The sequence below is a fragment of the Lepidochelys kempii genome, chromosome 8, assembly GCF_965140265.1.
Source record: "Lepidochelys kempii isolate rLepKem1 chromosome 8, rLepKem1.hap2, whole genome shotgun sequence".
NCBI lineage: Eukaryota > Metazoa > Chordata > Testudines > Cheloniidae > Lepidochelys > Lepidochelys kempii.
In genome coordinates this window covers 36,740,601-36,872,807 of record NC_133263.1, presented here as the reverse complement: position 1 = coordinate 36,872,807, position 132,207 = coordinate 36,740,601, and the positions used below count along the sequence as shown (strand labels likewise).

The window sequence follows — 132,207 nt, the reverse complement described above, 5'->3', positions numbered from 1 at the left end:
GAAGGAGTCAGGCTCAGCAGATGTCTCCAATTACCCAGAACCTCCTGAACCGAACCCTGTTGGGAACGAAACTCCTAATATAGACCCCCAACTTCTTTTGTCTCCCTTTTCTTACCTCTTCCCCTTCCTTCCAGTCCCTTTGCCAGTCCTCATCACCCACCGGGTGCAGGGCTGGTACTCTCCTCAGGGCAGGGCTGGCACTCTCTGAGCGGCTAGCCCCCAGCTGGAGGAAAGGTCACAGCAGAGGACAGGCAGCCTGCCACAGCCCCAGTATCAGGGACCTGTTTGAAATCCATTTCCTGCCACCCTGTGGAGCCAAAACTATGACCTTTGGGCAGCAATGCCACTGGCCGGTGCCTGGCTGTCTACTGGCATTGCTGTTCCTCTGTCTATTGTACTCCTCTAATGTTCGGTGCCCGTGGCAGGGAGTTCACCATCCAAAACCTATTGCCGGCGTCACACGCTGGAGACACAGGCACTAAGCGGCAGCTTTACTGTCTCCTCCCTCTTCCTATGCTCCCCAGTCAACACACACAGACCCTGCCTTTGTGACCCCACAGCTGGCTTTTTAACCCCCCAGGAGAGGCCAAAGTGCAGCTCCCCACAGAAGCCACCCTGCTCCGCCCCCTATCTTCAGACTCCAGCCAGAGGCCACAGAGCAGCCAGGGCGATTCACTTCTCAGACAGAGGGAATCCGGGCCAGTGGACCATATGGTGTGTGTGAGGGGGATGATCGGGACCTCCCATGGGGTACTGGTGTTCCCTGCAGTGCTTCGGTTTCCCCCTCCCCCTTTTTATCTGGCGTAGCTGTAAACCACACCTAGAGACCTCCCCAAATACATGCTACATGTGTGCGAACTCTTGACATTTAAAGGTACAATGCAGAGAAAACAAAATGACAACAGTTCCAAAGCTACCTGCGTTGCACAGACTTTAATCCTAGTCCATCAAGGATTTACTGCTGATTGGTGCTTAATTTGTAATGAAACAGTGGCCGGGGCTCAAGCAATTTTTTTATTTTCATAACTGACCTGACAAGCCCAGAGGTGCCGGGGCTCAGCCTTGGCAAGCCCTGGCACAAATTAAGCACTGCTTACAACGTCAAAGTGGCCATTCCAGGATCACATTTCACACTGATTAAGCCCAGCAGCTTCCCAGAAGCACCCAGAGAAGATGCCTGATTTCCAGGGACTGCTCAGGGCAGAAGCACTAACTGGAGCAAAAGAAAACAAAACCATGGAGGAAGCCAGAGACTTGCCAGGATGGAGAGCTGTCAGCATGGCTGAACCCCTCCTTGCTGTTTGCTAGTGAATGCTGATGCAAACCCCTGAGCAGCATTACAACATGCTACAGCAGTTACCAAAGCTCAGGTGGCGATGCCAAGCACGTGAGCAGGGCTGCACACAGTAAACACCAGGAGGCAGGCATGCACTAGATCCTGCCAGTGCAACTTGGGGCATGTTGGCCTCTGCTATTATGACAAAGCAGGAGAATGGCTTTCAGGGCATTGTGAAATAGCGATGGGTCCCTACACCTGGCATGCACATCGGTGCTGATACTCCATAGATCTGTGCCTAGCATTGTGAACTCCTGCCTGGAAGACTGCTCCTACCCAACTGCCATTCTGCCAAGCCCTGGCACAAATTAAGCACTGTCCACATTCCACGGTGGGTTAGAGGCACAATTGAATGGGAGGCTGGTACAAGCCAGGACTCAGTCTGGGCATCTGGCCCAGTTACCCAAAGAGCTCAGGAATCTGTGATCTAGCAGCCTTGTCCGTCTCGGAGAGAGGGACCCCAAGGCTGAGATCAGAAACAGGCTTCTCCATGCTCACATCTAATTTAATCTTCAAAACACTTGTGAAACTAGTGAGCTGAGTTCCTACCTCCACCCTGATCCCTTTGCCTGTCTGCTGCAGCGCTTTCCACCCCACCGCCCTTCAGCTGGGTTGGGGGGTCAGATTGTAAGCTCGTCAGGGCAAGGACTGTTCTGACTGCTGTGTTTGCAAGGTGCCTAGATCTGGGAGTTGCTACAGTGAAGCTAATAATAGTGATACTTAGAGTTCAGGTGAACTGGAGAACAGTGAACAGCTGGCAGAGACAGATCCTGGCCCCTGGGCTGGCTGCTTGGTGCCACTCTGGAGACAGCTGTAAGGGTTCCTCTGGTCTGGGAAGCTCCGTGGGTGGCACAGGGCTGCTGTACTGGATCCTGTACTACGTCCCTCATGGATCACAGCATGTCTGCAGGGGCATGTCTACGGGGAAGAAGTCAGGGCCCAGTGCTCTAGCAATTCCTGGCTGCTGGAATGGCCCTTAGCAGCCCTGAGCACTTGGTGCAAAGTTGAACAACCCCGAGGCTGCTCTGTGTTTATGCCTGGAGCTGGGCAGAGAGCCCCAGCCTTGTAAAACAGCACCAAGTGCTGCTCGGGCCCACCCCAGGAGCTGGGCTATGAGATGGGATGTGCAGAGCTTACTCAGAGTGGCTTTCAGAGGGGATGGGGTGCTGGGAGAATTTCGCAATAGAAACAATGACATCAACCAGCTTTGGGCGGCAACATGCCAGGGGCCAGTGCAACCTCTGTATTAATGTTACACCACAGGGCTGAGCTTCTGGGTATGTTTACACTACGGAATAAGGTCGAATTTATAGAAGTCGGTTTTTTAGAAATCGGTTTTATATATTCGAGTGTGTGTGTCCCCACAGAAAATGCTCTAAGTGCAGTAAGTGCATTAACTCGGTGGAGTGCTTCCACAGTACCGAGGCTAGAGTCGACTTCTGGAGCATTGCACTGTGGATAGCTGTCCCACAGTTCCCGCAGTCTCCGCTGCCCATTGGAATTCTGGGTTGAGATCCTAATGCCTGATGGGGCTAAAACATTGTCGCGGGTGGTTCTGGGTACATATCGTCAGGCCCCCGTTCCTTCCCTCCCTCCGTGAAAGCAAGGGCAGACAATCGTTTCGCGCCTTTTTTCCTGAGTTACCTGTGCAGACGCCATACCACGGCAAGCATGGAGCCCGCTAAGGTAACCGTCACCGTATGTCTCCTGGGTGCTGGCAGACACGGTACGGCATTGCTACACAGTAGCAGCAACCCATTGCCTTGTGGGAGCAGACGGTGCAATACGACTGGTAGCCGTCATCGTCATGTCCGAGGTGCTCCTGGCCACGTCGGCTGGGAGCGCCTGGGCAGATATGGGCGCAGGGACTAAATTTGGAGTGACTTGACCAGGTCATTCTCTTTAGTCCTGCAGTCAGTCCTATTGAACAGTTTTATGGTGAGCAGGCAGGCGATACGGATTGCTAGCAGTCGTACTGTACCATCTTCTGCCGGGCAGGCAAGAGATGAGGATGGCTAGCAGTCGTACTGTACCATCTTCTGCTGAGCAGCCATGAGATGTGGATGGCATGCAGTCCTTCTGCACCGTCTGCTGCCAGCCAAAGATGTAAAAGATAGATGGAGTGGATCAAAACAAGAAATAGACCAGTTTCTATTGGTCTATTGTTTTGTACTCATTTGCCTCCTCCCCCATCTAGGGGACTCATTCCTCTAGGTCACACTGCAGTCACTCACAGGGAAGGTGCAGCAAGGTAAATCTAGCCATATATCAATCAGAGGCCAGACTAACCTCCTTGTTCCAATAAGAACAATAACTTAGGTGCACCATTTCTTATTGGAACCCTCCGTGAAGTCCTGCCTGAAATACTCCTTGATGTAAAGCCACCCCCTTTGTTGATTTTAGCTCCCTGAAGCCAACCCTGTAAGCCATGTCGTCAGTCGCCCCTCCCTCCGTCAGAGCAACGGCAGACAATCGTTCCGCGCCTTTTTTCTGTGCGGACGCCATACCAAGGCAAGCATGGAGGCCGCTCAGCTCACTTTGGCAATTAGGAGCACATTAAACACCATACGCATTATCCAGCAGTATGCGCAGCACCAGAACCTGGCAACGCGATACCGGGTGAGGAGGCGACGTCAGCATGGTCACGTGAGTGATCAGGACATGGACACAGATTTCTCTGAAAGCATGGGCCCTGCCAATGCATGCATCATGGTGTTAATGGGGCAGGTTCATGCTGTGGAACGCCGATTCTGGGCTCGGGAAACAAGCACAGACTGGTGGGACCGCATAATGTTGCAGGTCTGGGACGATTCCCAGTGGCTGCGAAACTTTCGCATGCGTAAGGGCACTTTCATGGAACTTTGTGACTTGCTTTCCCCTGCCCTGAGACGCATGAATACCAACATGAGAGCAGCCCTCACAGTTGAGAAGCGAGTGGCGATAGCCCTGTGGAAGCTTGCAACGCCAGACAGCTACCGGCCAGTTGGGAATCAATTTGGAGTGGGCAAATCTACTGTGGGGGCTGCTGTGATGCAAGTAGCCCAAGCAATCAAAGATCTGCTGATATCAAGGGTAGTGACCCTGGGAAATGTGCAGGTCATAGTGGATGGCTTTGCTGCAATGGGATTCCCTAACTGTGGTGGGGCCATAGACGGAACCCATATCCCTATCTTGGCACCGGAGCACCAAGCCACCGAGTACATAAACCGCAAGGGGTACTTTTCGATAGTGCTGCAAGCTCTGGTGGATCACAAGGGACGTTTCACCAACATCAACGTGGGAGGGCCAGGAAAGGTACATGACGCTCGCATCTTCAGGAACTCTGGTCTGTTTCAAAAGCTGCAGGAAGGGACTTTATTCCCAGACCAGAAAATAACTGTTGGGGATGTTGAAATGCCTATATGTATCCTTGGGGACCCAGCCTACCCCTTAATGCCATGGCTCATGAAGCCGTACACAGGCAGCCTGGACAGTAGTCAGGAGCTGTTCAACTACAGGCTGAGCAAGTGCAGAACGGTGGTAGAATGTGCATTTGGACGTTTAAAGGCGCGCTGGCGCAGTTTACTGACTTGCTTAGACCTCAGCGAAATCAATATTCCCACTGTTATTACTGCTTGCTGTGTGCTCCACAATATCTGTGAGAGTAAGGGGGAGACGTTTATGGTGGGGTGGGAGATTGAGGCAAATCTCCTGGCTGCTGGTTACACACAGCCAGACACCAGGGCGGTTAGAAGAGCACAGGAGGGCGCGGTACGCATCAGAGAAGCTTTGAAAACCAGTTTCATGACTGGCCAGGCTACGGTGTGAAAGTTCTGTTTGTTTCTCCTTGATGAAACCCCCCGCCCCTTGGTTCACTCTACTTCCCTGTAAGCTAACCACCCTCTCCTCCTCCCTTCGATCATTGCTTGCGGAGGCAATAAAGTCATTGTTGCTTCACATTCATGCATTCTTTATTCATTCATCACACAAATAGGGGGATGACTACCAAGGTAGCCCAGGAGGGGTGGTGGAGGAGGGAAGGAAAATGCCACACAGCACTTTAAGCACAGCACTTTAAAAGTTTACAACTTTAAAATTTATTGAATGACAGCCTTCTTTTTTTTGGGCAATCCTCTGTGGCGGAGTGGCTGGTTGGCCGGTGGCCCCCCCCACCGTGTTCTTGGGCGTCTGGGTGTGGAGGCTATGGAACTTGGGGAGGAGGGCGGTTGGTTACAGAGGGGCTGCAGTGGCAGTCTGTGCTCCAGCTGCCTTTGCTGCAGCTCAGCCATACACTGGAGCATACTGGTTTGGTCCTCCAGCAGCCTCAGCATTGAATTCTGCCTCCTCTCATCACGCTGCCGCCACATTTGAGCTTTAGCTTTGTCTTCAGCCCGCCACTTACTCTCTTCAGCCCGCCACTTACTCTCTTCAGCTCGCCACTTACTCTCTTCAGCCCGCCACCTCTCCTCCCTGTCATTTTGTGCTTTCCTGCACTCTGACATTATTTGCCTCCATGCATTCGTCTGTGCTCTGTCAGTGTGGGAGGACAGCATGAGCTCGGAGAACATTTAATCTCGAGTGCGTTTTTTTTTCTTTCTAAGCTTCACTAGCCTCTGGGAAGGCGAAGATCCTGTGATCATTGAAACACATGCAGCTGGTGGAGAAAAAAAAAGGGACAGCGGTATTTAAAAAGACACATTTTATAAAACAGTGGCTACACTCTTTCAGGGTAAACCTTGCTGTTAACATTACATACATAGCACATGTGCTTTCATTACAAGGTCGCATTTTGCCTCCCCCCACTGCGTGGCTACCCCCTCAACCCTCCCCCCTCCCCGTGGCTAACAGCGGGGAACATTTCTGTTTAGCCACAGGCAAACAGCCCAGCAGGAATGGGCTCCTCTGAGTGTCCCCTGAAGAAAAGCACTCTATTTCAACCAGGTGACCATGAATTATATCTCACTCTCCTGAGGATAACACAGAGAGATAAAGAACGGATGTTGTTTGAACACCAGCAAACATACACTGCAATGCTTTGTTGTACAATGATTCCCAAGTACGTGTTACTGGCCTGGAGTGGTAAAGTGTCCTACCATGAAGGACACAATAAGGCTGCCCTCCCCAGAAACCTTTTGCAAAGGCTTTGGGAGTACATCCAGGAGAGCCGCGAATGCCAGGGCAAAGTAATCCTTTCACATGCTTGCTTTTAAACCATGTATAGTATTTTAAAAGGTACACTCACCGGAGGTCCCTTCTCCACCTGCCGGGTCCAGGAAGCAGCCTTGGGTGGGTTCAGGGGGTACTGGCTCCAGGTCCAGGGTGAGAAACAGTTCCTGGCTGTCGGGAAAACCGGTTTCTCTGCTTCCTTGCTGTGAGCTATCTACAACCTCATCATCATCATCATCTTCTTCGTCCCCAAAACCTGCTTCCGTGTTGCCTCCATCTCCATTGAAGGAGTCAAACAACACGGCTGGGGTAGTGGTGGCTGAACCCCCTAAAATGGCATGCAGCTCATCATAGAAGCGGCATGTTTGGGGCTCTGACCCGGAGCAGCCGTTCGCCTCTCTGGTTTTCTGGTAGGCTTGCCTCAGCTCCTTAAGTTTCACGCGGCACTGCTTCAGGTTCCTGTTATGGCCTCTGTCCTTCATACCCTGGGAGATTTTGACAAAGGTTTTGGCGTTTCAAAAACTGGAACGGAGTTCTGATAGCACGGATTCCTCTCCCCAAACAGCGATCAGATCCTGTACCTCCCGTTTGGTCCATGCTGGAGCTCTTTTGCGATTCTGGGACTCCATCATGGTCACCTCTGCTGATGAGCTCTGCATGGTCACCTGCAGCTTGCCACGCTAGCCAAACAGGAAATGAGATTCAAAAGTTCGCGGTTCTTTTCCTGTCTACCTGGCCAGTGCATCTGAGTTGAGAGTGCTGCCCAGAGCGGTCACAATGGAGCACTCTGGGATAGCTCCCGGAGGCCAATACCATCAAATTGTGTCCACAGTACCCCAAATTCAAGCCGGCAAGGCCGATTTAAGCGCTAATCCACTTGTCAGGGGTGGAGTAAGGAAATCGATTTTAAGAGCCCTTTAAGTCGAAATAAAGAGCTTCATCGTGTGGACGGGTGCAGGTTTACATCGATTTAACGCTGCTAAATTCGACCTAAAGTCCTAGTGTAGACCTTAGACATGTAGCATGCCACATAAGCCTGGCTTTACCTCTGGGATGTTCAGCAATGAAGGGATCTGGGAAGATAACTGGCAGTGTAGGTGCCTATGTGTACATGGACCCCCCCTTCTCAGCCCCACCACATTTGTGCCCCCACATGTGGTCAATACGCCTGCAAACAGGCCCAGAAACTCACTATGCAACGAGGCACCAAAGGTTTGATAGAGCTAAACACTTTGGGCAAGATGTAGGCTAACGTCAGGCAAAGACATACAGCACCTCTGTAAAGTCTGCTGAGTGCTCACTGCTCCCAAGCTGGCAATGGGAGATGCAAAGTGCTCAGCATCTCTGAGATCCAGACCCCATATTTCAGTCCCTCCATGGCGATTTAGGTGGTCAACTTTAAGCCCCCACTAAGGAAAAGCTGGGCCAAGACCTTTAGGATCCCTACTGGCAAACGTACAAGGATCATGGCGGGATACTGCACAGATCAGTGACCCCTGGCTTAATGCAAGGCATGTACAAATTGCATATGTGCTCCCAGCATGGTGAGGGAATGATCCTTGCACTTTGTCCTGGGGGAGTAAGTTACATTTCCCCCAGTCCTGGTCACTGAGAAGCAGGTAAACGCTTGCTTTGGGCTCCCTGTTGCAGCAAGACTCCTGCCAGCTCGAGAGCTTTAGTCATCACCAACTCATTGTCCCCGCTCTTTTGGTTGTGTGTAAACACTGGGTAGCTGCCATATCCTTGTTTGTGGAAACAAGCCTGAGAGACGTGGCTGCTCCCCTCTCGGTCTGTGGCCCATGAGGCTGAAATCCCCAAGGGGAGCTGGCGAAATGAGGCAGCTTCTTCTCCCAGGAAACATGCCCCCTTAAGTGTGTTTTGAGCTAACATCTATTTGATCAATTCCAGAGGGCAACCCTTTCCCACCTCTCCCTGCCAACGCCCCATCTTCCTCATTCTCACCCTTCACAGCCACCAATCGGCGATCCCTTCCCCACTGGCCTGGAACACTGTGGTAAATCCACAGAGCCTGTATCTAGATGCCCATATTACAACCACCACCATCACAACTGGCACCAACTGGCCTCCTTGTTGAGCTGAGATGCCAGAGCCTGAGCGGGTCACAGACAATGAAACACCTTCTCATGTCTAATGTTGGTCCAGACAGATCAGGGAGCAGCTCTACGGCCAGGGCCATGTGGAGGAAGCTGCAGCTGTCACTGCCAATGTTGGCCCAGCCCTGTCCGTTCTTCAGGGCTGTTGATCCAAGACACCGCAGCAGCACTAAACTCACATGAATATCTGCACAGAGACCCCAGAGCTTAGGTATGGGTCAGGTCTGTCCCATGGCTATGGGCTGTCCATGAGAAATGCAGAACACCAGGCATCTTACTGGGCCTATGACCTCCAGCTAGCGAGATCACTCTCTCCTGGCTCTCAGGATTGCCCTGCCTGTGCTCTTTGATGTCCTGGAGTCATAGGCCAGAAGGGACCACCAGGCTTTCCTTGTAAAACCTCATTTCTCCCCCGACAGAGGGAAACTGGTTGAGTGAGAAAGGGAAAGAGAGAGAGGAGATGGGGAAAGTACTCAGGGCTTTCTCTGCCTGCTGGGTCCCACCACCCTGGCAGTCCCTGGCAGCTGGAGCTCCACTTGACCGAGTTATCAGCCAGGCTGGAGGCACCCTGCCAAGCTGCATCATAATTCACCATCTTGCCAGTGGCTCTCCCGTGGCAGGAATGCAAAGAGCTGCAGGCTCCCCCACCGGCCGGGCTCCTGGGTGAGGGAAAGCAGCAGCCCACACAGTTGTACTGGCTGGAGCTGGCATGAATGTTACACGCAGGCTCATGTGTCCCCCTTCAGGGGGATGTGGAGAGGCCCTGGAGAGCAGCAGGGTGTTGAGTAGGGTTACCATATTTGAACATTCAGAAAAGAGGACACTCCACGAGGAGGGGGGAGGATTTGCTCATGCCCCCCACCCCCGGCCCCACCCCAACTCCACCCCTTCCCTGCCCCCATTCCAACCCCTTCCCCAAAGTCCCCGCCCCAACTCTGCCCCATCCCTGTCCCATTAGACCCCTTCCCCAAATCCCCGGCCCAGCCCCGCCTCCTCCCCTGAGTGCGATGCGTTTCCCCCTCCTCCCCTCTCCCTCCCAGCCATGCGAAACAGCTGTTTTGCGGCACAAGCAGTGGGAGCTAGGGGGGGAAAGTGGGCACTCTCTCGAGTGATCAACATTCACTTTCTTTCTTGAATGATCAACTCTTCTTTGGGGAAAAATAATAATGGCAAAATCCCGGACGTTTTTAGATATTTAGAAATTCCTCCCAGGCGGCAATTTAAGAACCAAAAAGCCGGACATGTCTGGGAAAATACAGACGTATGGTAACCCTAGACTGTTGAGGAACAGTCACTAGCATGGTAGCTGTGCACAGCACAACGCTGGTGCTCAGGAGATGAGGCCAGCTTTGGAGGAGATGGCCGTGTTGTTACAACACACTCACTCACTCAGACATAAAAAGCTTCCCTGGGCATTTTGTTACAGTTTTCTCCAAGATAACAAGCCACCTCTTTGTATACAGTGCAAATACTGCAACACACCCCCAACACATGAGTAAACACAGGCTGTTTGTACTGTAACCAGCCGGCCTAGATGGGCAGGGTGCAGCCAACGTCCTGGAAGATCATGTGGGGTGTCATGTTTCATTTGGGGAACAAGGGGTGGGGGTATAGGATACTGTAACTCCAGATTTCAGAGTAACAGCCGTGTTAGTCTGTATTCGCAAAAAGAAAAGGAGGACTTGTGGCACCTTAGAGACTAACCAATTTATTAGAGCATAAGCTTTCGTGAGCTACAGCTCACTTCTTCAGATGCATATCGTGGAAACTGCAGCAGGCTTTGGCTATGGGCTGTCCATGAGAAATGCAGAACACCAGGCATCTTACTGGGCCTATGACCTCCAGCTAGCGAGATCACTCTCTCCTGGCTCTCAGGATTGCCCTGCCTGTGCTCTTTGATGTCCTGGAGTCATAGGCCAGAAGGGACCACCAGGCTTTCCTTGTAAAACCTCATTTCTCCCCCGACAGAGGGAAACTGGTTGAGTGAGAAAGGGAAAGAGAGAGAGGAGATGGGGAAAGTACTCAGGGCTTTCTCTGCCTGCTGGGTCCCACCACCCTGGCAGTCCCTGGCAGCTGGAGCTCCACTTGACCGAGTTATCAGCCAGGCTGGAGGCACCCTGCCAGTTTCCACGATATGCATCTGAAGAAGTGAGCTGTAGCTCACGAAAGCTTATGCTCTAATAAATTGGTTAGTCTCTAAGGTGCCACAAGTCCTCCTTTTCTTTTTGTAACTCCAGAGCAGCAGAATTGCTATACCAGCACCTCTTGGCAAAGCCCAAAACTTTGCTTGAAAGAAATCTGGGGGACATGACAGCTGTCACTCAGCTGGAAATAAGCGGGGAGATGAGGCCAGGGCTGTGCAAGCACCTGTCCCAGTGTAAAGCACTTGTTCCCTGGTTCTACCACAGTGGGAAGGGACTAGAGCAAATTTTTTGATCCTCACAATGAGCTGTTCATTCAGTACAATGGCGAGAGATCCCAGGTTAAGGATCAGCACTTTGCTCAGCAGCTGGGCAGCTGCAAACTAATCATAGAATCATAGAATATCAGGGTTGGAAGGGACCCCAGAAGGTCATCTAGTCCAACCCCCTGCTCAAAGCGGGACCGATCCCCAAGTGAATCATCCCAGCCAGGGCTTTGTCAAGCCTGACCTTAAAAACCTCTAAGGAAGGAGATTCTACCACCTCCCTAGGTAACGCATTCCAGTGTTTCACCACCCTCTTAGTGAACAAGTTTTTCCTAATATCCAATCTAAACCTCCCCCACTGCAACTTGAGACCATTACTCCTCGTTCTGTCATCTGCTACCATTGAGAACAGTCTAGAGCCATCCTCTTTGGAACCCCCTTTCAGGTAGTTGAAAGCAGCTATCAAATCCCCCCTCATTCTTCTCTTCTGCAGGCTAAACAATCCCAGCTCCCTCAGCCTCTCCTCATAACTCATGTGTTCCAGTCCCCTAATCATTTTTGTTGCCCTTCGCTGGACTCTCTCCAATTTATCCACATCCTTCTTGAAGTGTGGGGCCCAAAACTGGACACAGTACTCCAGATGAGGCCTCACCAACGTCGAATAGAGGGGAACGATCACGTCCCTCGATCTGCTCGCTATGCCCCTACTTATACATCCCAAAATGCCATTGGCCTTCTTGGCAACAAGGGCACACCGCTGACTCATATCCAGCTTCTCGTCCACTGTCACCCCTAGGTCCTTTTCCGCAGAACTGCTGCCTAGCCATTCGGTCCCTAGTCTGTAGCTGTGCATTGGGTTCTTCCGTCCTAAGTGCAGGACCCTGCACTTATCCTTATTGAACCTCATCAGATTTCTTTTGGCCCAATCCTCCAATTTGTCTAGGTCCTTCTGTATCCTATCCCTCCCCTCCAGCGTATCTACCACTCCAAATCAAAAGCAATCAATCAAAAGCAAGTTCCCAGTGGAAGTCTCACTAGAGCGACTTCCCATCTCACCCACCCATGCACCTCCCAGGCCAGGCAGGCTTGCTGCGTAAATTCAACCTGTTCTTCTAGTTTTTGGCCAACGAAGGGCATGTCTGCCCTGGAACTGTATCTATATAGGTCAGTAGTCTAGACAAGGGTGAACATGGTAAATGGAATTTAACCACTTCTCCCTAGGAGACTATGAAGCTTACCCACTTTGTACCACTGCACCTGTACACAGGCGTAGTGTCCAGGTTGGGCTGACATGCTGCACTAGCTCTGAGTGAGCAAGCATGCTAAAAAGAGTGTAGCCATGCCCGCAAAAGCAGCAGGAGGTGCTAGTCACCCACGTACGTCTACACTGCAATGTAAGCCCAGGCTCAGCCCCCTTCTATCTACGCTCAAGTCACTCAGGCTCCGACCTAGGGGCCTAGGACCCTGCAGGGAAGGAGGCTTTGAACTCAAGTCAAGTTGGGCCCCAGGGCTCAAGCCCTATTGCTTTACAGCGTAGACGCAGCCTCCCATGTCCACCAAAAGCATCCCACGCTCCCATGGGTCGGCTTCCTTTGTCCTCTCTGTCGCCAGAGGCACCAATCAACTCCAGGGAAACAGATGCAATCCCTCTTGTTAAAAGAAAAGAAGTACTTGTGGCACCTTAGAGACTAACCAATTTATTTGAGCATAAGCTTTCGTGAGCTACAGCTCACTTCATCGGATGCATACTGTGGAAACTGCAGAAGACAAGTACTCCTTTTCTTTTTGCGAATACAGACTAACACGGCTGTTACTCTGAAACCCCTCTTGTTGTAGCTCGACTGGTCAGCACTTAACCCTTCCATTGGTTTCTGACCTCTGAGCTGTGAACATGCCTCCAAGAACCTTCTGTGCTCGCCGTGAAGACCAAGCAGAAGCCCTTTGCAGAGGGCCCGGCTTTGTGGTCACGGGAGCACAGAGAGATTTTGTTAGATCTCTGGTGCGAGACCAGCAGCACAATGGACTTTAGTAAGAGCACTAGGAATGACCATGCATATCAGCAAATAGCGGAGAAGCTGGCAGTGCTGGAAATTTACTGGACCGGGTGACCAGTGCAGGGAGCGGATTAAGAGCAAATATTGGCAAACCACGGACCAGAACCGCACCTCGAGTAACTCACTAACATCATCGCAGAAAACAGGGTGCTTGGCACTGTGTCCAGCCTGGAGCCAGTGGTGGTGCATGATGACCTGGCCAGCCCAGATGATGCCCTGATAGCCCCAGAATCCAGCATGAGACTGATGGGAGCTAGCAGCAGGTGCAGAGAGAGCTCAGCAAAGTGATTGTTCCTGAAACGGGTCCCAGAGGAGGCTTTGCCCAGCAGCACAATCTGGGGCCATACTCAGAGGAGCTGTTTAAGGGACACCCTCCCCCGCCAAGGAACAGCCAGCCAAGGAACCAGCTGCAGACACAGAAGCCTGGTAAGTTTCTGGCTCTATGTTTGTGTTTATTACTACAGGAATGGGAGGGATTTCCACTCTGGAAACCAATGCAAAAGTTGCAAGCCCCAGGTAGCAGCATGTATCTGCTACTGGCAGATTGTGCGCCAGTGTCTTGGTGTCCTTCCCCCCTCACCATGTGGAATTCAAAATGGCGACCAGGAAATGCAAACAGTAAAAAATGTCTTGAAATGACATATTTTACTGGAAAGGTGCAGATTTCTGCTACAGCCATTTCTGTTTCCTAAAAATAACCACCTTACATTGCCATGCCTGTCAGTATGCTGCTGGGTAACCACTCACTGGGGTGATAAGCCACCGGGAAACAAAGAACAGTGATGGAAATGTGCTCCATTTACAAATCTAGTCCATTTCAGTGACGTGTAGTCCACACAGTCCATGGGTTACAACACACAACTGACGTTTGAAATTGTGTCCAACCATGTGCCCGGCAGGGTGGGATAGGATGGCTGGGGAGTCCTGTGTGTTCACATGCAGCCATAACAGGGTAAGCCCTGTGGAAGTTACCACAGCAGCCTGATGATTCCCTTATGAATTCTGACCTGATCCCAGGTGCTGGTAGTTGCAAACTTCTCCTGTAACAGGAACTCTAGAGGGGCAGTCACATTTTGGGGAAGGGTGTATTTTCCAGGGCCAACTCAGTAGCTGACCAGCCCCTTCCACTCACAGATGTGCTGTTCAGTCACTATACGTTTGAATACTTCGGTTGCATACCCTATGGGTTTCCCACCTGCCTCTTGGAATAACATCTCACTTTGCCAATTGGGCACCACTAGAATTGTTATGTCCTCCAAAATGTTGAAGGCCTGAAATGACAGACAGTGGTTTTGTAGCACCGGTACTGATGGCACCCTCCCCGCAACCCCAAGTGGTTCTGCAATTTTAGGGGAAAAATAAAGAGCAGCTTTGATTTTTGTAACGTATCATTGTCTCTGTGCTTCTTTCGCTGCAATTAACCTGGCTGTGTCCAGGGAGCTTCTGTGCTCTGAGCATCCCTCTCACAAGATACTGATGTTCAGTTTGGAAAAGTATCATTTTGTGCCCTTGAAATTCCACATGGATTTTTTCTATGCTCCTGCACTGAGCTATTGGAGACAATAACCCTCTGTGTCTTGTCCTGTTCCAGGCCCCTCAGCCTCGACAGGCTGCTACATCTCCACAGCTCGCCCACATGGCAGCAGAAGCCTGGCCCTATGGACCTTCAGGGACCATTCCAAGAGGAAATGTTTCCATGATGAACTTATGGTTGAAGTTCTGGACAGGCCAACAAGCAGGTCCAGTGCCAAAGACAGAGGGACTTACAGCTAGAGGAATGGCATGCCGAGAGTCAGAGGCTGGGGTCGGAGCCAGGACTGGTCACTAGTGATTGGAGGTGAGGCATAAGGGCAGGAACTGGAGGAGAGGCAAGGATGAACCATGGAGCAGGCGCATAGGCAGGAGCCAGGAGTGGACCAGGAACCGGGTTGGGTGCAGGAGGTGGGCACAAGCAGGATCCAATACAGCCACAACTGGCAATCACCTTATTGCTCAAACAACGTCGGCCTCCTTCTGGCTTAAATAGCGTAGTTGGTCCAATAGGTGGAACTGGGTGATCCTCCAATCAGGGCTCCTGTGGGCAGGGCCTTGGCTGAGGCTATAGTCCTCCTAGCTTCTCAACCTACACAGTTTCAGCAGACATTGGATGGAGGCCAGGATGTGGCAGTTGTCTGGGGCCTCCCAGGCCAGGATACAAGACCTGGGACATCCCAGATAAGAGGAAAGACTCAGGCTGGCTGCATAGCTTGGGGATATGTGGGAGCAGGTGTTTGTTTCACAGTTCTTGGAACAGGAGCAGTCGCTGAGGGAGGAAAACAGAGCTGTTTGCGTGGCTGCTGTCAGAACTGGCCATGAGAGTACCAGCTCCTCCTGCACCGGCACCATGGTTGCAGTACCTCTGAGCTGCCATCTGGCAATAGCGTGGACACCTCTGTGGCTGGGCAGGGCAACTGTGGCCCATGCAGTCCTCCCTATTGACCCCTCCCCTGGCACCAAGGGTGCTGCAAACGTGGATGGAAGGGAAAGGAGAACAGGGGGCCAGGCAGATGGTCTTGCTGCTTGCACGTGTTCATGTACTTCTTTCATTTTTTTTTTTTTTTTGAGTTTCTGTTGTTCCGGCTGGTTTGCAGTGGTAATGACGGCCAGCTGGTGGACAGTGATTTAATGGTGTACTTTTCTAATACATGTTTATAAATAAAACTTTTTATTGTGTCAGGAAAGTTTATTGCTGTCCCTGCATGACATCACATACTGTGTATTTCAAATAAGAAAGGTGACAGGGACAACTGGGAATTAGTATGCAAACACGATTCCTTGGTTCGGTCATCTATAGCAATCACTTCCATCACTGCCTTGCATCAATCCATGCTGTGAATCAACCGCCCCTGTGCCCCACTTGATAATCAGTCAGGTCATTCATAGTACATTGCATGGCAATCCCCAAGCCCTGAACACCCCCCCAAGCAATCAGCCCCCCCACCCACACAAGCACATCCATAAAGGTACTATTCTCCCTCTTCCATTGGGCCAGGCAAGTCCATAGTGTGGGAGCACAGAGCATTCCTGACTTCTGTTCCCCGGGTCCAGCTGTGGTTGGGGCATTTTCTGGCTGAGTGTTCTGATTCAGTTGCCCCTCGCTGTCATAGGCCCATTCAGGGGCAAATGGTTCAGCCCTGGCTTCACAAAGATTGTGAAGAGCACAGCAAGCCACAGTGATGCGGACAGTATTGGGATGACACTGGCATCCAAATGGGTCTGTAAACATCGCCAACGGGATTTCAATCTGCCAAAAGTACATTCAGCGACCATTCTACACCTGCTGAGAGTTTAACTACACCGTCTTTTGCCAGGGCCTTTAAGATCAGGGTACAGTTTCACAAGCCAAGGTAAATGGGGGCATGCAGGGTCCCCAGAATTACAGTGGGAATAGTAACTCCATTTAGGACAATGTCATTTGGTGGGACTAGTGGTCCAACCTGCCCACGAATGTAGACTTCTGACCCGTGGAAAACCACGACAACATGAACTTTCACAGTGTAGCCCATGTTGACATTCATAAATCACCCTCTATGCTACATGTGGGCCTGCATAGCAATGGAGTAGTGTCTTTTGTGGTTTACGGACTCAAGCTCCTTGAGGAGGGCAAACTATGGACACAGGAGTCCCAGCAATAGACTCGGTGCAGTTTGGAATCCTCATTCTCTCAAAAAACAAATTGATAAATTAAACAATGAAACAGTAATAAGTCTCCAGGAGCAGATAGTATTCACTCACGAGTTCTGAAGGAACTCAGATACGAAATTGCAGAACAACTAACTGTGGTATGTAACCTGTCACTCAAATCAGCCTCTGTACCACATGACTGGAGGATAGCTAATGTGACACCAATTTTTTTAAAAAGGCTTCAGAGGCGATCCTGGCAATTACAGGCCAATAAACCTAACTTCAGTAACAGACAAATTGGTTGGAACATTAGTAAAGAACAGAATTATCAGACACATAGATGAACATGATTTGTAGGGAAAGAGTCAACACAGCTTTTATAAAAGGAAATCATGCCTCACCAAGCTATTAGAATTCTTTGAGGTGGTCAACAAACATGTGGACAAGGGAGATCCAGCTGATATAGTAGTGTACTTGGACTTTCACAAAGCCTCCAACAAGGTCCCTCACTACAGGCTCTTAAGCAAAGTAAGCTGTCATGGGATAAGAGGGAAGGTTCTCTCATGGATCAGTTACTGGTTAAAAGACAGGAAAAAAGGGTAGGAATAAATGGTCAGTTTTCACAATGGAGAGAGGTAAATAGTGGTGTCCACCAGTGATCTCTACTGGGATCAATGCTATTCAACACATTCATAAATATTCTGGGAAAAGGGGTAAACAGTGAGGTGGCAAAATTTTCAGATAATGCAAAATTACAGAGGATAGTTAGGTCCAAAGCAGACTATGAGGAGTTGCAAAGGGAATCTCACAAAACTGGGTGACTGAGCAACAAAATGGCAGATGAAATTCAGTGTTGATAAATGCAAATCAATGAACATTGGAAAACATAATTCTAAATATACATATAAAGCGATGGGATCTAAATTCATGGTTACCACTCAATAGAGAGATCTTGGAGTCACTGTGGATAGTTCTCTGAAAACATCTGCTCATTGTGCAGCAGCAGGCAAAAGACCTAACAATGTTAGGAACCATTAGTAAAGGGATAGAGAATAAGACAGAAAATATCATAATGTTACTATATAAATCCATAATACAAGTTAAACCTTGAATGCCGTATGAAGATCTTGTTGCCCCATCTCAAAAAAGATACATGAAAAATGGAAAAGATACAGAGATGGGCAACAAAAATGACTAAGGGTATGGAACAGCTTCCATACCAGGAGAGATTAAAAAGACGGGGACTTTTCAGCTTGGAAAAGAGACAACTAAAGGGGAATATGATAGAGGTCTATAAAATTAGGAATGGTGTAGAGAAAAAGAAGGATAACTGATACCAAGGGATGTTGTGAAGGCCAAATGTAAAGCTGGGTTTAAAAAAGGATTAGATAAGTTCATGGAGGATAAAGTCCATCAATGCTATTAGCCAAGATGGTCAGGGATGAAGCATCATGCTCTGGGTGTCCCTAAGCCTCTGGCTGCCAGATGCTGGGAATGGATGACAGGGGATGGATCACTGTCCTCTTCTGTTCATTCCCTCTAAAGCATCTGGCACTGGCCACTCTCTGAAGAGTGGATGCTGGGCTAGATGTACCATTGCTCTGACCCAGTATGGCCATTCTTATGTGAAGCCAGCAATTCCTTCAGGAATACGTTTGATGCCCACCACCTTGGGGTAAACCACACCCTGAGTGCCTGGAAGGAGACGGGAGGAGGGTTAGACTTGTACCTGAGTAAAAGCACTGTAGTGTAGACATATAAAGTGTGGATGCCAGAGCCCAAGTTAGAAAATGTTTAACCTGGGGTTGACAATCAGTGTAAGCCTTGGATTCTCTAACCCAGGGTGGGCTGATTCATATCCTAGTGCCCCTAGGCTTACACTGCAATGTAGATATACTCCCTCAGGGCAGTCCCGTCTGAGACACTAGGTATGACCTCAGCAGCTGACCCATCCTGCTGCTTGTGATGCTGCAGTGATGCACTTCTTGTAAAAATCAGAGCTAGCTGTTGTATGTCAGCCCAAGCTGGAATTTACCCATCGCCCCCCTCCCAGTGAAGACACATCCCTACTTGTAAATGACCCCTGGAGCAGGGCTTCCAGCCACTCCAATGAGGGAATGGTCCATAGTTAAGGCAATGATTATGTCATGGAGGTCACGGAAGTCACGGAATCCGTGACTTCCATTGACCTCCATGAGATTTTCTGCCCTGGGGCTGGAGCTCCCAGCCAGCCCCACCCCCGCAGTTCCCAGCCCTCTCCCTGGTGGGGGGACCCTGCAGCTGCCCAGCCATGGCAGGGGCCTGGTGGACCCTGCAGCTGTGGAGAGTCCCTGTTGCCTGCCGGCTGGGCAGCTGGAGGAGCACAAGGAGCGGGGGATTCTAAGCAGCTTCCCAGCTGCAGTGGGTGTGGGGGACCACCCTGCAACTGCCCAGCCGTGGCGGCCAGCTGGCAGATCTCACAGCTGCCCAGCCATGGCGGGTGGGGGGGACCCCCTTGCAGCTGCCCAGCTGGCAGGCAGTGAGGACTCCCCAGGAGACTCTGCAGCTGCCCAGCCCTGGCCAGTGGCTGGGGGACTCTGCAGCTCTCAGCTGCCCCAGAGGGGACCCCGTATCAGCCCAGCCCCACAGGCAGGGGGACCCCAGAGCTCCCATGCACCGCAGTGATGGGGGACATGAGAGCCCCAGCAGCAGTGAGTGCTGAACCTGCCTACCCCTTTAGTCAGGGACATTTTTAGTGAAAGTCAGGGACAGGTCAGAGGTTTCCGTGAATTTTTGTTTATTGCCCGTGACCTGTCATAGAATCATAGAATCTCAGGGCTGGAAGGGACCTCAGAAGATCATCTAGTCCAACCCCCTGCTCAAAGCAGGACCAATCCCCAGCTAAATCACCCCAGCCAGGGCTTTGTCAAGCCAGGCCTTAAAAACCTCTAAGGAAGGAGATTCCACCACCTCTCTAGGTAACTGTCCCTGACTTTTACTAAAAATACCTGTGACAAAAACTTAGCATTATCTATCGTCTAATCTCACTGTTAGGAAGATTTTCCTGTTATTCAGCCTATGCTTCCCTTTTCTTAATTTCATCGCATTGCTGCAAAGCCCCTCAGCTCTCTCATTACCACATAACTAGATCCCATTGCCTCTGTAACTACACCCCTGAGGCCACATCCAATCCCTGTCACTATCTCCCATTTTCCCCATTTCTTTGGCTCGTCCTTCGTCCTACGCTTTTTCTTATTTGTGTGACAGCAGCACGTAGAGATCATGGTTGAGATCAGGGCCCCATTGCGACAGGCACTGCACAAACCTGCAGTGAGAGACAGTCCCTGGCTTATGCTGAAAACAGTCAAAGTGGGAAGGGCAAAGGGCCAGTGACTAGCACAAGGCCACACAGCACGTCACAGGCAGAGCCAGGATTAGAAGCCTGGTTTCCTGAATCCCATGCCAGGGCCTGCTCAGCTAGACCATACTGCCTCCTCTCACACCTCTACCTAGAGCCCCTCTGTCTACCATGGGCAGTGCCTCTCCCTAGGGCAGTGGTTCTCAAACTTTTTTTACTGGTGACCCCTTTCACATAGCAAGCCTCTGAGTGTGAGCCCCCCCCCAATAAATTAAAAACACGTTTTTATATATTTAACTCCATTATAAATGCTGGAGGCAAAGCAGGGTTTGGAGCGGAGGCTGACAGCTCACGACCCCCCATATAATGGCCTTGTGACCCCTTAAGGGGTCCCAACCCCCAGTTTGAGAACCCCTGGGCTAGGGCCTGCACTCTGCCAGGAGCTGTCCTACCCCCACACTCATGGTTCTTTATTTCCATCTTCTCCTTTATTCTGATTTGTTATGAGTGTCATGGGAGCGCCTGTGAGCCCCAGGCATGGACCGGGGCTCTGTGTTGTTTTGGGGCTTGTCTCTTAAGTGCCACCAGTTTGTCTGTCCCTTTGTGGTGCTGCAATGCTCACAGCTGCTCTTGGTATCCCACCACTGGGCTCTCTGGTGCCCAGCCCTGCCCTGCTCCAGGACAGGGTGGTTCTGGCTCTGCAGTCCCAGGCCTCGCTGGTGCTTTGTGGCTTCCCCCAGCATATCACACTGCAGGTTTGTGTCCCAGCGGCGCTTACCTGTTGCTCCTAGTGCTGCTGTTACCGTGCCGCTTTGCTCGCTGGGCCTTTCCAGGGATGTGACTCGGCAGCTGGGTTAGACAAATGGCCCAAATGCGACCTCTCCTCCTTGGCTCCCAGCGCTGCAGAGATGGGAGACAGCGGTGGGGACAGCGCACATAAGAAAGGTGACACAGGTGATCTGAGGCTGGCACAAGCCACGAGACAGCAGGACTGGCAAGTGACAGGGCTGCGCTGGACTTTACTTGCCAGTGTCAGTGACAGAGAGCTGTGACAGGCAGATCGCTACAGCTGTAGCCAGACTGTAATTCTCCATCTTGCCACAGGAGAGAGCCTCTCCACAACACTGCACACAAAGGAACTCCTTTTATGCCTGTGTCCCAAAGGAACAGATGCTTTGCATTGCAATGGCTCAGGCCTTTTCAGTCTGAGGACTGCTCAGTAAGAGAGGGGACCTGTCATGGGCCATCTCCCCTCCTCCCTAACCGCACCCCACCCCAGCAGCCTCTGGCCTGCCCACGACCTCCCCTGGGTCCATCAGTAGGGTTGATCGATTATGGAATAGTGCTTTCTGGGAATAGTGCATTCTGATCCACACAGCCCCCTACACCCCAGGCTACTAGGAATTGGGGGGAATCTTCCTCTGGGTGTGCAGTACATTATGGAATTTGATCTCTGGCCTGGCTGTCACTTGGCAGTTCCTCATGTATCTGCTCCTCAGACTGGTTTGGGGAGATTTTACACTATAAACCCATCCAATCATGTTCACATATTGCTCTCCTGTTTTACACCTCATCCTTCTTTCCCTTCAATCAGCACATTCCCTGGACCTCCCTGTCCAGCTCCTCCTAGCGCTGCACCAGTAACAAACATCTGAAAGGGGGAGTTTGCATTTACTTTCTGCTGCCTCAACTATGGGGAAGTGGGCATCCAAATCTCCTTGATGTCTTTGCAAACCACAGTCATACTCCATGCTTGTGTTTGCTCTCTGATAAAATGGCTTTACTAAGGAGTGTGCTTCTAGTGGGCTATTGGCACTGCCCATGTATTGGTATGTGCTGTGAGTTGTGTGGAGTTTCTCAGTCAGTATTCATTCTTTCAGCCCTGCATAGGGTTGCATAAGAAAACTGAACGGAATTTCATTTTTAACGTGTAGGTGCATGCAGAATATGATGGGGGTGGGGCGGAGGGTTGAATGGGACAAATCTCTCCCTGAAGGAGCCCTACCTCATTCTAAATGACTTGTAAAAGTGTGTATGAGGATAAGTATAAATATTAAACAGCTGCTTTGTTCACTGTGCTCAGTCCACTCTGTGCACTGAATGAGGCAGGGGGCCTGTGTAGAAGTACTATGGCATCAGGGAATTAATGATGGTATTGTAACACATACACACAAGGAGGCAGAGATCAAGGGAGGCCAGCTGCCAGACTGGCTGGATCTTTAACTTGCTGTCTTTACAATTTACTTAAGTGCATGTGACAGCACATTGTGTATGCTCAGTTTCACAGGTTTCCTTGCAGGATCTGTTAGTTAGACAGTTTCCCCGGTTGTTTGTGTAGGGTCTTTCACAAAGTAACCTGAGGGAAACAGTTCAAAATACAGAAAAAACGCATGTGCAAAAGCACAGTAATTGTCATAGGGATTCAGGGAACCCATTTTTATCACTCTGAAACACCCGGTTAGCAGGTGTGGATCCAGTTCTGAGCCAGCCTCAGAAAGCCATCTGCAGCACATAACAGCTTTATTGAACCTGTTCTTTCCATATACATCTGTGTACAGAAATGGCTCTTTGATACAGCACTTCTGTAACAGATCCTGCTGGGAAAGGGTTAAGGGGAGACAGACGGAGGGGGAGTGGCTGTGAAGGAGAGGGTCTAGTGTTGGGGATGAGAAGTCCTGAGTCAGGAGGCTAGAGCTGGAGCAGCTATCATGGATTGTTAAGGTCTGTGCTAAGAAACCCAAAGCCCAGGAAGGGGGTGACTTTTGTACTGGGTGGAGTTTGCTTCAGAGCCAGCTGGGGAAGCACCTGCTCTGATGAGGCCTCAGGAGCTGGAGGGGGCTGATGGAGCCCATCTGCATGAGAGAGTCGTTCACTTGGTACCTTGTACAGGCCAAGGTCATTGTACACCCCAGGGGCTCCCTACATCCCTCTGTCCCCCCACAAGCTCCCTGTGCACCAACCTCTCATCCCCTCTAATGCAGGAACTTTCTGCAACTCCACCCAATATCCCAGGCCAGAGGGTCTGCGTGTGCCCCATTCCCCCTCCTCCCATACCAGGATTCCTGGATTCCCCCATTCTTCCCATGCCAGGGTTGTGTGCCCCTATTCCCTCCTCCCCCATTCCTTCCTCCCCCCCATACCAGGTCATCCAATCTCCCCCCCATGACCACCTCCACCCTTTTTGGCATCCCTTGTCCCCTCCCCTTGCCCCCATGGCAAAGGCTTTGTCTGCTCTCCATTACCTCTGGGCTTTCTCCCATCCCCCTCCTGCCATGGACTGTTTGAGCCCCTATTCTCCCCATCCCCCAGTACCAATCTGCCCCCACCCCCGTGCACACACCAGGGGGAAATGCATGGGCTCATGAGGTGAGTGATGGAGCAGCAGAAAGAGGCTGCAATCTAACAGGAACCACAGTTCCTGGGGCTTGTTACCCTGGTGACAGCACCAGGCTTTCAGGGAGCATCAGACCTGCTCCGGCCCGGGGCACTGGACGGGGACCCTCTGGGCTATATGGCACCTTTGGCAGGTGGCCACAGTTGCCCAGTGTGAGGAGGCACCCAGAGCTGATTGACCCCGCTCCTTTTGAACAGGTGAGGACATTGCCACTGACGAAGGCATTCCACGCTGCCACCCTGGGGCAGTACTGGACACCAGAGGCAAAATCCTGGCAGCAGCTGGGACAAGAGCTCTCTTCCCTGGGCTCCTGCCCAGAGACTGCCTGCCCAGGAAACACAGCACCTCAGTTCTGCCTCTGGGTTACAAGGAGAACTGATGGGCTTTGCGGCACGAGCCACCCTGAGGTGCTGGGCTTTTTCTGCTCCACCCTCCCGCACTGTGAAAATGGTGGCAGCTGCTCCCTCTCGTCCATCCCCTACCCAAACATTTCTCTCGGCTCCTGAGGGGAGGGGCAGAGAGCACTCTGCTGCCCGGAGTAGCTCCAATTGGCTGTTCTTTCCCAGGAGGCAGGGAAGTGGAAAAAACAGCCAACCCGAGCTTTGGGGCACATCTGGAAATAACTCCTGGTGACTGCCTCCAGCAGAGACCAACACTGAGTTGAGCTGGGAACGATGATGACAGCAGAGATACCAGGGAGCTAAAAGCTGATTACTGGAGTGCGGGTGTGATTTCTGCTCTGGCTTTAAAACTCTCGGTTTGCTGTTGGGTTCTGTTAATTCAAACACCCATGGAACACTTGGGAGGAAAGATGTCTTTGTTAAAGATTCAGCCCCCCAAATCTCACAGTCCACCTCTGAGCCCACTAATGAGCCCAGCACCAACACCAGAGAAGATAAGACTTACCATTCCTGATATTTCTAAGATTTAAAAAAAAATAAAAGAACCACCAACTTTAAACCTTACTGGACTTCCTTATACTTTATAAAGAAGGAGAATATGGCACCATCTCAGTTATTTTATCCTTGACCTGCCTGGTGTGTGACCCACAGAGACTCCATGCCCCAGAATACAATGCTTTCTTTACTCGGTGACCATAGCAAACCAGTGCCTAAACATATATGAGGAGTGGAGCCAGTAGTTCTCACACAGAGACCAGGATTTTCATAGGTTCTGGGGAGCAGAGCAGGCAAAACACTCCCAGCCAATTGAATGGCCAGCTTCCCATGTGCCTTAACTCTCTCCCTCGCTATGTCATGTACTAGGTAAGGCAGCCCAAACACGCCTCCCACACAGCCCCACCTGTCAAATATGTCACACGTTCCACTGGGATGTCAGTGGAACATGGCAGCAAACTGCTGGGGAAAAGGATCTTCTGCAGAAGCACTTACATAACATGGGAAATAAACAGTGCAGCCTCTTCTGGGCAAGCCCTGTTGAATGGGAAGCCAATGCGGAGCTGTGAGAATTGGAGTGTTATGATAAAATCATTTTGTCTGTGCATTAACTCCTGGCTGCCAAAGTCTGTAAGCACTAATGAGGGTTGGAGGAACCGGAAGGAACAGCCCTCAACAAACAAACAATTACAACGGTCATGTCTGAGCAAGAAACTGGGTGTGAAAAGGAGTTGCCAAATCTGGCTGTATGCCTTAGAGACAACGACAGCAACCAAGGGGTTTGTAGTCACACTGTTAATGGACCTCTCTGCACCGAAACTGACACCTAGATTCTGGGGCCTGGGAATTCCACTCAGCAGGAAGAACAATCCAAGGGGGCCAGTGATGACTCAGAACAATGCAAAGCCACTCTGCTTTCCCAATGCTTAGCCTCAGCAGTGTTTAATAACAAGTCACCTAGGATGGGATCTAGGCCAAATACAGGTTGAGCCAAAGTACCAGCATCCATGGCAGTGCCAGACAGAGCTAGGGGTCATCCACAGAAACACAGTGAACCTGAATGTGTGTGTGTGGCAGAGTGGAACCAGTGAAAAGGGCGGGCCTGGGAAGGAAAGAAGCCAGCTGGACTCAGGCTGATAAACATGAGGCATTGGTGATGATGTGGATAGCCCTGTGTAAGGGGCTCTTCATCTAGGTATTGAGCTGGGTACAGGTGTTTGATCCCTTGGCAAGAAGAATGGCCACCATTTCTCCATATGGTGCCAGTTGCTTCTCTCACTCCTGGACTTGCCACTTGCCCCAATTTTTAGGACCTGAAATATTTTCAGGACTGATACAAACATCCCGATGTCCTGATGTGCTGAGTTCATGCCACAGAGTGAGGCTTTAGATGCAGCAATCCTATTCCTCAGGTCAGATCACATGACTCTGGGGAAGACATACCCCTTAGCATCATGGACATGAGACCTCAGAGACAAATGCTCGTTAGAGTCCTGTCCCTTGTTTTCAAGCAGCGTAACAAGTGACTCGGTGACTTTACGTGAGCAAAGTGCCAACTGCATACTTCATATAAACTGCAGCGAGACCCTGAGGCCGGGGAAGACCCAGGGCCCAGGGAAGAACTCTCTGCTGCAGGAGCACCATAGAGCCAACATATGGGGCCCTATGTTGTGCCTCCTTGCGGGCCCCAGTGTACGGGGTGTGGCTGAAGGTGTAAGTGGACGTATCTGTAGCATTCAGTGCTTTAGGGATTCTGCAGCCAGTTCCTGATAGGCTGCCCTAAATTAGAGCAACCTCTGGGGCTAGTTGGGCCTCCACAGCAGCTCCGATTCTGGGCAGTGCACAGGTGGTGTAAAACCAGCTTTGCCCTGCACCCAGGCCATGCTTTCTGACTGTGCCTCTTGGGAGGCTCGGCAAAAAATCTGCCTCTCTGAGTTTATGAACATTACTTTTAAAATTACAAGACAAACACATATGTCAAAATGTTCAGGGGAAGATAGGAACGGCCAGTCTTGATCAGATTCATGGTCCAGCTAGTCTATAGCCTGTCTCTGGCAATGGCTGGTGTGAGATGCCTCAGCAGAAGGTGAAAACACCTAGCAGATGCGTAATGATCTGACACCCAGATTAGGTTTCATAGTCAGTGATTGCCTGAAGCACGAGATTTTATCTTCCATGCAATGCTCTTCTCTTAGCATTCACTGGTGTAACTCTGGGTAGTCTTAAAAACGAGGAGTACTTGTGGCACCTTAGAGACTAACAAATTTATATGAGCATAAGCTTTCATGGGCTAAAGCCCACTTCATCAGATGCATGCAGTGGAAAATACAGTAGGAAGATAGATAGATAGATAGATAGATATACAGAACATGAAAAAATGGAGGTTGCCATACCAACTCTAATGAGACTAATCGATTAAGGTGGGCTATTATCAGGAGGAGAAAAAAAAACTTTTGTAGTGATAATCAGGATGGCCCATTTCAAACAGTTGACAAGAAGGTGTGAGTAACAGTAGGGGGAAAATGAGCATGGGGAAATAGTTTTTAGTTTGTGTAATGACTCATCCACTCCCAGTCTTTATTCAAGTCTAATTTAATGGTGTCCAGTTTGCAAATTAATTCCAGTTCTGCAGTTTCTCATTGGAGTCTGTTTTTGAAGCTTTTTTGTTGAATAATTGCAACTTTTAGGTCTGTAATTGAGTGTCCAGGGAGGTTGAAGTGTTCTCCGACTGGTTTTTGAATGTTATAATTCTTGATGTATAATTTGTGTCCATTTATTCTTTTGCGTAGAGTCTGTCTGGTTCGGCCAATGTTATCCACAGACACATCCAATCCCTCTTTCAATCTTGCTAGGTTCCTGGCCTCTTTGTCTTGTCATCGCCCTCTGGCTTTGAGTTCTATGTTCTGATTATGCACCAAATGAGAGGTGTCTCCTTTTATCAGCTTCAAATTCGCTACCTTGAGCTTTTTTAAATGTCCCTTTGCGATGGGGGAACAAAAGCTCCTCATTTACCTTTTCTAGACCATTCAGTATTTTATATACTTTTATTACAACCTCTCTTATTTGAATACCCTCTAAGGTAACAATCCCAATCTTTTCAAACTCCTCATAGAAGAGTTTTTCCAGGCCTCTAATCATATTCATTGCTATTTTCTGAACCCCTCTAATTCTGCAACGTCTTTTTGAGCTGGGGTGATCAGAACTGCACACAGTATCTAGATGAGGCTGCACCATTGATTTACATAGAGACATAATATTTTCCATCATTCTCCATCCCATTCTTTCTGCAACCTAATGTCTTTGTTTTTTGGACTGCTGCTGCCCAGTGAACAGAGAGGTCTCACTGAGCTGTCTACAATGGTACCCAGGTCCCGTTGCTGAAGCAGCTACCCATAAAGCCTGTGCATATGCAGAATTAGACATCCTTCTGCTCTATTGGAGGAAGTATTATGATTATCAACAAAATGACTCTGAATTGCCATTAACAATATTTTGTACTTCTCTAGCATCTTTTCATGCAAAGATCTTAGAGTACTTTACTGGGACTAACAATTTAAGCTTCATAACAGTCTTTTGAGAAAGCTAAGGGATTGATTTAATTAATGCATTAATTTACTTTCCCCACCACTGAAATGCAGCTCCCTCTTGGGTAGAGCACTGCAGCTGTCTAACAGCACACAGAAATAATACGCAACAGGGAAATGAAGAACACGGAGATCCTGATGTTCCATTGCCCTGCCCCTTATGGAGTCATTTGCATTGGTGGAAAGCGAGGGCAAAGAGGGTACAAAATCCACTCTGATTTGGTAGCTCTTTGCACCAATGTAATGACTGCACCTAGCCCAGGGCAGTGGATAGTCAGGCTCAGCATTAACTGAAACTTCAGGGAGAATTTTAGGTCAGCAGAATGTCTCAATAACTGAGCTGGAATTTGGCCAGCCTGGCGGAGTTAATGCCACTGCTCTCCAGAAAGGAGCGAAGGCATCTGTTTATGTTTTTATACTATGCCCATTACCTGAGAATCTGAGCACCGTCCTAGATGCTAAGTGCCAGAGTAGGGTAGTAATTTTTGTGATCACCAGATCAGCACATGTTGCTATGGACATTCCCCTCCTTGGCTGGGTCTAAACCTCTTCTTAGAGGACACCCTAGATTTAGTGCCTCTTGGTGTGTCTCAGATAACAACCTACCTACCTCTGGTAGCTGTCTGGGAGACTCGGCCCTGAGTCAGAGCTCAGATCCAGTGGCACTGTCCTTCCCTCATCCTCCAACCCGCAGCATGCAAATGCTGTCCTAGCCACACCCATGGCGCTGGCACTGACTGCAGCTGGGCCCGCTTGGCTTGGTGAAGCATGGATCTCTGGCACAGCGCCAGCTCCAAAGAGCAGATGAGGAATGTGGAGAAAAGCACTCGGAATGTGGAGAAAAGCACCCAGCGGGGTGGACCCTGAGCTCTTCTGTAACCTCCCCCAGTCCCTGAGAAGACAACAGTGTGGGAGGCCCTGCTCCTCACAGGAAGTGCAAACCCCAAGGGGAAGAGAGAGCAGCTGGGTTCCCCACACTGGGGAGGAAAGGTGGAAGGAGTGGCTGCCATCAGCACACATAAGAAAGGCCATACTGGGTCAGACCAATGGTCCATCTAGCCCAGTATCCTGTCTTCTGATACTGGCCAATGTCCAGTCCCAGCAGTCAGAGGTTTAGTGGCACCTAGAGCATTGGGTGGCATCAGTGATCATCTTGGCTAATAGCCACTGATGGATGTATTCCCCATGAACTTACCCAATTCGTTTCTGAACCCAGTTTTACTTTTGGCCTTCACAACATCCCCTGGCAACAAGTTCCACAGATTGACTGTATCAAGGGATAGCCGTGTTAGTCTGTATCCACAAAAACAACAAGGAGGCCGGTGGCACTTTAAAGACTAACAGATTGACTGTGCGTTGTGTGAAGTATTTCCTTATGTTTGTTTTAATCCTACCGCCTATTAATTTCATTGGGTGCCCCCTAGTTCTTGTGTTATGTGAAGGAGTAAATGACACTTCCTTATTCACTTTCTCCAACCAGTCATGATTTTATAGACTTCTATCATATCCCCTCTAGTCATCTCTTTTCTAGGCTGAATAGTGCCAGTCTTTTTAATCTCTCCTCATATGGAAGCTGTTTCATACTCCCATCACTTTTGTTGCCCTTCTCTGTATCTTTTCCAATTCCAATATATTTTTTGGAAATGGGGCAACCAGAACTGCATGCAGTATTCAAGGTGTGGGTGTACTATGGATTTATAGAGTGCTTTTATGCTATTTTCTGTCTTATTATCTATCCCTTTCCTAATGGTTCCTAACATTCGATTAGCTTTTTAGACAGCTGCTACACATTGAGCGGATGCTTTCAGAGAACTATCCACAATGACTCCAAGATCTCTTTCTTGAGTGGTAACAGCTAATTTAGATCCCATCATTTTGTATGTATAGTTGGGATTATGTTTCCCAATGTGCATTACTTTGCATTTATCAACACTATTTCATCTGCCATTTTGTTGCCCTGTCATCCAGTTTTGTGAGATTCGCTTTTAGCTCTTTGCACTCTGCTTTGTACCTAACTATCCTCCGTAATTTTGTATTGTCTGCAAATTTTGCCACCTCATTGTTTACCCTTTTTTCAAAATCATGTATGACTAAGTTGAACAGCACCAGTCCCTGTATAGATCACTGGTGGACACCACTATTTACCTCTCTCCCATTATGAAAACTGACGATTTATTCCAAACCTTTGTTTCCTGACGTTTAACCAGTTACTGATCCATGAGAAGACCGTCCCTCTTATCCCATGAATGCTTACTCTGCTTAAGAGCCTATTATGGGGAATCTTGTCAAAGGCTATCTGAAAGTCCATGTACACTATATCCATTGGCTCATCCTTGTCCACATGTTTGTTGGGCCACTCAAAAAATTCTAATAGCTTGGTGAGGCATGATTTCTCTTTACAAAAACTGAGTCGACTCTTCCCCAATGTAGAGTGTTCATCTATGTGTCTGATAATTCTGTTCTTTACTATAGTTTCAACCAATTTGCCTGGTTCTGAAGTTAGGTTTACCAGCCTGTAATTGCTAGGATTGCTTCTGATGCCTTTTTAAAACTTTGGTGTCACATTAGATATCCTTCAGTCATCTGGTACATTACCACAGTTAGTATTTCAGCAATTTTATATTTGAGTTCTTTCAGAATAGCAGCTGGTCCTGTTAACCAATCGCTATTCATCAATTTGTTCCAAACTCTCCTCTATTGTCACCTCAGTCTGGGACCATTCCTCAGATTTGTCACCAAAAAAGAATGGCTCAGCTGTGAGAAGCTCCCTCACATCCTCTGCAGTGAAGACCCATGCAAAGAATTAATTTAGTTTCTCTGCAATTACATTTTCTTGAGTGTTCCTTTAGCACCCAGATCTCCAGTGGCCCACTGATTGCTTGGCAGGCTTCTTGCTTCTGCCACACTTAAAAAGTTTTTTTTTTTGGGTGAGTTTTTGAGTCTTTTACTAGTTGCGCTACAAATTCTTTTTTGGCCTGCCTAATTAAACTTTTACAATTGACTTGCAGATTGCCCCACCCCCAAGAAACCTGGCGGTCTCACCCCCAAAGTAAGGGGACCTGAGTCACCCAGCACCAATTTGACAGAGGGAATCCCCCTCCCACTCAGTCCCCGGAACAATCACGCCATCCCCCGCCCTCAGCGGGCGTGGCGTACACAACAGCATGGCCCCACCCTCTATCCCTGGTGCTGGGACAGACTGGGGCTGGAGAGAGAGGGCTCCTGCTGCGAGCTGGGCACATGTGAGCCGGGAAGGTCGGGCAGAGCAAGCCGTCTGGCAGGACTGAGGGAGCCCAGCGGTGTCTAACGCGAGGCGGCGCAGCGAGGCGGGTGCCGTGGGAGGTAGCGGGGCGATCGCAGAGCCGAGCCCGGAGCGCCGCGGGCACGGCCAGCGGGTGGGAGCAGCCAGTGGGGGAGCCACGCGCCGGGCAGGGAGAGACATGAAGCGGCTGCTCGTGGCTGTCAGCGTCCTTCTGGCTGCAGGTGAGGAGCGGGGAGAGCGGCGCCCGGCGCCGTCCGGCACGGGAGCCCGAGCGGCGGCTGCGGGCAAAGTTTGTTCCTTGCCCGGGCCCCTCTCCCGAATGGCCCGTGCGCTGGCGCCGCGGCCGAGCCCGCCGGGCAGCCCGGACCCCCCTGTCCACGCGCCCAGTGTCCAGGTGCTGGAGGCCGCGCTTGCATAACGGGCCGGGGCCGGGCTCCCTCTGGCGGGGGAGCCCCTCGCCTTGGCCTCCCTACAGGAGCCCGTCCCGAGCGCGCCGTTCCCAGCCCCCGGCCTGGCGCTGCGGCCGGTGCCCTGCCGGGGTGCGGACTCTGCCGCGGGCGTGGCACCTTCGGTCACCCGGGGGCCGGCCTGGCCCGGGGCTGTGACTATAAATACAGTACCCAGCCCCGGGGCTGCCTATGGCGAGCGCCGGGCAGGTGCGGTGCGGTGCGGTGTCCGGCGCTGTCCCCTCAGGAACGCCACTCTCTGTCCCGCAGGGTGTTCAGCGGCGGCGCCCGGAGCCGGGCTGGAAGTGCTGCGGGGCCCGGGCTTCCACGAGGCGAGCGGCGGCCGGTCCGTCGCGCGGCTGCTCGGGAGCGGGCTGGAGGAGGAGCGCGATCCGGACGGCGGCGGGTTCTCGTCTGGGGATTATTTCCTGGAGCTCCCGAGAGGTGCGTGTGTGCGGGGCTCGCCGGCCGCGGGCAGCGCCAGGTGGCCTCCCCTGCAGTGGTGGGAAGCGGGGGCGGGCAGCCCGCGGGTCCCGATCCGGGGCTGCCCAGTGGCTGGGTGCTGGGATCCACGGTGAGAAGCTGGGAGCCCAGCTCAGGAACAAGCACAGCGGGCTGCTGAAGGGAAATCGATTTAGCTCTGGCAGCGCTGGGATTTCCTGGGTAAGGGAGGAAGTGACCTGGTGCCAGGGGACCTTTTTCCTGCTCAGGGGAATGTCACAGGTCGCATTTTCTGTGTGATACCATGGCTAGAGGGGGAAGGAGAGGGAGTGAGTCAAATGCAGCAAAATACATAAGCAGGTGCTTAACTTTAGGCATGTCCCATTGGCTTCCAAGGAACACGCTTAAAGCTAACCACCTGCTTTGCTGAGCTGGCATGGCATTAAGGGGGTGCTTACATGTTGGCCTGGCTTGGGAGGTTGTCCCTGGGGCTGCTTGTGGGGTGAGGAGCATGGTGTGATTGCCTAGGCCGGGTGGATAGGGAGAAACTTTTGTAGCTAGAGTGGGGTTGACTCTGGGGAGAGTTCCTCTTGGGCGCTGAAAGGCAAGGAGTGTCCGTGGGAGAGGCCAGGAGTGGGGTAAGCCCCAGAGCTGAGGGGGCAGTTCTGTCGTTGACTGATGTGTGCAAAGCCCTGACAGCAGGAATCCAACGGGGGAGGGGAAGCCAGGCCAGAATGTTCCCACGGAAATTCCTGCCTTATTTGCTTTGTGTCCGTTCAGTTGTTTTTAGTAGTTCCTTGTCTATGCTCTTTGCCTTCTCTGTTACCCTGGAGTCCTTAGTGCCCCTGCCAAGACCCGGTGCTGCATTCCCTGTAACACTCAAATACCCAGTGCTGCATCCCCATTACCCCTAATCCCTGGGGACTCTTCCCAGATCCAGCACTCAGTTCTTTGCCATGTGCAGTCATTGACGGCATGTTTAATGCACAGCCCTCTCCAGAGCAGGAGGAGAGGGAGACTTGGTAGCTAAGGGGTCCTGTAACTGTTCAGTTGTTGAAGTAATGTTCTCTCTCTGGTGGGAAAGTCCTATAGAACGGAACAGATTCATAGATTCCTAGGCCAGAAGGGGCCATTACAATCAGCCACAGGCCTTTTAGGAAAATATCCAGTCTAGATTAGTGAGGGCACTGAGAGGGCTCTGTGGAAATGGCTTTAAAACCTCATGTCATTCAATAGAGAAGGAGATCTGTTCCATGGGTGTTTTGCACCCCATGTAGAAATCTATAAAATATATGGGATTCCCTATTCGCTTCTATAGGATGGTTCCCAAAAGCCTACAGAAAGGTTGAGCTCTCTGTATTATATCATCTGGGACACTCCCGTGTGGATCCATCCAGTTGAGATTGCATGCCATCCCTGTCTGGAGTGGTCACCACCCATGAGTCACACCCCACTGCCCACACACTGATACTCCTCATACCAACCAGGGGTTAGTCACTGAGCTGCAGGCATCTGAGTCCACCTTCACCCTGCTGTGCCTGTCCATTTATGTTTGGTTTCTCTGACGTTCTTTAGGTGAAGTGCTGGTCCCATTGTATACCGCAGGAGTGGGGGCGTTAGCTTGGTCGTGACCAGGATTTGACACAGGGACAAATTCAGACCTGGCGTTACCAGTGCAACTCCACTGACATCACTCAGATTGCACGCACGCACACCGTCTGCCTGTTACGCTCTGTGGCTTTTCCTCTTTTTTTGTTCCCTCTCCAGGCTGGTTCCTCTCCATCTGTGATGTGTGCCCATCAGCTTTGCAAAACCAGGCTGATCTATTGCACCACAGGGGTGGAGTCTGCGGAGACTCATCCTCTCTCCCTGTCTGTTCTCACCATAAACTTTCCTCCTTTCCTGTCTCTGCCCGTCACTAGCTGTCACAGTTCTCCCCACCTCACACCCACACTTCCTGGGCTGCCCTCTCCTGTCCATTTCTCCACATCTCTCTGCTCCTCTTGGGGTGTGCGCATTTCTTCTTTCTGAATGCAAGCAGTGAGCATTTGGAAGGAAGAGAGGTGTCTCGCACTAGTGTGGGTGAGCTGATAGGCCTCCAATGTCTCAGCTCTGAGAAGAGGATCAGTTGGGAGTGGGATATTTGGATGTGACCCTAGTACTTCAGGGAGTGGTAGTCACCAGTTCTCACCTCCCCCACACTCTCTAGGGCAGCATTTCTCATTCAGGGGGGTTGCACCCTTTGGGGGGAGGGTCATGGAGAGCAGTCAGAGTGATTGCAAAGGTGAAATTTTATTAAAGTCTAAAGCAGAGAAGATCTGGCTCCCCCTCACACCCTTGCCCTCTGCGATAAGTGTTCTCTGTCAGCCTCTCAAAGTACACACACAAATGAATCACATAGGTTGATCATTGCCACCCTTGCTTTATAGCAAAGTAAGTGGATTGTGAAAATATTTGATGAGGGTGGCCAGTGTGGATGGGTTGAGACACACTGCTCAAGGTGGTCATCAGTTCTTCTCTGGCCTGGGAGCCCCTCCTTCAAACCCCATCTGTCCTGATGCCTCTAGCTGCTGTGTCAGCTGTACCCAGTGGAAGGGAGATGTTCCTGAGCTATCTTGAGGCACTGATCAGTCTGGAACATGCTCTCTGCATGCAGGGGTCTGTGCCATCATTTTCTGCTCTCGGCTTACCCCACACCCTTCCTACTTCTTGTGCCTGACAGCCAGCTGCTGGCCAGAGTGGAACGACAGGCTTGTGAGATGGCTTCCCTCAAATGATTCTGTCCTGCACCTGCAGAATTTTCTTGATCTCTGATCTGCTGAGAAGGGGATAGAGGCATAAGGGCCTGGGAGGCAAGCAGGGAGAAGTGAAAGCACCACGGTGCAGTTTTGAGTGTCCTTCCCCTTTCCCTGTGATAGCAACCCTCTGCCCTGCGGGTCACAGCGCCTGTGGCAGGGAGATAAACCAGCAGGGCTCCCATCGGACACACACAGTTCCTGTGAGTTTTGTGGTCTCTGTGGTTCTTCGTGAAATGAGAACTTGCAAAGCTCCTACAGTACCCCAGGTGGCTCCTTCTTCTATTTCTCTGGCCCTGGTGGAGTCTGAACCTGCCGGTACTGCCAGGCCCCCCACACTGTGTAGTACTTGGAGGTCAGATTCTGCTGCCCACCAAGGGGTGCTGAAGAATTCAGGCCTTACTCCAAGTGAGGGAGGGTGTTGGAACATAGCCCTTAATCATAGAAATGTGGGGCTGGTGGGGACCTCGGGAGGTCATCTAGCCCAACCCTTGTGCTGAGTCAGGACCAAGAAAACCTAGACCATCCTGACCAGTGTTTGCCCAGTCTCTTCTTAAAAATCTCCAGCAATGGGGATTCCACAACGTCTCTTGGTAACCTGTTCCAAAGCGTCACTATCCTTAGAATTAGAAAACTTTTCCTAATATCTAACCTGAATCTCCCTTGCTGCAGATTAAGCCCATTACTACTTGTCCTATCTTCAGTGAACATGGAGAACCATTGATCCCAGTCTTCTTTAGAGCAGCCCTGAACATATCTGAAGACTATTATCAGGGCCCCCCTTAGTCTTCTTTTCTCAACACTAAACAGGCCCAGTTTCTTTAACCTTTCCTCACGGGTCAGGTTTTCTAAACCTTGTCTCATTTTTGTTGCTGTCCTCTGAACTCTCTCCAATTTGTCCACATCTCTCCTAAAGTGTGATGTCCAGAACTGGACACGGTACTCCAGCTGAGGCCTCACCAGTACTGTGTAGAGGGGGACAGTTCCCTCCCTTTTCTTACATACAACATACCTGTTAATACATTCCAAAATGATGTTAGTCTTTTTTGTGACTGCATCACACTGTTGACTCATGGTTGCCACATGTGTGATGTTGTCTGGGGCTGTCCCAGTTTCGGTGAGGAATACCACTTCCTCCAGGCCTTGTGCGGGTGGGGGGGAAAAGAGACACAGTAGCTTATGACATATCCGCTTTCAAGGCTTGAAAGTTGACATCATTTTGCAGTGTGATGTTTGGATGCAGAGTGGTAATGGCACAAGGTGATGATTCCTTAGCTATGTCACTGACACCACCATAGAGAGGGAAACCTGAAGAACTCTTACAAGGTTCCCATCCCTTCATTCCTGCTTTTGTTCCTAAGTCAATGAGGCACGCTGTATGCTCCCACTGAGGTCCCTCAGAATTCATGGTGCTCAGCATCAGGATGGCCTGGTGTGCTGTAGCTGTCGTCAGAGTAATTTGCAAGCACAGGTTGGGGAGGCATTGTTTGACTTTCAAAATTGTTTCCACTGAAATTCAAAAACGGCAGATTTCATGGGACTGTGTCTGTTTACATCAGCTTGTTTTCAGAAAACCTAAATTTGGGGCCTGAACTGACCTGCCAGTGCCCTGTAATACTGCATGTGTCCTTTGTGCAAGCCATCATTGTAACCATGGGAAAATCAGCCTGATTAGGACTATGAATAGTCTCTTACAAAAGACCAGACTAATCAGAGAAATAAAGGGTAGATAAAGACTCAATGCCTAATCTTCTGTGGTCAGTGGAAACCAGTGTATATAATAATAAGATGTGAGATATGTACTGTGCTGTTTTTCTCTCTGAATCTCCACTAACTTGTTCCTTTCTTTTCTTTAGCATCTTTATGAATCAGAAATGCTCTGATATTTGTTGAAATCTGCAAAAATGGTGAAACCTCTGGCTGGGGGCAGATAGTTCCTCAGTGATGCTAGAGCTGAGGCAGATGCCTGAAAAAATGCTGTGCTGGATACAGTTGAGTTGACTTCTGTTCTTCTTTTAAAATTGTCTTCCAGTTGCCTTCTTGTCCAAGCCAGAAGGTCTGGTTACTTCAAAAAAAGAAGGGAATGGGAAGAAAAGGAGGAAGGGCAAAGGCAAGGGGAAGAAGAGAGACCCATGTCTGCGAAAGTACAAGGACTTCTGTATTCATGGAGAATGCAAATACATCAGAGAGCTGAAAGCTCCATCCTGCATGTAAGTTATCAGCATATCTCTGTCCTAGGGAAACCTTAGTCATTGTTCCTTGAATTCTCTAAACCACACACAGGAAGAGTGTAGGAGATATTTTTAGTGCATACTCTTAGAGCCCTGTGCAGATACAAAATTTGGATCCACATCCAATCCGCGGTCCACAAACATGGTGAACAATACATCCGCGGATTTTCAGGGCTCCACATACTCTCACTCTGTGAGGATACTATTCTGTTGTCACATGCTGCTTGAGTTTTTGCATCGCTTTAGCACATTGTGCTCAACCCTGGACTCCGTTGGGTCTTGGTAAAGACACAGGTCCAGATGTGTGTCCCTCTATTGCACATGTCGGCCTTCCATTAAATTCCCCAGTGTCTGATACCAGGGATGCCACGTGAATCTCCGTGGGCCCTGAGTGAGCACGGAGTTTAGCCTTCAGGAAGTCAGTACGACACAACTTCCTTTTGTGGCGTGTTTGTCTATTGCAGGGCACTTGGTAGCCCTTTGCAGTCACACTTTCAGAAATGGGCGCTGACTTTAGGAACCCAGACTCAGGTGCCTGTAGCCTGTGTTTCAGGAGTGCTGGATCCCCCCAACTCCAGCTCAGGTCAGTTGGAGCTGAGATGTTCTGCTCCTCTAAAGATCAGGCCCTGGGAGCAGGGAGCTGAGCTCTCCTGAAAATCTAACCATAGGTGTCTCAAGCTGGGCACCCAGCAACAAAGGCACCTGAACTCAGTGGCTGCTCTTGAACATGGCTGTTCCTATTTCCAAGGGCCCATCTAATTAATGTGTCCCATGGTGTATTGTGCAGGTAGCAGCTCTGGTGATGCGTAGGGAGGGGATAGAGGAAGAGTCACGGAGAACGGGGAAGCTGGAAGGATCCACTTAGCCCTGGGAGACTCTGACATTGGCAGAGTGACTGAGTATTCTTCCCACACCAAGAACCTACTCTTGATGTCTTCAAAGGAAAAGACTGAAAAATGCTTTCATTCAGCATTAGGCATACACACCGTGTACCAGTGAGACCCACTAGGCCATGGAATAGTTTCTCAAAGGGAAACAGTGGAAGCTGAAGAAAAAAGCCCTGGAGAACACCTTGTAGGGAAGGTTTTTACAGTGGCTAGTGGGAGCTGAGGCTAGATGTGACTGGATTCTTCCATCTCTGATTTCTAGGATTCTCTTTGTTAAGCTGATGTATTTGTTGTGAGTGCTGCAAGCAAGTTCTCCCTCCGCATTAGAGTTTTATGTGCACTTCTGCTTGTCTGGCACTGTCTCACCATGCAGATGAGGTAGATGGTCTTCTCCAGCACTGAGGTCTCTTTCTGAGGAGCTCCCTTCAAGGCCTTCTTGTCCTAGACCATCTAGTGCAGGGCTCTGGTCTTCTTCTGCAGCAGTTCGGGGCTTGGGGGCTGGAAAGGGAAAGTAAATCTCTTCATCCACCTCTTCAAATGTGACAGTCCTGTCTGTTGCACCAGTGCAGTAGTGCGAGCAGAAGGATAATATGGTGTTGGGACAGAGATAGTCTAAGCTCCAAGCAGCCAGGGTTGGAGACAACAGCTTTGAGGGCACCGTGCATGGCAGCCTGCCAGGAACATGTTGAAACTGTTCCATTGTGAGCCATTCCTCTGTTTACCCCCGTGTTGGAGCTGCTTCCCTGGGCTGGACTACTGTTAATGAATCATTCTCTGCCTCTCCTGGGTGCTTTCCTCTGAGGAGCTCAAAGTTCTTCCAGACATGAATGGACTCCCTCTGCCATCACCCTCAGGAAGTAGGGAAGTATCAGTCACCCATGCCCACTGCACAGGTGGGGGAAGCTGAAGCTAGTGAGAGTTTGTTGCAGTGTTGACACTGGCCTGAACCTCGCAGTTCATTTCTTGTCAGACTCCCCAGAACACTGATCTGGTGGTGCTCTTTAACCTGTCCCCTGAGCTACCGCTGCCTGTCCACCGAACTTGCTGAAGATCGCAGAGCCTTGGCTCGTTGTGTGCAACCTTCTGGCATTGGAAATGTGGGGCAGCGTGGTGTTGCGGAGATCAGTGAGTGCTGCTCTGGGAGCCTCTGAATGTTTTCTGCCCTGAAGCTGCAGCTGAGGGAATTCCTAGCAGCCTGAGCAGCTGGCTCCTGAAACATGATGCTCACAGTAGCCGCCAGCAGAGCAGTCTCTGCTGTCAGGGTCCTAAGCAGCTCACTATCTGGGCTGCTGCAGAGGTCGATGACACCTCTTGCAGGAGCGCAGCAGGCGCTTGAGGGGACGGACTCTCCGGACAGTCAGGCACCTGACTGAACTGCTTCCTGTGGGGACAAGGCCTTTGGGGCAGCAATGAAAGAAAGTGTTCGGAGGGCAAGGCCAGAGCTGGATTAAGGCTCACCCATCCAGACCTCAGCATCTGGAGGCAGACACCGCTGTTCAGAAGGCCCCATTCCCATGAGCTAGTTTCCCTAGCAGCACTCTTCTGCCTTAGTTCCCCTCCTCCCTGACGAGAGCAGAGGCTCCGCGGTGGCTCACTGGGGCCACTGCTCTGGCCTTTAACAAGATCTAAAGGAGTCCGAGGTTCTCAGCTGCAATGGCTGGTATCTAGTAGCCACCCACTGAGAAAGCTGAGGGGTTGTGAGCATTCCAGCCCTGCTCTGCTCAGCTAGCATCTTCAGCAGATCCAGAGCTGCTGCTTTGAGTTTCATTGCGACCTTTGCCTGCTGTGGTGGTTGGGAGAACATGTCGATGTAGCACACTATGATGTTAGCTGAGGGCACTGGCAGCACTTTGTTCTGGACAGGGCTTGGGGTTTGCTGGAGATCTTCTGGCCCCTCCGCTCCTGTGGTTCTTTGCCCTTGGTGTAATGGGAGCATTGGAGGCTGAAGATGACATTGACACATGGCATGTGCTGGATTTAATGGCGCTCAATCTAAACATGGGACACTTGATCTGGATGTCTGGCATGTGTCCACATGTTTGACGAGAAGCTCATCCCTCTCTGATTGGGCCTTGGCAAGGGTCCGGGGCTATGGGTGTGTGTGTGTGTATATTAGGCTGTTTACGTGATTCTCCTTTGACTCACTGCAAGGGGTGTTTGGGTAATTAGCCTCCTGGCTCTGATGCAGATTTTATTTCTGTTACATGAATAATTACCTGGGCAGAGGAGAGGTGGGTGGCTCATGTGTCACAAGTGTTCATTTGCTCCCGTTTGAGAAGTGCGTCTGTGAGAAATATCCCCAGAGGAGGCATTCAAACCTCTTTCATCTCCGTTAGCAAACGCGAGGTCAGACCTGTCCTTGGCTTCCTTAAATGGGACTTCCGGGCTCTGAAAATGGGAGCTGAAGAGGTTTGTCCTAGTGCTGAACTCTAAGTCCCTGACGTGCTAATAGAATTCAAGGATCTCTGTGCAGGGGGAGATACTTAGTTGAGTTCATATTTTAATGGCCTCCTCTCAGCCTGTATCTAATGGGAGCTGGGATGACTCAAGCGTGTCCCAATGACAAAACTCTGACCCTGATGGTCAGGGTGGAGTGATGCCCCTGGTCCCACCCCTTCAGCCTGCCTCCCCACTAATCTCACGACCTCTCACTCGCTTCTGAGCACTGGAAGGCATGTGACAGGATCTGGAGGGTTTAGGTGACCTTGGACGGTTCAGGTCAGACAAACAGAACTGGATGGAGCTGGGAGCCCATCATGCACGGGGCAGCTGTTCTGATGCTTTTTTTTTTCACATAGCACTGAATGAATTCAGTGTTCTACTCACCCATGAAATATGGCCAGCTCTGGGGAGGAGCGAGGTAGCCAAAGGGATCACAGCACGCTGCAAGTCAGCAGGGCACTTTGGAGCAAGGTCCCTGAAAATGTTGTGGGATTGCTAATGTCTCCACAGACCCTTGGATTCAAAAGTCTTATGGGGAAGACCCCCATGTGACAAGCTGCATGGAGCCCAATATATTCATGCTGAAGGCTTGAATCCATCCTGCTGGGGATCCAGGCAGGCTAGAGAGTCCCATCCTGATGCTTGGGCCAGTACCCACTGTGATTCACTTTGGGAAATGCCAGCCCAGTGCACAGCAGCAATGCCAAAAGGTTGGGCAGGGTGCTGGGCTGTACTGGATGTGGGAAGGACAGTAGAGAGCAATAGGCGATACAGGGACCTGTCAGGGACACTGGCCCGGTCCCTGGGGGGAGATGACTGCCCTGGAGAGGGTGCAGCTAAGGCCAGCAATGGTGATGCCAGGCCTGAAGGATCGAAGCACTGAGCGAAGTTTCGGGGCCTTGGGCCGAGTCTCACCGGGGAGGAGGAGGCCATGCTGTGTCCTGAGAGCTAGGAGGGGAATGGAAATGTTCTGTGACACATGGGTGGAAGGGGCTGGAGAACAGTTCTGATGTTAATTAATGCCCAAGGCAAAACTTTGCTCCTAGAGTTCCCTGTTACTACTGTCTTTTGAACTGTCTTTCCTCTCCCCAAAACTAGATGCCAGCCAGGGTACCATGGTGAGCGGTGCCACGGTCTCACTCTCCCCGTGGAAAACCCCTCCACCAGCTATGACCACACCACAGCATTGGCCGTCGTAGCGGTTGTGCTGTCCTCTCTGTGTCTTGTCATCATTGCTGCGTTGCTCATGCTCAGGTACTGGGGAGTGGGCTGCCACACGCTATTCACAAGACCTACCCCACAACTTCGGGAGTGGGAGGGAAGGAGGCTCCCTGTGGTCGCACTGCATGGGATACACCTGCCTGCTCCTAAACCCAGAGCCCTGACCCCAACCTGGGTGAACTGCCCCCGCTGATACCACTGCTGGTGTTCCCTGGGGATCAAGCCCTCTGTGTACGGGAGCAGGGGTCTTCCTGGCTCAGTGGCCGATGACATTTATAGCCTGGGACCACCTTGCTGTCCAGTTCTCTGTCCTCCTTGTCTTGAGTGTTTGTTTTTGATGCTCCCCATGGGCTGGGTTTGTTCCCAGCTTTGCCCTGGCTTCTGAAGGGAAGATCCAGCAGTGTCAAACGAGCTTGGGGAGAAGTGGGCTGATGGGAAGCAGTTGCTTTCTTTCTCCAGACATCAGAGACGTCCAGCCTCTTGCGTCTCTCCCCAGGGGAGGGACTGAGATGGAAGGTGTGACTCTGCATCTTATGGCCAAGATGAGAACAGTGACGGCCCCAGGCGGCTCCTGTTGCGGCGGGTGGGTTCGTGACCCTGACCAGAGCACCAGCGGCATGCTGGTGAATGTCTGTCTGCTTGTGTTTGCAGATGTCACAAAAGAGGAGTTTATGATGTAGAAAATGAAGAGAAAATTAAGTTGGGCATCACCGGAAACCACTGATGGCATCGGGGGACCTGCAAGGTAACCCTCCGGCATGGGCATTGCGGCATGGCAGGGACAGCTTCCATCTGCAAGACTGCACACGGCCCTGCTGGGCCAGGCCCTGTGGGCAGCAACAGGTGCAGCTAGTGGGCATGGATCTTGATGGGTTCTGCAGACGTCTGTCATACTGGGCCAGTTCTGTTCTCTTGTGCAGTCTGACAATGACTAATGCGTCCTTCTTGGATTGAGACTGGGAGCTCAATAGCCTGTGCCTATTACCTGAGCTCCGATAGGGAACAAACCCCATTTCTCTGATTCAGCCCCCAGAGGAGCAAATCCGTGACTCTGCAGTGGGTCTCCTGGCCCTGCCACTGGCCTAAAGTGAACGGATCGCTTTGTACCCATCTCTGGCTTCCTGGCTGAGCCCAATTCTGAATCACCCTGCTGGTTTCCAAAGACCAACGATGCCTTGCTCTGCCCAGTCCCTCTCTGGGTGATGCTCCTCTATGCTTCCCCCTTTCCAACCCACTCTGCTGCTCCAATCCCCTGCTCACAGGGTCACCCGCCCACTCCCTCTGCTCTGTCTCTCTGACCTCAGAGCCACATAACTCCCTTGCTCACCCCTCTGGTCATGGCTTCCCCTCTCCATAATAGAGGATTGTTTATTCACTTGTTCCTCTCTGTCTCTCTGGGATTCCCTGCCTCTCTCCCTTCCTCTGACCCACTGAGTCATCTCTCTTCTTTAAATCTTGCCTTAAAAAAGCCTTACCTTTTCGCTCCCACGTGTCCTTCCCTTATTACTGCATCATTCTTCCATACTCCCTTCCTCAGCCACTGGTGTAGTGGTATTCTTCCAGTGTTACACTGGAAATCAGAGGCTGTGTTTCACCCCAGAGGCAGCTGCACTTCAGTGGTGGGCAGGTGCTGGGAAGGGGAAATGCCCCTCCGCTGGTCCAAATGCTGATATCACACATGCTTTCAGGTTTTTAAATTAGGAAAATGTCATGTCTCCCAGATGGGTAAATTAATATATAGAAGGGTTTACTAATTAGTGGGTTGTGTTCCAGGGGAGGCTTTATCAAAAAGGTAAATATAGGTTGTTGGGTCTGATCCTGGCACAACTCACAGAGGAATCAGTGGGAGCTGTTGGTGATCAGTACCTGTGAAGATGAGGCATATTGTTAATACCTACCTGCATCCCTCATTCTTCAAGGTCTAAGAGGCTGCATTGAAATCATTGGGAGCTCAGAGTACTCCACATCCAGATGGATGGGACACTTACTCTGGCTCTGATTCAGGAAAGCATTCACGTATGGGCTTAAGTGTTTTCCTGAATCAAGGCATCGGTGCAGGGTGTTCTGTGAGGATCTGCACCCACCGCTAAAGCACGTCGCCTTGCACAAGCACAAGCCGTGATGTGAAATGACCCAGCCTTGTGTTGTGTTTCAGGATTCAGCAGTGAAGCGATTCTACCTCCACCAAGAAGCCAGACATAGGAACTTAAGACTCTGTTTATTGGACCTATTGAAAAACCAAAGGGAGTAGAAGGGGAGTATCTGTTTTTGGGGGTTGTGTCAGGGAATTGCTTTACTGAAACACGCATCTCAATGAGCCAACCTGATCTGCTGGAATGGAAGAAGGTGGCAGGAGAGGTGACTTCCTGCTGGATGGTTTCCAATAAGCAGTGGAATTCCTTGAGGAGTCTCAGCTGAAGGGCTCCCGCTGAAGATGGAAAACTGGACCTTAGCTTTAGAGCTTTGATAGGGACTGGAGAGTAACTAAAACCAAACCTGAATTTGGATCCTTCAAACGCATGCTGAGGAACTAACTGTGAAAGACTTCGATTCCGCGGAGACTGACTGCGGCTTTATTAGATGGAGGCGGGGAGGGAAACTATTTAACAAGATATTTTTCATGTTAAATTATATATTTATTTTAGATATACTGTACATAGTATTTATTTAGGGTCTGATCCTGTAGTCTGGAAATCAAGGGAAGCTTTACTATGAGTTCAGATGGCAGGATCGGGCCCTCACTTTTTAAAGTGTAACATAATGGTCTAATAATTAACACTTTGTTACAAATGTTTAGATATTATTTAATGATGACTGGAAAAGGAGTCAGATATAATTTAATATGGTCATTTAATAAGGAACAATGTGTCCTCACTAACTGTTGTCCATGAATATTTCATGTGGCACTATAAGGGGAAAAATATGGACAGCATGAGCCAAATACCAGATTTCAGCACTTCTGCATGTCCCCTTCTCCCTTCTTGCTGAGAAGCAGCAGGTGAAGGGAAACACATGTATGGGGGCAAACTCAGACCAGCTGTCGGTGAGTGCAGCTCCGCTGAATCTGACCTATACTGTCCAAACATTTCTATTATTCGAAACTCAACTGGCGCTTACTCCAACCTCTGCGAATGAAAAAAAGGGGTGGATTCATTCAAAATTCAAAGCCTAGGCCAAACACCAAAGGTGCAGGAGACAAACATGGGGGAAACTATCTCAAGATACTCTCTACGTTGTCTTCAGGATCCCAAGGAAGTCTTATGGGGTCTCTTCCCTCATGGAGATTCCTGAAGTCCCTGCATTAGAAGAAGTTTGAGTTCTTATGCATGTCAGATTTCAGAGGCTGCAGTGAGCATCCTCATGTTGTTACATCCTGCGCTTTGAGAACTGGTTCAGATGTTACAATCAAAATAAAAATAACCCAAACTCACTTGTGTCTCCTGTTCATTGAGTCCTATGCTGGGAAGCCTCCTGAAAGCAAGGTGATGTATAGACGGGAGCAGGGAGTGTCAAAGCAGAGAGAGCTAGCTGTTTTTCCATGGGAAATCTGCTTTTCTCTAGCACTATACAAGGGCTCATTTTTAGACTGGAGTGCCTAAGTCCGCACACTCATTTCGACATTTTGGGGGCTCATCTTGGCACTAAGAAATATTTGTCGTTGTTTTCTAGTCCTGGCAAATATAGTGCCAATCTGTAAAAGACAACCGGGGAAATTACAGACCAGTCAGCTTAACGTCAGTACCTTAAAGATAATGGAGCAAATAATTAAGCAATCAATTTGCAAACACTGAGGCCTGGTCTACACTGCAGGGTGGGGGTGGGGATTGATCTAAGTTATGCAACTTCAGCTATGTGAATAACGTAGCTGAAGTCGACGTACTTAGATCTACTCACCGCAGTGTCTTCACTGTGGTGAGTCGACTGCTGACGCTCCACAGTCGACTCTGCCAGCGCCTCTCGCTCCAGTGGAGTACAGGAGTCGACGGGAGAGCGCTCAGGGGTCAATTTATCGCATCTAGAATAGATGCGATAAATCGACCCCCCGCTGGATCGATCACTGCCCGCTGATCCGGTGGGTAGTTTAGACATTCCCTTAGATGATAATAAGGTGATAAGTAACAATCAGCATGGATTTTTCAAGAACAAATCATGTCAAACCAACTTAATAGCTTTCTTTGACAGGGTAACAAGCCTTGTGGATAGAGGGAAGAGGTAGATGTGGTATAGCTTGATTTTAGTAAGGCTTTTGAGGTCTCGCATGACCTCATAAACTAGGGAAATCCAACCTAGATGGACCTACTATAAGGTGGGTGCATAACTACTCTCTGGGGACAGTTTTCCAACCTGTTATCAGTGGTTCACAGTCACGCAGTAAGGGCATATCAAGTGGGATACTACAGAGATCAGTTCTGGGTCCAGTTCTGTTCAATATCTTCATCAATGATTTAGAAAATGGCATGCAGAGTACACTTAAAGTTTATAGATGCAACCAAGCTGGGAGGGGTTGCAAGTGCTTTGGAGGATAGGATTAAAATTCAAAATGATATGGACAAACTGGAGAAATGATCTGAAGTAAATAGGTTGAAATTCAATGAGGACAAATGCAAACTACTCCACTTAAGAAGGAACAAGGAATGGCACACGCACAAAATTGGAAATTACTGACTAGGAAGGAGTACTGTAGAAAGGGATCTGGAGATCTTAGTGGATAACAAGCTAAATATGAGTCAACAGTGTAACACTTGCAAAAAAAGCAAACAATCTGGAATGTATTAGCAGGAGTGTTGTAAGCAAGACAGGAGAGGTATGTCTTCCACTCTACTCTGTGCTGATTAGGTCCCAGCTGGACTATTGTGTCCAGTTCTGGGTGCCACATTTCTGGAAAGATTTGGAGAAAGTCCAGAGAAGAGCAACAAAAATGATTAACGGTCCCCAGGAGGGAAGATTGAAAAAATTGGGTTTGTTTAGTCTGGAGAAGAGAAGACTGAGTGAGGATATAACTGTTTTCAAGTACATAAAAGGTTGTTACAAGAAGGAGGAAGAAAAATTATTGTTCTTAATCTCTGAGGATAGGACAAAAAGCAATGGGCTTAAATTGCAGCAAGGGCAGTTTAGATTGGACATTAGGAGAAACTTCCTAACTGTCAGGGTGGTTAACCCTGGAACAAATTGCCTATAGAGGTTCTGGAATCTCCGTTATTGGAGATTTTTAAGAGCAGGTTACACAAACCCTTGTCAGAGACATAGGTGCCGACTTCTGCTAGTGCTGGTGGGTATTCAACCCCCTGCCCCCACCCAGACTCCACCCCTGCCCCACCCCCTCCCGCCCTTGCCCTGCTCCCATGCCAACCCCTTCCCCAGAGTCTCTGCCCCAACTCCACCGCCTCCTTGCCCCAGCCCCGCCTCCTCCCCTGAGCACACCACGTTCCCGCTCCTCCCCCCTCCCTACCAGAGCTTGTTGCACCACAAAACAACTGTTTTGCAGCAGCAAGTGCTGGAAGGAGAAGTGGGGATGCGGCACGCTCAGGGGAGGAGGCTGAGGCAGAGGTGAGGTGAGCTAAGGTGGGGGGACGGGGAGCGTGGCTGCTGGTTGGGTGCAAAGCACCCACCAATTTTTCCCCGTGGGTGCTCCAGCCCTGGAAGACCCACAGAGTCGGCGCCTATGGTCAGAGATGGTATACATAATCCTTAGCACTGCCATGTGTGCAGGGGACTGGATGAGATGACTTCGAGGTCCCTGGAGCACTCTTGAGGTTCCTTCCAGTCCTATGATTCTAAGATTTTCTAGTCCTTTAAAGCATTTGTACTGATCATGCCAAAGTCTAGCTCTGGCAGAGCATGAGGTATCAGTCCTTAAAATCACATGCTGATTGCCATCTAGCTTTTTCTGCTTTTTCTTCTTCTGCTTCATTTAAGACAAAATCCTCGCAGCTGATCTCTTATGAAATGCTAATGTGTTTATGCCATTTATAAAATTGGCAGGGTATGAAGCAATAATTGCAATTTCTAGTGATTCTCAAGATCCACTAAAATCCTGTCACAAGCAAAGTGGAGGGAAAAGGGTAAAACGGTACTAAAAGGTGACATAATGTGAAGGCCCAACAACTTACAACTTGCCAGGTGAAGAAATAAAAGCCCTATACCATTGGAAAGCTATGGATCCCAAATTTTCTGGGTGTGCCTTTCTAATGATGTTTCATGTGAAATCCGGATCTTAGATACTAATGACATTCCTTAGTTTAACAGGGCATTTTGGTGCTGGTTGTGAAGTCCCAGACTTTGGACCAATATAGTGTTTATTCCCTCCTTAGATGAGTAACACATTCAAGTGCTTATGCAGTGATTTGGGGACTCCCATGTAGCACCAAAGCTTCGTACTCTACATCTGAAAATGAGGCCAGCAGAGCAGTCTCACTTTGACTGAAAGAGGAGAATAGCATATTAGAAGTAACTTGTTAAATTCTGTTGGAAGCCTGCCAGTTACAAGTTCTCCTACTGCCTTCCCCAGAACTCGGAATTACTCCAAATATCTCCTTGAAAGAAGAACATTTGGGTTCCCCTTTGGGTAATGCCTGGAGTTTGAAGGCTGCTCTCCAGTTCTTTCATTCTCATTGTCCTCTCTTGTTCCGGCTGACATTCCTGTATTACTGAAGTAATGATCCCTCCAACACTCCACTCCTGCCTCTCCTCCTTTCCACTGTGTTAGCCAACTCTCTGCTTACATCCACTCTCAGAGCACCAGACCTGAGGGTCATCCCTAGGATTTCCTATCTGACCAAGTTTAGCCACCTCCTTTTCACTTTTCCTCCTCCATGCCTTTGCATCCCCAAGAACAGTGTGTTTGGCAGGCTGGGAAGCCACTTGGGTAGCCAAGAGGATGTCTTTCTTTCTATAGACAGCTGGAATGTTAATGTTTGCTGTTGGGGAGAAATAATTAATGGCTCCAAGGATTAGTAACAGGCTATGGGGCCTTTCTCTACAGAGGACAAACCCAGCCCAGGTTGATGGCAGCCAGAAGCAATTGTTGACTGGATCCCATGCAAGGTGGAGGTCCACCTAGCGGATCTTAAACATAAAAAAGAAGCTTACAAGAAGTGGAAGGTTGGACATATGACCAGGGAAGAGTATAAAAATATTGCTCGGGCATGTAGGAATGATATCAGGAGGGCCAAATCACACCTGGAGCTGCAGCTAGCCAGAGATGTTAAGAGTAACAAGAAGGGTTTCTTCAGGTATGTTGGCAACAAGAAGAAAGCCAAGGAAAGTGTGGGCTCCTTACTGAATGAAGGAGGCAACCTAGTGACAGAGGATGTGGTAAAAGCTAATGTACTCAATGCTTTTTTTGCCTCTGTTTTCACTAACAAGGTCAGCTCCCAGACTGCTGCGCTGGGCATCACAAAATGGGGAAGAGATGGCCAGCCCTCTGTGGAAATAGAGGTGGTTAGGGACTATTTAGAAAAGCTGGACATGCACAAGTCCATGGGGCCGGACGAGTTGCATCCGAGAGTGCTGAAGGAATTGGCGGCTGTGATTGCAGAGCCATTGGCCATTATCTTTGAAAACTCGTGGCGAACCGGGGAAGTCCCGGACGACTGGAAAAAGGCTAATGTAGTGCCAATCTTTAAAAAAGGGAAGAAGGAGGATCCTGAGAACTACAGGCCAGTCAGCCTCACCTCAGTCCCTGGAAAAATCATGGAGCAGGTCCTCAAAGAATCAATCCTGAAGCACTTGCATGAGAGGAAAGTGATCAGGAACAGCCAGCATGGATTCACCAAGGGAAGGTCATGTCTGACTAATCTAATTGCCTTTTATGATGAGATTACTGGTTCTGTGGATGAAGGGAAAGCAGTGGATGTATTGTTTCTTGACTTTAGCAAAGCTTTTGACACGGTCTCCCACAGTATTCTTGTCAGCAAGTTAAGGAAGTATGGGCTGGATGAATGCACTATAAGGTGGGTAGAAAGCTGGCTAGATTGTTGGGCTCAACGGGTAGTGATCAATGGCTCCATGTCTAGTTGGCAGCCGGTATCAAGTGGAGTGCCCCAAGGGTCGGTCCTGGGGCCGGTTTTGTTCAATATCTTCATAAATGATCTGGAGGATGGTGTGGATTGCACTCTCAGCAAATTTGCGGATGATACTAAACTGGGAGGAGTGGTAGATACGCTGGAGGGGAGGGATAGGATACAGAAGGACCTAGACAAATTAGAGGATTGGGCCAAAAGAAATCTGATGAGGTTCAATAAGGATAAGTGCAGGGTCCTGCACTTAGGACGGAAGAACCCAATGCACAGCTACAGACTAGGGACTGAATGGCTAGGCAGCAGTTCTGCGGAAAAGGACCTAGGGGTGACAGTGGACGAGAAGCTGATTTAACTGGGAATTGGTCCTGCTTTGAGCAGGGGGTTGGACTAGATGACCTTCTGGGGTCCCTTCCAACCCTGAGATTCTATGATTCTATGATTCTAAGCTGGATATGAGTCAGCAGTGTGCCCTTGTTGCCAAGAAGGCCAATGGCATTTTGGGATGTATAAGTAGGGGCATAGCGAGCAGATTGAGGGACGTGATCGTTCCCCTCTATTCGACATTGGTGAGGCCTCATCTGGAGTACTGTGTCCAGTTTTGGGCCCCACACTACAAGAAGGATGTGGATAAATTGGAGAGAGTCCAGCGAAGGGCAACAAAAATGATTAGGGGTCTGGAACACATGAGTTATGAGGAGAGGCTGAGGGAGCTGGGATTGTTTAGCCTGCAGAAGAGAAGAATGAGGGGGGATTTGATAGCTGCTTTCAACTACCTGAAAGGGGGTTCCAAAGAGGATGGCTCTAGACTGTTCTCAATGGTAGCAGATGACAGAACGAGGAGTAATGGTCTCAAGTTGCAGTGGGGGAGGTTTAGATTGGATATTAGAAAAAACTTTTTCACTAAGAGGGTGGTGAAACACTGGAATGCGTTACCTAGGGAGGTGGTAGAATCTCCTTCCTTGGAGGTTTTTAAGGTCAGGCTTGACAAAGCCCTGGCTGGGATGATTTAACTGGGAATTGGTCGTGCTTCGAGCAGGGGATTGGACTAGATGACCTTCAGGGGTCCCTTCCAACCCTGATATTCTATGATTCTATGGAGGTGGTGGTCACAGAAACTCCCTGTGCTACTGCCAGTCTGAGCAGGGAAGTGACTGGGGCTGGGGAATGAATGTACCACTCTGTCAGTTCTAGAGTGAGGGTTGAGCCGTGTCCACAGTGGAGCAGAAGATGGAAAGCTTGCCTGGCTTTACCTGTCCGGGGCATAGCTCCACTCCCTAAAGCTGTTGAGATAGCATCTATCACCAGAGTTAGTCACTGAGGGTTTGAGAACAATGGGGAACTGCTGAATCAAGTCTGTGCATTCTCTCTTCCTTCTACCATGAGTGGACTTGGAGGGAGGATTTGGGTGGGATGGAGAGTCGTGAGCCTAAGAGCTGCTCACAGAGCAGGCAGGAAGCCATAGTCCTGGGCCTGGCCACAGGACACTCCAAAAATTGTTATTTAACATGGAAAACAGAGGCATTATGTGGTGGGGGGAGCCTTTCAGATATTCAGCAGCTAACGGAAGGGTGTTTGTGGGCATAGGATGCAGATGGTTAACAGGGGCACAGTCACCATTTCCTCAGCACCTGAGTTTACTAGCTGCTGTCCATATCTGTCTGGTTCTTCTGTTTATTTATGAGGAGAGCAGTGCAGGGCAACTGCACCTGTATTTCCCTCCACTCTAGGCTCTTGGTTCCTCACCGGTCACCGAGCTTGGGTGGCGACCCCCGTCTCTCACCCTCCTGACTGGTTATTTCCAGGATGAACAGTTCCGTGCCTTCACTATGTTTTTCCCAACAAAAGACAATCTGCTGAAGCAGGCCTGCTTTGTGTTTCTTCTCAGACACGGTACATAGTGTAATTGCCCCAAATATATGTTACCACACAGTTCTTCCTAAGCACCCATATTTTGTTTTTAAGGTAAAAGCAATACAGAAAAAATATTTTTAAAATAATAAAAGAATCTACACTCACGGGACAAGTTTACCTGAGATCCCCCAATTCCAACATGGGCTCTGGCAGGTGAGCAGTCATTCAAAACATGCTCAGGGTGTTCTTGGGGTTTCAGGCTCATAATTCCCTTTTGCCCAAAACAAGAACCTCCATGAAAAGTGTAGTCCATCCTTTCTACAGTTCGGAGGGCTTTGAACTGACCTCATGTAATTGGTCATCAGCAGAAGAAGCTTCAAAGGCTGAGGCCGTAGGTGGGGTAATTGAAGTCCCCTCCTCCCCAATACTTCCTAGGAATTCATGTCACATGTACTGGCCCAAATGAGCAGTTGCATCCGCTACGTTGTTCAACTGGGTGCTGTTTTGGGTGCACAACTGAGCAGCTCCGTCTCACGTGTAAGCGACTGAACTCTCCTCTGTGCTCTAGCGCCTTCCTCCGAACGCTCTTAGTGCATGAGGCACTGCTTAGACACAGACCCATGCTCTGGGTGTCTCAGGGGGTGGAGGGGGTGGAAAAGAGGGACTCTGTGCTGGCGAGGGAGCAGCAACAGTTTTGGGTGGGATGTTTCAAAGGAGCCTAAGGGCTCTATGATGCATCTGGGAGTGAGCCTCCCAGCCCAGGCCCACAGACTCATGACAGTGTAGCTCGTGCTAGCGCTTTAAAAATAGCAGTGGAGATGCAGCAGCTTGGTCTGGGGCTCGGGCTCTGAATCCTGAGGGGATTCAGAGCCTACGCCACAGTGTCAAAGCACCATCTGTACAGGTCCTTTTAGAGCACTAGCAGGAGATTGTGGCTCTGGGCTGGGAGGCTGCTGCCCAGATGCAGTGGAGACATGCCCTGAGAGATCCCATTGAAAGTCCCCTGACTCCCTAAGGCTTCTCTAAGACTCTTACCCTCTGTCAGTGTCACTGTGCCATGGCTGTATTATAACTGGGGAAGGCAGGCATTCTGCAGGGAGTCGATGATCAAACCCTTCATAATGTCAACGCCAGCCCGACTTCGCTACGTGTTTGATAGCAAAGCCGTCAGAGAGTGCTGCTGTGCCCCCTCTCGAGGGTGCTGGAGTACTGCTGCTGCAAGGGAGATTAAGAGGACAGCTAGCACATTTCGATGCCTCCACAGCCTGATCTTGGCTGCCTGCTCTATGCCAGCATTGTCTCTGGGAGGGAGCTCAGCCCAGGGAGCTGTGGCCGTGCTCATGACACCAGCTCAGGCGGGGCAGGCTCCCAGAAGCCACCCTCGTTACAGATTTTCTCCGTGCGTCCTTGGGAAACGGGCCAGTGGCATCAAAATGGGGTAAACGTTCCATTTCTGGAGGGGCCTGGATTACAGCCGCACCAAATATGTGACCTTTCCATGGGAAGTCTGGTTTCCATGGTGACCGAGGCCTCGCTGGCCTCTCACAGACCATGCTGTGTGGCAGCCAGCCCCGCTCTGGAATGTCCAGGCGGCTCCGGTGCATGGAGTCACCTGGACAGCTGCCTGCACGGTCACCGCGGGGGCACAGCTACAGGTGCCAGGGTGCACCTTGAGCCAGAGCAGCAGAAACCCAGGCAGTAAATAGCTCTTGGGTTACAGGAGACGATGCGGGTGCCAGTCTTGCCTAGTTGCCTGGTTTGTCCTGATTGCCTTGGCCTGGCTGCTCCCAATTCGCCTGGGTTCAAACTCCTCCGCTTCATCAGCCTTTCCAGTCTGCGTGACGCCCACCCGCTCTCCGGCTGCCAGCACAGGAGCTGAATATAAGGGGAGCCTGCCAAGCGTATATGCTTTGTGAAACTATGCAGACCGAGGCCTTCAGGAATGCAGACTCCAACCTCCCCCCACCTCCACGCTGCAGAGCTCCATGCTCGCCCCCCCGGACATGCAGCTTGGGCCAGAAATACAGCAAAAATTCCTATGTGTCACCGGCCACAACATTTCCTGTTGAAACCGGCAAATTGAAAAGCCAGGCGGGAAGCAGAGCTTAGAGCAGGGGTCTAGGAGTCAGGAAGCCTGAGTTTTAATAGTGGCCTTGACACTAACTCTGTGTGACCTTGGACAATTCCCTTCACCTCTCTGGGCCTCAGTTTCACCTGCAGGTAACTGACCTTGTTTGCTGATCACCAGCCAGCGTCTCAAGGAGTCGAGTGGAAGGTTGGACAAATGACCAGGGAAGAGTATAAAAATATTGCTCGGGCACGCAGGAGTGAAATCAGGAAAGCCAAATCACACCTGGAGTTGCAGCTAGCAAGAGATGTTAAGAGTAACAAGAAGGGTTCCTTCAGGTTTCTTCTTTAGCAACAAGAAGAAAGTCAAGGAAAGTGTGGGCCCCTTACTGAATGAGGGAGGCAACCTAGTGACAGAGGATGTGGAAAAAGCTAATGTACTCAATGCTTTTTTTGCCTCTGTCTTCACGAACCAGGTCAGCTCCCAGACTACTGCACTGGGCATCACAGCATGGGGAGGAGGTGACCAGCCCTCTGTGGAGAAAGAAGTGGTTCGGGACTATTTAGAAAAGCTGGACAAGCACAAGTCCATGGGGCCGGATGCGCTGCATCCGAGAGTGCTAAAGGAGTTGGTGGATGTGATTACAGAGCCATTGGCCATTATCTTTGAAAACTCATGCGATCGGGGGAAGTCCCGGACGACTGGAAAAAGGCTAACGTAGTGCCCATCTTTAAAAAAGGGAAGAAGGAGGATCCTGGGAACTACAGGCCAGTCAGCCTCACCTCAGTCCCTGGAAAAATCATGGAGCAGGTCCTCAAGGAATCAATTCTGAAGCACTTAGAGGAGAGGAAAGTGATCAGGAACAGTCAGCATGGATTCACCAAGGGCAAGTCATGCCTGACTAATCTAATTGCCTTCTATGACGAGATAACTGGCTCTGTGGATGAGGGGAAAGCGGTGGACGTGTTGTTCCTTGACTTTAGCAAAGCTTTTGACATGGTCTCCCACAGTATACTTGCCAGCAATTTAAAGAAATATGGGCTGGATGAATGGACTATAAGGTGGATAGAAAGTTGGCTAGATTGTCGGGCTCAACAGGTAGTGATCAATGGCTCCATGTCTAGCTGGCAGCCGGTATCAAGTGTTGTGCCCCAAGGGTCGGTCCTCGGACCGGTTTTGTTCAATATCTTCATAAATGATCTGGAGGATGGTGTGGACTGCACCCTCAGCAAGTTTGCAGATGACACTAAACTGGGAGGAGAGGTAGATACGCTGGAGGGTAGGGATAGGATACAGAGGGCCCTAGACAAATTAGAGGATTGTGTCAAAAGAAATCTGTTGAGGTTCAACAAGGACAAGTGCAGAGTCCTGCACTTAGGACGGAAGAATCCAATGCACCGCTACAGACTAGGGACCGAATGGCTCGGCAGCAGTTCTGCAGAAAAGGACCTAGGGGTTACAGTGGACGAGAAGCTGGATATGAGTCAGCAGTGTGCCCTTGTTGCCAAGAAGGCCAATGGCATTTTGGGATGTATATGTAGGGGCATTGCCAGCAGATCGAGGGATGTGATCATTCCCCTCTATTCAACATTGGTGAGGCCTCATCTGGAGTACTGTGTCCAGTTTTGGGCCCCATGCTACAAGAAGGATGTGGAAAAATTGGAAAGAGTCCAGCGGAGGGCAACAAAAATGATTAGGGGACTGGAACACATGACTTATGAGGAGAGGCTGAGGGAACTGGGATTGTTTAGTCTGTGGAAGAGAAGAATGAGGGGGAGATTTGATAGCTGCTTTCAACTACCTGAAAGGGGGCTCCAAAGAGGATGGATCTAGACTGTTCTCAGTGGTAGCTGATGACAGAACAAGGAGTAATGGTCTCAAGTTGCAGTGGGGGAGGTTTAGGTTGGATATTAGGAAAAACTTTTTCACTAGGAGGGTGGTGAAACACTGGAATGCGTTACCTAGCGAGGTGGTGGAATCTCCTTCCTTAGAAGTTTTTAAGGTCAGGCTTGACAAAGCCCTGGCTGGGATGATTTAGATGGGGATTGGTCCTGCTTTGAGCAGGGGGTTGGACTGGATGACCTCCTGAGGTCCCTTCCAACCCTGATATTCTATGATTCTATGATTCATGAAAGGGCAATGCTCCAGAAAATGACACCCCCACCCTGGGTTTCTGTACTCAGTGTACTACAGTCCCACACCAGGCTGGGTCATGTCTAGGCAGCTCTGAACCCCCTCATAAGGCAGCTGCACTGTTCATTTCACAGCCACAAAACACCACCAGTAGCAGCTCTGCTGCTGAACTCCCTTCCCTGCCTCCCTGAGCCTCACTAATACAACACAAGGACATTTCAGTGGTGCTGGGAGGAGCATTAAAATTAATGTGTCTGATCAGGGTCCTGCGAATTCTGCAATTGCAGGCTGCAGAGTTTGCATTTGGGGCAGCTGCCCCAGAAATCCACCCTGGGACCCTCTGGCCAAGAAATCCTGATTTCTGGGTCCACTTTTGCTGCCTTCAGATGCCATTTTGTGCTCCATGCCTGCCTCTTCCTGCTTGCAATGGGGCAGTTCTAGCTGTTTACAGTGGGCATGTTCCTTTTGTCCATGAGTTTGCTAGCTGGGCCAAAAGTTGGTGCTTTCCCAGCAGTCTTACTTCTCACTAAAGAACAAAAACCAGAATGGATGTCCTGTGATTTTCTGAGATTTTGAAATTTGTTTTTGTCCCAAATCAGGACAAATAGTCAAAATCTCGGGATTATTTGCAAAACAAAATATTCGGACATATTTCATTTTGATAATATAATATAATTATAATTATAATTAATATTAATATACTTTTTAAATGAAGCATTTTGATACTTTCCCATTGACAATGTCAACAAAATTGATACATTCCTGCAAATGTTTAGAATTAATCAAATCAGCATTATCTTGGAAAATTTTCCATTAGCTCTATTCCTCACCAACCCGACAAGGCCAGACCCCTCAGGCTGCGGGGTCACATCAGCCCTTCTAGGTGAGGCATGATCAGCCTCGAAGTTGACTGTAAAACGAGCTGTCTTCAGGCCCCTGCTCCCTTCCCTCTTTCTGGTCTCTCCTTGAATGCTCTGTCCCTTCCTCCTATGTGTTCCTTCACCTCCCTCCTAACAGCCAAAAGGCAGTAGTAGCCCCAAGGAAGGGGACTAGAACCCAGGCCCACGCCTCTCCAGTGCTGTCCTCTTTCTCTGTATGGCACATACAGCTGACATTCTCCCCTAAGGCCACCTGGTTTTGGGGCAGTTGGTATGGGATCTTGCAGCCTGCTATGAGTGGGGGGAAAACTCCTGCAAGGGTTTTGATTTAATAGTCCAATGAATAACAATCAAAGCTGTTCCACAGAAATCCATTCACACAACCCCTTGTTTAAGAATAAAGAAAAGGAGTACTTGTGGCACCTTAGAGACTAACCAATTTATTTGAGCATAAGCTTTCGTGAGCTACAGCTCACTTCATTGGATGCTGTAGCTCACGAAAGCTTATGCTCAAATAAATTGGTTAGTCTCTAAGGTGCCACAAGTACTCCTTTTCTTTTTGCGAATACAGACTAACACGGCTGTTACTCTGAAACTTGTTTAAGAATATTTCTCAAGCTACAGTAGAACTGCCAGCTGGCTGCAGAATACAGCATTAATGTGCCACGGCAATGCAAAGCCATGGTGCAGAAGCCAGGAATGAGCAGGAGACGGTCTGGAGAGGGTTCCAAAATGTTTACCTCGTTAACAGGAGGCAGACCTGCCTTTAAACACGTGCAGTATTCACGGACGTGGGGGTCTTTAATGGGTGTTGGCAGTGGAGGGCAATTTGGCCTACCACAGGGAGAAAAGGTGTGGGAGATCCAGGAGAGGTACAGAAATGGAGAACCAGGATGATACAGGGTTTTGGGGCTAGTTCTATAGGAGGTGTTCAGAAAACTAAAGTTATGCTCATTAGAAAAGAGGGGATTCCAATCAGACATTATGGGCGCAGGGACTAAATTTGGAGTGACTTGACCAGGTCATTCTCTTTAGTCCTGCAGTCAGTCCTATTGAACTGTCTTATGGTGAGCGGGCAGGCGATACGGACTGCTAGCAGTCGTACTGTACCATCTTCTGCCGAGCAGCCATGAGATGTGGATGGCATGCAATCCTTCTGCACCGTCTGCTGCCAGCCAAAGATGTAAAAGATAGATGGAGTGGGTCAAAACAAGAAATAGACCAGATTTGTTTTGTACTCATTTGCCTCCTCCCCTGTCTAGGGGACTCATTCCTCTAGGTCACAGTGCAGTCACTCACAGAGAAGCTGCAGTGAGGTAAATCTAGCCATGTATCAATCAGAGGCCAGGCTAACCTCCTTGTTCCAATAAGAACGATAACTTAGGTGCACCATTTCTTATTGGAACCCTCCGTGAAGTCCTGCCTGAAATACTCCTAGATGTAAAGACACCCCCTTTGTTGATTTTAGCTCCCTGAAGCCAACCCTGTAAGCCATGTCGTCAGTCGCCCCTCCCTCCGTCAGAGCAACGGCAGACAATCGTTCCGCGCCTTTTTTCTGTGCGGACGCCATACCAAGGCAAGCATGGAGGCCGCTCAGCTCACTTTGGCAATTAGGAGCACATTAAACACCACACGCATTATCCAGCAGTATATGCAGCACCAGAACCTGGCAAAGCGATACCGGGCGAGGAGGCGACGTCAGCGCGGTCACGTGAGTGATCAGGACATGGACACAGATTTCTCTGAAAGCATGGGCCCTGACAATGCATGCATCATGGTGCTAATGGGGCAGGTTCATGCTGTGGAACGCCGATTCTGGGCTCGGGAAACAAGCACAGACTGGTGGGACCGCATAGTGTTGCAGGTCTGGGACGATTCCCAGTGGCTGCGAAACTTTCGCATGCGTAAGGGCACTTTCATGGAACTTTGTGACTTGCTTTCCCCTGCCCTGAGGCGCATGAATACCAACATGAGAGCAGCCCTCACAGTTGAGAAGCGAGTGGCGATAGCCCTGTGGAAGCTTGCAACGCCAGACAGCTACCGGTCAGTTGGGAATCAATTTGGAGTGGGCAAATCTACTGTGGGGGCTGCTGTGATGCAAGTAGCCCACGCAATCAAAGATCTGCTGATATCAAGGGTAGTGACCCTGGGAAATGTGCAGGTCATAGTGGATGGCTTTGCTGCAATGGGATTCCCTAACTGTGGTGGGGCTATAGACGGAACCCATATCCCTATCTTGGCACCGGAGCACCAAGCCGCCGAGTACATAAACCGCAAGGGGTACTTTTCGATAGTGCTGCAAGCTCTGGTGGATCACAAGGGACGTTTCACCAACATCAACGTGGGACGGCCGGGAAAGGTGCATGATGCTTGCATCTTCAGGAACTCTGGTCTGTTTCAAAAGCTGCAGGAAGGGACTTTATTCCCAGACCAGAAAATAACTGTTGGGGATGTTGAAATGCCTATAGTTATCCTTGGGGACCCAGCCTACCCCTTAATGCCATGGCTCATGAAGCCGTACACAGGCAGCCTGGACAGTAGTCAGGAGCTGTTCAACTACAGGCTGAGCAAGTGCAGAATGGTGGTAGAATGTGCATTTGGACGTTTAAAGGCACGCTGGCGCAGTTTACTAACTCGCTTAGACCTCAGCGAAACCAATATTCCCATTGTTATTACTGCTTGCTGTGTGCTCCACAATATCTGTGAGAGTAAGGGGGAGATGTTTATGGCGGGGTGGGAGGTTGAGGCAAATCGCCTGGCTGCTGGTTACGCGCAGCCAGACACCAGGGCGGTTAGAAGAGCACAGGAGGGCGCGGTACGCATCAGAGAAGCTTTGAAAACCAGTTTCATGACTGGCCAGGCTACGGTGTGAAAGTTCTCTTTGTTTCTCCTTGATGAAACCCCCCCGCCCCTTGTTTCACTCTACTTCCCTGTAAGCTAACCACCCGCCCCTCCTCCCTTCAATCACCGCTTGCAGAGGCAATAAAGTCATTGTTGCTTCACATTCATGCATTCTTTATTCATTCATCACACAAATAGGGGGATGACTACCAAGGTAGCCCAGGAGGGGTGGTGGAGGAGGGAAGGAAAATGCCACACAGCACTTTAAGCACAGCACTTTAAAAGTTTACAACTTTACAATTTATTGAATGACAGCCTTCTTTTTTTTGGGCAATCCTCTGTGGTGGAGTGGCTGGTTGGCCGGAGGCCCCCCCCCCCACCGCGTTCTTGGGCGTCTGGGTGTGGAGGCTATGGAACTTGGGGAGGATGGCAGTTGGTTACAGAGGGGCTGCAGTGGCAGTCTGTGCTCCAGCTGCCTTTGCTGCAGCTCAACCATACACTGGAGCATACTGGTTTGGTCCTGCAGCAGCCTCAGCATTGAATCCTGCCTCCTCTCATCACGCTGCCGCCACATTTGAGCTTCAGCCCTGTCTTCAGCCCGCCACTTACTCTCTTCAGCCCGCCACTTACTCTCTTCAGCCCGCCACCTCTCCTCCCGGTCATTTTGTGCTTTCCTGCACTCTGACGTTATTTGCCTCCACGCATTCGTCTGTGCTCTGTCAGTGCGGGAGGACAGCATGAGCTCGGAGAACATTTCATCGCGAGTGCGTTTTTTTTGTCTTTCTAAGCTTCACTAGCCTCTGGGAAGGAGAAGATCCTGTGATCATTGAAACACATGCAGCTGGTGGAGAAAAAAAAAGGGACAGCGGTATTTAAAAAGACACATTTTATAAAACAGTGGCTACACTCTTTCAGGGTAAACCTTGCTGTTAACATTACATACATAGCACATGTGCTTTCGTTACAAGGTCGCATTTTGTCTCCTCCCACCGCGTGACTACCCCCTCAACCTTCCCCCCTCCCTGTGGCTAACAGCGGGGAACATTTCTGTTTAGCCACAGGCAAACAGCCCAGCAGGAATGGGCTCCTCTGAGTGTCCCCTGAAGAAAAGCACTCTATTTCAACCAGGTGACCATGAATTATATCTTACTCTCCTGAGGATAACACAGAAAGATAAAGAACGGATGTTGTTTGAATGCCAGCAAACATACACTGCAATGCTTTGTTCTACAGTGATTCCCGAGTACGTGTTACTGGCCTGGAGTGGTAAAGTGTCCTACCATGAAGGACGCAATAAGGCTGCCCTCCCCAGAAACCTTTTGCAAAGGCTTTAGGACTACATCTAGGAGAACCGCAAATGCCAGGGCAAAGTAATCCTTTCACATGCTTGCTTTTAAACCATGTATAGTATTTTAGAAGGTACACTCACCAGAGGTCCCTTCTCCGCCTGCTGGGTCCAGGAGGCAGCCTTGGGTGGGTTCGGGGGGTACTGGCTTCAGGTCTAGGGTGAGAAACAGTTCCTGGCTGTCGGGAAAACCGGTTTCTCCGCTTGCTTGCTGTGAGCTATCTACAACCTCCTCCTCCTCCTCATCTTCTTCGTCCCCAAAACATGCTTCCATATTGCCTCCATCTCCATTGAAGGAGTCAAACAACACGGCTGGGGTAGTGGTGGCTGAACCCCCTAAAATGGCATGCAGCTCATCATAGAAGCGGCATGTTTGGGGCTCTGACCCAGAGTGGCTGTTCGCCTCTCTGGTTTTCTGGTAGGCTTGCCTCAACTCCTTCAGTTTCACGCGGCACTGCTTCGGGTCCCTGTTATGGCCTCTGTCCTTCATGCCCTGGGAGATTTTGACAAAGGTTTTGGCATTTCGAAAACTGGAACGGAGTTCTGATAGCACAGATTCCTCTCCCCAAACAGCGATCAGATCCCGTACCTCCCGTTCGGTCCATGCTGGAGCTCTTTTGCGATTCTGGGACTCCATCATGGTCACCTGTGCTGATGAGCTCTGCATGGTCACCTGCAGCTTTCCACACTGGCCAAACAGGAAATGAGATTCAAAAGTTCGCGGTTCTTTTCCTGTCTACCTGGCCAGTGCATCTGAGTTGAGAGTGCTGTCCAGAGCGGTCATAATGGAGCACTCTGGGATAGCTCCCGGAGGCCAATACCATTGAATTGTGTCCACAGTACCCCAAATTCGAGCCGGCAACGTCGATTTAAGCGCTAATCCACTTGTCAGGGGTGGAGTAAGGAAATCGATTTTAAGAGCCCTTTAAGTCGAAATAAAGGGCTTCATTGTGTGGACGGGTGCAGGTTTACATCGATTTAACGCTGCTAAATTCGACCTAAAGTCCTAGTGTAGACCAGGGCATAGAGTGGATGGTCATTAGCATTAAGGGCTAAATCCTGCTCTCATTGAAGTCAATCGGAGTTCTACCCTTTGTTTTCAAGAGTGGGTCCAGGAACTGATCCTATGATAAACCCTATGGTAAACCTTCACCAGTCATCTCATCTGGAAAAGGACTTCAAAGCTCTAACCTATGACTGGCATTTCTATTGTTGGGCAGCCCATTGTGTGCCAGCTGTAGGGCTTTAGTCTGCCAGCCCAGCTAGGGTGCTGGTGCTCTCCTCAGTCATCTTTGCCACAGAGAGCTTTTCACAGATCATAGCCATAAGAGATGGAAAAAGACCAATAAGTCACCTTTTCCACGCCTTGGGGCTAGTGCAGAATTGTTCCCCACTGTGCATTCTTCAGTCTTTTGTCCAGTCCAGTTATAAATTGCTCATGACTCAAGCAATGGGGTTTCTATTGCTTCTCTTGGGAGACTATGCTACAATGTTATCGAATTTGCTGCCAAGAATTTTTTTCCTGCTATTCAGCTCAAGTTTTCCTTTCCTCCTCAGGAAGCACTGTGTGCTGGAGACAACAGGATCTGTGCAGTGTAGCAGAGGGACAGGCAGCTAATGCTGATGGGGAATAGAGAAACAGGGATAGGCACCTAGGAAAGTTGGAGCAGTTATTGGGGAGGTTATAGGTGGGTTTGACAGTTGCGGATGGACAGCTTAGAGATCACTGTAGTTTACAGGGAATGCACGTACTTGCTTACAGTGTTTGATACATGACGATGCATGTCATTCTCTCACCTTTTCCAGGCCTCCTCAGAGCTTCTTTCACATTTGCTCATCTCCCCACTTGTGTTACCTGCGTCTCTCTCCAGATCATTCATCATCTGGATAAACAGGACCAGGTACACCAATTCCTGAGGTGCTCCATGTGCCACTTCCTTCCTACTACCTCTGTAACCATCATCCTCTTTGGCCCATGGTATTAAATCCTTCCCCTGTTGTCTATTTCACCAGCTCAGTACCTTCTCGGCATCTACAGGTGTGTAGGTATTTGATGTTTAAAAGGTCTTCTGGAAAATAAAAGCTGCGTCTATCTTGAGCTGTTTTCAAAAATCTCCCTCTGTTGCCAGCACTGGGGGTCTGTATTGGTGCTATAGCAATGGTGGGAGAGCTGGTGGAGACTAGCTGCTGGCATTTAGCTCTGAGCAAGTGTAGCTGATACAGTGGTAAAAGCACCTGCACCATGTCCACACTAGGGCTCTTGTCATTGCTATCACTAGTGGAGCTGCACTGACAGTAGTGAAAGGGTGATAGATTCCCATCCAAACTGTCGTGTGGACAGAAGATCTGTGGAATTCATACATTAGGCCATGTCTACATAGCAAAAATAACCAGGTATAAACCAGGCTATTATAACATGCTAATGGCCCAACCTTATTATGATTTATCCTTTACCGTGTGGACAGAAAGAAAATATCATAACCATGTTGTAGGCCACCGTATCTATTGGGGTTATAGGATGTGGTATTCTTCCTTATGTATGTTTTAACATGGCTGGACTATATTCATATCCAAGAGAGAGCTGGATACATTTCTGAGTGTGATTGTATGATGGGGTTACTTGTGATGGTGGGGGGCAGGGCTCAGAAGCTCTGGGGCTCACTTCTTGATGTATGTCTTATGTTCCTAAAAGCTCATGCTTCAGGGCTTCAGCCAGCCACCAGCAGGGGTCATTTGTAAAGCACTTCAGTATCTGTCTGGATGAGAGGCCCTGTATAACTGCAAGGTATTAATAATCATCATCAGTCTGCCTCTGTTTTTAGCTACAGTTATTACTTTTTGACCTGTTGCCTTAGTTGCACATATTCTTCTGGCCATAGGGATCTTCTCTCTGGGACTGGCTGGTTGCCCTCACTCTCCCTGGTGAGTAATGAGACAAACAGCTCACATTCACATGTCATACTGCGCCGTGTCTGTTACACAGCTTTAGATCATCTGAATCAATAGCAAATGCTCCCCCTAAGGCATGTGAAAGGGTGGTTTACTTAAAAAGCGAAGCAAATCCAGTGCCAGCATTCTGGCTAGGAGCAGCCTCATCGGGGTTTGTCAGTAATAACTCCCTTCCTGGCTCTAAATATTTTTCTAGAGGTGGCCTCACCTGGTCACCATTATCAAAAAGGAATTTTGTTGCTAACAACATTCAAACAAAGCAGCTCTGGTCCTCAGCACAGGGGAGCTATTTTGCAGGGCTCTTTGCATTGCACACCACCTTCAAGGAATTCAAACTGATTGATCAATAGTCCGCTTCAGAGCTCTGTCACTCCACATGGCCACATGATTCCCACGTTTGACTCTTCAGCTCAGTATGTCAACCCCCCTGAGAAGGCAGGGAGCAACTCTTATAAAAAAGTATTCCACTGTTTCCCAGTAATCACCACACACATTGCAGTAGCCCTGCTGGACAAGATGTGCTTTGGCCCAGCAATGAGCAATTCTGTAGTTCATTGATAGAAGGCGGGGAGTGTTCAGTGACTAGTTCTGAGGTTGTACTTCTTTGGGAGGCTTTTCAGTTTTTTAAAATCCCACTTGTATGCAGCTATACTGCTGGTGAAAGGTGCTGGGCTGAGAACCCTGCACAGGACCTGAATAGTGTGGGCAGCAGAGGGCAAACACTCCAGCCCTGTCATGCCAAGAGCCTTGACCCTGACCTGGAAGGCCTCCTTTAAGTAGTATCCCTGTGACTTTTTCAGTTCTTGGCTCTCAGCTGAGTCTACCAATAGGAATGGCAATTTGTCCCTACCATAGCAGTGGTTTCTGTGATGTGGACACCTGTCCACAGGGAACTAGATTAAGACCTCCCTATTTCTTTAAATTAAGAAAGTTGCTGGCTGCCTGCAACAGCGAGGCAGAGATCCTTTCAGTGAAATTTTAAATGGGTAAAGGCAAATACACTTTAATACGATGGCCTATTAAACTGATGCATGTAGTTAGGTAAGTTTTCAAAAAGGCTGGGAGACACTTTGTAAAAAGAACAGCCATTTCTATGAATAACGTTTGCAATTACAGTAAATTAGAGGAGCTGTCAATCCTCATGTTTCACTGCCTGGTCAGGAATAAATTTCTCCGGGTGGTGTAGTATTGCACAAATTATCAAGTGCATTATGGGTGGTTTATATCTTCTCTTGCTTGGGGTATAAGAACCTAGATGGATCAGGCATTGGCCAATGCTTCCGTTAAAATAAATGGAAGTCACAGGATTTTGGAACATCTCAAGATTAGCCCCGTGATGCTTTACATCAGTGGTTCTCAACCAGGGGTATGTGTACCCTTGGGGATAACCAGAGGTCTTCCAAGGGGTACATCAGCTCATCTACATGTCTGCCTAGTTTTACAACAGGCTACATAAAAAGCACTACAAAGTCAGTACAAACTAAAATTTCATACAACTTGTTTATACTGCTGTATATACAGTGAAATGTAAGTACAATATTTATATTCCAATTGATTATTTTATAATTGTATGGTAAAATGAGAAAGTAAGCTATTTTTCAGTAACAGTGTGCTGTGACACTTTTGTATTTTTATGTCTGATTTTATAAGCAAGTAGTTTTTCAGTGAGGGGAAACTTGGGTGTATGCAAGACAAATCAGACTCCTGAAAGGGGTACAGTAGTCTGGAAAGATTGAGAAGCACCGCTTTCCATGTTTAAAGCACTGCACCAACATTAAGTAACTACTGAGAAGTAGTATCACAAACCATTCAAATGAAATCCTACTGCTCAGATTGCAACTGATCACTATGTATGCTCTAGTTCTGTATGCTCCCTCACTTGTGGCTCAGATTATGGGCAAATAAAACTGCATCATAACCTCCAATGAGAATTAACACACAACAGTCACGAGTGAACTGATCTGAATTCCTTGTCAATAAGACTCTCTCAATAGTGGCTTCTCTTTGTTTCACCCCTCTTGTCATTCCTGTGAAGTTTTCCAGTTTATTTAAGCCAGATCCTACCCCCTGACGTCAGTGGCAACACTCCTGTTGACTTTCACAGGAATAATCCCTTGTACGCCCAGCTCCTTGGGCAAGGGCCTTATCTTTGTATTAGCTGGTGAAATGCCAAACATACCTGTAGTGTAATAATGCTTATTAATAACAATGCATACAGTCACATGATATTGTTTCTGGTCCCTGATTGGTTGACCTACAACTACAGGACACATGACCACTCACATTGTGTGATGAGATATCCTTTATGTTTTATTTGGTCTGTTGATAGTTTGCACGGTTTGTAATCTGCAATTTCAGCCATTCATCTCAGTGAGCAAAGCTTGGGTCTACCACAAATACAATTCTGCAATGGCCTGGCTAGCATATATGGGCACCACTTTCTAAGGGATAGAGTTAGAAGAACTGCTCGACTGTGTGTCAGAGACCCCATACTGCAGAGAGCTACGGGTGATTCTCCTTTAGCTCAGATGGCAGCAGGTGGTGGATCTGGGTGGTATCCCTGCTGTACTGCAATTCTGGTTGTCAGTAGCCCAACAGGGACGTGGGCTTGCCGGTAACCCTCCAGGACTGTCTTGGAATCCCCGTGGGTCGCTGTCCAGTGTGTGTGATGGGGGGCGCAGAGGCGCACCTCTCACTGCGCACGCGCACTGGAATGGGTCCCCCCTGCCGTGAATGCGCACGCGCAGGGGCTGGCAAGATGGCGGCGCCCGTGGACCTGGAGCTGAAGAAGGTACCGGCCGGGCCCGGTTTGTAGCGCTGCCTGCGGGGGGTGGTGAGCGGAGCCTCCTTCCCTATAGCCTGGGTGGCTGCAGGAGAGACGGCCGTAGCAGGGCCCTGCCGGGTGTCCCAGGGTTGGCAGGAGCCAGGCCCCGCCGCCTGGGACTTGCTGCGCCGGGGAGAGCCCGGGGAGCTGTGGGAGCGTGGGCACCTGAGAGACTCCCCCACAGGCTCCAGACAGACACTCGACCTAGCTCCCTGCAAAGCTCGCCCTCTGTCTGGCCACAGGGCTGATCCCCTCCCATTGCTGCTGGGCTGGGCAGGGCACGGCAGGGTGAGCTTCCCTAGCCCTGACCTGGAGGGAACTAGAGCTGTTAGGGAAGGGAGTGGGCGCTGGGAGGTGGCAGGGGAAGGCTTGGAGAGCAGATAGAAGTGAGTCAGGCCAGGCATCCACAGTGAAGAGGAGCAGTCCAGTGCCCTAGAAGGGAGGCAAATCACTAGGGATAAGTCTTGCTAGACAACTTAAAAACGTGTATGTGCGCCACACAGGAGGGCAGATCCTTGATCTGACAGTCTGTCCCCAGAAGCTTGTCTGTGTTTGGAATCCCTGGTGTCATTATAGCTGAAAGAGGCAGTTCACTTTTAAACCCTTGCACGCGAGTTAGCTGTTGCTGAGTTTTCTGAGTCCAAAATGAAAACAGCTGGACCATGTCCACAAGTGCTACTTATTACTCCTGGACCAGTAAAACTTCAATTACCTGTGCAAAAGTTATGATGTTCAAGGCCAAAATTTCCATAATTGTAACTTGCCTGCTTTTTTCATTAGGCTTTTACTGAACTGCAGGCCAAGGTTATCGACACACAGCAAAAGGTGAAGCTGGCAGATATACAAATTGAGCAACTAAACAGGACGAAAAAGCATGCACACCTCACTGATACGGAGATTATGACTCTGGTGGATGAGACACGCATGTATGAAGGTGTAGGGAGAATGTGAGTAACTTTTTACCAATTATGATGATGAGATTATGGCCACATTCTTCCAAATTGCCAATAAAACTTGCTGTAATGGCAAGTAAATTATACTACTTTTTGAAACATTTCTTTTTTTAGTCAATGATAAAGTGTCAGGTTTGTAAATATTAGCTGCCTTTTGCATACCTCTGATCTGCCATTCCTCTACTCTCCTCCTTCAAAACTTATCTTCTTTCAGGGCCATAAACTTTAATTTCCCCCTCATAATAATTCTGTGTGTATGTGTGAATGTAGTGTCCAAGGATGGCAGTTAGAGCTGTGTTGGCCTACACAGGGGAAATTCTCCCTTGGCTGTCTGCAGGGCTTTTGTGTCTCCTATAAGCTGCTGGAGCAGCACACAGGGCCTCCAGCAGAGAACAGATGCTCTCTCATTGTCACTTATTTGTATGAAAAGTATTCTGGCTTTTTTGTATCATACTGTGTTTAGGTGTTTTATAATCCTATTTTTAATGATCATTTCAATGGATCTTCAGTAAGAGGGACTTACTGCACTGTAATTCCCAGGATCAACCTTCTAGGTACAACGTTTGCTACTCACCAGTCTTCTGGCATAGTTTATTTCAAAGAGTGCTTATATATTTTTTGTTTGCCTTTGCTCATGCGGATTACAGTCACATTTGGGGTTTCATGAAAGTTTATAGACTCCACCAGCAGAGCTTGTATACCTTACAAACCTGTTCAACTTTAACTGCCTGATGAAATATGTATTTGACTCTAAGAATTGTATGTTTCCTAGTTTAATGCATTCATTCAGGGGTTATCATTGTCCAATGGAACTGAAATGGTGACCTGTTCATTAACATGTTAATTAAAGTTCTATGAAAGATGTTCCCTAGAATCTTTAGAGAACCAAATGAAGCGAACTGGATGCCAGAAAGTTGTTTGTCCAGGTGCACTGTGGCATATGTTAATTCTAAAACAATACTAGGAAAGGAGGAAAATATAACCTTTCTGCGTTGAACTGTCTTCAAAAGAAACATAGCTTAAACCAGCAGTTCTCAAACTTTAGGAACCCAAGGACCCCCATTTTGATTTAAAATTTTGCCACGGATCCCCGGGCCCCACCCCTGCCCCATCTCTTCCCTGCCTCTTTCTGCCCCTCCCCCTTCTCCCCTTCCCTCCCAGTGCTGTTCCCCGGTGTGCAGGAGGCACTGGGAGGGAGTGGTAGGAGTTGAATTGATCAGCAGGAGTTGAATTGATGACCGTGGACCCCAGGCTAAGAAACGCTGGCTTAAACTAAACCTAATATGTATTTTGATGGAATGCTAATGATACCTTCCTATTGTAATTATGATACTGTCTTGTAAAAGGCTACATGAACTAGTCTTTAAGCTAATAGTGTATTCTTACTGGATAAGTGTTGTGCTTAATGCTCTGAAAGGAAAAGACGGACAAAGGTTTGGGAGTACTAAGGTTTTTCTTTCATGTAGTGTGTCAGGTAATACCGACAAATTGTTTGGGCCCACTTGAAGGGATGTTCTGTATCTCGTTTCTAGGGGTCCAGTATACTGTACATACTGTCTCTTTTTTGTTTTCTGTAAACTGCCAATGAGTATTTTATTCATGCAGCTGAATTTAATTTTGAGGTGTTACATGAGGGTATTATTGACTGGCACCTTCAAAGGAAATTGATTTCAGTCCCCTGCAAAGAGGCAGAGAAGTGAATGATACAGCCTGTAGGCAGATCAAAGTCATAGAGCTTAAGGCCAGAACAGAGTAGCAGATCATCTAGTCTGACCTCCTGCTTATCACAGGCCAGCGACACACCCAAAAACTAAACCCAACAATCAAAATTAGACCACAATATTGCAGCCACAGAAGACTAATAGGCCACAGGCAGAGAATAGGTGGGACCAAGATGCAGCAATCTCAGAGTCCACTACAATGTGAAGTAATTAAGTGAGATATACCCAGATAATTTTGTCACGTGACCCACACTCCCTGCTGCAGGGGAAGGCAAACCTCCAAGATCACTGCCAAGTTCCTGACATCACATATGATCAGTTAGACCCTGAGCAGGTAAGCAAGAGAAGGGTTTCTTCTTCAGAGCAGTGAGACACTAAAACAAAGATAAGATGGCAAATGTATTGCCCTTTAAAACAATACCTGGAGTGTTTGTCTTTTGTTTTTTTCCCTTTAATGTAAAAAGCAATTAAGGTTCCAGTATCCGTATCAATTCCTCTGCTTACTTTCTTGTCCATCTTCCACCTATAGTCTAGAGACCCCTTTCTCTCTGTGCACCCTTGATTACCCTGTGGGCAGCAGGCACCAGAGTAACCATCTTTCTGTGAGCTTTACTTCTGCTTCTCTACCTATGACCAAGAGAGTGGTGTTTGGCCCCTGCTGGACTCTCTGTTTGTACCATAGAATATGCATGTGCCATCTTATTTATATTATTACCATCTGTATTATAATAGTGTCTAAAAACCCCAACCAAGATCAGTGGCCCTGTATAAGCCACTGTGCAAACATAGAATAAGAGACAGTTCCTTCCCTGAAGAGTTTACAATCTAAATGGCTTCCAGCTACCCTTAATTCCCTGAGTTCAGTTTCATGTATCCTCAGGGAATTTAGTTGAACCAGTATCACCTGTTCTGCTATGTTGCTGGTGGCCAACTACCTGCTATCTCTGAAATTTGTTTTTCATGCTGACAAAGCTTGGATCCCTTTCCAGTGTGAGAATTACACCCCAATGACACAAAGATCTTCCTTTAGTCCACATTGGCCGCTCCTTGATGTGTGGTGTGTTCCCAGTTTGGGCTGGAAAGGTTGGCATGGGTTATATCCTCATAACTAAAGAGCCTGCTGTTGAAATTGAGGATAGACTTGTGGTAGTTGGTGGTTACCAGGGCTTGGTAGAGGTGAGTGAAGATAAGGAGTACAGCTAAGGTTGGCATTGGGACCTGAATTGTAATTTATCAGAATTTTGAGCCTGCAGTATTTTGTAAATCATGTCTGTTGTTGTTTTAAAGGGCAATATAATGTGAACTCTATTTGCCTGGGAATATGCTATACTAGAGTTTTATCGTAGAGGAACTAGCAACTTTGTTCTGTACTGCCTCCCTACTGTGACGGGAGAAAGTGGTCCTGAGGATGATTCTTTCCTTCTCACCTAGTTTTATGTGAAGGGATACCATCAACTTGAAATCTAATCAGATTTAAATAGAAAAGGGAAAAAAAGTTAAATAGTTGCAGGTATTGCACCTGGCCCTGAGTCCCACTTTGGGTTTTTATGGTTTCACAGTTGCATCTTCTATATTGTCGCAATATTTTTTCCTTCACTGTCGTTGTTTGTAAAAAACCCATGCAAATAAGGGGGCGACAGGGGAAATAGCAACACAGACTGTCCGTAGACAAGCACTGTCAAATGCACAAAGAAAAGACAATGAAAAAAGAGAAATTTTACTTCTAATCTCTCATGGCATAATCTCTCCTATTACTTGTAACAATAATAGGCAAACATTTTTCAGGGTGATAATATTGATGGGGAGTCCCTTTAAATCAGAAGTACGGTAGTTGGTTTTTGCTCTAGTGTGCCCTCTGGGGCAGAGCACAAATGAATTTGTTTGGTTTATTTATACAGAATAATCTTTCCAGAGTTATGATCCTGTCTTCATCCTTAAATAGGATCTCAACCTCTCCTATGCTTCATTAGTTATAGGAGTTTTGACACTGTATTGTAGTGGCTTGTAAAATGGAAGGTAGTTTTAGTTTGGGATGGATGATAATTGATAGCTCATTCCACTAGGAACCACTAGCATTCTCTTGTAACCTACTAACACTTTAGTAATCCTCATGTTAATGGCTTGTATGAATGTTTGAGTCTGCTGCTGTCTCAGAGATAGTGGGGCCTGCCCCTTTAGCTCAAGCATTAGAGACTCATGCTTTTAGATACAGACATCCTGGTTCAGTTCTTACAGATTACTTGACGGTGGGTATCGTTACACTCATGCACTTGAAGGAGGAAGACTTTAGCAGAAGTGGTTTGCAAAGTGGTGATCTGGTTGCCTTTTCCAATAGCTCTAGGCTAGATAACATTGTCACCAAACACCCAGGCAGTTCTAATGCTCAGACTCCTTAGGGTGGATTCCTTTATTTTCCTCATTACTTTTGCCAGGAGGAGCTATTTTTTAAAAAAACAAAAAACTGTTCTGAAATGGTAAAATCTGAGACTGCTATAGTGGGATTTAATCTCCCCCTCTACCACCACAACAAAAAATCTATCTTGTGTTACACCTGTCAGGAACGCCTCCAATTCTGGACTAAATCTGTGTTCTTGTGAGTTGGGATCAAGACCTGAGGTTTTAGTCTGCTTGGCACCTGCTTCTACTGTAAATAGTTGTATTTGTTCCATTTGTTTAGTTGTGTAGTTGTTGGATGTAAGAGGGAGCGAGGCCTCATGATGATTTGTGGTTTCCTACTGCCGCCTATCAGTACAGGGATGTTGTGGACTGTGACCTGTGTTGCTAACCAGATGAGCTTAGAATGGCTACTCTACTGTGTTCTGTACTATTTGGAGCTTTGGCCTGCTTCATTCCTGGATATGAATTGCAGTAATCAAGCTTGGAGGTTGTGAGTGTGGATCATTCTGTCGCCAGGTCTGTGTCTGATCAAAAGGGGCATGATCTTCTGGCTGATTTCATTAGGAAGTATACATGGTTTGACATTCAATAGCATCGAGGGATCCAAAGAGGCTCCAAGCTGTACACTAACGTAACTGTCTCAGGATGAGGACAAATATCCTCCACAGGTGGGGATGTTACAGAGGAGGCAGGTTTTTCTGAGTGATTCCTTCTTCCTACTAATATCACCTGAGTCTAGCTTGGTTTTAGCTTTAGCCAAACATTGTTTGCTCAGGCACTGCTTATGTTAGATATAAAAGTTATGTTAGACATAGCTGGATATTATCTTCATGCTGTTGGCAGTTCAGCCTGGATTGTCTCACCAGGTTCGTGTAGATGTGGAATAACATGAAGACAATTGAATCTTGCGTGAACACACTGATGAAGGTTTTGGACGTGGAGAAACAGTTGCCCATTATCATAGAATCATAGAATATCAGGGTTGGAAGGGACCTCAGGAGGTCATCTAGTCCAACCCCCTGCTCAAAGCAGGACCAATCCCCAAGTTTTGCCCCAGATTCCTAAACGGCCCCCTCAAGGATTGAACTCACAACCCTGGGTTTAGCAGGCCAATGCTCAAACCACTGAGCTATCCCACCCCCGCAAATTACAGTTGTCTGGGTTTGATTTGAGCCATTTCAGGTCATTACATTTCACGTCTGCATCCTCTTGGAGCTGAGCCACCAATGTTTGGTGAACATCTGTAGGGAGCGCTACAGAGATATTCAGCAGGAGGAATATGGGTGTACTTTTGTTGTTTATGGACAGATGAAGTTACATGCCAGAGTAACAAGTGATGTGTCTGGCCTGAAGCCTGACTGGAAGGGATGCAGGATACTGGCAATTGGAAATTGAAGCTAGATAAATTTAGTCTAGGAATGAGTTGCAAATTTTTAACAGTTAGGGTAATTAAACATTGAACACTTTACTTGGTTTGTAATGGATTCTCCATCACAGGAACTTTTAAATCAAGATTGGATGTCTTTCTAATATATATGTTTCAATTGAAACAGGAATTAATTCAGGGAAATCCTATGGCCTGTGTTATGATGGAGAGATTATTACAATAGTCACTTCTGGTTTTATAATCTAGGAAATGTAAGGTGGCATTAGAAGTTGTTTTTTGCCAGCTTCCTTTTCTAAACAAGCTAGTGAAGGAGTTTAGACATTGGGAGGAATTTGTTTGTGAGCTCTCTAGCTTCACATTATGGTTTCTTCAGCACTGGTTAGAATATTGCATGTCTTAAGGTGGGTGGTAGGTTACTTTAATAATTTTTTATCAAAGGAGGTGTGGACAATCTCTAAATCAAGGTCCTGGGTGCCCTTTACTCCCATACCCCGGAAAGGGTGGGGGTTCAGAGTCAGTTTCGGACTTTAATGTCATCAGTGCACCTGTGACTAATTGTATGAATGGCCAAATTATTGGAAGTAGGCTGTTTCTGTTCCTATGCTTAGCTTTAATAAATTCAAAACCCAGCTCACTCACAGAACAGTATTTTGACTTTTTGTCTAGAAAAATCTTTCAGTGTTTGCCCAGTGTATGTGTATAACTTAGAGATTTAAAAAGCATTTTACTCTAGATCTCGGTTATACCTGTGTGAAATGCATGCTGCCCCAGAAGGCAATCAGTTTAATCTCTCACTTCTTCACGAGCACTATATGAATGAGTATTATGGTTTTTACTCTCCTCCAATGTTCCCTCTAATTTTTAACAGATGGTGTGCGCAAAAAATTTCTTCTGTGCTGCCACCAAAGCGTGCGCGCAAAAAAACAAACAAAAACACGCCGCCACCGAAGCTGGAGTGTGCGTGGTGTTTCGCCATGTGTGCGGGGTTTAAGATCTGTGTGCGCGCAAACAGCTTAGAGGGAACAGTGCTCTCCTCTGCTTTGAACTTGAGCACGTTGTCTTTTTGATGCCTTTTCTGCATCATAGTAATGTGAAAGCCAGTTTGTCATTCCCAAACCTGTGTTTCTTTGTTGCAATTTATGTGTAGCGTGCAACCCACCTCTCTTCAGCGTATGATCTTAGTAGTGCTAGATTTACTTCTACTGTAGCTATTTTTGATTTAATACAAGGAAAGTCAGTGCCGCATAGTAGGAGGTGATGAATTGCTGTATACTGTAAGTTTCTGTTGCTTAGAAGATATCCCAGCCTCGTGGCATCTTGCCAAGTACATTTTAGTTTTGTTACTTCATATTCTTTTGAAAGGCTTGTTATGTAGCCTGATACAACTACCATCAACTTCTAGTTTGGCTGCTTAAGCTATTTGTGAACTGACATCATCATGTTGCTTTAAGAACTAGGATGAAAGTTTAAACTACAGAATTCTCTGTCTGAATATTTGAGACCTTTCCCTTTACATACGTCTAACATTCAGATAATTAATAGATCCAGTCAGAGTTGTAAGGGAAAGCATTTATTTACACCAGACACACTATAGGGTTTACTGCAGTTCTTGTTGCTGTGGGATGCCAAAACTGAAGTTTTTTGTCATGTATTGATATTTAGTTATTTAGGATGTGTCTCCAGTTTTACTCCTCTGACACTTTTTTAGAAGTTGTATGCCCAAGGAACAGTCTGATTATAAAAATAAAACAAACTCAATAACCTCATACAACTTTATTTTCAAGCTTATGCCCAAGAAATGTTCTGTCTGCATGGCAACTAATAATAATCTGATTTTGATCATGATTTTTGAAGTGTGGGTTGTTTTTTTTTTTTTAACCACACAAATGAAAAATGATGTTAGAATTGAGAGGTGCAAAAGACCTAGATAATCTAGTCCATTTCCCTGGAGGTTTGACCATGTTGCTACTTTCAGTGCTGTTCTTGGTGAGAGTCAAAAGTCATAAATTAGCAGGATCCCTATTTTCAGCAACTGCAAAGACAAGTCTCTGTCTCATACAGAAACACTTTTGCCTGCAGCAACAATCATATCTTTTTTTGCCAACAAAACAGTAGCAAAATCTGGCTCTTCTTGGTGACCTGTATATTCTCATTTCACAAAGAGCTGAGGGACATGCAGGGCTCAATTTACCATTTGCCTAACCCTACCTAACCCTAAGACTCCTGGCTGCTGTCATGGAGGTTTTTGTGTCTGCTACTCTTCTCTACTCCCTCAGCTTCTTGGAACTACTTCAGTGCCTACTGCTTCTATTGTTGGTAGCTTTCCCAAGCTGCAGGGTGTAGTGGACATGATTTTTATCAATTTCACTTCTGCCCATGGATTTCTGAACTGACCTGAGTCTTATTAATTTCACTCTTCTGCTTGGATAAGCTATGAGCAGCAGTAGGGGCATTGGAAGAGAATTGTAGTTAGGAAGATACCCCTGTGTCAGGTCACTTTGCAACCATAACTTTTTAAAACCATTTATATATGGTTATACCTATGTGAAATACATGCGGCCCCAGGGGCAACTGATTTAATCTTTCACTTCTTCACAAGCACTATATGAATGAGTATTGTGGTCTTTACTTTTCCCTTCTCTGAACATGAGCACATTGTCTCTCTGAGGTGCCTTCTCTGTATCATCGTAGTGTGAAAGTCAATTTGTCATTCCCAAACCTGGCTTTTCTTCATTGCAATTTATGTGTAGCGTGCAACCCTACCTCTCTTCAGTACAGGGAGCTTAGTAGTGCTAGATTTACTTCTACTATAACTATTTTTATGTCACACAAGGAAAGTCAGTGCCACATAGTAGAAGGTGATGAATTGCTGTATACTGTAAGTTTCCGTTGCTTAGAAGATATCCCAGCCTTGTGGCATCTTGCCAAGTAATGCCAAAGTGTGCATGTATTATGTGCGCGTGTATATATAAAATAGCTTTATTTCAGCAAAAAATGATGCTGAAGGTACTTGTGCTTGCCAGGGCAAGCTACTTCTGCTTGCTATTGATAAGTAGGTTTTTCATACTCTTGATGCAGGAGGTACTAGGATTTTATGAATACACCGGACCCTCGCTAGAACGCGCATCTATATAACATAAATTCGGATATAACGCGGTTGTGGCCATGGATCCCAAATTTAAGTACAGTACAATTTTTTTGAGCATAGACGCGATAAATCGACCGCTGAGTGCTCTCCTGTCGACTCTAGTACGCCACCAGAATAAGGAGTGCAAGCACAGTTGACGGGAGAGCGTCTGCTATTCACGTAGCTGAAGTTGCGTATCTTAAATCTACCCCGTGTGGTAGTGTAGACAAGCCCTAAGACGATTGCTGTAGGCCTAGAATGCCATACAAATGTAATGTAATAAAAATTTACAGGTACAGTACTGTATTTATCTTTAGAAAGTTGTCAAAAATGTTGGGCAAAAGGAAGGCTTACTCGGTGCAGGAGAAATTGGAAGCTATCAAATGACTTAAATGGTGAAACCCAGGCAAAGATTAGCCGCGATATTGGCATTAACGAGTCCACCTTTTCTGGATGGCTAAATAATGCTGACAAGCTCGGAACTAAGTTCATAACCTGGATGAAGAGCATAACCTTCAACGAAAACAAGCCCATTTAGTGAGTAGTGCCCATCTTGATTCTGCAGTGTACATGTGGTTTGTGCAAGAACAGCAGAAAGGCATTCCGATCTCTGGTCCGCTTATAGCCATGCAAGTGGAAAAATTCAACCGGGAACTTAATGGTGAATTCAGGAATTTTAAGGCGATTTCAGAAAAGTCACTGAATCTCTCAGATTGCAGTTTCGTGAGAAAAACACTCTGCTGATGCCAACGCTGCGCAATCGTACCCTGCGAAGCTGAGGGCAATTTTACAGGCAGAGGGTTACTCGGAGGAACAGGTTTACAATGCAGACGAAACAGGAATTTATTATAAAATGTTGCCTGATAAAACCCTGGCTGTCAGAACAGATGAACGTAAGAAAGAAGGCTATAAACAGGGAAAAGATCACCTTACTTTATTGTTTTGTGTGAATGCAACAGGCAAGCTTAAATTAAAACCATTGTGCATTGGAAAGTCTTGCATGCCTCGGTGCTTTCATCACTTAAATGTGAATTGCATGCCGTTTTCGTACAAGAACTCCAAAAATTCCTGGATGACGAGATTTTTGAATAATCGTTCTTCACCAAATTTGTCCCTTCTGTGCGAAGCATTTGCAGGCAAAACGCTTAAAAGAAAAGGCCGTTCTTTTGCTAGACAACTGTCCAGTGCATTCTCCGGCTGAAAGACTCAGAACCCGTGATGGTAAAATATGGGTTGAATACTTATCTAAATAGAGGACTTCCAGAATTGCTTGATCAAGGTGTTATCACCATTTTTAAGCAGCACTATCGATGGAACTTGGTATGACAAATGATGGAAAGCGAGTTGTCTGTCACCGATTTTCTGAAGAAGTTGACTATAAAAGACTTTTACATTGGCGGTGATTCCTGGAATTTTATGCGCTGAAACGATAAACTGCTGTTGGATGGTGGGACTGAGAGAGTCGTTTGGCCACCCACTCCTGGAAGAAAATGAAGAAAGCAGATCACAGTCTGATGAGGAATTTGACTTTGAGGGATTTACAGAGGAGGAAGTTGGAAGAACAGACATGGAATGGATGCAGGAGCTGTGCCAGCAACTGTCCAGGCTCGGGGTAACTGTTCTGCCATAAAATATCGAGTCCTGGATAAGAGGCGACAATGAAGTAGAAGAATTTTGTCCCGTTGCTGAAAGTGTAACGGATGACCAAATTCTTCAGGCAGTACAACCAAACACCATTCCAGAAGCTGAAGAATTGGCCTCCACTGTGGAAGAAGAAGAGGAAGATGAAATTCCAACGTCAACTGTGACCGTAGCCGGCTTAGAGACTGCTTTGAGATGCAAGACATTGAGCCTATAAAAATTATGCAGCTACGTAGTCTTTTGCAGTTTTCTAAGTGGAAGCAGCAAAGCAGCAAGAAGCAAAAGCAACTCACCGACTTTTTAAAGAAAAACTAGACTAGTTTATTGTAATGTCTACTTTAAATCTCTAATAAAGCAACATTTTTTTCTCGTTTCCTTGAAGTAGTTTATTTTCTAAGGTTTTCTATACTTAATGGATGTGACATTTACTGTATACAGTAATTTAATTTTAACATGGTCCCCGCTATAACGCAATACTTGGCATGGATTCCAAATCCCACGTTCTAGCGAGGGTCCGGTGTACTACACAAAAAAACCCTTGCATTCAAAGAACATGAAGATTGTAAAGTCAGGCACTAAAAAGCTGGGAAATGTTGGAATTAAGGTTGCCTGTGTAACCTTAATTTGGGCCCTCTTGTGCATAGGTGTCATGATACAGTCTTCAATAACATGATTATGTGCTATTTTTTCCATAACACCCTGGTGCAATCCATGCAAAGGGCAGACTTGCTCTGGGGATGTATCAGGCTTGTGTGGTAAGGCAGACTGTAGTGTGTAAGACCTCTGCTTCATTTGTTGCAGAAGTTGGAAGGTGTATTGTGTTTGAGGCAGGGGACTGCAGGAACAGAAAGGAGGGTCTCATGGTTAAAGACGGTTGAATGCCCTCTTGAGGAAATAGAATCCATTCCTTCCTCTGCCACAAAGTTCCTGTATGATGATAGACAAGTTGCTTAAACCATCCTTTTCACCGGTGGTCACTAACTGTGTGTTCCTCAATTTCTGGGTGCCCAACTTGAGAGCCTGGGGTTTGATCTGTAGAAGTGCTGAGCTCTCACAACTGCATAGAAGTCAGTGGGAGCTGTGGCTTGAAGTGTGTGCTATATAATGATAAGCACCTGAATATCAGATTTGGCGCTTAAAATTAGTTGATACTTTTTATCAGAATCTTGATGTGCCTGAGCTTCCTCTTTGTAAAATGGGGATAATACCACCCCTTCATTTCACAGGGATTTTGTGAAGATAAATTCATGTTTCTGGAGCAATTGGATATCACAGTGATGAGCGCCATAGAAAAGCCTGAGGAAATTAATAATTCTGTCTTCAGAGAAGGGTCTGAACAGTGTACTGTAAATAAATCCTAGGGCCACACATTAAACAATGAGGAGAAAACAATCTATTGAATAACTGTTCATTTAGTGAGCACCATCCATCCTGTGCACTGAACAAGGCCTGGGTCCTGTGGAAAAAAGTGTGTGATCCTGTAATTAAAGATTGTATTATCAAGCATTCACACAGAGCTGCCAAATTAAGTTTGCAAAGGCAACTTTAATTCTGGCCTGTCCAAACTTCCGAGTGCTTGACTTTGCAGTTTTAACATAGATTTGTGTGTGTGTAATTTACTAGGGTTTTAAAAAAGTAAACTGAAAAAAGAACAGTTCTGTTGTGTAGCAGCATATTGACACCCCTTCGGCTGATCAGGAGGGTTGGAACATTTATATTTACTGTACAGCCCTCTGCCCCTTGAACTAATAGTGTAACTGATAGCAATATTCATCCTCTCTGTGGTCCAGCACCACAGGAGGATGTAAGGTCCATGGATATTTACAGACAGCAAAAGAATGGTGAGGCTGGGGAATCCTGGGTTTCATTCCAAGCTCTGGAGAGATGTGGGCTCTATTGTCTACCGACGCTTCTGTCCTTTCCCCCAGGCTTGAGCCCCTCCTGGCCCATCTCCCACAAACTGTCCCTACCCCACTCTCATTCTCCTTGCCTATGCAGTCCCAGTCTGCACTCGTCAGGCTTCTTGGCCCAGTCTCCTTGCCCAACCAGTCCCAGCATCCCATCCCCACTCCAGTTCCCAGGTTCTCTCACCCTCACAACCCAGTCTCACCAGACTACTTGTCCCAGTCTCCTTCTTTCCCGTTCCCTGGTCCATTTTTTGCCCCTCTGTATTAGAATGAGGCTGCTTCCTCCTCTGCACTACCTGGATGCCAGCAGGGGAAATAGGCTCCCTGCTCTCATTCCCAGTGCCTGGCTTGACCCCAGTTTAGGGTGGCCACTCACCTTGTCCTGGAATACCAGACATTCCAGTACTTCCTAGAACAGCATGGATCTGCTCGTGTTGGCATGATATTGGACGCATGGTGTGGGTGAAGTTATGCTGCGTGTGGGGGTGCCATTTTTAAGAGCCCCCCCGAGTGTGCCCCCCCCGAGTGTGCCCCCATGGTGCATGCAAGGTCACACCAGATGTGGGGGTGTCATTTTTAAGAGTGTGCCACTCTGTCTCCAGGACTTTGTGTGCGAGGTCATGCTGGTGGGGGCAAAGGGGTGTGCTCTTCAAAAGGGCATCCCCCACCTGATACAGGACAAAAGCATGTCTGGTTTTTTCATAGTACTGGATGGGGGACAAACACTAGAAAAGTCTGACTGTCTGGTTTAATACTAGATGAATGGCCCGCCTACCTCATTCTGGAGAAGCCTTTACAGAGAGAGCCTTTCTAAACTCATGTAGCCGTGGGCTGGGGTATGCTCAGTCGCTATGTGGGGATGGTGCATGTACAGTGTGGTCAGCATTAGGAGCCAAGGACTTTTCAAAGTCTTAATTGTTCAGCTCTAGCAAGTCTCTCGAGTATGTGGAAACAGATTTTTTCAAAGGTTTATAACTTGGCCAAATTTAGGCAGATTTTGATGGGTATAGACCCTCTATCACATTGAGTCCCAGATCCAAAATATGGTGGCACTAGAACATTAAATAAAAGGTCACCAGCATTTGTTAACATGGGGAAAACAGAGTGTTTTCTTCTAGCCTTTGTTCGCAGAAAGGGCTGAACCATTTTGACTAAAAGTTCAAAAAAATTTCAGCCTGAGGCAGACATGTGGGATGGAAATTTTCAGCCCAAATGTTAGTTTGGCAAAGTTATAAGTAACTAAAATCAGGGTCTTATAATAGAAAGTGTCAGGTAACCTTAGCAATAGGCATTTCTACCAGTCCTACAAAAAAGCTTGTCTTCCAGGTTCTCCCATCCATGCTTGCAGTGAGAGAAGTTGCAGCAAGTTAACTGATATGCTTTTTACACCACATGTGTAGCTCTCCAAGTTAATTTATTGACACACTGTAACTCTACTACTGTGGCATAAGCTGTGTTCAGTAAACAGCCTGATCATCTGTAGTCCAATGACAGTGTATTATCATGTAAATGCTTGAACACAAAAAGATGTCTTGCCTTATACTTCGAAGGTCAGCAATCCAGTGGTAGACTACTTCAGGAAGCAAGTTCCATAGCATTGGATCCCTCACCTTATCTCAGTCCCCAGTAATGCCCATCATCTGCAGGCTGTCATCAAATGCAGCTCATCTGGTGTGAGCTGTAGCAGTCGTGCACAGAGAGGTCTCTAAGATATGTGGTTAAACAAACACGAAGTATTGGGTGAGCTTCTCTTCTAAACTTCTGACCTTGCAATGTTCCTGCTCCAGGTCTTTTGCTGTCTTTGCTGTAGTATGTCATAGAAGGTTTCTCAGGGTATTTAAAACAGGAGCATGGGGAATGGTTTTTGCTTAGCCCCTTAGGCTTCGAAGCATCTAAACCATCACCATAACTAAAAACATTTATCCAGCTTCTCTTAGAAAAACTGAATAGATTTCCCACCCTTGTCATTTGCACAAAAGGCCTGAAGACCAAGGAAGCCTTCACATTTTCGAGAATAAAGAGCACTTCACCAATTTTTTTTTTTATACAAACTGTTCTTGAGTTCATTCTTTTCCTGGTCGCAAAGCTGACCTCTCCATTAAAGGAATTAAACACGATCAAAGAGGCAGGTGTGTCCAGAAATAAATCCGTCAAGTGACTGGACATCATTGTCCATTTTTGGCCATTTGGCAACATGGAGAACAGGCAACAGTATCAGTGTATGTCTCTTCCTGACTGGATTTTTAGTTCTGAGCTGAAAATATCACTTCTGTTGGAACACACACATGTACCAGACAGAATGGCAAAGCTCTGAAGGCTTTTTTTCTGAGCATCACAGAATTCCTGGGGGATGCAGATTTGTCAGCTGCCCAAGGAATGTCATCTTGTCAAAAATAGCTATTTCTTTACTCTGGATCCTTGTTTATGAATCAGTTTCTTCTTCCTCAGTTGTCACCTGCATGATTATTCCCTGGAATATATCTTGATTGTTGACTATGGAGGAAGTGCTTAGTCTTGTTTTTTAGATATTCATGAACAAATTCTTGCCCTAGGTTTGTTTTTTAGTTACTAAGTACGTAGATTGTGATTGTTTTAGTGCTCTATAGTTTTCTTCTGGTAATTAAACACCTCTTATATATCAATTATGTTGGTTAGCATTCTAGAGTCAAAAGAACATTTAATATTTATCTCTACATCTGCAATAAGTTGTGCAGTACTACTTCCTCCCATGCTTTTACCTGACAATGATTTTCTGTTTGTATCACGAAAGCAATTTCTATGGTACGTAAAAGCAAAATCTATGCAACATAAGGGCGTTCCAAAATTGGCAAATAAAAAGCCAGGGTTTTTATTCACTTGTGGTCTTTTGCATAGTTGTCCTTATGCCTCACGTTTTCAGTTTAAGCTCTGTGTAGCTCTCCAGAAGATGCACAACAAATGAAACATCAACTTGTTTTTATAGGTGTAAGGAACATTATGGTTTTTTTGAAGGCCTGGGTAGGTGTAGGACTGCCTAAATGGAGAGGGGGAAATGTGGCAGTGGAATGGAAATACTTACTTTACTCTCTCAAATTCATTCTCTCTTTCCATCACATGAGTATTTATTTATTATATATTAATTCATGGGAAACAGTGTTCAAGAGAACTCTTTAGGTGCTGATGAGGGGGCATTCATCTTAGTCTTTGCTACCTTTCTTTCTCCTGGCTGATAGTCTTTTAATTTCAAGAGGCTCTTCTGCTATACAAATTGATGTTGTTTTACTTCTGTTTTTGGAAAATTGTGCAAAATTTTATGAAATGGATCCTACTGTTGTTAGAAAGGATACATGACAGCAGCACCTTAAAAATGACGGTGGGGAAGGCTAGTAATCCCAGCCCCCACTGTTCAAATCAGGTGCAGCACTGACTGACTGTTCACTGTGAATTCCTTTTTTATACAGTATTGTCAAATCTATCCTATGGAGATGGAGAAGAGTGCATGTTTCCAGCCTCCGTAGCATACAGTTTTGAAAGTCTGTACCAAACCATATTGCATACACCTACCTGAAGTATGTCGCTGGCATATTGTTAGACTCTATGGTCTGTTGTGTTTTCTCTGCTTAACTAGCTAAAAATTGTTTGTTCATGTTGTTTGTTAAACAGGAAATTAGAAGAGAGAATGATTAGGGGACTGCTTGGGGTGGGGTGATTCATGACTATGATTTGTTAGAAAGGGAAATATTGCCAATGATATTTGAAATTATCATTCCACTTCCGACACGGATGTATCTTTGGATGTTGCTTGTGAATGTTTGCTCAAGCATCATACTACAGAAAGGAATTGTGACCATGCACTTGAGGATTCAAGAAAAACTACAGGGTGAAAGAGATTGTTGAAGCAGTTTCCCCGTACTCCTTCTGGGCAGTGGTCCCCTGTAACAGTCTCAGGTATCTGCCAGGTAGCCCAGCCTGGAACAATAACATTTTAAAAACAAAAACAGAAGAATAGTCCAAAACAAACTCACTAGTCCTGTGCCAGGCCTCCCATTCTCCCAAGGGCTCTGACAGTTCACAGTCCCTGCAGGAGTGCAGGGCTGGTCCTTTCCTCCAGGCACGAAGGGCCTGCAAGGTCTGCTTTCCTTGCTGGTCAGCCAGTAATTGAACTCTCTTTCTCTCCTTTTAACTGCCCCTTCATTACCGGCAGTGAGTGCAGGTGCAGTGGGATTTGGCTGAGTGGGCCCACAGCAGTTCGTTAACCTTTGCCTGTTCAGTGTGGGGTTGGTATACCCTATCACAGGAAGACACAAATTAGTCGGAATTTCAGTAAATCTTGATCTAGCCTTCGAAAAGAATGGATGGTGCCCTTTAAAAAGCTGACTCTCACTACTGTAGCGTTATTTTTGGTCATACTATGTTTATCACCAATTTAGAGGTGAACCACTACTTGCTTTTTTTAAGAAACTAAGTATGAACAATGGTATAAATCTACCATCTAGTTAAGTGTCTAGCAATGCAGAAACTGCTGTTTGGAAGCTGTGATACTATTTCTGTATGAAGTAATGTAATATGCTGGAGCTGTTGACAGATCCAAAATAAAGGGAAAGCTAAAGTAAACATGGTACAGGTGTAAGACAAATAACATTTTCTCATCAGAGGGGCAGGTGTGCTTGTTCTTGACATGCCACACATAGTTTTGAAAATGTAAGTAGTTTGGCATTTTCTGTTCCTCACTTTGTCCTTGAAGGTCAATAGTTATATAACTTGCAAATGTTAATCTACGCAATTTCATTGTTGTCTCTATAAGAGTAAAGTTAATCCTTTTTTTCCGTCAAATGTCGGAGGTACAGCTGCACAATGTGTACGTTATTGCACCTACACTTCTTAAACTAAAACTGCCAAATGGCTCATTAAACCTGATGCATATAAGAATCTAATTAGCTGTATACAGATACAGTAGTAAAATTAAAAATTTGATTTGCCTCCACAAATGCAGAGAATTGCTAAGAAACTTCTTTGGCTAAAGTTTGTTAGCCTGTAATGGGAGATTTATGTACTATATGAATTTTTGCTCCAAAATATTTGCTAATTGGAGAAAAATGGAGTTGTCTAACCGTGTTGAGAATTTTCTGATTTTAGCTGCCTGTTATCTCATAGTAGCAAACATAGGAACAACTTGCCATCTAATCTGCTTGAGATGAGTTGACTCAAATGCATCAGCCAAAGAACATAAGCTGCTTAATGAGATGATAAAAAACAGACTGACAAAATATGAAATATCTAGATATGAAGAGAGAGAGTGTATAAAATAGTGTTTTTAAAACATGTACAATGATGAATTACTATATTGTTTTTAATCTTGTATTGGAATTTACGGCTAGTAGGTGTTTCTCAATTAGATAAAGTAATTAAAACTGAAGCTTGCTAAGTGTATAACTAGTACCTTGTTATGAAGTACACAGACAAATTATTATTAGAATTTAAATGGACATATGTAGAGAAGGGAGAGGGGTCTGTCCTGAGTGGTTGTGAACTTGAGCAGTCAACTTCTGTTCCAGTCAAGATGGATTGTTTGGGAACAAGATCAGCTCCTTTGGAAGCCTCTATTCCATTGGCTTTGAACAGAACTTAAAATGTAATAATCCCATACTGGGTTACTCTCAAAGCTTGAATGGCAGCACGAGTTCAGCATTAAAAAGCATCTTTAAATAGATGAGGGCATGACTGGGCTTAGCCTAACTTTTCACATTGCTTGGTCTGATTGGAAAAAAGCCTTGGCCTACAGCATTACATGTGTGAGGCACAGCATTTTAGCCAGAACGTTACATATATTTACACAGCATGCCATGATATATTTACTGCATTATATATTTATATATTATATGCAGAAAGCTATGTTAAAAGAACATTAAGGTTGTGTACATACAAGGAAACTGAATTAAAGTTGTTAATTCTAGCATTTCCCAACTTTTCCTTTGCAGTCTTAACATTCTTTTAACATTTTTACTTGTAACTTTTTAGATTTTTTTTAAAGTGAATTGAATAACCAAAACTCCCATTTTATGGAACCATATTGACTTCCTGCTTGAATCATTGATCTGGTTGGAATCCAGGATCTTAGATCCATAACACAGACCTTTGCTACTTCAGTCTGAGGAGTAACTAGTAGTAGCATTAGGCTATTGTCCTGTCTGTGGACAATCCACTACAGGCATGTGACATATACTTTGCCAGTGACTTACAAAACTTTGCTCGACAGCAAAGGAATATTGAGAATCTTGGGTTCTGTTCCAGTCTCTGGAGAGTAGCGTGTGACCTAGTGGTTAGACAGCACAGCCAAATACAAATTTGGGACATTGATTCTGAAAGTGAGCCGAAATGCATGAGAACTAGGTCTACCATACTAGAGACCTGGGGCCATATTCTAGTCCTTGCTATGGCCCCTTTACCGTGCTCCAGTGTACTCAGCCCCATGTTTTTCCTCTCATAGCCACTGATGTAGAGACATGCTAGGAAAGAAAAGGAAGTGGCTGATTTGTGGAATTCTACAGCAATTGTGGGTTTTGGAGTAGCTCATAGGCAGCCAGGTAAGGCTGCAGTAAATTAGAGCAGCCTCTTGGTTGTATTCATAGTTCTGGCAAAAAGAAAAGGAGTACTAGTGGCACCTTAGGGACTAACCAATTTATCTGAACATAAGCTTTCGTGAGCTACAGCTCACTTCATCGGATGCATTCAGTGGAAAATACAGTGAGGAGATTTATATACACACAGAACATGAAAAAATGGGTGTTATCATACACACTGTAACTCTTCTTACAGTGTGTATGATAACACCCATTTTTTCATGTTCTGTGTGTATATAAATCTCCTCACTGTATTTTCCACTGAATGCATCCGATGAAGTGAGCTGTAGCTCACGAAAGCTTATGTTCAGATAAATTGGTTAGTCTCTAAGGTGCCACTAGTACTCTTTTTTTTTTTTTTTTTGCGAATAGACTAACACGGCTGCTACTCTGAAACCAATAGTTCTGGCAGAGGTGACTTTGTGCTGTTACCCCATATGTAAGGGTCAGTGATATCTGCTCACCTCCTAAGGTAGGGGTGTGAGGCTTTGCTCAACAATAAGGGCTGTGAAGTGTAAAGAATTATTAACACCAGTGGAAGAGTGAAACTAGGACTTGTCTCCTCTTGGTGCCCAGTGCCCCTGTGATTAAAGCAGATCGAAGCAGAAAGAGGAGCTTTCCCAAACTGGGAAGCAGAGCTGTATGCCCCCCCGCTTGCTTTAGCGTCTGCCTTCTCCTAGGCCAAAGGGGTGGCAGCTGCAGTTCTTTCCCTAGCCCAGGAGCATGCTCCGTGTGGTTGGGATTTAGGAAGTTATGCAGGGCTGGAGTTATGCTCAGTGTGGCTAGAATGTTCAGAGATCCTAGTCACAAACCTCTAACAGGTTTTACTGAGCATGTGCAAATGGTAATTTTTAGAGGTTTATAATTTGGCCAAATATGGATGGGTTCTCATTTGGATAGCAAAAGGCATCTCTCTGGCAGATGGATTATCCTGGCATCAATTTTCAGGTTCCTACTCCAAACCTGGGAGGCACTAGAGCTGGTAGAAAATACTTTTAACATTGGCAGAATTACTTATTTCCTCCCTTATCTGATTCTCAGAAATAGCTTGAATAATTTCTACTGAATTCAAAATAAAAAAAAAAATTCTGCCTGAGGCATGAAAAATTTCAGCCTGAATGGTTAAAGATTGGCAAAATTATAAACAACTGAAATCAGGGGCTCCTAATGGAAAGTGTTAGGCAAACTTATGTACAGGTGTCATCACAGTCCAGCATAACTTGTGTGCCATAAAATGTATACTCTGCATTGATTAGTGAACAAGTATCCCCATAAACTCATTCAGCAAGAGTTTAAATATTTTACAATGTAATACTGTTTTGTAAGTCAAATAGTAAATCCTGGTGTGACATTATCAGTCATATAATATCTCATTGAAAGGTGACAGGGCTAGAAAGAATTAATTAACTCAGACTGACCTGACCCATGGCCAAACTTTAAAGACTGTTAGGAAGATATGTAAATGATAGAGCTTTGAAATGCAAGTTTGCATTGTTAGAGATAGAAGAGTAGATGTTTGTTCAGGTCTTGTGATGTAAGCAAACAAGTCTTGTCTATTGCTATAGCTTTGATTCAAAGATCAAAAAAGGAATATTAACATTTAGGAAGACACTTGTGTGAAACAGTATTATTATCTATATGTCTCTTTTGAAGGTTGTGGTAACCTGTATCTGAACTGTTTAATGGATAAATTATCCTGTGCTAATTGCCATGGTGTTTGGAAGAAGGAAAATTAAGCCTATTGTTTTCTCAGGCCAAAAGGTTGCAGGAAATGTATAAAAATCTTGGGCCGTGATCCTTCTTCATCTCAGATCTGCTTTGGGTTTCAAGAGGGGGAAATCTTAAGCCATAAGGATTGAGATCCCCAGTCACTGACTGGAGTCACCCTGAATATGGACATTGGACTATAACCTATGGACTATTTCTAAAAGGGCTTTTGGCAACTACAAGCTCATCTCTATGATGTATCTAAACCTCAAGAATTGAACTCAAGTCTGTATGTATATTGATCTTTTAACCAAAACTCTCTTTTCTTTTTAAATAAATTTTAGCTTAGTTAATAAGAATTGGCTATATTCTTGTGTGTGTGTGTGTGTGTGTATGTGTGTATATATATATATATATATATATATATATATATATATATATATATATATATATATATATATATATATATATATATATAAGCATGTATTTTGGGTAAGATCTAAGTTATAATTGGACCTGGGTGTGTGGCTGATTCTTTGGGATTGGAAGAATCTTTTCTTTTATATGATGGGATTTTCAATCATCATCATCATCATGTGTATCTGGATGGAGCACTTTAAGGGAACTGCGTTGTTTGGACTTCTGAGTAACCAGTGAGGTGATACAGGAGCTGTTTTGTGCTGGCTTAGTAAATCTAAATATTGGAATATCCACCAGCTTTTGGGGTTTGTCTGCCCTGTTTTGTTTGCAGTTCACCCTAATTGAGTGATCTCAGCTGGCTCCCACGAGCAGCATTGTCACACCTGGCACAAACAAACTGTGGGTTATTGAATTAAATGTTCAGTGTGAACATCCGTATGTGGGTGTTTGCGCCAGTATGTGAGAGTGACAAAGGGGCCCACAGAGTTTATAGGATTACTGATGAGTAGCTACATCCTGCAGACCATGTTGGAGTGGGAGGGGCATAAAATTATCTGTACCGATTTAAATAATGGAAAGACATATGCTAGAAATTTCACATCTGGAAATGGAGGGAACTCTGAAGGAAACAAACAGCTGGGTTTCTAAGGGGAATATATAGCCTCCACCCTGTTTCAAAGAAACAAAAATCCTGCTTTGGGATTAACAGAGGGTTATTGGGAGGAATATAGAAATCAGTGGGGGAATTTGTGAAAGATTTTCTGGGGTGTTTTTTCTTTCTGCTTGTCCTTGGTAATACTGTTACTTTTTTGTTCCTACAATACGTTTTATGTCTTTAGAGCCAGCAGTCATGAGGAGTCTCAGACTCATTCATTCTCTCTCTCTCGGAGAAATACTCACTCACTGTAATAAAGAGCCACTTGTGCTGCTGGCATCCCAGATTTTGTTGAACAATCCACAGAATCTCTCACATGGCACCAGAAGAGCCTAATATATTCTAGCTGGCTCCCTACTTCTCATTTTTACACATTTTTAGGGACCTTAGGAAGTCTTTTATGTATGCAAATCATCAAAAGAACATTTAGCTGTTTTTCTATTAAAAACTTGTAACCTTATTTTAAATGGACTGTCCTTTCAAATGAATGGAACATCAGTACTTGAGGAATCTATCCTACTACATGAGATATGGATATTTCTTGTATGAGGAGCAGCTGTGAAAGTTATTAGACTTTAAAGTTAACAGCTAATTAAGCTGAAAAGGGAAAATTCACAACTTTCTGGGTGGTGGTTTCATGCTGTTTGGCTGCAGAGTGTATTGGTTTTTGCTCTGAAGGTTCTATGGGTAATCAGAAGTAGAAAGCTTTGCTTCTGAAGAAAGAAGCATGTGAAGTGAGTTTGGCCTTATCCCAATCCCTAATGGATCCATGTCTAGGTAAAAAGCTTTCTGGAGCAGGGATTGCCATGGTGTTTGTCTTGTACAACAACGTGCACACATTGGCACATACCAGTCATCATAATTACAATTAATAACTCTTGAGTGGTGGAACTTCACTTGCGGAAACTAGAGGTGGGTGTGGTGGAAGCTTGCTCAGTGCCTTTTTACCCTATCTAGCTCATATCAGTTAGGTTAATCTCACAAGTTCAATTTCACACTTCCGAAGGAGGCAACTGGGCCCTGCTGGCTTTGTTTTTCCTGTCATTTATATACTGTCATAGGTCCATTAACTTAAATTACACCAGCTGAGAATCTGCCCCTTGCTTTTTAAACACCCCAAAACATTATATTGTATGCTAGGTGAAAGTGAACACTCTAAATATTCTAGTCCCTGCAGTGTCACCAGCTATTCAGCTTCTTCATATACTCTGCACTGAATTAACATGTTTAGCTAATTTCTTTTGTATACACACTAAAGAAAGCATAGAATCATAGAATATCAGAGTTGGAAGGGACCTCAGGAGCAGGACCAACCCCCAAAGTATCTAGTGTACTTTCTAGGTTTCTTTGACATTACTTAAAATGTCAAAATGTAATACCTATATGTTTCTCAGCAATACAATTCGGTGTAACCCGCTACTGTAGGTACTGCACAAAAACATTCTTGCCTAATTTCTCTCCTACTCAACAATGAACATTCTAGCTAAGTGTTTAGCTGGATTAATTGAAATGGCAAAATCTGGGCCAAAATTACTAATTTACTAATTGCTAAATTACTCTAATGCTGTTTATGTGACTGCATGGAGTAGGCCTCCCTGTTTTCTCTGGTGGCTCAGATAAATGGTACACTTTTCCTCAGTTGGGTGAAAACATTGGCCAACATTTTTGAAATTGAATGCCCCAAATTAGGCACCTACATCATCAGTAACCCAGTTGTTTGAGGGTTTGGTACCTCTGAAAGTCAGGCCACTTAGGTGGATAAATGTAGATGTAATTTTCTAGCTTTAAGATTTCAATTTGAAAATTTGGGTCTTTGGCTGCTATCAGTGTACATTCTTAAGCTTTTGTTTGAGGAAAGGCACCAGGGAGGATATTTCTCAGTTGAATGGTGTTGACAGCTGCAGAATCTAAGCTTTCGTTTAACCAACAAACAATCAATCCTTAAGCCCTTACAGCTGCAAAGATCTTCCAGAGTAAACCAAGTGTAAACTGATGCTGTGTAGTCTTCATAAGTCTGCATGGACAACTTCAGTGCTGCTGCTCAGAGATTGTCCAAATTGCAGTGCAGTGAAAATTGACCAGAATCTTGTCAGTTTTCACTGTTCCATATTTAGAACACAGTGGGCAGCACTGGAACAGAGAAGATGGTCAGTTTGAACTACTCCAACTTTGGAAAGCTATGTACATCAAATGAGTAGGTACTGCAGCTGTTCACAGTTGTGGTCCACCCCACCCCCTCCACCCTCCCAAAAAAATTAGGGAAGTGGAGCCACCTCTCCCCCCAACACACAACCACCATCACCGTTACAGTAGCCATGATGCTTTCGGGTGCGAGAGAGGAATGATTTATATGTATTGCAGCAGTGCCTAGGAGCTGCATGGACAAAGATCTTGCTATGATAGGTGCTGTACAAACACAGAACAAAAAGAGTCCCTGCCTCAAAGAGCTTAGCATAGGAAAGAAGCCGGGGTAATGCTCCCTTTCTCTTCCAACTGTCCAAAGGATGTGTGAGAGAGCTTTATATTTATCAAAACCTGATAGCTGGAGGCTATGAGAAATGGTGCCCCTTAGGATCCAGGGCTGCACCTGATGCAAATGCAGTGACCTTCCCTTTCCCTGAGGGTACACGGGTGGATGTGGCTTCTCACAGGGACACTGCACCCAGAGAGACAGAACCTTCCTTTTAGTTTAGGCACCTGGCTATTGAGTGTTAAGGCCTGAAAAGGTTACCAGTGTCTGAACAGGTGGTGGAGGGGTTGAGGCTGGTAGGTGGAGAGAGGGAGAAATTGAGGGGATGTAGTAAATAAAAAGAGAAAGATATTAAAAGAGGAATTTTGGGGTAGCGAAGATGATACCAAGGAGAAGCGTCGCACAAAATGATTGGAGAGAAAAGGGACAAAGTGAGGAGAGACATTGAAAACTACATAGAAGAGCTACCATGTGAATTATAAGAGAGAGAAAGTAGAGTGAAGCCAGGAAGGAAAAGAATGTGTAACAAAATCAAGGAAAGCACTGTAAAGTGTGAGAACCACATTAAGGAGAGCATGAATTGGCAACATGTTAAAATTAAATGCAGCACCCAACTCTTCTGTTGTTATAAATTGCAGGGCTGTGATGGCACCAGGTATTGTTCACCCAGGCTTAATCCTCAGGCAGCTGGTGTTGGGTACGTTTTTCAAGCTGTGCAGGAGGATCCTCATTTCTGTTCATCTTCCAGGCCCTGAATAAATGTGTTAATAATATCCATTTGTCATGGGAGATTATGCTGCACATTGAATTCAAACTTCTGTGCAGAAGAGGCATGTAGTCTGGCACTGCCCAGTCTAAAGCTATTCCTTTTAGCTGTTCAACTTGATCACTTGTCACTTGGCATGAAGACATGGTCCCAGACACTAGTTAGCCCGGGAGAGACCTTGAACACAATGGTATGAGCTGTGGAGGCTCCTTTTAATCCTTCTGGGGTGATTTTCTAAGTAGGGAAGAGGCTAATCTGTTGCTTGTGCATTCCTTGTGTGTGAGAGGAGGGGATGAAGAAAGCTATGTAAGGTTCCTAAAATTTACTTGAACTCAGTTAGCCTTTACCTCTTTGCAAGTTATCTGTCATATTCTGAGAGTAGCCTTGAGCCGTGTGATTACTCAGAACGCTGCTCTGAGCAGTTTGGGGGCAGCTTTCTTATGATGGCTGTACAAGCTTGCTGTTACTTTCATCTTTAAACTTATCTTCATAACTTGATTGTAAATGGAGAAAAAGAAGAAATAGATACTCGTTACTGCAGCTTCAGTTTAAAAAAATATGAATGCAACAAAACTGAACTTTAGATAGCATTGGAATTCAAAGTTCACTTTAAACAAATAAACAAGCCCTAAACAAAGGAGAGTGAGTTTGTGTGTGTATGGGGGTGGGGGGATGTGAGAAAACCTGGATTTGTGCAGGAAATAGCCCAACTTGATTATCATGCACATTGTGTAAAGAGTTGTCACTTTGGATGGGCTATCACCAGCAGGAGAGTGAATTTGTGTGTGGGGGTGGAGGGTGAGAAAACCTGGATTTGTGCTGGAAATGGCCCACCTGATGATCACTTTAGATAAGCTATTACCAGCAGGACAGTGGGGTGGGAGGAGGTATTGTTTCATATTCTCTGTGTATATATAAAGTCTGCTGCAGTTTCCACGGTATGCATCCGATGAAGTGAGCTGTAGCTCACGAAAGCTCATGCTCAAATAAATTGGTTAGTCTCTAAGGTGCCACAAGTACTCCTTTTCTTTTTGCGAATACAGACTAACATGGCTGTTACTCTGAAACCCTAAACAATGGAAACTGTTAAAGCACAGTTAAGGGCACCCAAACAAGCATAAATCTGTCTCCATAGTGAGAACCACCAGGATTTGCCTTATCCCAGCCATTACGCAGGTTCATGTCTTCTGTGACCACCAAAATATTAATACCTGACTCTTAACTAGAGCTGATCGGGGACAAGGTTAATTGGAAAATGCCAATTCATTGAACCTGAAATATTTATCAGAAATGTGTTGGGTTCAGTGAACTTCTGACAAAACACAGGTAGGGTTCCTCTGGCTCTGGAAGACCCCTCCGTGACAACTGTCCTGAGGCCAGTGACCTCAGAGCTTCAACGGTCTATGGCTCATGAGCAACCTTGCCATGTGGACTGCCCTGAGATCAGGCTCTGGCTGGAGCCATGGCTCTCAGGGCTTTAGGATCCTTGCTCTGTGGTGGGGAGCTCACCTGAATCCCAGGGCATCCCCAGGAATGGAAGGCAGCCTGGGAGGTGGCGGCAGCTGCTCTGTTTCATTTAGAAAAATGGAACTGAAATTTTTTTTTTTTTTTAAACAAATAATTTCAGAATTTCTTTTCTGTGGGAAACTGAAATTTCAAGTTTTTGTTCTGAATCAGAATGAAAACTTTTTTGAAATGGCAGAATTTCCCACAGAAATGGAAATTCCAGAATTTTTGCCAGATCTAATCTTAACCATAGAGGTCAGTCATATTCCAGGCATAAACAATCCATGGAAGAAATCCTGTAATGATTCATGATTAGATACATAGCCTACTGAAGACAGTCTCTTTTCCCTTTTCAAGCAAAGATTCCATCTGCCATGAAATATCCCAGCGTCATTGTAATAGAGCTGGACTCGCCCAGCTGCGTCGCCTGCTGGTTGTCCTTGGGAATTAGCTTGTCAGGCTCTGGAGCGCCCTCTGCTGTCTGGTGATCCGCCTTACCGCCGGCCCCAGTCCCTCCCAGAACCCGATGCCTCCTCCCACTGGGGTGCTGCCCCTTGGCAGTAAACCCCAACAATCTCTGAGGGTCTCCCCTCCCCGGGGAACCCCCACCCACTACCCCCACCTTGCCTCAGTCTTGGCTACTGCCAGTCATCGCTTAGCCCCGCTCCCCGGGGCAGACTGCAGTGTATCAGTCACTCATCACAGGCGAGGGGGTTTGGACCTGCTGCCTCTGTCTACCTGTGGGCTGCCCCCTGGCAACCCCAGTACCCAATAGGCCCTAACCTAGACCTCGCAGCCTGGGGGTTTCCAGGCCGGAGCTCCCCTGGCCTTTCCCCCTCAGCCCTGCTCCAATCTAGGTTCTCCCTCAGGTCCCTGCAGCCAGGCCCCCCTCTCTCTCTCTGAACGCAGAGAGAGACTGGCTAAGCTTCAGCCTAGCAGTCAGTCCCTTTATAGGCCCAGCCGTGGCCTGATTGGGATGTGGCCCAGCTGCAGCCATTTCCCCAATCAGCCTAGCCTTTCTTGCCCTCAGCCCTGGCTCTCAAGCCCCACAGGGCAGGAGCGGGTAACCACCCTACTACAGTCATGAAATACAGATCTAGTGTATCTCTGTATCCAAACTCTTAAACTGAGATAACGAAATTATGGGACTTGCATGGAAACCTAAAGGTTAGCGTGGTGCCAGAGTATGAGCCATTTGTATGCATGAACAGTTATGTAACATGTTCTGTGGTTCAAATCTTCAGTATTTCATCTGCAAGCTGTGCAATACAAGTGTCTTCTCTAAATGTTAAGACCATCCAGAAGGCTGGTAACAGCGCATGGGGCAGAAAAGTTTGGCGTCAACCTTTACTCCATTTTAAGTGTTTAGTTTGTCTTGAATTGAGTGAAGTCTGGGCCACTTTCACTAGCTAATCACCTCCATTTTTTCAGCCCATTGAGTAATCAATTCCATTATCTTTTATTGTGCTGTAAATGAATCTCTCTGCAGTCTCTCCTTACAGAGCACAGGATGAGAGTGAGTAACATTTGGTTGATGTAGTTTAGCTCTCTGCGACCATAGTAAATGTGCCTGACTTTTCTTTTCTTTCTCACTTGTAGGTTTATCCTTCAGTCCAAGGGAGTAATTCACAGCCAACTCTTAGAAAAACAAAAAATAGCAGAAGAGAAAATTAAAGAACTTGAGGTAAGTTTTAGGTGAATTAAGGTGATATTGAAAGTAGGACCTTAAAAAAAACTCAACATGATAGTCTTTGTTGCATCCCTTACATATATAGTATATTTATATAGTGCTTTTCATACTAAAGGATCTTAAAACACTAGAACTCCTATCCACTGCTGAAACATTGCTATCTCTTGGGTAGAATGCAGCAGCTGTCATGGTAGTAATATTAGCAATACATATCCTGCTGACCCTCCTGATAGGAATATACCTTTCTAGTCTAGAAGTAATGAATATGATTTAGACATATTACCTACTTTGAGTAGTTGAGAGATACAGAAATATATAGGAAATGCACAGTAATTTCAGTTAATGTCCTTTTGCAAGTTCAAATTGCTGAAATGGGACATTGTATCCATTTAATCTTGACCAATGTCCAGGGGATACAAACCAGGTTCATTTGCTTTGCTCATTACATTTAATTCTTCAGAGGGACACAAATAGAAATGCACCAAAAGTGTTACCATTATGTCTTTTTTTTAAATGTCCCTAATATGTGAATAATATGAAACCCTGCCCCTTAGTATCTTGAGCAAAGAACTTAAAAACAAAACAAAATAACCCTCTAGGAATGTGTTTGGGGAAGCAAATGATAAGTTGACCAAACAGTCTGATATGTTAGTGTGAGCTTTGGAGAAGGAATTAACAATAGGGAAAGCAGGGCAGGCGCGTGTGTGTGTGCATGTGTGCTTGCATCAAGGAATAGCGATGTGAAGTGCTTAAAGTGCAGTTTTACTCTGAAAAGTGGCACTGTGGAGTTCTATATTTACTCAGTGACTACAGATCAGTAGGTAAATAGAAAGGGGCTTTTCTTCTGTTTGCCCTGAAAGTGCAACCTAGAATCAGAAAGATAAGATAGCATCTGTCTTTTGCATCTCTAGCAGTAAATAATCTGCATGCAGAACTTAGTTAACAGTTCTGCTGATGAAGTGAGAGAGAGATATGACAAGTGTTAGTCTATTCTGCCTTATATAGCCCTAAAAGGTGTACCAAAAAAAAAGTCTTAAACGTATGGCCTGATTTTCAGAGATGTTGAGCAACCCCAACTCCCATTAAACACAACGAAAGTGGTATGTGTTTGTTACTTTTGAAAATCAGGTTCTTGTATTTTGTTCAATAAAGTACTTCAATATGATTCTGAATAGACACAGGGAGCAGATCTGAAGAGTAAGAATGTGCCATTTTTAGGAGTTTTTCATTTTAAAGACTGAGGATTTAATGTGGTGAAAGGCGTTTTTATTCAAAGAACGGATGATAGGATGAGGCAGATTTAAAGTAGTTTTGGGTGTTGTGTTTGAATAGGACAACCTTAAGCTTGCATTTCCTTGGTATCTGCTGTTCATGTTTGTGGTGTTTTAACTATAATCTTGAAATGTAATACACACTCCAACTACAGAGATGTGCCTGCAACCATAACAGCATCATGACAAACTCTTTAATGTGGGGATATGTTTTTGTTATCACAGTATCCTAATAAAAGTAGGATCCACCGTGAGGGAGATATCCTAACCATTGAAAATCTGTTTTTAACGGTCTCAGTTTTCAGCGGAAAGGAGAGAACAGATATGCCTATGGGGGCAGCTGTGCTAATGTATGAGGCAAGATAACATTTTAACTACATTTTGGACGTTAGCAAGTGTGGGTTGCCAGGTCTGATCAAGCTGGGACTGTGCCTATTTAGTTGTGAAGTCCAGGGCAGTGTAGCTGGACAGTGCTGTCCTATACTCTGGAGAAAAACATTAACACTGTATTTATAGAAAATTCTCTCTCCATGAATAACGTGAAAGATGCACTTGCAAATTACAGCTGTCGTTTCTGAGCCGAGGTGCTTGGGTTGACCTCATGGCTGGGACAGTCAGTGATGAAACCCAATGTCAGTGATGTTCACGAATCCCCGTGCTGCTTCAACAGTTATTAAAGGGTTGATTTGAATGCACTTTCTGAACCTGAAGCCATTCCATTGCTTGATAATTTGTCCTCTTGATAGCAGGTAAAAATGCATCCCTTGTTGGTGGCAATTTTTCTCCATTTGCGTCTTGGAAAACATACGCTTGCATGCCTTTGCAAGTGTCGTAATGTTGATCTTCAAATGGTAAACTGGGCATAGGAACACCTCCAGTGCAATTATGAGTTCGTCAATGACTGTCTCAGCTGTTCTGACCACCTTCAGGGCAAGTTCAGGATCTTCAGAGGCTGAATCAAATGCCTTCCAGTAAGATAATTTGGTCTTTCCAGCTGACTTTGTGTGGTTTTTAATGGTTCAAGTGATAGGAACACATCTCTGAGGTATATACCGTGATGCTGTACCACAGCAGCAGGCACAAAAACAGCATCTGGTGGAAGTCTTGGGGAGCGTCTGACAAAGAACACTGGAACATCCGAGTCTTGTGGAAAAATCTGAAGTTTAGTAGCACCTCTCTCTGTGACATTGATGGCATGCAAGATAATTTTAGAGTCAGCTTCCTCATAGGAACTATGAAGAAACTCCACTGACCACTGTGAGGCAGCAGCTTCATTATACCGTACACCGATGAAATTCTTTGAGCAATTCTTCACATGCTGGAGCATTTTTCCCACAAGGTATGCAGTTAACTCATCCTTTGTGTGAGTATGAGACAGTAACTTCTTCACTGTGGCACTGGGGATGTTCGTGGAGTCAGTGATTTTATATTTGACAAGTGCAGTACAATGGAGTCTCTTCTTTCTGGTAATATTTTTAATTGATTCTCCTACATACTTGTCAAGTGTGAGATGGATTCTGTCATAGATCCAGTATTTTCTTCGTAGCCACATAATGAAGTGTTCAGCCAAATCTTGGCAGGTGTTAACAGTTTCTAGTTTCTTGACAGTTTGTACCTTAGCCATATCATCTATGGTTGCTATCCTGAAAGGCCTCTGCTGGCATAAGGTACTGGTCATGTTGTCAGTAGGTGCTGGCATAGGAAGACCATGCAAGATGTGCATTAGTTTGTTTTTTGCCTGGCACATATGGGTGGTTCCATCATATACGAACATTGATCATGGAGAACTCATACTTCCCCCAAAGTTTCTCATAGATGATCGTCCTGCTGAGATCTGGACTTGACCAGTTGATGAGCAACAACCTGTCTGCAGTTAGCTTTATAATAGTCTCTGCCAGCTTCACTCTGACTTCCCTCTTTGCATTTGAGCACACCATTAATGAGTTTTTCTTAATGAGATCCCATAGATTGATAACCCTTGGATAATTCTTTGGGTTTTGAGGCTTCATGCAAATCATGACCCAGAGTATCCATTTGAGTGACATCTTTAGCTATCTCATCACTGAAGACTGCTTTTGTCATAATATTAATGAGCTCTGATATGGGGAGCCAGTGCGATTAAGCTCACCTGTAGCTTTAAAATTGCTCCTTCTTGGTATTTAACAGCACCTAATGAGTTTAAATGGTGCTTGGTTACTTCTGGGGAAGTCATTCTAAGCACAGTTAATGTTTCATTTGAAATTTGTTAGAGTTCTGGGTTGTCAAGGAAAGAGCAGCATTCTCACTAAGAGTGACTGCTGCATACAGTTTTTCATGTGTTGAAACTCTACTTAATGGATGCCTTCGGGCTTCCAGCTTACCACAGAAGAAGCAGGTGTTCTCTAAATGCATGCCATGGGAACTAGTATAAGGCAAGTCTCACCCACAGTTGGCACCTGTCCCAAAATCTTTGACTTTTTCTTAATGCTCAATGTACTTCCCCTCCAACCTTGCCAAATTCATTTTTTGGGTGCGCTTCTTATAGCATGCAAGTTGCAACTGAGGGTTGTTGTTAGGGGGCTTTTTCCTTCACCCACTTACTTCCCTGGTCCTTCTCGCATGAACAGAGAGCAACAATACCTGAAGTCCAAAGGTGCAAACAATTCGATGTTTATTGGGGTGAACTTCCAGCAAGCATGATTCCAGTTTCCTTCCTTAGTGTCCTCCTTCCCAGCTCTGACACCACAGAACGTTACACCTGTGTCCCTGTTCCCATTTCTGCCCTTAGCAAAACATGATTCCAACTTCCTTACTCCCATTCCCTGTTCCCATGTCCCCCTTTAGCAAAACATGATTCCAGTTTCCTTACCCCTATTCCCTGTTCCCACCCCCCCCACACACCCACCCACTCACTTCCTCATTGACTACAGATTATATAGTAAAACTTGAGTTCAGCTTAGCTATACCTTAACCAATCATTTTTCTGAAATTTAACTAAGCAATCCTAACATATTGTAACATGATTATGTAACCAATTACATCCCACCACCTTAATTAGTTTACACCCAGCAAAATTAATTATACAGCAGACAGGAACAATCACAGAACCAGACAGAGATTATACAGACAAACAATAGCAAAGTGGGAACTATAATGACAAGACAATACAGAAGTGAGGATTTCACATCCCAGCTATTGATAAGTGAGTTCTTGCCAGACAGGATGCTATCAAACTAAGTTTCCTTTTACATTTTCTAGGCACTTCCCTTTCTCTGGTGGTGATAGGAATACAATCCTGTCCTGATAGTGCCTAACAGTCCAATAGCACCTTATTTCAATGTGACTAGTTTGGAATGTGAGGATGTGACTGTTCGCTTCCCAGCTTATGGCTGCCTCTGCTGCTTAGCCAAAGGCCTTAGCCTAAGAACAGGGCCTCAGACTGTCACAGTAAGAGAAGGCTCTTACACCAGCAGACAGTGATTTTGATTCTTTCTTTTATACCTCTATAATTAGCCAAGTGATGATAAGAATACACCTAAATTCTTAGAGTATAGGCCTTTACAGACAGGCCTGAATATCTGTATCCTAACAGTTGTATTTAACAGGTCCTCTGCAGGGGTATGCTTAAAGATTCAACTACTAGTTGGTATTTTTCTTCTCGCCATAGACTTCTAAAAATGATCAAGACCAAAGTAAAAAACAAGGATTTTTGTATTAAATTACTTTGGGATTGTAATAACATACATCATATATATGTTACATAATGATATAACTACCTGTGTACTGTTTGCGGATGGATTCCAGTAATTTCTGGCTGCATGCTGATGTCTTAACCAGTGCCTCATTACAACTCTTTTGTCATAATAAACCAAGCTAATAATCAGTACCACTGAACCTTTTCTTTTTTGCCGATGATGACAAATCAATTTGAAGCGCTCCTTCCATTATAGTAATCTGTAACATTAAAATAAATTAATCAGATATGTTCTGGGCATTAACTGATAACACAGTGCTGTCAGTTGAGGGCCACAATTTAACTTTGTAGGGGCTGCGTGTTTGACATGCCTATATTTAAAAATCATTTTTTAAAACTATACTTTAACACTTTCTCAAATGTATATCTACATCATTGTTTTAGGGTTGTGGGAGAAAGGTCACATTCCAAAGCCCTAACTTGACCCATTTCCAGTGACGACATATTATGAACATTTCTGCCAACTGGAGACCCTGGAGTGGGGACCTGGGGGCAGCGAGTTCTCCCTCCATGCTGCAGAGGGGGACACATTGAAATTATGGTTCTGTAGATTTCTATGAATCAAATGACACCTCCCTTAACTTTCTCTTATTATCTTGCCCACAAAATTACACACGCTCTCAGACTAACCTCTTTGGTAATAGTAGTGCTTTAAGATGAGTAAGCTCTAGTGTAGACCGGACACAGGCATTTTTACCACACACTAAACATTTCACCATTGATCGCACAGGTGTAGCTGCAAAGGCAGCTGTAAACGTCCTGGTTAGATGCAGTCCCAGTGTTTAAAACCAAATGGAATCTGGTTGATAGGCCTTTGTTTACTGAGTGTTAGGCTCCCAGGCTGCTAGTCTTGCCAGACTGTGGTCAGTTTTCAGCAACTATAACCTTTAGCTGCATGTCTCCATCTGTTCCTGGTGGGAAATGGTTCTTAACCTTCTGAACTTTCAGATTGCTGGGTTAAGCAGAATGGGTGGAGTTCCCCGTAAATTATAACCTTCTACTTCTTAGGCAGAGCTTCAGAGCTGTCCACTTGATGGTTGTTTTTTGTCCTTTGAAGCTTACAGCTGCCTTTGGCCAACAGTTATTGGCACTGAATTGACTGTAACAAAAGCAGTGACTGATGTCAGTAACTGGTGGGAGAGGGAAAGTGGCTGCCAGTTGGATTGCTCTCTCCTTTTTAACCGTTGATATGGGGGCCAGGTTCCCTAAAGCTTCTACAGTTTGTTTAAAATGAAGATTCATATCCACTATTAACCACCTTTCAAGCTGGCTGTTCCAGGAGTGCCATGGGATTCCTTGTGAGAAAGGTTGAAGTCTTACATTGATGCTTCCTGTGAGCTGAGGATTTCCAGGGAAACACCTGAATCCAAGTTACATCACTTATCACAGGAGTAGCTGGGAGAGAATTTCTCTGGTCCTGAAACCAACCAGTGATGCAGGGAGGAAAGAATGTGAAACTTACGTGATCTTAGTGATTCCACTAGATCATCCTAAAGAAAATATCAGACTGAGAGAAACATGGTGAGGTTAAAAATCCCCACCTTTAGATTATTAAATGTAGATAGGTTGGATTTACCTCCACAATGTCTGCTGTTTTCTTTACCGCCTCCCCATCTCCACTACAGTGGCACAGCTCCAGTGCTTCAGTAAAGATGCTGTCTTTGCACTCAGCTGCCTAGACACTGCCTATGCACTCCCACAGCTGAGGGCCACAATTTAACTTTGTGAGAGCTGCATATTTAAAATCATTTTTTAAAAATTATACTTTAACACTTTCTCAAATATATATTTACATCGTTGTTCTATGTTTGTCATATTTGATACCATTGTGTTTGTGGGAGAAAGGGCTTGGAATGATACCCAACTCAACCCATTTCCAATTACATTGGAAATAGCTGAATTAATTTGGCTTTACAGTGTGCCCCCGCGTGCCCCCCCCCCCAAGTAAGCCTGAGGCATGGCATGGAAAATTTCAGTCCAAAGTTTGCAAAGTTTTTTAAGCAATTGAAAATAGAGTCTTGACTGAGTGTTGGGTTACCTTAATAATAGGCAGTGCTCCTAGCCTCGCTTAATAATTAATTATAAAATCCTGGAGGTGTGTTTCTTTTTGGTAGCACTCTGCATGCTAAAAATAGTGCCCATTTTGAGTGTGCTTTTTGAAACTGCGTGCCCAACTGCCATTGACAGTCTGGGAGTTGGGTGCCTAGTTCCTCTAGGTGCTTTTGGAAATCCCACCCTCAAGGGGGCTGATCCAGTGCATTGTTGGGAGTTTGTTGTGTGAGACATTAGTGTTGCAGAGCTGTTATCAGGCCAGCATGAGATGTATGCTGCTGACGTAGGGCAGAACTTTCCTAAGTGTTCAGCCCTGGGAAGCCGGGCCAGGTCTTCAGTATGTTGGGTGCCCATTGGTTATTGAGCTCTTTTGAAAATCTGGCCATAGGTGTCACAGTGGGAGCTGCTGGGTGCTGAGTACTTCTGAAAATCACTATCTTGGTGTTCTTCAGAGGCTTGAGCTGCATGTTTTTACAATCCCAACACTGCCATAGTGAACTGCTGTACACTGAGCCTGCAATATAAAACTCAACTTTCTCTTTCAGGACTTGTTTGCCCTATTTTTTCTTTTATTAGCAATGGATACAATCCCAGTTAAAATAATAAATTGCAGGTTACTTTGAAGGATTTTTGGCCAGTCTTGAGTAAAAAATAAAACTGCCTACCTTTATAATAACTTCAGTCAAAATGGAATTAATAACAAGGCTGGCCCTGTAAATGGCTTTGAGACTCAGCTGCATTGGAAGCCACCTTTAGGGGCACTGCAGGGAGCCTCTTGAAATTCATTTGTATAAAGAAAAATTATGCAGTTCTTAAGGTGCTGAAAAATGGTGGAATAATACCCAGCTGTCAAAAAATTCATAAACACCCATTAGACAGGGTTAGATACAAACAACAAGAATTGGGGTGAGCTGGGATTTGTACCAAGGTGCTGTTCTTGAACTGTGTTTTCTAGATCCATCTCCAGTATTTGCCCCTGGGTAGTAGATATCTGATTAAACTTGAAGGTCGCTCCAACCCCTTGACCTGCAGGAAAGAAAGAAGAGATTTTTTTTTTTTTGCCTCTCTAAAGCCTCCATACTGCTGCGAGGATTGAGTGGGAGAAAGAAAGGTCTCTGCTATTCTACTTCTCTCTCTCCTCATTATGGTAGGTCCTGCTTTCCCGTGAATAGTTCCAGTGCCTTCGTCTGATGTTGCTCCTAGCTGTCTCTGTAGCAGTATCATATAATTGCTGTGATTCTTTTTAACTATTGAGTTTCAGGTGTCTCTATTGCATGGCAAAGTTGTGAGCAGTTGCAGAGGAACTAGACCTCTATGTGCAAAACCTCAAAGATGGCACTTTACATTCAATGGACATTTGAAAATGATCTTTGCCATTGCAGGGGCCAATCCTGTAAACAGTTAAGGTGCTTAACTTTACACTTGTACATAGTCCCACTGAAGTCAGTGGGACTGCTTGTGTTTATATGCTTGCAAGGTAGGGACCATAAGGCAATAAAAAAACCCACAACCTCTTAAATTCTGCAGAGATTGATACCCTGTGCTCACATACTTGCAAGAGGAGCTTCCCACTCACCAGTAGCAATTGGATTTTTCCAGCCTTGATGATATCAATTCTCTTGTTATGTTTAACTATATTAGGTGTGTGTGTGAAATCTATTTTGAAAGCATTCTAAAAGGATGAGCACAGGCCCTTTTTAGCTCAGCAACGTTTGTGCAGTATTAGGAGAAAAACCTAGTAATGTTTTTCTTCCCTTGTTTTTAAGGAAACATGATATGCTGGGGTGGAACAATGCTTTGTTTCGGGAAATGTTATCCGTTTCCATTGTAGGGCTAGATGGATTCTGTTTTTAAATGTGGCATTTTAAAAAGACCAAACTCTGTTATGTTATAAAGACATGGAAAATGATTCTTCCTTCAGCGTGGAGGAAGTGATTATTGCTGTGTTTTTTTCACTGGTAGTATCTGATAATCCCCTCCCTCCCGCTATTCTCGGCATGTTTAGTTGTCAGGCGTTGTCAGACTAAATTGCTAAAAATAACAAATAAGGGGGAGGCTGCTCTGTGGCAGCTTTCTCCACTCTGTGCCACTTGTTGAATTTAGTTCCTTCATAGAAAGGGCAAAAGCAACCCGCTTCCATTCTTGTTGAATGGGATTTCTTTTTTTAAAGTGCTGACAAGAACATTGTTGTGTGTCTCACATTTCCCAAACATTAATACTCTATGCACATGTACAAGAGGATGAAAGCTGACTGCTCCTGTAGGGCTAAATCTTCAGTATCTGTCAACAGCAAAAACTAAGATCCTGGAAAACCACAGGAAAATAAACAAGTGGTTGCATTCTAATTCAGAACCTTTGTCATGTGGCTTCTGAGAAGCCATGTAAAATTGTCCCAACCCAGACTAAAGATCTGTTCGCTCACCCTTTACCATGATGATGTAGAAACAAATATTTTACTTGTCCATCAAATAGTCTCCTTGAGTAAGAGGGTGAGTTGAACTTTGCAAGGCTCCTTTATGGTAGAAAAAAAGGAAAGGGTCGTTCTGTGGCAATGGGATCTAATAGTTAGGGAGGCTGGCTGTCAGGACTCAGAAGTTTTGTTCCTGCCTTTGCCATGGACATGGTCTGTGATCTTGGAAATCTAGCAATATCTCAATGCCTCACCTTCCTCCTCTGTAAAATAAGCATCATATATCCCTCACAGAAACGGTGTATGAGTTCGTTATGTTAGAGGATCTTTGGATGAAAGGATGGCCTTACTGCAGGTGTAAGATACTAGCAGCATCTTCTTTCTACTGATCAATCAGATAAGGAGACTCTGCAATTTGCCAGGGCTACTCCATGAGAATAAGGCTATTTTAATTAAATAGTAAATTTAGTGCTGGTGAAAAGTGCCAAATTGGCTTGGAGACTGAAGTTCTTTGTTACCAGAATAGTACAGTCCAGGCAGTAATGGAGGCATTTATGCCTCCACTTTGCTCTTGAGGGACCACCTCCAGAAGTGAGAAGGGAGCCCATTCTCCATGCTTTAGGCAGTCCCTGGATTTCCATACTGAGACTGTCAACATGTGTGCCAATTGTGAGTGTAGTTTAATTATGTGAAAGCCTAGAAACTATTGTGAACCCTCAGTTCATTTCACAGGCCACTAAACAGCCACCAGAAGGTAACAATGTTATGTTGGTGTTGAGCTGGACCACACTTAATCCCATGAATTACCACTGACAAGCTGTTTATCCCATTGTGGATTCATGGAGCAGGCCAGTGGTCTGGAGTGTGTGGTCTTTTTCAAATAAATGGGAGAGAATGAGTGTCCGTGTTTGTTCTTCTGTCAGGGGAATTCTCTCAAGAATTGGCCTCTCTGTATTTTACTCTAGATGTATTTTATTTTGATTGTGTGGTTTTTCCCTTTTAGCATAGAAGCAGGCTGTCATTTTTAAAAACTACTCCAAGTATGCCCGTAAGTGCTGGTCTGCTTGAGCGCTCTCTTGACCTTATGGCATGAGATGCATTATGGACATCTTGCAAATGTTTCCCACCATTGCTAACACCAGTTCAGTTGTAGTTTGAGCAACACTGGGGGCCTTGGTGTAGTGGCTGCATACAAGTTTTGGCTGTTTGAACTCTGGGAAAATCTTGTAATGTTTTCAGACTTTCCCAAAGTCTGCTATTTATGATGGTGGTGTGGAAGGCTCCAGGACAGAATTTCTGGCCTCCCAAGCTGTTAAGATTCTCAGCTGAGCCTCTCCATGGCTTGATGAAGCCTGGACTTGTTTGGCCCTTAGTGGAGCTACCCTCTCCTAACTGTACTAGGCTTGGCAGTCAAGGCTGTGTTACTTTGGCTTTAATGGCCTCATGTGACTTTTGGAGTTATCTGTATTGTATCTGAATGGCCAAACACATGGAGGGTTCAGGAAGTTGGTGAAAGCTCTGTGTAACTTGTTCCATGTGCCTGCAGAGTTCATCCAGCCAACTTGGTGTTGGTCTTTGGCAATTGGGCTTGCTCTGAGCTCTTTACATCAATGCACGTTGCTAACTCCCAGCTGTTGTTACCAATATGGATGCAGGCTTCTATCCTGTGGATGCTCCATTTTCAAGTTATTAGAAAAATTGGTAACAGAATTCTGTCCACCCATGAGACCTGTTAAAATTCTTCCATAGGAAAGTGTCCTGAAGTGCATCTGAGGCACTGCTGGGCATTGACAGAAAGATTGCCGAATGCACAGATATGATCTCCCTGTCTTTATCTAATCTCTGCCAGCCCCTTTTAGGGTTTACTCTCTACATCTGTTCACACTGTGCGTGGCAGCTACTGGAGGGAAGAGCCAAAACCCATCACTCATCTGCTGCATGGATGGGAAGGGAATTGCACTACACTGGCTCCTTCCCTTTAATTGCTTTATTCTAGCGCTGTAAAGCGATTAAAAAAATTAATCGCAATGTTAAATAATAATAGAATACCATTTATTTAAATATTTTTGGATGTTTTCTACATTTTCAAATATATTGATTTCAGTTACAACACAGAATACAAAGAGTACAGTGCTCAATTTATATTTATTTTTTTGATCACAAATATTTGCACTGTAAAAACCAAACGTAATAGTATTTTTCAGTTTACCTAATACAAGTACTGCAGTGCAATCTCTTTATCATGAAAGTTGAACTTACAAACGTAGAATTAGGTACCAAAAAAACCTGCATTCAAAAACAAAACAATATAAAACTCTAGAGCCTTCAAGTCTAATCAGTACTACTTCTTGTTCAGCCAATCGCTCAGACAAACAAGTTTGTTTACATTTACAGAAGTTAATGCTGCTTGCTTCTTGTTAACGATGTCACCTGAAAGTGCGAACAGGCATTTGCATGGCACTGTTGTAGCCGGTGTTGCAAGATATTTACATGCCAGATGTGCTAAAGATTCATATGTCCCTTGATGCTTCAACCACCATTCCAGAGGACAAGCATCCATGCTGTTTTACATTGTTTTGTTTTTGAGTGTAGTTATGTAACAAAAAACCTGCATTTGTAAGTTGCACTTTCAGGATAGAGATTGTACTACAGTACTTGTATGAGAAATTGAAAAATATAATTTATTTTATCATTTTTACAGTGCAAATATTTGTAAAAAAAAATAATAAAAAGTGAGCACTGTACACTTCATTCTGTGTTGTAATTGAAATCAATATATTTGAAAATGTAGAAAAAATCCAAAATATTTAATACATTTCAATTGGTATTCATTCTGTTGTTTAACAGTGCGTTTAATTGCACTTAATTTTTTTGAGTTAATCGCATTAGTTAACTGCGATTAATCGACAGCCCTACTTTATTCGCAGTTCTATGCATATGGGGAGTGGAAGCCCCACAACCTGCTCTCTCATTTCTGTGCTTCCTTTGGGGATAGGTGGAGTTATATAAAGAAGCTTTTCCCCAGTGATAACAACCTGCAGCTGTTCACCCACTACTCTCTGGTGCCACCTGCTAAGCCTCCACTGCTGCAGGTTCTTCTATGGAAGGGCAGCGCACTGGACATGTAGGGAGAGCTGCTGGTGTGAACCTACCCTGTATATAGTTGCCGGTTTTTAGGAAGAAAGTAGCTGAAGTTTATTTTAGCACATAGATCAGGATTTTTAAAGTGGGGAGAGGGAACCCACATTCTCGTCTCCCATTTAAAAATGAAAAATACTCGGAGCATCTCCAAAAAAACCTCCAAGCCCAACAAAAAAACACAGCCACAACAACCCCAGACCCCCTACCCCTCGCTGCCTTCTTGGCTTAAAAAAAAAAAAAGTTTTGTAGCCAGCTGGAGGATATGGAGTACCCTGAAACTAGAATAATCAAAGAGCAAAAACATTCTTTTTTTTACTCAAAGAGCATTTATGTCATTTGGTTGCTGCTTTACAAATTTGGATTAATGCCAGTTAGTGCTGTGAGAGATGGGACAAAGTTAATACTGCACTAATTTCTTTACTGCTTATGTACTCCAGTTTTTGACTCTGTCCAGGTAATGGCAGGAGCAGGACAAGTGAGGTAGAGGTGGCTTTACCTGTGATCTATGTAATGATGAGCAGTCTTACTGCATGATCACAGCCTTGCAACTGAAAGGGAATCAGTTGCTCTATAGTAATTATGATGCAGCCAGGAGGTCAGTTTCTATGCCCTGCTATGATGGGGTTGATGCATTAGATCACTTCTGGCCTCCAACACAGATCACAGGTGAAAAGTGTATCTGGGGGCTTTTAAAATTGTCAGCGAAGTATGGCTTATAGTAAGTGGTATGCAAGTAACAGGCTGGCAGGAATTAGACCTTAAACCTAACAGGGATAGAAAAAGGAGAATTAGATCATTTAAAAGAGGTGACTTCCAGCTTTCGAATAGGATCTGGCACTGGCTTACCCCTGGGAGGTCATGAGATCTAGACTAAAATTTCAGCTATTTTATACATTTACATGTTTTTGGCCGTTGTGAATTCAGTGGGACAACCAATATGTATACATTTACTTGTGTGTATGTCTTTGCAGGGTTAGGCCTTTCATTTGGAATAAACCTTCATAATAGTGATTTTTGTAAGGCCTGCAAGTTGTGCAGATAGCTACTTGATTATTATCATTTTAATAATTCACTCAACCAGCCTTCAGTTGAGCTGTAAATGGTATAAACATGTAGGTTGGCCAGAAGGGGCTAAAGTTTCATGCAGTCAGAAGTTTGAAATTCCACCCCGTTTTTTATTTTCACTGTTATCTTTTGTCTTTCGGACCTTTGATGGTTTTCCTGTCTTTATTTTTTTAGGTGTATAAACATGTAGTAGATTTGAAACTAGGAAAATGATTGACATAGGTGTTGATAAATTAATCTAAAATTATTCTGATAGCTTTTTGAAGGGATGGTCTCTGGTCAAATTTGTCCCAGAATTTAGATTTTTGTGAAAAATATACTTTATAATTGAAATGTTTCTATCGTTTTTTAAAAATTCCAATGGAAAGAGCCTTTAAAAAGAATCACCTATCTCTGCATTGTTTGCACACCAGTCTTCAGTTCTAGTGAAGGAGAACTAGAATGTGAAATAGGTAGAAACAAAAAAGTCTGCTTCTAATTAGGTATCTATGTACGGAGTTAGGAGCCTAAATTTAGATACCCAGGTTTGAAAATTTTGGCCACATTTTTTTAAATATGATGTTTAGCTTTGCAGGATCTCCTTAGAGGAAATGGTAGTATCTGAGGAGCAACTACCATTTCCTCTGATAGGACTGGATCTGTTTTTATGAATAAATTGAAAATGTCTTTTACACAAAGTTGCTACGTTACAGAATCGTTCTTGTAATTTGGAAACAGAGTATTAACACATTAAAAGGACAGCTTGGAATTTATAGTGAAATGCTATCCAAGGCAATGCCCAGAACTTCCTCAGGGCTTTTTCCCTGGCATAGCATTACTCACATAGGAAATCCTTACTCATGGGACTACTATCTCTGTACTCACCTCTTAGTCACTGTGGCCCATTCAGCCACTCCTCATTGCCCCTTACTCTATGCAGTTTATTGCAGGGCTAATCTGTGTTTCCTCCCCCACCACCCCCGCCCCAGGTGGGAACAGGAAATAATTGTTTATATTGTCTAGAACGCTTACCTGTGCCCAGAACTGACCGAGCCTTGAGTCAGCATTGTTAAACCACACCTTGGTTCTCAGGAATTCGAGGGGGTTGCCATAACTGCCTCTTGGCACATGTCTTCCCTCTCTCACTCTTTACTATGCCTGGAGTTACGAATTAATTGTTAGCCTACACTTAAAATGCGGCAGCAGTTCTGCTGCAGTGCTTCACTGTAGACACTCACTTCAGTGAGAGGAAGGGTTCTCCTGTCACTGTAGTTAATTCACCTCCCCAAGAGGTGGTAACTAAGTGGAAGAAGTCTGGCCATCGACCTAGCACTGTCTGTACCGGGGTTAGGTCAGCATAACTGCATCTTTCGGGGGTATGGATTTATCACAGCCCTGAGAGACGTAGTTATGCTGAAGTAACTTTTTATGGTAGATCAGCCCTAAGTAACTGTGTGAATGTCTGGCCACTTCTCTGCATATATCTGTAAGGCAACCAGAAGTTCAGCAGGGTCTGAGTTAGGAAGAATGGATATTTCTTATTGGCCTCTGATTTTTTTAAAAACATTTGGGCTTTGAAATCTTAGGAAAAAATGAATAAAAAAAGGTTTCATTTGACACTGAATGTGAGGGCAGAGTTGAAAAGCAGGAAAAGTGTAATACAAATCTTTGCAAAAAATGTTTTTCTCTAAAAAGGTCATTCTGACAGGAAGTGTTCTGACCGCATTACTGGGTTTAGCAGTAGTAATATATTAGGAGCCAAAGCATGGAACTGAGGAACTTATTACATTTTGCAGGATTCTGTTTTGTAAAGGACTTTTGCACAGAAAATATTCAAGCAAAAATTCAGATGACATGGTGGGATTTTCAGAAGCACTCAACATTTGGCCTAACTCTGCTCAGTAGTTAACAGGAGCACATCTAGGTCAATGCTGAGCTTCTGAAAATCCCAGCCTAAAGGTTGAGTTTTGCCAAGAGGTTTAGTTTAACCAGTAATCGATCTGCTGAGTCCAGAAAGAGTACATTTCTGCAGCCACACACTGACGCTGCACAGGTCAATTTTCTCAGGTTGTAGTTCATATCAGGTTTTGGTGCAGAAGTTCATGGAATAGTTGTCGTACAGCTGAGGAAGGCTTCATCTACACCCTCAAACACCTCTAATTAAATTTTGTAGTTCAAATGAAATGACAGTTGTGTGCAATAGGTTTCCAAATATGGGGGCAGTGCCTGTCGACAGGCATGATTTATGTTTCACAATAATTCCTCTTATGGTACTGGTATTTTGTGTTGCCAGCACTGTGAAAACATACCATCCAGGGCAAAAAGAGAACAAGAGCCGATGTTTTCATATACTGCAGAATCTTTCTCCTGATTTTATTCTCTCTGGACCATGTCAGCTGGTCTGTGAATGCTGGGTAGATTCATAGATTCCAAGGCCAGAAGGGGCCATTGTGATAATCTTATCTGACCTTTTGTATAACACAGGCTACAGAAATTCCCCAAAATAATTCCTAGACCAGATCTTTTAGAAAAACATCAAATCTTGATTCAAAAATTGTCAGTGATGGAGAATCCACCAGAACCCTTGGTAAAAGGTTCTGTTCCAGTGGTTAATTACTCACTGTTAAAAATTTACACCTTATTTCCAGTCTGAAGTTATCTAGCTTTATCTTCCAGACATTGGATCTCATTATACCTTTCTCTGCTAGATTGAAGAGACTATCATTAAATATTTATTCCCCTTGTAGGCACTTGTAGACTGTAATCAATTAATTCCTTAACCTTCTTTTTGTAAAGCTAAATAAATTGAGCTCTTTGAGTCTATCACTATAAGCCATGTTTTCCAATCCTTTAATCATTCTTGTGGCTTTTCTCTGAATCCTCTCCAATTATTAACATCCTTCCCAAATTGTGGGTACCAGAACTGGACACAGTATTCCTGCAACGGTCACACCGGTGTCAAGAATAGAGGTAAAAAAACTCTCTACTCTGACTCAAGGTTCCCTTGTTTATGCATCCCAAGATCTCATTAGGTCTTTTGGCCACAGCGTCACAATGGGAGCACATGTTCAGCTGATTATCCACCATGGTCCCCAAGTCTTTTTCAGAGTCACTGCTTCCCAGGATAGAGTTCCCCCTCCTGTAAGTATGGCCTACATTCTTTGTTCCTTGATGTATGCATTTACCTTTAGCCATTTTAAAATACACATTGTTTACTTGTGTCCATGATGAGGAAGTGGGACACTGGGATCAGTACACGTTTTAGGTAGAACAGCTCCAACATTTCTTCCTGCAGCTGGCAAACTTCTCCTGCCCTAACGAACCAAGCCAGTGTGTTAGTGTTCAGCTAGTGGTGGTATAGCAAGAAATATTGCAGGGACTAATTCCAGAAACCTAAAAACCTCAAAGGTGAGGAGCAAACTTACTAGTTCAGAAGTTCTGGTGATGAGCATCATAGGAATGAATCCTTATAACTAGGGCAGTGTGTACTCTTCTAAAGAAGCAGACTCCTTTTGAAATGATTGGGGCTCCCCTGTTCTGTACATGCCATTCCCTTCTAGAAGTGGTAGCTCTGGGGGTGTACATAAACCTGAATCCTTTAGTCGCCCTCTAGGCTTAGTGCTCCATTGGTGTCTGTAGCCATGGATGGGGTGTGATACTTTCCTGCAAAGTGGGCAAATCCAGTTGGATTCTCCTCCATCTGGTGTTCTGCCTTGAGCAGACTCTAGTGGAATTTCCTGAAATTAATATCCTGCTTTGGAAGACAAATTGCAAACAAGTCAGACTATTCATCAGTTGCAATAAGGTATAAATCTTAGAGTATCCCTGTATGATGGGGGTTCTAGTCAACATGAGATGGCCCAGGGCTCATTAGACTTCCGGAACTGGTGTATGCCCATGCAGCTGCTCAGAAAAAAGCCCACTGATTGCTATGTTCTGAATTTCCCCAAGACATAACTGTAGCAGCAAATGCCCAGTCTAGCATTAGATGGGCTAATCTGTTTGGCTAATTAGATTTCACTCTGGCCAAGTAAGTGACAAAATGACAGAGCACTTCAGATCTGGAAAAGAGATGGCTAAGGGGAGATATGATTGAGGTCTATAAAATCATGACTGGTATAGAGAAAATAGATAAGGAAGTGTTGTTTACTACTTCTCATAACACAAGAACTAGGAGTCACCAAATAAAATTAATAGGTAGCAGGTTTAAAACAAATAAAAGGAAGTAAGTATTTCTTCACACAACGCACAGTCAGCCTGTGGAACTCCTTGTCAGAGGATGTTGTGAAGGCCAAGACTACAACAGGGTTCAGAAAAGAACTAGATAAATTCATGGAGGATAGGTCCATTAATGGCTTTTAGCCAGGATGTGCAGGGATGGTGTCCCTAGCCCCTGTTTGCCAGAAGCTGGGAATGGGCGACAGGGGATGGATCACTTGATGATTTCCAGTTCTGTTCATTGCCTCTGAAGCATCTGGCATTGATCACTGTCAGAAGATAGGATACTGAGCTAGATGGACCTTTGGTCTGACCCAGTAGGGCCATTCTTATGTCCTTTTCAAAGACCACGCGTAGACAAAAAATTTTAGACTTCGTTACCGATCTTTTTGAAGACAGCAAAATCTCCTTCCCTCCAGCCTGGGCTATGTGGAGAATTTTAACCATCCTGATGTTGGCTGAAGCCCTGTAGGGTTGGGGGAAATGTTTCTCCAGACGAGTGTGTATACCCAACTATATCTTGGGATCTGATCACTTTCTCAAAGAGTGTTCCCACACAGACCCTGAGGAATGTCAAAAATGACACATGTTAACTTTAGAGATACAGAAACTCTTGGCCAAAAAGTTTATAGAGCCCATGTCACAAGATGAGTTACATCAGGGGTGCTATTTGAGGCATTGTGTCATGTCCAAAGACTTCAGAGACTTCCTCAAGGAAAGGCTTCTGATTGTGCGAATAAAATACTGGCAACTGGCAGGCTGATGCTCCAGAATGTGATATAATCCTTGGGAAAAGGCACTGGGGGAAGAGCATCCTCAGGAAAGGAAGCTGCCAGCTTGCTTCAGACCCATCATTTAGGGTTTGTAGGAACAAGGGTTTACAAAGCCTAACATTAGGCAGAAAGTTTCCATGACTGTCTTTTAAATTTCTATGAAGAGCTTTTTGTTTGGATTTAAACGTTCCCTTTCAGTATTTGCTGCCCACAGATTGAAGCATTGGGCTAAGGCATGAGAACTGGAAATTGAAACTGGCTACTCTAGGTTTTCATTGTCCAAGCAGAGCAAGAAGCACAATGCAAACATCAAAAATGATGAAAAATAAATTATAAACAATTATTTGATAAGACTGTGTCTTTAAATCCTATGCGTAATCTAGAGTTCTGCCTTTCACAGCCTGGTTCATCGTGGAGAGCAGATAATACTGCTTTTTTGTAATACTGGCTTTTTAATAGAAGAAAGAATATGTGCCACAATGGTTGGGTGCCCAGCAGACACGTCAGTAGCACATCCTCTCCTGAGAACGGAATTTGGGATTCTCCATAGATATGCGAAGACAACCAAAAACCATCCTAGTTTCTCTCAATGTAGGGCCAGTATCTAAGCCACAAGGCTGTAGGAAATATATTTCTTTAGTCTTCTAAAACTAGTCAGTGAGGGATCTGAGTCATAGTTTTTTTTCTCCTCCCTGTGGAATGCCTGCATGCTACTACCTCTTTAACCTATTAAGAATGTATGGCTTTGATGTGTCATGCTGCATATCTGTTTCGGAATGGAACCAGTTCAATGATTCTTATTAGGAGATGATGTCATAAAAACTTAAGGTAGGAATGTCCAATGCACTGAACTCCAATTTACCTGAACCATGCAGGAAACTCCTTCCTGGATTGCCAAAGAGAGAGTCTGTGCTAATCACAGCTCTTTCCCTCTCGAGGCAGTATCAGCTGTAGCAACTTCTGCATTAAATAGAATACAGTTCTGCAGCTGCTGATGAAACCAAATAGGATTGGTTAGATCAGAAAACAAGGTGGCAGCATGCTACCCGAATAGGGATTTGAAACACAAGGTCACCTCTTAGGAGTAGACACATCAGGTTAGAGTGTGATCGTAGGTATTTAAAACATCCTTATTATTGTACTGCTGACAAGACACAAACCAGAGCACCAAAGCAGCCTCTTAAATGGACTGTAATAGTAAGTACCAGGAGAGAGTTAGTGTTTGTGCGACACAGCCTGACTTGCATAACCTCAAAAGGAGGAGGAAGAGTCAAGTTCATGTTCCCAGTAACTGAAACTAAGGACTGTTACAGCCTCCTATCAAGTAAAGGTATGGAGGAAGACTGACTAATTCCTTTTCTTCCCCATGTCACTGGTTTAAATGTGGCCTAGGTAAATTGTAGCTTTTCTCATCTGATGGCTGCTCAGTGTCCAGTGTGAATTCAGTTTATGGTCTGTCTACTTTAGAAGGGCCAGATCTTGATGCCAGAGAAGTTAATGTGAGCTCTCTGTATGACAAGGATGCGTAAACAGCCAGTGCTATTTTTGGCTGCATCTCTGATCACATGGGAGGTACCAGTTCTACTCGACAGAGCCTTAGTGAAATCCCACTCAGGTTATGACCAACCGTATAAGAATTAGGGGGGGAAAAGGCAAAGAAAGGTAACTTAGAACAAAGGCTGAAGGGTATGGCACTGGAGGAGCAACTAAAGGGCAAAATGGAGTGTTACCCCTTTTGACCCGGAGCAGCAAGTCAGAGTTCAGGGCCCTGTGGCAGACTCCCTTATTTCCCTACTGTCGCTATGGGGAGGAGAAATTGACATTGGAGTCAGGTATTTTCTTTGATGCAGTCTTGTTAATTTACAAGGAATGTACAAAGTTGTGCTTCTCCAAACATAGGAGGACCCCAAAACAGGAGACAGCTTCCTTGTTCACAGCCCAAAACTCTTTCAGCCAGCACTCTGTCCCAAAAACTTCTCACTAGGCTTCTCCCAGGGCTACACACCTTGCTTCCAGATAGAGTCCACTTGGCTTTCTTTCCTGCTCTGTCAGGGTGTCTCTTTCATGTCTCTCTCCTTGTTGTGCTGTGTCTGTCCCATGCCCACACACCCTTACCCCCAAGACAATACCCAATGAAAACTTCCTCTTCTGAGTGGTTAGAATTCCTGAGTGAACTTGGTTTGGCTTAGAGACTGCAGTTGTTTATTACATTTAAACTGAAAGAAAGGTGTCTGCTAATTAATCAGTGTAAGAGGTTTTAACTCCATCTGTAACAATATGTAGTAGGGAAATAAGAGAGTCTGCAAACGGGTTGACGTGATTGGTCCATAAATACCTTCCAGGTAGCACTATAAATGAAGGAAGGTGCTGTAGTTATTCAGTCTCTGAAGGTAAAATAATGAACATTGGCATCTTGGGGAATCTCCCACTGGTGGTAGCCATGGTGAGAGCTCTAGTGTAGACCAGATGTTTCTCCCACCATTTGGTCTAGACCTGCCCTAAATAGCACTGGTGATAGTGCCATGGTGGGAGATTCCCCCCCAAATGCTAGTGAAGGGGAAATGGATTGATGAAGTGGGAGCAGGAGAGTAGATTACTAGGGTGGTTATCAAAGTTCGTGCTCTGTAAACTTGGAGCAGATTAGGTCAGATCTGTGTGAGTGGCATAGTGAGCAATACTTGAAAATGCCGGCATTTAGGTTGGCTCCTCATAGGCATCTCTTCTGGCCCCGCTCTCTGAATCAGCAAGGATTTTTTTTTAAATCAAACATTAAATATGGCCTTTCCCCAAAGAGTTAGAACTACAGGTCTCATTAAATTATTCACATGTGCATTCAGCTGCCTTCAAGGCAGCCTTGTGCTTTTAGCTCCTCAGCTGGGCAATAATTAACAGGCTACACCACATGCCGGAGGAGTGTAACATCAGGTCACTCCTCCATATTTGGAAGTCCTGTAAATAGCAGTGCCATAAAAACAAACTTATTTCTGAAACCACTGAAAACCCTTTCCTTGCAAACTCAGCCCAGTAAGTGCTGGTAACTGAGATGCACTGGAATCCCTGGTCATTTTGAGTGCTGGATGATTCACTTACTTGACAAACGATTTAAGCTTATTTACTGGTATTGCTAAGTGTTGCAGTTTGGCAGTGAGTAGTTAAGAAACTACCTGAAGTAGCCTGCACTGAATAAGCTTCAGTAAAACTACAAAGATCTATGTTGGTAGCAGAGTCCTGACTGGTAAATCTATATATACATAGAATGCTAAATGAGGAGTCATTTGCACTGGGGCCGGGGGCAGCCTTTCTGAAAGGGACCATCCCTCTGTTTCAGACCGAGATATCAGCTGGCAACCCAACCTTTTCATGCTACTTAATCCCTTATTCTCCCCTCCTCCTACTTGCCACAGCAGCAACTGAGCCCTGGTCTACACTTAAAATTTAGATCAACTTAGTTAAGCTGAACTTGCCCCCAGTATAGAGGCAGCTAGGTACATAGGATAATTCTTCTGTCGACCTAGCTACTGCTAGTCAGGGAGGTGGATGGATGGAAAAACCCCTTCCATTGATGTAGGAAGCATCTATGCTATGGTGCTACGGTGGCATAGCTGCAACTGTGCCACTGTAGTGTAGACATGTCCATAACTGTTTGTACCTGGATTCTGATGTAACTGGTGCTGGTAATGCGTTGTCTTCTGCATACAGTGTAAAACTGAGGCCTTGATAAATTTTGATAATCAGGGTTGGGATTTTCAAAAGAGTATAAGGTGGTTAGGCCATCAAAATTCAGCAGGAATGGGGTCCACCCCCCCTCAGCCTTCTGTGAAAATCCCAGCCCATGGCCTCTTGGCTCTTTAGAAAAGGGACAATGTTACTGTCCTTCCAGTTTGAGAAATTCTATTCTGCTGATGCTAAGGGCTCTGGCAGTTTCAATTGGATAGGGTATTTTCCATTTGCTGCTCTGCTAGATAATGTTACTGAGCCATGTTGTGCAGCCATCTCTGAGGTAGAACACAGAAGCCGTATTTCCAGTACGGAGAACTTGATTACCAAGTGTAGGCCCTCGTCTTGCAGTTGGTACCACATAAGTGCCCTGCTGCACTTCCCCAGATTGCTCTGAAGTCAATGGGGTGCTGCGTGAGCATGCTGTCAGTTCCAGGATCAGGGCCAGAGAGGTGTGTTGAGGTTTAAAAACACCATAGAACTAAAGTAACATGCTCAGTTGGGGAGGAGACTTTGGCAAAGTGTCTGATTTTTCTTGTGGACACAAATACATAAATTGACTGTGACTTCCATGTACGTGTGTGTGCATGTCAGGGTGGAATACGGCTGTAACTCTCTATATTAGAGGTTTCTTTAACTGTATTTGCCTTTTAAAGAGCAGTGAAGAAAAACATTTACAAATGTAATGTATCACTTTACCTGGTGGCAGCAGATAGCAGGAAACGCAAGTGAAGAATCCTACTATGAATTTTAAAACCTTGCAACCACATTCTGGTACGTCCTACAGAAAGATCAGTTGGTGTTCAGTTAACAAGGGCAATGAAACGCGCATCAGCATGCAAATGAAATACGATTGGACCACTGCAGAGCACGTAATAATAATGGGTGTATTGTCGCAAGGGGTCGGTAGACTTTCTGATAACGCTAACCGTTAATGATTCACTTATTGCTACCAACTAGGTCCAATCAAATGTGGCCATGTCAGCAGAGTAGGCCTTAAACATGACTTAAAACTATATTCAGAACTCATCAGGTGGGTTTTTAAAACTGATCTGACCAGGCAAACTGTTTTTCAGATCAGCTTGTGTAACACATCTGTGGCTGTCCCCAGTGAAGACAAGACGAGAGAGTCACATCGAGTTTCCGTCTAGGCCCCAGTAATTAGGGAATGAGGAGGGGTTTACACAAAAGTTCCTGATATTGCTCCAGTGATTACCTAAACAGAAACCAGCCTGCAGTTCTGAGGGGAAACAACACCTCGATTTCCCTTTGCAATGAAAATGTAGCAATAGTCTATTTCACACCCTTCCTTAGAGCTTGGCCCTTAGTCAGAATGTAATGAGCCAGCCGTAGCCCTGGCTCTTCGGGCTGCTCACCAGTGGAGGTATCTGTAAGGTTACCTTCTTTGGGTTGAGCTTTTAGTGCTTCACTTCTTCCTCTGCTGGTGAACCCATTCTTTGGGGGGGTGACCTAGATCCTTGATAGCACATTGTTGAGCTGTTTCGGGACATATTTGGCTTCCTTTTTCCCCCAGCCTTCTCCCTCTCCCTTTACCTGCAGCAGAGGCCTTCATGTGGCCTGGATCCTTCTTTGCTGAGTCCTAGGCTGCCTCTGCTGCTCCATTGCTGGCATTGCCAACTTGAAGGCTTCTTGGAGCCCATTGGGTGCCCAGTGTCGCCCTCTCTCTGAGAGCACAGACCTCATGCAGGGGACTGACCTGTGCTAGGACATCCTTGTGGTGGGGAGGAACCAAGGCACCTTGGGACTGAGTAGGGATGGGTGGCAGACCCTCTAAGCTATGAGACTGGATCCTGCGAGCCACATAATGGGGTGGGAACACAGCTAAAGGGTGTTCAATCCCCCCAGCAGCTCTCGCCTGTATCCTGAGCTCCCAGGACCTTAGAGTTGATCTGATCTGAGCAAGGGGTGGCTCTTCAAGCAATGTCCCCTTTGGCATTCAGCTCCACCTCCAGTGCTCTGCCATACACTAGCAGGAGACCACACTCTGCCAGTGGAGAAGAGGCCCCAAGGGGGGAGCGTAGAGGATTATTTGAAGAAACGTTCCTTACCATCAACGCCCAGAGTATGAATGCTTCAGTGATGTGTCAGGCAGGATTAGTGTGCCTAGTACTTTTACTCATCGGAAGCAAGGCCTAAAGGGTTTTTAGCTAGGTTTCCTCCCAGTGGAAGTTTGGAATCCCATGGAGTGTATAAAGACAGACTGATGGTGGTAACTATCAGTTATGTATCATTGTAATTAAATGAGTTCTTTAATGACAGCAATAGAAATGATACAACCCCTCTGTTTCCTCGCTTTGCATCTGTCGAGGGCAGGTTTTTAAAACAAAATTTTGTCATATGAAATTTGCCTTGAGGACAAACAGATAGGGATTTCATAAGCTACCAGCTATCAAAACATTTGATTAGAAAGTAACTTCCTATGGGTGGATAGTGTTAGTGTTAAAGCCAGTCACGTCCACCTTTGTTTGGCAGCATGACGACAGGGGATGCCGGAGTTCTAATCGCAGCTCTGACACACACTGCTGCTGTGACCGTGGGCTGGTCACACAACCCTTCCACTTCAGTTTCCACATTCGTACAAATACCTCGAAGGGTTGTGAGAATGGAGTGCTGTGCTCTACAGACCTCAATGTTACACATGTGTGAAGTATTAGTATAGCTATTTATTGGGCTCTCTCGTTAAACATTTTACTGAAAAGCTGCTGCTGTGGGCAGAGGGAAAGCCAGATGCTCCTGATGTCATTGCTGGGGTTGACTTGGGAGAGAGGACTGGGCACTTTTTCTCCATCCAGATCATCTGACTACTGTTAACTGTTCTGAGTAATTTACAGACTTGTAACTGTACTAAACAGTTTAGCTGAACTAAAGCTCCAGCTGTAGTTAGTGGTAGGCTTTTCAGTCGAACATACCTTGGATGGAGTCTGTCTGGAAGAGTGCAGACACAAGGTGATGTTGGCAGGATTGTATCATAGTACCATGTTCTAATGACTTTTCCTGCTGCATTAGAGCTCCCAGTCGCGTCTCCCTCCCCCCCCCCCCCCCCCCCGTGTCTTGGCAAAGCCTGACAGGAGACTGTTCGGTCTGGAGCTTTAACCTGGAATTTCCTGCCTTTTGTAGGCTTGTCCCAGCCTTTGTGTGTGTGAGTCCTCTGTGTTTCCTTTGGGGGGAGTTCACCTCTAAACCTGTTCCAGAAAGGACTTAGGGTATGTCTCCACTGCAATGTAAGCCCAGGGTGAGTAGGATTTGAGTCAGCTGACCTGTGTTAGGGAACCCTGGACTTGAGTGTCCTATATTTTATTTTAACCCTGTGTTAAGACTTTTCTAATCTGTGCATGAACCTACAGCTCTGGTGTCCACACTGCAGAGTCCAGAGCTGTGTCAGAATAACCTTATCCTAGAGTCCCTAGTGGTGCCGCCCCCCCACCCCAAATATGGCCACTCTAGCCCTAGGACTGTGGTGCACTGTGGGATAACTTTACTGCCTGCCTGCAAGTTACCAGGAAGCAGCTTGTGTTGCAGAAGGGCTTTCCGTTGCAAACCCAGGAGGCTTTCTGATAGTGTGCTTGCAGATTGGTGATCAGAAGAGACTGGGTTAATACTGACATGAGCTGTTGCTGTTTGCAAAAGGGAAGGGGGGTAGCCCCGGCTTTCGTTTTCAATAGAGTGGATTTCAGATTGATGGGCTAGAGAGGACTGAGGAAGTAGTATCCCACAGTTCCACGGGACAATCGGCTGACTCCTAGGACCTTAGACGCAGTCCCGCTTGACTTGTCTGCAAAGCAATAGGGCTTGGACCCAAGGTCATAGCTTAACTTGAGTTCAGACTCTCCAGCCCTGCAGAGCCCTGGAACCCTGGGGTAGCGCAATTACAGTGTAGATGCAAAGGGACCTAGGCTTGAGCTCCAGCTCATGCACAGGTTTACATTGCAGTGTAGATGAACGTTGGATAACTACACTCCATTGACTTGCTGCTTAGTGGGTTTTCTTTTCCTTTTAGCTGGGAGTCCCAAACTTTGCAATGCTGTGGGTTGTCCCTTGGGTTTGATTCTATGAGGTGCTGAGCTCCAACTCCCATTGGCTTCAGTGGGATTTGGCATCTTACAGAACTGGGCCCCTAACTTGCATTTAGTGGACCTGACCCTGCAAGCCCTTACTCAGGTGGCCTCATCAGGCTCCTTGCCTGAGTAAAGATTTCTGAGGTGAGGTCCAGGATGTTATAATTTACATGTAATAATAAATGCAAATGCATATAGCACAGAAGTGCTGGTATCGAGGTCTTCCTTGGAAACTGACTAGAATTGGAGCTTTCCCAGGCCATTTTGGCGGAGTCTCTGGCTTGTCAGTCAAGCTCTGTCCATGGGCTACCCCTGTAATATAGGTGTTCTTAATGTAGTCCTGAGAGGCCGTAATCAGGCTCAGGGCCCTGGTGTGCTAGGTTCTGTACAGACACAAAGGTAGGTGCAGCCTGTGCCCTGCAGAGCTTACAATCTGTTTTGGAGGCAATATAGTGAACTGAAGGGTGCTCACAGGCAATATTTTTTTTGCCTGTCACCTAGGTGAACCCCTAATTCTGAATGGGTAGAGCATGGGAGGCAGCTCTGAACAAGGACCAAGACCGCTATTGACACCTGTCACTTTTGGGTTTTAAAACCGAATTTACAATTACCAAAGTGTTACATTCCTCTGGAAGTCAAGGTCCTTGGGAGCCTCCCTGAAGTTTCCTTGCACCGGTTAATGAAGAGAATTTGAATCTAGAGTTCTGCCTCTAGTACTTAGATCTCAGTCCACTCCGACAAGAATGCTTTCTGTGGCTTTGGAGTCCCCTGGAGATATGCCAGTGGTGTCTGCTGTTTGGAAACTCAGAGAGAATAGTCAAAAGAAGTGACTCCAGTCCTCTAGGGTTACCCAGATGAGGAGGAAAAAATGCTACTGGCTGAATTCCTATTTCTGGGTTACAGTTTCTGTCCATTTCCCTGCCAAGTTTAGCCTAATTCACGATGATTTTTTAAAAAAGTCTCTTTTCTGATTGCTAAGGAGTTCTAGAACACGCATCTCCAAGAAAGGGGATAAAAGGTGGTATGTACAGAGCCTTGTAGGGGCAGTGTGCTGGGAGAGAATCTGAGCCCTGATTGCGGGTGGGGCTTCTCTGACTAGGGTGTCCTATACGGGTAGCCAGGCAGTGGCAGAGACAGCTGCAGCAGCACAGGAGCCAGCAAACAGAGCTGTAAACAGGGGAGTTTGTAAGGGGGCTTGGGGGGAAAGAATAAGAGCCAGGCAAAGGAACAGAGAGGCTAGTGAAGGGAGTGTGTGGTGGTCTGGCAGTGTTTTGGTGCTCGGTTTGGTTTGTGTTTCCCAGACTAACCGGACTTAGGCGAGAAGGCTATGACAGACACAGAGGCAGCAGTGGTAGTGACCCAAGTAGTGGAAGACACAATGAAGAGGACTGGATGTAGAAGCTGCGTCATGTACATGATCCTGTAGGGGGTACCTGAAAAGAATTTCGTCTGCATGAAGTGCCGCCTGATAGAGCTGATGGATCTGAAGATCTGAGGATTGGAGATGCAGATGGAAACTCTGGTTGAGCTTAGAAGGGGGTTTGAGCGGATGATGGAGCAAAGACATGAGGAGGCTGAAGGGAAAAGCTCAGACTTGCAGATGGAAGCAGGACCAAAGAACTCTGAGGGGATACTGCTGGGTGAGAAAAGTAGACATTGGAAGCATGTGACTAAGAGAACCAGGCAGAGGAAAAGATGGGCCAGTGAAGGAGAAATAGAGCTCAGGAACAGGTTTGCGGAGTTGGAAAATGAAGAAGGGGCACAGCAGGTGGTCACTGAAGGTGAGAGGGCAAGAAGGAAGAGAAGAGCAGATAGTCCTGTAGGAAGGGGGTAAGAGTCAGTGGAGATAACACCAAATATGAGCCCCAGGAGGATACGGGATGGGTTGCAGAGGATTGCAAAGGACAATAGGAATCGAGAGGACTTGCGGCCAGATGGAACAGGGGATAGACTGGAGAATCGCACCATTGCCAGGAAAAGGCAGGTCTATGTGATTGGGGACTCATTCCTGAGAAGAACAGACAGGCCTGTAACAAGAGCTGATCCAGACAACAGAAGGGTGTGCTGTCTACCAGGTGCTAAGATACGGGATGTGGCCCTGAGGTTGAAGAGGATTGTAACGGGAGCGGGAAAGAATCCATTGATTATCCTTCATGAGGGAACAAATGATATGGCTAGATTCTCACTGGAGCATATCAAGGGAGACTATGCCAGGCTGGGGAAGATGCTTAAGGAAATAGAGGCTCAGGTGATCTTCAGTGGGATTCTGTCTCTTCCTAGAGAAGGGCAACAAAGATATGACAAGATTATGACCATTAACAGATGGCTCAGGCAGTGGTGCTATAAGGAGAGCTTTGGGATGTATGGCCACTGGGAAGCATTCATGGACAGCGGACTGTTCTCTCAGGATGGACTTCACCTGAGTAAGGAGGGAAATAGACTTCTAGGATGGAGGATGGCACAACTGATTAAGAGAGATTTTAAACTAGGAATTTGGGGGAGATGGTTGTGGATGATACAAAGCTGAGAGGTATTGCCAATACAGAGAAGGACCGGGATATCATACAGGAAGATCTGGAAGACCTTGTAAACTGGAGTAATAGTAATAGGATGAAATTTAATAGTGAAAAGTGCAAGGTCATGCATTTAGGGATTAATAACAAGAATTTCTGTTATAAACTGGGGACACATCACTTGGAAGTAACAGAGGAGGAGAAGGACCTCGGAGTATTGGTTGATCACAGGATGACTATGAGCCGCCAATGTGATATGGCCATGAAAAAAGCTAATGCGGTCTTGGGATGCATCAGGTGAGGTATTTCCAGTAGAGATAAGGAGGTATTAGTACCGTTATACAAGCCACTGGTGACATCTCATCTGGAATATTGTGTGCAGTTCTCGTCTCCCATGTTTAAGAAGGATGAATTCAAACTAGAACAGGTACAGAGAAGGGCTACTAGGATGATCCGAGGAATGGAAAACCTGTCTTATGAAAGCAGACTCAAGGAGCTTGGCTTGTTTAGCCTAACCCAAAGAACGCTGAGAGGAGATATGTTTCAGAGTAACAGCCGTGTTAGTCTGTATTCGCAAAAAGAAAAGGAGTACTTGTGGCACTTTAGAGACTAACCAATTTATTTGAGCCACAAGTACTCCTTTTCTTTTTGAGAGGAGATATGATTGCTCTCTATAAATATATCGGAGGGATAAATACCAGGGGTGGGAGAGGAATTATTTAAGCTCAGTACCAATGTGGACACAAGAACAAATGGATATAAACTGCCCATAAGGAAGTTTAGACTTGAAATTAGACGAAGGTTTCTAACCATCAGAGGAGTGAAGTTCTGGAACAGCCTTCCAAGGGAAGCAGTGGGGGAAAAAGACATATCTGGCTTCAAGACTAAGCTTGATAAGTTTATGGAGGAGATGATATAATGGGATTGCCTAATTTTGGCAATTAATTGATCTTAGACTATTAGCGGTAGATATGCCCAATGGCCTGTGATGGGGTGGGATCTGAGTTACTACAGAGAATTCTTTCCTGGGTGTCTGACTGGTGAGTCTTGCCCACATGCTCAGGGTTCGGCTGATCGCCATTTTTGGGGTCAGGAAGGAAACTTCCTCCAGGGCAGATTGGCAGAGGCCATGGGTTTTTTTTGCCTTCCTCTGCAGCGTGGGGCACGGGTCACTTGCTGGACGATTCTCTGCTCCTTGAAGTCTTTAAACCATGATTTGAGGACTTCAGTAGCTCAGACATAGGTGAGAGGTTTATCGCAGGAATGTGTGGGTAAGATTCTGTGGCCTGTGTTGTGCAGGAGGTCAGACTAGACGATCATAATGGTCCCTTCTGACCTTAAAATCTATGATTCTATTATCCAATTTGTGAAAACTTGACTGGGCTGGAAGAGGATTTTATAGATGTTCCAGTATTACCTGAGTGTGAATAGATTATTCTATGGGCCTTGTGGGTTTTTGTCAGTTGATTCTTTAGATGTGAGTACATAGAATACAGAGCTACTTTATAACAGTACAGAGGTACTTTTTCTTTTCCTTGTTTTTTTCCCTTTGTTTCAGGCTCAGAATGTTAAGTTTATGTATCTTTTTAACTTTATTGCAGTTAGCTTGTCACTCTTCTTAATGCTTTGTTACTGATGTAATGACAATTGTGAATACGATGTCTGTAAAGAAATGAAATACACGTTTTCCCTATAAATATGACAGTGCCTAAAATATATCTAGTAAAGATTTAAACTATTCAAAAATAACCCTCAACAGCCCTGGTGTATGAACCAGTATATGCTGGGACCTTTATTCACTAAAAATGACTCACTAGTGATTTGCATGGAGCCCAAATGACTCCTCCTTCCTCCTCCTCTCCTCCCCCCTCCCCCACACATTGTCTATGGTGATATGAATGTTGATTCCATTCTGTAGGATTCACTCCCAGCACTATAACTTACCACAGGAAAGCAGAGATTCTGCTACTGATCTGAAACAGAGCATCGTGTGGGGTGATATGGCTGTTGAGTCTGTTCTGATTTTGTACCTTGCAGCAGAGGAAGTCGTACCTGGAGCGGAGTGTAAAGGATGCTGAAGATAACATCCGAGAAATGTTGATGGCCCGAAGAGCACAGTAGGGGCGTGGCTCCCTCAGCCAAGTTGGTCCATTTCACTGGTGCCCACGCTGATTAGCTAGAACGGAGATGTTTTCTAGACGAGATGACCTTGTGCTCTGTTTGCTGCCACCTGTTGGTGGGAGGAGTTTGTTTTGAATGCGTTGGATGTTGTGTCTCACCCTTTCTGTATCTGGATGTTGTAATAAACTCTTCTTGCAAAGACTGCTGTGTTAACCAGCTCCTGTGTCTAGCAGACTAGCTTGGATTTTATACCAGTTGCATTCATACTGTTGGCTTTTCAGTGGAGGAAACCATGTGCTGCTTCAGGTATCGTCCTTTTTGCTCAGAGTGGGCCAGATTTTAATAGTGCAGAACCCTATCGGGCCCCGATTTTCCAAAGCACTTAGCACCCAGCCGTTCCTGTTCTGATACTTCGGGCTGGATGTTCGAGAGTTCAGCACCACCGAGTGTGCACCCAGCATGCTGAGCTCACTGGAAAATCTGGCCCATAGACCTGATTTAAGGCCCAGTGTAGCAAATGGTTACTCCCAAGCCTACTGCTTACTCCCATGAATAGGGCGACTGACATCAGTGGGACATGGCACACAGTCAGAGTGCTCAAGGGGAAGGCATGTCTTATGTCGAACGCTGGTGGGTTGCTGTGATAAAAGCATCACACTGTCTCCTAAGGAGGAGCAGGGCAACAAAGGACTTTCTGTTTTTCTTTTTAATGCTGCTTTGAAAGAGCTCTTGGAGTTTCCTTTGGCAAAACTAAAACAGAAGCAAATGGCAGGAAGAAGTGGCTGGCTCGAGACAAGAGTATGTGCAGAAAAATACATAGACACGTGCAGCGTGGCTTTTCCGTTCCTAAACTGGAGGAGGAGGAAAAGATTTGGGAGCATGGTTTGAACTTTAATATCTCTCTAAACCTCACTGCTTGTAATGTCACTTGCCCTCTTCTGTTGTGTATGTAGCTGTTAGGAAAATGGTCACTGCCTGGGATGTCAGTAAGAATCTTTGCCGGGATAGTTGTTTGGATTCCAGTCGTGTCTAAGAGCCCCAGTCAGGGCCCCATTTCACTTTATCAATGGAGTAAAAGATGGTACTCTCCCCAAAGAGCTTACAAACAAACCTGGATGCCAGGGCTGTGGCAGCTGGCACAGCAAGGCATGCCAGGGCGGGACATTGCCAATGGGCCTGTGTTCATCTACAAGATTAAACTTTATCACTAGAAAGCACCTGGTTAACTACTGCTCTGAAACAACTGGGCTCTCTGATTGAGTTCATAGCCACTAAGAGTTACTGTGTTGTGCTGGTGCCCCCTTGTGGATAATGTTTGTAATGAATACTCCCCATTCTGCAAAAAAACAAAATACAAGTTACAGGTTTTATTATTGACACTAATGTATTCCAGGGCAATATTTCCATGTCTTTAGAGCCCCTGTATGTGAAATGCCATGCTGTGCTGCATCTTTCTTTAACATGTAACTTGATAGATTTGCCCTTTGTCTGGTGCCCAAGTTTCATGGCCTAACTGCCCCCAGATGTATCACTCATGAGATTGGAGGAGGCCAGGGCACTGGGAGTTCCCCTGGGTTCTGTTCCCTGCTCTGTTACTGACTCCTGGGTAGCCTTAGGTAAGACACCTGAGCTGTCAGTGTCTCAGCTTTCCCTGCACTAATGTGAGACTAAGGCCTACATCCCGGGTGCATGGAGAGGGTTAATTCGCTAAACAGGCTGGTGCCATCCTTCCATGAATGGCCTGTGTGATGATATCCCCTGTAGTAGCTCTCTCTGGAGACCCACAACCCACAACGAAGGGTTAATTATGTCCCCCAGGGTTGGATCGTAGCAGCCCTGTCAAACTCATCTAGTGGGAGAGGCAAACTGAAGAGAGACAAGGATGCCGTCCTGTGAGCGCTCCCCTGCTGCTTTCCAGCAGCATCACCCCCTGTCCAGCACGGTGGCACCAGCGTGGTCATAATCCCAGGGCTAGGAGGAGGCCAGACTTATTTTAATTGCTATCTTGCAATGACTGACCAGTTGGCCCATGACAAGTCAGAAGTTGAGTTAGTGATAGTCATAGAATCCAAGGCCAGCAGGGACCATCAGATGGTGTCATCTGACCCCCTGTATATCCCAGGCCACCCCCAGCACCTGCACACTAAACCCAGCCACTGCAATGAGTCCAAAGTATCACAGCCCCTAGGAAACTAGCTATTACATGCCACAGGCAGAGAATAGGAGGCACCAAGGCACACGAGGGCCAGAAGCCTGCAATGGCAGGGAAATGAAGTTAGTTCAGTGCCCAGTGGGCACCGTTAGCTCCGCTGTCACGGCTGGTAGTAGCTGGCATCTTCGGGGCAGAAGCGCTAAGGAGACTGAACTGCAGCTGCCTAGAGACGGTTGGTCACTTGAGAACCAGAGGGAGGCATGCACGCGGCTGTGTGGCAGAAGCTGGCATTGCTGCTGCCCAGCCTTTACCAGTTTGGAGGATCAAGAGGCTTTTATTACCCAGGGCTGACAGTCAATCACTTCGTGCCAACCCTCCAAAAAGGGTTCCCTTGGAACCGGCAGGGGTGGATGGTCCAGTGGGTAGGGCACTAGCCTGACATTTGGGAGACAAGGGTTCAATTCCCTGCTCTCTTGGATTTGCTGTGACCCCTTGGATGCTGTCTGGCAGTGTCTTGTGTGCCAGCCCTGCCCCACCTCGCTGGGAGGATAAATACCTTACAGATTACGAGGTGCTTGGGTAGTACAGTGAGGGAAGCCAGGTAAAACCTCTGCTAGAAGCTTTGCTGGTCAGAGAGAGGTGGGGTGGGGACTTCTCCCCAGATAACACCAGGAGCTAGTAACATAGGAGTTTCCTTCACATAATAAACCCCATCTCTGAGGGACTAAGCCACAGCCCAAAGGCAGAATAGGCCCCATGTCTTGGGGGTGGCATGGGGTTTGACAGTTATGCCAAAAATTCTAGCCTGTATTCTGGGTGCCTGATCTGTTTGCTGTTCAGTTACTTCTGCAGAAATGTGGATAAGCAGGAAAGGGCTGAAATGAACAAGCTCTGTTCAGAGAGCTGGCCAGGCTTAGTGTGTGTAGCGTGCTGCCCTCTGCTGGACCCTGACCCTCTCCATTAGCTAAGCCTTTGCTCCAGGGCTAGAGGCTTTATGCAGGGCACCTGCCGCTCCCAATGACTCCAACAGCAGTTGTGGGTACTGAGCACCCAAAGCCACCAGCCACTCTTGAAACTCCAGCCTGGGTTGCCTGCTGTGCTCAGCAATAGCTGCTCCTGCTGGGGCAGTATGTGGCAGAGCCTCTGCCAGCTTAGTAATAAATAACGATCCACTCACTGCGTCCCATGCCAGCAACTGGTTGCAGGATTCTGACTCTCCCCAGGGCCTGGAGCAGCTGCCAGGGTTATGAGGTGGCCACTGAGAGTCCTCGCTACTAGGAAGGGTCGCTGCCAGGAAGGGCTCCTCTGGACCGTGCTCTGGCCGCATCCTGCTGTCCCCTGCTGCTGGTTCCCCTTGGGTCTGGAACCTGCAGGGAGGTTGGCACGGGGCAAGCAGCCGAGGGCCAGTAGCCCGTTCCAAAGGAGGATATTTGAGGGGAATGGAGCCCAGGGTTAAATTCTGGGGTGATGCCCTCAGCAGTGGGCTAGAGGGGGCTGTGTGCAAGCCCTATCTTAGGATTTACCTGACCCTGCAGTGCAGGCCCAGCTGGGAGGTGAGCCAGCAAACCCTGCTTCCCTGGGCTGCAGCCCCGAATGCTCCCATCCCCTTCAGAGAAGTGGGCCGGGGGATCAGTCAGGGGGACCCAGTCTCTGGCACTGCTTCCCCATAGCACAGTGCCATCCCGCCTGCAGAAAGGCTCCCAGGTACTGGGGCTGCAGACCGGGAAGCTGAATGACAGGCTGAACTGGACTGTGAGGATCGATTGGCAGGCGGCAGAGCTCAGCACTCCATTCTGAGACGAGGTTGGAGTGGCTCCCCATCTCTCCTCCGATCTCTCCCTCTGTATCCCCTGGGTTGGGTCTTTTCTAAAACACCTGCCCTTGAGCCGTGTTGGACTGACCCAGAGCAAGGCCTGCCTGGCCTTGGGGCGGGGCCACCGCTGGCTCTGGGAGGAGTGAGGAGGGTGGATGGCACCAGTTGGGGTGATTTTTGTGGTGTGGATGCTTATCTCTGGTGAATGGGACTGAGGCCTCTCCCTGCCCTCCTCTCCAGTGTAGGGTCTTGGGGCAAATGCAGCCTCCTCCTCCCAGGTCCCCTACTGGCCATCTCAGCAGAGCAGCCAAGCATGATTGGCCCATGGAGGTGGTCCCTGCCTACACCTCACTGAGGCTGTGGCTCAGAGTCAAGGCTGATGGGCAGGGACAGGTGGCGGTACATATTACAGGGACGTCCCTTATTTCATCTCGGTACAAGATTAGGTGTTGCTGAGTGCTGCAAAAAACAGCAAGAGATGCCCCTGGTGAATGTAGGTGAGTGCTCCGTGGTGGTGTTAATGGTGATAGTATTGGGAGGGGTGAGATGGGGGCTAAGAAAACAGTCCCTTATGCAATGCTGGCAGCCCTGTGTGGTGGGTGCCCAGGGCACCGCCCCGCCATTAGTTATTTTACTCTTGGGTTTGTCAGACCTTGGCTTAAGGCTGAGGCCTAGCACTGAAGATAGAGCCTGTGGGTAACTGGCACAAAACCAGCGTGGGGAACAGTGCTGGAGCCAGGAGGGCTGGGGAAGGGGTGTGGGGGGGGGGCAAGAAATGAACTCCAGGAGGCCAGGCTAAAGCCAGGGGCGTTAAGGGGGTGGGGAGAGTGGGAAATTCCTCTCTGACGAAATTCCTCTCTGACTTTTTGTTGGTGCTTAGCCGTGCAAGCTTAACAAGGCCTTGCCATAGGTCCCTTCCTGCTCGGCACTGCCACTATCAATCAGCTGTGACTCCATGGAAGTCCCTGGCATTACACTGCAGAAAATCGGGGTGGCGTTTACCTCTCTCCGGTGCCACCTGGGCTTGCCCCAGGTGGCAAGGCAGCCGTGACTGTCACAAGGGGCGTGCATTGCACAGGGGCAGCTCCTAGGGCCTCAATAGCCCCTTGGGTGTTTACTGAACTCTGTCCCATCTGTTGAGAGATCCCCTGGCTTCCTGCCAAGATTATGAAAAGCCTGGGGCTCTTCGTATCTTGGGACTAGAGACTCTGCTGTCACTGCGCTGGGGATCGAAAGCACATTAGCCATGTGGGACGCCAGCCTCAGGCAGGGCAACAGAGCAGGGCCAGGAGAGCAGGGTGCTTATTTTAATGAAGGAGAGCGCTGCATGCCTCATGAATGGCCATTGCCATTTGCTGAGATGCAGGGCAGGGCAGTGAGGGAAAGATCAAATTCACAGTGAACAATTACGTCATCTCTTCTGGTATCAGGTTCACTAGGCAAGCGGGTTTGCCTCACATTTACTCAACAAGAATGTTCTAGAGCATTTTACACCACGGGGTGATTACACACCCTCCGCATGCCTGCTGAGCTGCCCGACTGGGATGGTCTGAAAGTCACATGGTACTGCCTCAGGCCACTGCTGGGCTGAGTGGGTGGACAGCGTGGGGGTAGACTGTGAAATTTGCTTTCTGTGTAGTGAAACTTGCTCCCTTGCGGGGC

The 132,207-nt window shown here is 46.4% G+C and overlaps 2 protein-coding genes across 2 annotated transcripts; both read left to right on the top strand.

The window, feature by feature from the left end:
- Positions 1-31,121: 31,121 nt before the first annotated feature.
- HBEGF (heparin binding EGF like growth factor) lies at positions 31,122-45,085 on the top strand. The gene is made up of 6 exons (XM_073356053.1): positions 31,122-31,413; positions 31,909-32,082; positions 36,907-37,084; positions 41,533-41,688; positions 42,307-42,400; positions 43,811-45,085. Exons 1-5 carry the CDS (start codon positions 31,371-31,373, stop codon positions 42,377-42,379), a joined length of 624 nt encoding a protein of 207 aa, XP_073212154.1. The 5' UTR covers positions 31,122-31,370; the 3' UTR covers positions 42,380-42,400; positions 43,811-45,085.
- Positions 45,086-66,452: 21,367 nt separating this feature from the next.
- On the top strand, positions 66,453-126,781 carry PFDN1 (prefoldin subunit 1). Its single transcript, XM_073356052.1, has 4 exons — positions 66,453-66,532; positions 67,346-67,512; positions 95,421-95,505; positions 126,497-126,781. Exons 1-4 carry the CDS (start codon positions 66,455-66,457, stop codon positions 126,578-126,580), a joined length of 414 nt encoding a protein of 137 aa, XP_073212153.1. The 5' UTR covers positions 66,453-66,454; the 3' UTR covers positions 126,581-126,781.
- Positions 126,782-132,207: the final 5,426 nt, after the last annotated feature.

What these genes read in the sequence shown, in the direction of transcription:
- HBEGF (XM_073356053.1), top strand. Translation starts at nt 31,371, where the DNA reads ATGAAGCGGCTGCTCGTGGCTGTCAGCGTCCTTCTGGCTGCAG. An exon ending in CAGCGTCCTTCTGGCTGCAG is followed by an intron (nt 31,414 to 31,908) that starts GTGAGGAGCGGG and finishes TCTGTCCCGCAG; the next exon opens with GGTGTTCAGCGGCGGCGCCC. An exon ending in TTTCCTGGAGCTCCCGAGAG is followed by an intron (nt 32,083 to 36,906) that starts GTGCGTGTGTGC and finishes ATTGTCTTCCAG; the next exon opens with TTGCCTTCTTGTCCAAGCCA.
- PFDN1 (XM_073356052.1), top strand. Translation starts at nt 66,455, where the DNA reads ATGGGTCCCCCCTGCCGTGAATGCGCACGCGCAGGGGCTGGCAAGATG. An exon ending in TGGACCTGGAGCTGAAGAAG is followed by an intron (nt 66,533 to 67,345) that starts GTACCGGCCGGG and finishes TTTTTTCATTAG; the next exon opens with GCTTTTACTGAACTGCAGGC. An exon ending in TATGAAGGTGTAGGGAGAAT is followed by an intron (nt 67,513 to 95,420) that starts GTGAGTAACTTT and finishes TCTCACTTGTAG; the next exon opens with GTTTATCCTTCAGTCCAAGG.